A 110,185-nucleotide genomic window follows, 5' to 3' on the forward strand; every position below is an offset into this window, starting at 1 on the left:
ATTTATTGTTAAAGCTGCTGGAGCATTTTATTCATAACTGTTGTAATTCTGTTGTAAATGCAGCCACCAGTGATTTCTGACCTGTGTTTCACCCCATTACTCATCAGCTGAAGTCCTGCACAGCTAGAGAATGTTTACATAAATGTATAAGTAAGTAAAGAATGTGTACACAAGATAAGCTTAACAGCAGTTCGGATGCGGGTTCTCCCTGCAGAAGAAAGAGTCAGCCCTGTGATGTAACCCTTTGAATGCTTTTTTACAAAAAAAAAACACTGTGTCAGTAGATTATATGCTGTAAATAATCTTTTAGAGCAAAGAAGAAATTCTAGGTTATATTCCGCTTTAAGATGAAGGTTTTAGGGTGCCCATACATGGTACAATTTTTCATTTTTCTTTGATTAGTTCGATCATTCCGTTAGATCGAATATAAAGATTTTTCCAGCATGTCCGATCTGATTTTTCTCGAAAAAACTGAATAATCTTTCATATTTCTTGAGCGGAAAAAAAATATTTTCAACTTTCATTCGATTCGATCATTTAGATCGAATAAACGGGATAATCGAACGTTTTTATTGTACCATGTATGGCCACCATAAGAATGGGATGTTTCGTATTGATTTCTTGGAAAAACAGGCCAAGCGCCTCCTCAGACCTCGTCCAACCAAAGAACAGGTCGTCAATGACTCTGCAGTATCCTCGGATGCTCCCGGGAGACGAAACATCCCACTCTTACATTCAAAATGGAATATAGTGCGGAGTTGCTTCACTTTCTCGACGTAGAAATTAGATTGAAAGGCGACGGTTTCGAGACGGATTTATATCGCAAAAATACGGACAAGAATGGTTTCCTATTGGCCACTAGTTGCTATCCGAAAACAATTGATTAATGGACTCCCTGTTAGAGTCTCTCTTCAGTCCCACGAAGGAAGAGGCGTTACCCAGTAGTGGAGTCTAGGTGACCACGGGTCTTCACCCACACTCCCTTGAGGGGAGTGCAGGACCACACCCCCAGGAGGGGGATGTGGAACTTAGCTGCCTAGTGCCCTACCAGGTCACTACTGGGATTGCCTCAGCGAGTGGTTAGGAGAACAGGTGACACTGATTGTGGAGTTGCAGTGGACAGATGAGAGCTGAAGATCCAGTCCAGGTGGTGGTCCGGGAAGATCGGGGTCACAAGCCAGAAGTCGGGGCAGGCAGAAATCAACGGTGGTCGGGGTCACAATCCAAAGGTCAAGGCAGGCGGCAATCAACGGTGGTCGGGGTCACAAGCCAGGGGTCGAGGCAGGCAGCAGACAGCGGAAATCCAGTAACAGAGCCAAAGGTCGGGGCAAACAGAGATCAGCGGAAGTCGGGGTCACAGGCCAAGGTCACAACGAGGATCAGAATCAGGTAGATACAGGAACGTAGATCACCAGCAAACTGTCAGAACGAGCAGCACTGCAGCTAAGGGCAGTGCTGCTTTTATACTAAGTGTTGGCGCCAAAATTAGCGCTCTGCGCATGCGCAGAACGCGCGCAACACATTGCGCACGCGCACGCACATGGCGCACACAGCGCGTCTCGCCGCGCGCCGCACTGGGAGAGAGCATAGTAAGGCAAATGAGCCCCCACGCGTGCGCACACAGGAAAGTCTCTGGGGATGTTGCAGATGGCCGCCATGGTGAGTGTGACAATGCCCCCCCCCCTAGGGGCAACCTCCGGGTGCCCCTAGGACCTGGTTTGTCAGGGAATTTTCGGTGGTACCTTCTGATAAGTGCAGGAGCATGAATGTTAGTAGCTGGTTCCCACGAGTTCTCCTCAATTCCAAACCCCTTCCACTTGATCAAGTACTGGAGGGAATTCCTCACTCTCCTGCTATTTAGAATCTTTTCTACCTCGAATTCTTCTGTACCTTCAACAAGGACTGGTTGAGGAGGATCAGAGGAGCGACCAGGGAAGTTGTTAGGAAACACCTTCTTTAGGCAGGAGACATGAAACACCGGGTGGACCCGGAGGGAGGCAGGAAGAGTCAGTTTGAAGGCAACTGGATTGATCTTTTGTAGTATAGGGAATGGACCAATGAACCTTGGGGCGAATTTCTTTGAGGGACAGTGAAGCTTTAGATGGACGGTAGATAGCCAGACTAGGTCCCCTGGTGACAAATCCGGTTCTTTTCTTCTAAGCCTGTCCGCAAACCTTTTTCCTTTCTCCTGGGTCTGCTTAAGGATACTGTGGACAGTGTCAAAGTTACGTTGTAGACTAGAAATCCTCTCTTGTACTCCAGGACAATCTGAAGAGGAATCCAGACTAGGCAGAAACACGGGATGAACCCCATAATTAATAAAGAACGGAGACTGATGAATAGATGAATGAACCGAGTTATTAAAGGCAAATTCGGCGGTGGCCAGTAGAGAATACCAGTCATCCTGGGAAGCAGAAGGGAAGCACCTGATGTATTGTTCCAACGTTTGGTTGGTTCTCTCCGTTTGGCCGTTGGTTTGTGGATGGTACCCTGATGAGAGGGAAAGTTGGATTTGAAGACCTCTGCAGAGTTCCTGCCAGAATCGTGAAGTAAATTGTGACCCCCGATCAGATACGATACTGGATGGCAAGCCATGAAGTCGCACAACCTCTTGAATGAAAACTTGAGCCGTCTCTGCAGCTGAGGGCACATGCTTAAAAGGCAAAAAATGGGCCATCTTAGAAAAGCAGTCTACCACAACTAGGATGGTGGTGAACCCTTCCGAGGGAGGTAGGTCCACTATAAAATCCATGGCAATGTCTCTCCATGGCTGTGTTGGGATAGGAAGAGGATTCAAAAGACCCCAGGGTCGAGTACGGGTGGTCTTGGAATGGGCACACGTCTCACACGAGGTGACATAGGATTTGCAGTCCTTAATTAACTCAGGCCACCAGAACTTTCTTTGAACAAGTTCTTGAGTCTTGTTGACCCCGAAATGTCCAGCTAACTTGTGGTCATGGCAGGCCTGAAGCACCGCCATACGGGCTTCTGGGGGAACGAAGACCTGATTCTGGAAGTAATAGAGTCCCTCTTCCAGTGGGAGATCCAGCGGCGGGTGAATCCGGGAGGAAGTCTGCTTGATAAGTTCCATGAGGCTGGATTGTAGAAGTAAGAAGTGTTGCGGAGACAGGATGTTCTCCGGGGTCGGATCGGGGACTGACTCAGGTTGAAACATCCGTGAAAGAGCGTCGGGCTTAGTATTCTTGGATCCGGGACGGTAGGTTAGGTGGAAGTTAAACCTAGAAAAGAAGAGTGACCATCGGGCCTGTCGTGGCCTAAGTCTCTTGGCTGAACGTAAGTATTCTAGGTTCTTGTGGTCTGTGAGGATCAGGATTGGTTGTTCTGCCCCTTCCAATAGATATCGCCATTCCTCGAGGGCAGCCTTAATGGCAAGGAGTTCACGATCAGCGACATCATAATTCCTTTCTGCTGTGTTTAATTTCTGTGAAAAGAAGGCCACCGGGTGAAGGATGGCTTTAGGGCCAAATCGCTGAGAAAGGATGGCCCCCACAGCAATCTCTGAGGCGTCCACCTCCAGTACGAAAGCTTTAGCTGGATCAGGATGTTTTAAGATGGGGGCAGACGTGAAGCAGGACTTAAGCTTTTCAAAAGCAGATTGGGCCGCAGGAGTCCAGTGAAAGGAGCGAGCAGTGCTGGTCAACTGGGTAATGGGAGCAACAATCTGGGAGAAATTCTTGATGAACTTCCTATAAAAGTTGGCAAAACCAATGAAACGTTGGACTGATTTACGATCCACAGGGACTGGCCAATCCAAGATAGCGGTGACCTTCTGAGGGTCCATCTCGACTCCTCCTGGAGAGATCTTTAGGCCCAAGAACTGCACGTTTACTTGGTCAAATTCGCATTTCTCAGGTTTTGCATAAAGTCCGTGGGTACGGAGGCGGGCTAAGACCTTCCGTACATGCAGGCGATGTTCTTCTTGGGAAGAAGAGAAGATGAGGATGTCATCCAAGTAAACCACCATGAAGTAGTCAATGTAATCCCTGAAGATATCGTTGACGAAATGCTGGAAGGTGGCTGGAGCATTGCATAACCCGAAGGGCATCACCAGATACTCAAAATGCCCAAATCTGGAACGAAAGGCCGTCTTCCACTCATCACCCTCTCGGATTCTAATCAAGTTGTAGGCTCCCCGCAGATCCAACTTGGAGAAGATACAGGCGGACTGAAGTCTGCGGAACAAATCAGGCATCAATGGAAGTGGGTAGCGGTTCTTTATGGTGATCTTGTTGATCTCCCGGTAATCGATGCAGGGTCGCAAAGAACCATCCTTCTTCTCAACAAAAAATATTCCGGCCCCTGCAGGAGAAGTGGAGGGACGGATGAAACCCTTGGAAAGGTTTTCCTCAATATATTCTTTAAGAACTAGAGTCTCAGGCTCGGATAGCGGGTAAGTTCTTCCAAACGGAATGGGGGCCCCTGGTTGAAGATCGATAGGACAATCATACGGCCGATGTGGAGGTAAGGCGTCCGCCTTAGACTTGTCGAACACATCCAGGAAGTCGTGGTAGGCCTCAGGAATGACATCCTTCTGAGGAGAATCCATACAAAACAGGTGCCAGCACGGGGAAAGCAGGAACGTAGACAATACTCTGAATGGAAAGAGACCTCATGGGAGACCCAATTGATGGCAGGGTTATGGGTTCTCAGCCACGGCATTCCTAGGATCACAGGAAACAGCGGAGAGGGTAACAGGTCAAAACACAAATATTCTTGATGTTCCTCTTGAATAGTGACCAGGAGAGGCAGAGTTTCTGTAGTGATAGGGCCGGAGCTAATGGCGGATCCGTCCGCCAATTGGATGACCAGGGGTTGACTCTTGCGGCAGGTAGGAATCATAAGTTCTTGGGCCAACTGAATATCCAAGAAACAGGAGCAGGCTCCAGAATCCACAATGGCCTTAATTGTGACGCTCCTTCCTTGAGGTCCCTGCAACGACAGAGTGAGCGGAATATGAGAGGAAGCAAGCGGAGGAGTAGGAGAACCACTTGCACATACAATAAATTCAAGCTCACCAGGAGGTCTGACCGGGCAGTTGATCCGGAAGTGGCCTGACGCTCCTCAGTATAAGCACAGATTGGCAGATCTTCGACGCTGTCTTTCTTCTTGTGAGAGAGCGGGACGGGCAAGACCTATCTGCATCGGCTCGGGCTCGTCCAAGACAGGAGGAATGGACGGTTGAGGTGTAACAGCAGGCCTCGGATTAGGCAGGCTCCAGGCAGGTCTAATAGATCCCGTTCTCTCCGAACGTCGCTCTCTGAGACGTCTATCTATTTGGATAGCAAGGTGAATAAGCTCCTTTAAAGAGTCCGGAACCCCAACTCTGGCCAGTTCGTCCTTAAGGGTATCAGAAAGTCCTAGACGAAACTGGAATCTCAGGGCAGCGTCGTTCCAAGCGACGTCAGCTTCCCAACGGCGGAATTCCATCACGTAATCCTCAACAGGTCTTCTTCCCTGCCGAAGGGACTGAAGAGCGCTCTCGGCAGAAGCAGCTCTTCCTGGATCGTCATAGATCTCCGCCATGGTCTCAAAAAAGGTGTTGAGACTCTGTAAAGCTGGATGCTGTTGTTCCACCAAACGAAGAGCCCATGCCTGGGGTTCCCCCTGAAGTAGGGATATGACAGCCCCCACCTTGATCTCTTCGCTGGCAAAGGTTCTTGGTAACAAAGAAAAATGCAGACGACAGGCACTTTGAAACCAGCGGAATTTTGAGCGGTCCCCCGAGAAACGCTCTGGCAAGGGCAATCTTGGTTCAGGGGGAGGAGAAGTGGCATTCTCTCCTGGGGCTGGCCTCTCATCAGCTGGGGGATGAACCACCGGGGCAGGAACAGGAGCAGAAGCATTATCTGCGGCAGGAACAGGACCTCGGAGCTGATCTTGGATCTCCTGGTAGCCTCTCTGGACTTCATCCACAGACACTCGAAGCTGTGTCACAAGGTCATAAAGGATCTCCACGGGGGAACGAGCTCCACCAGTGTCCATCTTGGCTGCTCGTTACTGTTAGAGTCTCTCTTCAGTCCCTGTTGACCTTCCCACGAAGGAAGAGGCGTTACCCAGTAGTGGAGTCTAGGTGACCACGGGTCTTTACCCACACTCCCTTGAGGGGAGTGCAGGACCACACCCCCAGGAGGGGGATGTGGAACTTAGCTGCCTAGTGCCCTACCAGGTCACTACTGGGATTGCCTCAGCGAGTGGTTAGGAGAACAGGTGACACTGATTGTGGAGTTGCAGTGGACAGATGAGAGCTGAAGATCCAGTCCAGGTGGTGGTCCGGGAAGATCGGGGTCACAAGCCAGAAGTCGGGGCAGGCAGAAATCAACAGTGGTCGGGGTCACAATCCAAAGGTCAAGGCAGGCGGCAATCAACGGTGGTCGGGGTCACAAGCCAGGGGTCGAGGCAGGCAGCAGACAGCGGAAATCCAGTAACAGAGCCAAAGGTCGGGGCAAACAGAGATCAGCGGAAGTCGGGGTCACAGGCCAAGGTCACAATGAGGATCAGAATCAGGTAGATACAGGAACGTAGATCACCAGCAAACTGTCAGAACGAGCAGCACTGCAGCTAAGGGCAGTGCTGCTTTTATACTAAGTGTTGGCGCCAAAATTAGCGCTCTGCGCATGCGCAGAACATACGCAACACATTGCGCACGCACATGCGCGCATGCGCGCCGCGGCTACGCGCACGCGCGCAGCAATCCCTTGTGCGCATGCGCACAGCGCGTCTCGCCGCGCGCCGCACTGGGAGAGAGCATAGTAAGGCAAATGAGCTCCCACGCGTGCGCACACAGGAAAGTCTCTGGGGATGTTGCAGATGGCCGCCATGGTGAGTGTGACACTCCCTAAGAGTCAATATATTCGATTGAAACGTATAACATCTGATGATACTTTATATTGGAAACAGGCCGAACTCCTGACTCAGGATTTTGTGACAAGAGGCTACAATCAGAGAAGATGTGAGGAACTAGAGAAAGAGGTGGGAGCAATGGATCGAGGAGCACTGAGAACGTATAGTGTACAATCTAATGAGGATGGTGACACTGATGTAAATTTCATTACTACATTTTGCAGGGAGTCCTCGATTCTGCGGGACACTGTCCTGCAGTTTTGTCTGCTGGTGGAGGCGGATCCCCAGCTTGCCCAGATCTGCCGAGTTCCACCCAGATTTGTTTACCGTAAGGGTAAATCTATCAAAGACCAATTGGTAAGGGCTGATATTGGGAGGATTAAATTTTGGCTACCCTTAGGAAAGGCACTTTTCCATGTCTTAATTGCCAACATTGCAACAGTATTATTAGGGGCCCCAATGTCCTGAGCATGAGATCAGTGAAGCCTATTCCCATCAGAGACTTTGCCACATGTGACACTAGAGGTGTCGTGTATCTCATCAAGTGCCCTTGCGGTTTGCCCTATGTGGGTCAGACCTCGAGGGACATCAAAACGAAGCTCAACGAACACAAGAGCAATATACGCAATCCTGAATCACTAACAGAGAAAGTGGAAAAGGATGCAGGAAAAAAGAGGGAATATCCCCTAGCATGGCATTTCGCTGAATGTAATCATAATGTGAGCCAGCTTCGGTGGCAGGTACTTGAAGTGGTCCAACATCATGAGGGAAGAGAATTTAGAAAGGAGTTGCTTAGGCCTGAGGCTTGGTGGATGGACAGGCTGGGATCGCAGTCCCCCGGCGGCCTCAACAAGGACTTTAGTTTAAGGTGCTTCTTATAATTGGTGTTTGTCCTTTTGACAGTAAGGGTTAAAATTTTGGAAAAGTGTTGTGCCCGCCCCCCAATTGCTGGGAGGGGTGTGTCTATGTAAGTTTGTCTATATGTAAGCTTCAGTTTGTTCAGATGGTTGAGCACTTGAGAAAGGGCATGTAGCCCGAAACATTGTGCTTTCAGTTTGCTGTACAACCACATAAATATGAAATAAATACAGAAGAGTTCCTCTTTAAGGGTTGAGTCTGGATCTGATTGTTTGTGTATGGACAGGAAAGCTGAATGAACATGAGGAGGACTGAGAGGGGGAGGGGAGGCGATGTCTGCTCCGCCAGTCTTTTTTAGCTGTGCTGTTTAGCAGGGTCATGTACAAGAGGATATGAATGAGGGATTAGAGAGATCAGGGTTCAGAGAGGGAGAGTGGAAGAGGAGAGGAAAGTCACAAGGGCAGTCTGACCCTGACTGGAGAGCTTGTTGTAGATTGTATTTGTAGACATCACCCAACTTGTCTGTCCTATTTACTGATCATCATTATCATCCACCATATAGCTAGCATGCAGTGAAGGGAGAAAAGCTCCGTGTTTGATGTTCAACTCGGGTTCCTTTTAAATTGGACATCCCAGTCCAGACAAATTCTCCAGAAATTCTGCCTCTTCCTGGTGTAAGAAACTGTAACTTCCTGTAACTATGGTGACACATCCATACTACATCTCCAGCAATGAAATGCATCTGCACAATTAAGATTTTGTTCAATGAAGAGAAACATTGTAACACTAATAATATTAGATGGCTGAGTGGAGAGGATTACACAGAGGCTGCAGTTAGCATATTCCCCACAAGATGGCAATCTCACATCTCCCAGGTGGAACGCACAGCCTGGAAATAATGAAACGAAAGAGAGGAAGAGGCGTAGCAGGAGGAGAAGTTGCAGGAGGTGGAGGGAAAGCACGGATGGAAGAGGTAATTGTGTGATTGTTATATATTGAGCAGAGCAGATGTCGGGGTGGACATACTTTGTTACAGAGGAGGGCACAGTACACCTGTCACTATCTTGATCATCCCCCTTGAAGTAACTGCCATACAACTACCCAACCCAGGCTACCCAATATTGGGCACGTCTGGCTCCCTATATGGGGGTGGCTACCTAATATGTGGCAAATCTGGCTACCTATATTGGAGGCCTACATAATATGTGACTGACTGCTTTATTCCCCATCTGGTGATTAGTGATTGAATATCGATCGACTATTTACTGCTATTGCGTTTCCTGTTTATTGATGGCCTGCATACGTATCTGTCTCCCTACATAGTCTGCTGGGCCATGTTCTTCTCCAGTTATGTACTATGTTCCCAAGGAACGCATGGCCAGACTCCCACCTCCATTATACGGACCCCCCACCTGCGCTCCCCCTTCTCCCCCTCACCGCACTTCTGCTGGGAACACCATTCAGGTGTGTTCCCTGGTGCCAGGGCCCTAAAGAAGTCCATCTGGGGCCACATCCACCTCCTCACTAGAGCCGATACACAGGCAGAGAGCGCCACAGAGGCAGACTTGCAGGGGCTTTCATTAGACTATCCATCCTCCGGCCATCCCATCCATCTTTCTAGCAAACGTCCGATCCCTCCCAAGTAAGCTCAATGAGCTCCTGTCACTCAGCTCCTGGCTCAACAATAACACCCCAGATAACCCACTACATCTCCCAAACATTAGCCTCTTCCAAACCCGATAGAGACGTTCTATTATCTGGGAAGGAGAGAGGAGGCGGCATCTGCTTCTACATCAGCTCCGCGTGGTGCCCAGCCACTACCATTCTTACTAAATGCTGCTCCTCTGACACAGAGCTCCTCCTCATTAACTTCACACCCACATACTCACCAAGAGAGTTCTCCTGCTTTGTACTCACAAGTCTACACCCCTCCCCCTCAGCACGGATGTCAACAAAGACCACTGCCTACTGCCTTATCCAACTAATCCCCACCTACAGGAGGTGCCTTGAGTCCTGCATGGATGAAGAATGCTGAAAGGTGCCAAATTCTGTTCGGCAGGCATTTAAGTGAGACCTGAGGCAAATATTGCGTAGTATGGATACAAGAGCACCAAAAAAATTAAAGTATCTAAAAAGTTTAAAACATGACAGAGGTGCCTGCCACTTCTACTGACCATATCTGCTATTACTCTGTTATTGCCTGATGAAGCGAGATCAAACATGCAAAACATGTTGCATTGTCCCCTGATGTATGTAAATAACCTTGTTCTATTTGACAAACTCATTGGCAATATTTGTGTCTGCTTGGAGGAGGCACGCCCACCACTGCCTCCTCATGTTTTAAACTTTAAAAAAAAACTTTTATCCTTTTGGTGCCTATGTATCCATACTACGCTATATCAAGGTCACCCACCCCTGGTGAAGGGGTGTTACCCCCTTTTTTTCCTCATCTACAGAGAGCGACTTTTTTGAGTGGAGTCAGGTCAAATCTCCCCACCTGCCTATACAGTGGTTGCCTTTGAGGTAACCCTGGTTTGTGAGTATAGCTTATTACTCTTGCTGCAACATCCCAGAAAACACAACGCTCTCCTGAAAGCCATTAAAAGCTAAGCTGTTAAACGCCGGCAGTCTTTGAAAAAAAAAAACAACAGCGTTTGAACGAGATGCTGAGCAGAAGCCTGTGTGAACCAGCCCTTATACTTCATTTCTATCACCAGTACATACTACACTATATTTGGCTCTTGGCGTCCCTACTCTGTGTTCTGAGGCAAATATTAACCCTTACTGCCAAACACGTACCAGGCATGTTGTGGCAGGTAAATGCTTTAACTGCCAGCAATGTACCTCCTATGTTATTGGGAGTTTTGTCCCCCGGAAAGCAGTGGGAAGGGGGCCAACATCATTCCTCCCTCCTTCCACATTCCCCCCGCCTCCCTGCATGACTGGATTAGCTGTCAGGAGTGCAATTGCTCACCCGATCGCTCCTCCATGTAGCGTGTCCCACGCCGGCAGCCATTTTCTTTCTCTTCCCATAGTAACAACACTTCATACAGAGATCGGGAGAGGAGAGAGAGGGGACACCGTGTGGAGCCAGCGATCGGGTGAGTTTATTACACACCGCTGCGCTCCAGCCATGCAGGGGGGCCCATGTGGAGGGAGGGTGATGTGAGCCCCCTCCCCGCAGTGGCCCCTATACCTGCTACCTATACTGGCTGCACCTATACCTGGCTACCTGGACTGGTGCATCTATTCTTAGCTACCTATACTGGCTGCACCTATATCTGGCTACCTGGACTGGTGCATCTATTCTTAGCTTCCTATACTGGCTGCACCTATATTTGGCAACCTGTATTGGCGGCACCGATACGTGGCTATCAATACTGGCTGCACCTATACCTGGCAACCTGGACTGGGGCATCTATTCTAGGCTACCTATACTGGCTGCACCTATTCCAGGATGGGAAAAGTGGGATACCATTACATAACCTGAAAGCCACCACAGCAGCATGGCCCTTTTTTACATTTGGGAATCTTTCTTAAGGTGGGCAGAAACGATTGTTCAGGCCCACTAATGGAAGGATAGCTGCTATCCTATTCGATCAGATTAATGGAATCGATCTGAAAAAGGGATCAATGCAATTGATTTTGCAATTGAATTGGAGAATTGATAGTTTGAAGAATTGTATCATTTATGGCCACCTTAATAAGAATAATTGGATAGGGGTGCAAATTCAGTGCTTGCCACAGGCGCTGTTACCCCTAGATTCGCCACTGCATGTGGGTAGCTTGGAATGAACAACCAATCTTAGTTTCTTTAAGGCATGAAAGAAACGGATAAAAAATTCTTCTGCCAGTTTTCTTTCTAGAAAAGCACTTATGGCTGAAGTTTGAACCTTAACCACCTGAGCGGTATGGATGAGCTCATTTGTTATGGGGTAATGGCCATTTTTTTTCAAAATGGTGGACAAAAAATTCCATTGATCACAGAGGACAAACAGGACGCAGGAGAGGAGAAAGATTGAGGAGTAGACGACACAGGAGGTAAGTATGACATGTTTATGTTTTATTTTGACTTTTCATTTTCAGTTCAGGTTCTCTTTAAATTGTAACTATTACTTGTTATGGAGCACACAATGCACCTTCCTTACCCACAATGCACTTGAAAAGTCTTTTATTCAATAAGCAGCGGCTGGATAGTGTAATGGTTAAGGGCTCTGCCTCTGACACAGGAGACCTGGGTTCGAATCTCGGCTCTGCCTGTTCAGTAAGCCAGCACCTATTCAGTAGGAGACCTTGGGCAAGTTTCCCTAACACTGCTACTGCCTATAGAGCGCGTCCTAGTGGCTGGCAGCTCTGGCGCTTTGAGTCCGCCAGGAGAAAAGCGCGATATAAATGTTCTGTTTGTGTCTGTGTAAAAGATTGCTAGTGTTGATATTTACCGATTTTTTTAACAAACAACTGCCGACCCGCATCATTACCAAACACTAGCGATATTTAAACGAACAACTGCCGACAACTAAAAAAAAATTGCTGAATACTACTAAGCATTTTGGAAATTTCGCATGCGGTAAATTAACGAAAAGCAGATTTTTACCGCAAACTGTTTGATGAATCGAGGCCATAGACTTCCCTGGATAGATGAGGTGGATTCTGCCACCAGATGAGGAATACTTTTACAACTTCTTGTCTAAGGATCTGAAGTTCTTTGTTCCAGACTTTGAGTATCCATTTTTGTAGGATCGTGGTGTGTAGTTGTCCCCACTGGACTGCTGGGAATGTGGGGGTCAATATTCCCAAAACTGCCTTGGCCTTTCCTATTGATATTACCCCTGTATTCTGAAAAGAGAGAAAAGTGTGTAGAATCATCAAAACCTTCCTGGTTGGTAGCAATAGTTTCTACTGTACAAATATTAAACCCCAAACCTTCCATAAAGGAAGGTCCACTACAACCACCCAAAACCTTCATAGTGCAGGAGCGGAAGATGCAGACGCCCAACACCAATGTGTATCCAAGAAACTCCACTATGACTAAGGAGCCACGCTGTGCTCCGATACGCGTAAGCTTATTGATGCTGCCGTCCATGTCTGCACAATAAAGGTCGGACTTTTATTAACGTATGCGGTAGAGTGGAGTTTTTTTGCTACACATTCCATAGATTGTTGAAGGGAAGATTTGTCCCATTTAATTAACCACCCCAAGGATTGTAGATAGGACAGGGAGAATTGTGCCTGGGCACACACAGGCCACAGAAAATCACCAAATTAGTACATCACCTAGGTAAGCTATTATCTGGCTTAAATTTTTCCTGAGGGTTGTCCAAACTTCTGCCATGATCTTAGTAAATAGCCAAGGAGCAGATGCAAGCCCAAATGGTAAAGCGTTACAATGAAAAATATCTTACCTCTCCCTGTAACTGTATTGCAAACCTGCAGAATTGCTGCCATCTGAGATGTATTGGCAGATGCAGGCAGAAGTCTTTCAAATTCAGTGAGGCCAGGAAACAGTCCTCCTGTAAAATACTTAAACTGAGACTGCTGAATGAGGTATGCAGGTAAATAGTAAACAGGAAGATGATAGTTGTGCTGGTTACTGTTTAGCAGTTAGATGTCAGGTGATCAGCAGGATGGAGCTCATGCAAGTATATATGAAGTCCAGCCGGTTTCTGAAGATCATGAAGCCAAGTCAGTGATGTTAAATAAGGTGTCACAAAACCCATTCCACAATTCAATCCCTCTGTTAATGTTTTAAAGGGGTTCTGTGGAGGGGGTTAAAAAGTCTAAATCCGTCACTTACCTGAGGCTTCTATAGGGCCCCCTGCAGCTGTCATGTCCCGTGCCGTCCTCCTCCAATCCTCCGTTCCCTGCCGCCGGTCCCGCTCCAATCTAGCGTCTACCTAGACTGCAGCCGTGGCCGTCATCGGGAGCTTACTGCGCAGACACAGTACAAGAAAACATCCCGGTGACGCGTGCGGGAGTGCGCACTATTCGTCTATTTAGACGGATATTAGACCGGGACTGGCGGCGGGGAAACGAGGATCGCAGGAGGACGGCGCGAGACATTACAGCTGCAGGGGGCCGATAGAAGCCCCAGGTAAGTGTTGCATTTTGTCTTTTGAGCCCTTCCACAGAACCTCTTTAAACATTTTCATACATTTTATATTTCTTATTCTTAAGGGTAACTTCAAAAATGAACCAAGAAACATTTCTAGTACACATTTATGAAACAGTTCAAGACATTAACAGAGGGTTCAAATTATAGAATGGGTTTCATGCCACCTTATTTAACATGAATGACTTGGCTTCATGATCTTCAGAAACCTGCTAGATTTCCTGTATACTTGCATGAGCTCACTGTCCAGTAAGCAGTAACCGAATGTCCGTTACCAGCTGTAGCCGCAGTTTGTGTTACCTGTCACTGGTTAGATATATGCTGAAATCGGCAGGCTGGAAGACAAAAGCTACGTGGGACGCCATCACATGACAAGTAGGCGGACTTCCGATAGAACTTCTGGCATGTGGAAATATGCGCACTCCTGCACTGATCCCTTCTGCCCAATGTATACAGGGAGGTCCTCACTAGCTTCCTCCAAACAGGGAAAACAACTGAAAAGAAATGCCTAAGCATATATATATATGTGTGTATATATATATATATATATATATATGTAGATATATATATATATAGATATGGATATGGATTTTTCCTTTTTTTAAATAACACCAGTTGCCTGACTCTCATGCTGATCCTGTGTCTCTAATACTTTCAGCCACAGCCCCTCAACAAGCATGCAGATCAGGTGCTCTGACTGAAGTCAGACTGGATTAGCTGCATGCTTGTGACAGGTGTGTGATTCAGCCACTACTGCATCCAATAAGATCAGCAGGGCTGCCAGGCAACTGGTATTGTTTGAAAGGAAAAAATCCATATCCCTCTCAGTTTAGGTTCCCTTCAAATCTTATGCTAATAGCAACCTGTCTAAAGCTGGGAAGGAGACAAATCTCAAGGAGGGGTGCTGTCCTGAGGATGTGCTGGGAAAAACTATTTTCACCTTCATTGGTTTTTATTTAAAAAAAAATGTATGTTTGTACTTTATTGATGGGGTTCACAGAAAACTAATTCCTTTATTTATTTTGCCTTTTTTAAATTCTTTATTTGTTACATTTTCCTACTTCTAATTTGTACTGCTGTAATGTGTATTTATGATGGGCTGCCGCTGAGCATGTGCTGCAGTTGAGGCTTGTGGTAATCACTGATGGACTGCCGCTATGCATGTGCTGCAGTTGAGGCTTGTGATAATCACTGATGGACTGCAGCTGTGCATGTGCTGCAGTTGTGGCTTGTGGTTATTACTGATGGGCTGCTGCTGTGCATGTGCTGCAGCTGTGGCTTGTGGTAATCACTGATGGACTGCAGCTGTGCATGTGCTGCAGTTGTGGCTTGTGGTAATTACTGATGGGCTGCTGCTGTGCATGTGCTGCAGTTGTGACTGTGGTAATCACTGATGGGCTGCAGCTGTGCATGTGCTGCAGTTGTGGCTTGTGGTAATTACTAATGGACTGCAGCTGTGCATGTGCTGCAGTTGTGGCTTGTGGTAATCACTGATGGACTGCTGCTGTGCATGTGCTGCAGTTGTGGCTTGTGGTATTCACTGATGGTCTGCCGCTGTGCATGTGCTGCAGTTGTGGCTCGTGGTAATCACTGATGGGCTGCTGCTGTGCATGTGTGGCTTGTGGTAATCACTGAGGGACTGCAGCTGTGCATGTGCTGCAGTTGTGGCTTGTGGTAATCAGTGATGGACTGCCGCTGTGCATGTGCTGCAGTTGTGGCTTGTGGTAATCACTGATGGACTGCCATTGTGCATGTGCTGCAGTTGTGGCTTGCATCTGTAGGTAAATTCTGCGTGGTAGATCATTTTCAATTTGTTATTTTTGAAACAGCTCACAAGCTTAAAATTGTCAGCTCCTCTGGTCTATGGGAGATTACCAGCCCCCAGCAAATTGTTACTTTGTGTTCTTTGTTTATTAGTACTAATATATTTCATATATAATTTATTATCCTTTTCAGAAATAAGATCTGAGCTCAAAGAACAAGAGACATATGTGAGGAGTGATCAACAGTCTATGGAGGAGGGTGACATGATGAGGGCAATTAAAGAGGAGGAAGAAGAGACATATGTGAGGAGTGATAAGCAGTCTATGGAGGAGGGTGACATGATGGGGACAATTAAAGAGGAAGAGACATATGTGAGGAGTGATCAGCAGTCTATGGAGGAGAGTCATATGATGAGGACAATTAAAGAGGAAGAAGAAGAGACGTATGTGAGGAGTGATCAGCAGTCTATGGAGGAGGGTGACATGATGAGGACAATTAAAGAGGAAGAAGAAGAGACCTATGTGAGGAATGATCAGCAGTCTATGGAGGAGAGTCATATGATGAGGACAATTAAAGAGGAAGAAGAAGAGACGTATGTGAGGAGTGATCAGCAGTCTATGGAGGGGGGTGACATGATGAGGACAATTAAAGAGGAAGGAGAAGAGACATATGTGAGGAATGATCAGCAGTCTATGGAGGAGGGTGAGATGATGAAGACCATTAAAGAGGAGGAGGAAAAAGAGACGTATGTGAGGCGTGATCAGCAGTCTATAGAGGAAGGTTTAATAATAAGAGTGATCAAAGAAGAAGAAGAAACATATGTGAGGAGTGATCAGCAGTCTGCAGAGGGAGGTGACATGATGGGGACAACTATAGATGAGGACCCTCTTCCAGAAAGCAGAACAGGTGAGTTATCAACATTAAATATTGAATATGTTTAGTTGATATGACTGTGTCACTGATCACAGACTGGCCATATTAGTGGTGTAAATGTTAGATTTTTCTCATCTAAAACTTTCTTTCTTAATTGTGTTTAATGACAGTTTAGTAACAGTCACAGTACAGTCACCCTGATGGCTTTGGAGTGCCCTGTTCTGTTTTGTCACACAAAAGGCTTGATTCACAAAGCGGTGCTAACAGTTAGCACCTTGGTGAAAAGCCCCTTATCACGCCTAAACTCAGTTTAGGTGTGATACGTTTAGGCGTGATAAGTTTATGCACCAACTGGGTTAGCACCGCAGTGCACAGCTGATCAAAAGTTTTGCGCTAGCAAAGTCTGGTGCACTTCGCATAGAGTTTAATGGCGCTGCTTTGCGCGTGGGACTTTGTGCGCGATCTAAATTTATCTAAACTTATCACGCCTAAACTTTTCACGCCTAAACTGGCTTTTCATCAGCATGGTGCAATGGTTATCACGACTAAAGTCGCTAACTGGGTTAGCACCGCTTTGTGAATCGAACCCAAAGGGTTACCGGCCAGTAATAACTTAGTGTTACTGGCCTGTAATAAGCTGATAATGGTCACTGTATATTACTGTACACAGATTGGTCACAGTAGGGGTGACTTAGTGTTACCGGCCTGTAATAAGCTGATAATGGTCACTGTACATTACTGTACACAGATTGGTCACAGTAGGGGTGACAGTGTTACTGGCCTGTAATAAGCTGATAATGGTCACTGTACATTACTGTACACAGATTGGTCACAGTAGGGGTGACAGTGTTACTGGCCTGTAATAAGCTGATAATGGTCACTGTACATTACTGTACACAGATTGGTCACAGTAGGGGTGACAGTGTTACTGGCCTGTAATAAGCTGATAATGGTCACTGTACATTACTGTACACAGATTGGTCACAGTAGGGGTGACTTGGTGTTACCGGCCTGTAATAAACTGATAATAGTCACTATACATTACCGTATGCAGATTGGTGACAGAAGGGGTGGCTTAGGGTTACTGGCCTTGCAGACAAATCATAACAAGTGTGCTCCCTGCCTGAGTCTCTAGAAGGGTGTAAGCTAGGGGGTGTTCTGTAAGACACACGGCCACTTGTGCTGCAGACAAATCATGACAAGTGCTCTCCCTGCCTGAGTCTCTAGAAGGGTGTAAGCTGGGGGGTGGTTGTGTAAGACGCACGGCCACTTGTGCTGCAGCCAAGGCAGCCATTTGCTTTGGCCCTTATTACCGTGTAACGAATGTATAACTTGTGTGTGTCATGTATGACATATTCAGGCAGGGATCACACTTGTGGGACTGCAGGCATTCTGCTGTGATGATAAATCGCATGAGAAAGCACAAGTAATGCTTTCCTGTAGACATGTGTGATCAGTTGTTAAAATGTACGTTTTTCCGCATGCGGGAGAAGAAAACGTTGTTGCTTTTTTCACACTCTGCATGCAATTCCTATTGCTGTCAGACAACCACTGCAATGAGAATGGGAATAGGAGAGCAGCAAAGGCTAGACAGATACTAGTGATAAAGGATTTGATTATTAGGCACACAGATAGGGTAATCTGTTGAAGAAACCGTGAATGCCATACAGTGTGTTGTCTCTCGGGTGTTTGGGTTTGGCATATAGCGGAACGCATTGGCAGATTATTGGGTGGGGCTGGGGGAGACCCGGCTGTCATGCTACGCATTAGTAACAATGACAAAGTTAGTGGAGATGGAAGGTCCTCAAAAATGACTTTCAGCTACTTGGAGTTAAACTTAAAGCGGACCCAAACCAAACATTTTTTTTAATTCAAAATATTTAGTTGCAGCACTCTGACACATACAAATATAAATAAACACTCCTTCAAGCTTATGAGCATTTCAGTGCATGCTTTTCACCCTCCTCTTTGCATAACTCGGGTTATACAGGTGGCAGCCATTAGCAATTCCTCCTTTGCTGGACACCATCTACTCCACCAGTTTGCCGGATTATTTGCTGGCAATATGAAAGGAAGGGAGGGGTTTCTCCAATAAATGTAAAATATTTTATATTTGTCATCATGCAGCTGAAAAAAAGGCTGCTGTTTATTATTATAAGTTAGAAAATAGCTTTTATTTCGGAAATCTTGTATTTTTAGTTTGGGTCCACTTTAAAGCAAGGATTTCCAAGGTGGTGTTTTCTGAAATACTACCAGTGCCACGCACTACACCTGAGTGACAGAGGGACCTTAAGGAGCTGCATTGGGGAGAACTAAACATTTGGAGGAGATTTTAAAGTAGGATCTGGAGGGAGGTGGGAGGGTAAAGTCTCAATATGTAGATGAGATAAGGTAAAAAGACAGTGTGAGCCTAACATTACAGGGAATGGATGGGATGGATAGGGAGTGGGGAAAGTATAAAGAGTAAGGAGGTAGTTCAAACTTCATGTACTCCAAGATGGCGCTGCACTAGGCAGCCACGGCACACAGGGCTCCGGCCCTTTTTCATTTTTTACCTTTAATTTAACTAAATTTTGCTCCTGGGTCGCAGACTTTGATTGTCGGTCTGCATGTGGCCAGTCCTCGCTGTTCGTGCCGCTGCTCTCAGCGGACACGGAGGAGATCGCGGCGCGTCCTGATCGGCTGGGAGCTGCCCAGCACCTGGCTCCGTGCTGCGTCCACAGAGGGCCTGATGCCGCCAACCCACCAGCCGCTATGTGCGGTCTAGCCGCTCCATTGCTACTGGGCGTGGGGGCATGCATTGTCTGCAGCCTGGGATCGAAGAGGCTGCCCGTCCCAAGCATCCAGGGAGCTAGATCCCCTCCACCACGTGGGCTGCTGTTGCCTAGGAGGCCGGACGCCGGAACGTGGAGCACGCGCGTGCAGAGGCCTGATCTCTGCCGCTACTCCAGCTGCCATGGGAACGTGGCCGCTTCTCCACCGCGACCACAGAGGGCCTGATGCCGCCGTTCGCAGTGCTCTTCTCTACTCCGATGGCAGCCACAGAGGAGGAGATGTCGCTCCTCCAGACGATTCTGCGGCTGCCAGCTCGCCATCATCGGCTACAGGTAGGAGGGGCACTCCATCGGCCAGCCTCCTCCAGGGCTATACAGGCTTGCATGGCTTTTCCGGCATCAGCTGACGCTGCAGCCAACGTGGGCCGGACCTCTGCATTGGGACACCACCGCCGCTGCTACCAGGGAGGGCAGGGAGCCACCTGGGGCACGGGCTGGTCCGCCCCGCACCTCCGTGCAGGCTGCAGATGGGGCTGGGGACAGATCTCTGCGGATGCTCTGATGATGTCTGCAGGGCAGACCACATGTGATCCTCTGTGTCTCCAGGCCTCCCCCCCCCCCCCCCCTCGCTGCCAATGTGGTCACTGCTGCCCAGATGAGCCGAGGTGGCCAGGCCCACCACCATCTGGTCCCTAGTGGACCCGGCCCTCCATCGCTGAACTTGCTGGGATGATCCCCGGCTGCCAGATCCAGCTCCACTGGGCCTACCCAACTGCATGGAACTGTGCGAACGCCTGCTCCACTTTTTGGCCAGCCACTCCAGTTCCCACATGGGTCAGCCAGGTTGCTCCAGCGTCTTGTGCTGGCATCGGAAGGTCCTTCCACACTAAGATTGACGCCGAACCTAGCAGCCGTAGACCCGACACAAGCTAGTCATCAGGGACATTATCCGGCCAGGTGTACACTGCAATCCCAAGGGGTCTCACTCTCACTGCCTTTTTCACCTTCTGTCTTTTTTAGCTTTTCTTCTATTCCTTTCCTCTCCTCTCTCTCTCTCTCTCTCTCTCTCTCTCTCTCTCGGGATCGACTGGGGGACATCTGACTCAAAGTATCGCTGCAGAAGCGTTTTGAGTGCCCAGATGGCAGCGGATTTTCCCCTGGTCCTTTCCCATGGGTCCATCTTTCTACAGGCTCCTCTACCTATGCCTTACACTCTATAATCTATGCCTATATAAGCTCTGAACCTACTGTAGGTATCTATTGTATGTATCGGCAGACACTGTATGTATCTACTGTATATCTAATGTACCTACTGTATGCAAAATTTACTTTGTACCATCACCGACCCTGTTGTGCCAAAATCAATTCCGGGTACAACTCACGTTGTACTTGGCGAAATAAATGCATTCTGATTCTGATTCTGATGTAGCCCGTTAACTGTATCCAAAATTGGAAAATGTGGTGGTAAAAATATAAAGTGCATGGTAACCAATGCCAGGAGCATTGCAAATAAAATGGATGAACTAGAGTTAATTCTGATTGACAAAGACTATGACATTGTGGGAATAACCGAGACATGGATGGATGAAAGCCATGACTGGATAGTGAATTTAGAGGGATACAATGTGTTTAGGAAGGACAGAGTGGGGATAAAGGTGGAGGGGTTTGTCTCTTTGTTAAAAAATGTTTTACAACTGCCATGAAGGATGAGATGGATGAAGATGTGGAGGCCATTTGGGTAAATATTCAGGGTGGAAATGGCTGTTGCCAATTGCTTATTGGGGGATGCTACAGGCCGCCACATATTCATGATGCGTCAGAACTGCAACTACTAAAGAAGATTAAAAAAAGCTGCAAGTAAAAGTGAGGTCATAGTTCTCGGTGACTTCTACTATCCAGACATTGATTGGGATATTTTGGTAAAAGTGGCAGATTTCTGGCAACACTACAGAACAATGACTTGACCAGATAATAGACCAGATAATGTATCAAATTTGCAGGTTCAAGAACATTTGGGGAATAGTGATCACAACATAACGTTTGATCTGGTGACTGATAGGTCACAGAGCAGCAGAACCTCTAAAACTATGACGTTTAGAGAAGCAAAGTTCAGCCAACTCGGGCAGGCACCAAGTTTAGTGGATTGGGATAATATACTACAAGGGAAGGACATTGAAGAAAAATGGTAAATGTTTAAATGTATTCTCAATGACTATTGTAGTAAATATATCCCATACGGAAACAAAATGTCTAGGAATAAAAAAAGGCCTCTATGGATGAATAGAAAGGTTAGAGATAAAATGAAGTGGAAAAAAGAATGCCTATAAGGTCCTAAAACAGGAGGGGACCGAGGCTGCACTAAGCAATTATAAGGAGTGCAATAAAAGTTGTAAAAAATAAATTAGGCTGGCAAAGATTGAAAATGAAAATCAAATCGCTAGGGATATCAAATCTAACCCACAGAAGTTTTACAAGTACATCGACTCTAAAAAAATAAAGGTTGACTGTATAGGACTCCTAAAGGATGAGGGTGGGAACTCAATGGTGGATGACCAAGGTAAGGCAGAGTTATTAAATGCTTTCTTTGCTTCTGTCTTCACAAGGGAAACATCGTTGTTGCAAATTACAGATACGGAAGGGTCTCAAACTTCAAATTTTAATAGTAAATTCTTAACGCAGGAAGGAGTGAAGGCAAGACTAAAGAAAATAAAAATGGATAAGGCACCTGGCCCGGATGACGTACATCCTCAGGTCCTAAGGGAATTAAGTTCAGTTATTGATGTACCCCTTTATGTTATCTTTTTGTGACTCTCTTTAAACTGGCAGAGTCCCAGCAGATTGGCGTACAGCCCACGTTTTCCCATTGTTTGAGAAAAAAAATCAGATCCCGAAAATTGTAGACCTGTAAGCTTAAAGTCAGTGGTGTGCAAACTATTTGAGGGGTTAAGAGATGCTATACAAGTCTTCATGGCAGAGAATAATCTTATTTCTCAGCATCAGCATGGGTTTACTAAGGACAGGTCCTGTTTGACTAACATGCTCAGCTTTTATGAGGTAGTGAACGCTAATATGGATATTGGGAATGCTGTAGATGTCATATACTTGGAGTTTGCAAAGGCCTTCAATAGTGTTCCCCACAACAGTCTGGTGCAAAAGTTGAGGATGCCAGGACTGGGGAAGAGTCTGTGTGCATGGATAGGGAACATGCAAATGGACAGAAAGCAAAGCATTGTGGTCAATGGATCATATTCAAAATGGGAGACTGTTAGCAGTGGGGTCCCACAGGGGTCTGTACTGGGTCCAGTGCTCTTCAATTAATGTATTAATGACTTAGTAAATGAAGTAGAAAGTAATGTTGCTATTTTTGCAGATGATACAAAATGGTGCAGAAAATTGTGCCTATGGTGCCACCATAGGCCGTAATAGAAATGACAGCTATAGCAGTGCACAGTGAGTAACTTCGGCGTTGTCAGAAGACGGAGCTGCAGTTGCTTTAAAACACTGTAATTCGGCTTCCAGCAAAAGTTGGAAGCCAAATTACATCATTCCCCACTATCCACATGGACCTAGAGGGGGAATAGTAATTAACGCCACTGGGAACTTGTGCAGCAGCAGGATAAGCCTTATACTGGTTGTATCCTGCGCCCGATTCATATGAATGCACACAGACATCACCTACAACACGCAGTACGGTCACACAGATGTTGAAGTGACACGGTAACAGTCAGTACACTTTGAACACACAGCAGGCCAGACAGTGACCAGCCAAGGGGTGTTGTCACAAATCTAATTTATTTATTTATTTTGGCCCACAAAGATCACCTAGAATTCACAGTACGGTCACACAGGTGTAAACGTGACATGGTAACAGTACACGCTGATCACACAGCAGGCAGTGACCAGCAAAGGGGTATTGCCACAAATGTCTGCCACACTGTTCTTTTTGGCAAACTGATATCACTGATAAGTCAGTATGGTCGGTGACGCCGGTCCTGCTGTAATGCTGTATGAGGGTAACACAGCATGCGTCGTGTCACAAGTGTCAGACATGAAATTACTTTTGCACAGGGCGGCGGGCTGTAACCGTGACACAGCCACACACTATACTGTATATGGTGGTGTTGTGTTGCTACAACACATCACAAGAAAGCAACTACCAATAATAACTACAGCAGGGTAATGTCTCTGTCAGTCTTTAAAAGGATTTTTGTGGTTAGGAAGAGTCCTCAAATGGACTATTGGGGGGTCCCCTAGTTGAGGAACTGCAAGTAGCAGAGCAGCTAGGAAGCAGATATACAGCACAATATTACAATTCAGCCTCTCTAACACTGTCCCTGTATCAGCAGCAGCATCTCTTCTCCATACACTGACTGCTACACAGCACTATATCACACTACAGCCTCTCTAACACTGTCCCTGTATCAGCAGCAGCTCCTCCCCCTACACTGACTGCTACACAGCATTATATCACACTACAGCCTCTCTAACACTGTCCCTGTATCAGCAGCAGCTCCTCCCCCTACACTGACTGCTACACGGCACTATATCACACTACAGCCTCTCTAACACTGTCCCTGTATCAGCAGCAGCAGTTCTCCCCCCTACACTGACTGCTACAGAGCACTATATCAAAATACAGCCTCTCTAACACTGTCCCTGTATCAGCAGCAGCAGCTCCTCCCCCTACACTGACTGCTACACAGCACTATATCACACTACAGGCTCTCTAACACTGTCCCTGTATCAGCAGCAGCAGCTCCTCTCCCTACACTGACTGCTACACAGCACTATATCACACTACAGCCTCTCTAACACTGTCCCTGTATCAGCAGCAGCAGCTCCTCCCCCTACACTGACTGCTACACAGCACTATATCACAATACAGACTCTCTAACACTGTCCCTGTAGCAGCAGCAGCTCCCCCCCCCCCTACACTGACTGCTACATAGCACTATATCACACTACAGCCTCTCTAACACTGTCCCTCTATCAGTAGCAGCAGCTCCTCCCTCTACACTGACTGCTACACAGCACTATATCACACTACAGCCTCTCTAACACTGTCCCTGTATCAGCAGCAGCAGCTCCTCCCCCTACACTGACTGGTACACAGCACTAAATCACACTACAGCCTCTCTATCACTGTCCCTGTATCAGCAGCAGCTCCTCTCCCTACACTGACTGCTACACAGCACTATATCACACTACAGCCTTTCTAACACTGTCCCTGTGTCAGCAGCAGCTCCTCACCCTACACTGACTGCTACACAGCACTAAATCACACTACAGCCTCTCTAACACTGTCCCTGTATCAGCAGCAGCTCCTCCCCCTACACTGACTGCTACACAGCACTATATCACACTACATCCCCTCTAACACTGTCCCTGTATCAGCAGCAGCAGCTCCTCTCCCTACACTGACTGCTACACAGCACTATATCACACTACAGCCTCTCTAACACTGTCCCTGTATCAGCAGCAGCAGCAGCTCTCCCTACACTGACTAATTCTGAATAAAAATGGCCACCGGGATTGTGCTTTTTATAAGGGGAGGAGTGGCCCGGGTGGGGATCATGTCTGTTTGGCTGTCATGTCCCATTTGACTTCAGGGTGAAGGGGGAAAACTGGCACTATAAAAAAAATTATAGGGCAGACGCAAAATTTTGATGTTTGGCCATCACTAATAATTTATAATATAGTTTATAACAAATAGCATATGACCTATGCAATACAGAAATGCATTCATTTATATGCTGTATATCACATCATCCTGTATGTAAGCCACCACTTTTTTCCTAAATTTTATTGGTTTCAAACCATTTTATCTTTCCCCTTTGCATTGTCACCTCCTCACCAGGAGGGCTCGGGCTCCAGCTTGGGCCACCAGGCCTGTCTCACCAACTATAGCTTTATCAAGAGTGTGACCAAGACCTAGAGGAAGCCCTGGGGAGCCGAGTGCAGACTGATTCCTCCACATGCCTATATGGCTGGTGCCCTAAATAGCAGCCTTATTTTGTGAGTTTTCCTTTCACACTTCACAAATCACCAGCTCAGCATTAATACTCCACAATCTTTGTCTCTGTATATTTTATAAGGTGATGAACATATTATCTCTCAGATGAGGATACAGCGGTAATAAGAATGTGTAAGTGACACCACATTGCTCTACAAACATAACACAGATTTCTTGCTATAAGTACATATTGGTCTGTTGTCACAGGAGTAACACATTGCTTCCATTGTCTCATCAAGCTCTACAACTTGCTGCGTTTCCATGTATGGCCAATGCTTTAGCTGCAGGGATAGTCAATGAGATGCAAATAACTCTGACTTGTATGCAAATGTAATGAAAATTGTATGCAAATAATCACATTTGTCAGAAAATGCATTTGATTGGCCAAATGTCAGGCTACATAGAATTTGCATGCGTACCAAAGTTATTGGCATGTGATTGGCCGCCTGTAATGTGCACAACCTTCTGCAATTCTCTGTCAGGCTGATAACTAGTGATGTTCAGTGACATGCCAATAACTCAGAGAGGGTGCAAATTGTATGCCAATTTAATGCAAATGTGCAATGAAGATAAGGGAATTGGTCGGCACCTGATGCTACTTTGCAGCCTATGGGGGAGAGGGGGTGGTCAGGTGACTTACTGTGCCTCCAGACAACCAGACACCAATCGTAGAACCAATCAGAAGGAAAAGTCCGGGCACCAGATAAGCTGCAGATCACCACTTTATTTCTTCCCCCATCCAAACGTACTGATAAACAAAAAACACAGCGTTTCACGAGACGAACTCGCTTCCTCAGAGACCAGGTGATCTGCAGCTTATCTGGTGTCCAGACTCTTCCTTATGATTGGTTCTACAATTGCTATATGCAAATGTGCAGCTGCTGCACTTGGTTCATTTCTAAACTGCATAAACTTTGCATCAACTTGGAATTCTGAGCAGCTCACTGAACATCCCTAATGATAATTCTTCCTCCCCTCAGAATTCTCTAACAGGAAGTGATGATGTTTCTCTATTTGCAGCGCGGAGTCCCAGCATCAGGAATCTCTCAGGGACTCGTCTCTCTGTATCCATAGACTGTACAACGGATGATGATGTCACTGGACAAGAGTCTCCTGCAGAGATCCTGGTTGCAGATCAAGAGAGATCACACACTAGAGAGAAGCCCTTTTTATGTGCCGAGTGTGGGAAATGTTTTGTTCAAAAATCAGATCTTGTCAGACATGAGAGATCCCACACTGGTGAGAAGCCCTATTCATGTGCCGAGTGTGGGAAATGTTTTGTTAAAAAATCAGATCTTGTTATTCATGAGAGATCCCACACAGATGAGAAGCCCTATTCATGTGCTGAGTGTGAAAAATGTTTTGGATTGAAAGGAAGCCTTGTCAAACATGAGAGATCTCACACAGGTGAGAAGCCCTTTTCATGTGCTGAGTGTGGGAAATGTTTTGGGCATAAAGGACACCTTTTAAGCCATGAGAGATCTCACACAGGTGAGAAGCCCTTTTCATGTGCTGAGTGTGGGAAATGTTTTGGGCATAAAGGACACCTTTTAAGCCATGAGAGATCTCACACAGGTGAGAAGCCCTTTTCATGTGCTGAGTGTGGGAAATGTTTTGGACATAAAGGAAACCTTGTCAAACATGAGAGATCCCATACAGGTGAAAAGCCCTTTTCATGTGCTGAGTGTGGGAAATGTTTTGGACATAAAGGAAACCTTGTCAAACATGAGAGATCCCACACAGGTGAGAAGCCCTTTTCATGTGCTGAGTGTGGGAAATGTTTTGGAGAGAAAGGACATCTTTTAAGCCATGAGAGATCCCACACAGGTGAGAAGCCCTTTTCATGTGCTCAGTGTGGGAAATATTTTGGGCAGAAAGGACACCTTTTAAGCCATGAGAGATCCCACACAGGTGAGAAGCCCTATTCATGTCCTGAGTGTGGGAAATGTTTTGGGCATAAAGGACAACTTTTAAGCCATGAGAGATCTCACACAGGTGAGAAGCCCTTTTCATGTGCTGAGTGTGGGAAATGTTTTGGATTGAAAGGACGCCTTGTCAAACATGAGAGATCTCACACAGGTGAGAAGCCCTTTTCATGTGCTGAGTGTGGGAAATGTTTTGGGTATAAAGGACACCTTTTAAGCCATGAGAGATCTCACACAGGTGAGAAGCCCTTTTCATGTTCTGAGTGTGGGAAATGTTTTGGTCACAAAGGACACCTTTTAAGCCATGAGAGATCTCATACAGGTGAGAAGCCCTTTTCATGTGCTGAGTGTGGGAAATGTTTTGGGCGTAAAGGACAGCTTTTAACCCATGAGAGATCGCATACAGGTGAGAAGCCATTTTCGTGTGCTGAGTGTGGGAAATGTTTTGTAGAGAAAGGAAGTCTTGTCAGACATGAGAGATCTCACACTGGTGAGAAGCCGTATTCATGTGCTGAGTGTGGGAAATGTTTTCGGCGGAAAGGACACCTTTTAAGACATGAGAGATCCCATACCGGTGAGAAGCCATTTTCGTGTGCTGAGTGTGGTAAATGTTTTGTAGAGAAAGGAAGGCTCGTCAAACATGAGAGATCCCACACAGGTGAGAAGCCCTATTCGTGTGCTGAGTGTGGGAAATGTTTTGCACGTAAATCTCTGCTTGTGAGACACGTGTGTTGAATGTGGGAAATGTTTTGACCATAAGTTTTCTTTTCCAGTGTTTCTTTTTACTTCTTGCAAAGCACACATGGCAGCATTTGTACACTGAATCCCGAGGACTCTTTCATGCGGTGCATTGGATTGTTGCTGCTCTTTGACTGTCTATAGTACAGACCAAACGTTTTCTTTATTTTCATGACTATGAACATTGTAGATTCTCACTGAAGGCATCCAAACTATGAAGTAACACATGTGGAAGTATAGTACATAACCCAGAAGTGTGAAAGAACTGAAAATATGTCATATTCTAGGTTCTTCAAAGTAGCCACCTTTTGCTTTGATTACTGCTTTGCACACTCTTGGCATTCTCTTGATGAGCTTCAAGAGGTAGTCACCTGAAATGGTCATCCAACAGTCTTGAAGGAGTTCCCAGAGATGCTTAGCACTTGTTGGCCCTTTAGCCTTCACTCTGCGGTCCAGCTCACCCCAAACCATCTCGATTGGGTTCAGGTCTGGTGGCTGTGGAGGCCAGGTCATCTGGCGCAGCAACCCATCGCTCTCCTTCCTGGTCAAATAGCCCTTACACAGCCTGGAGGTGTGTTTGGAGTCATTGTCCTATTGAAAAATAAATTATGGTTCAACTAAACACAAACTGGATGGAATAGCATGCCGCTGCAAGACGCTGTGGTAGCCATGCTGGTTCAGTATGCCTTCAATTTTGAATAAATCCCCAACAGTGTCACAAGCAAAGCACCCCCACACCATCACACCTCCTCCATGCTTCACAGTGGGAACCAGGCATGTAGAGACCATCCGTTCACCTTTTCTGCGTTGCACAAAGACACGGTGGTTGGAACCAAAAATCTCACATTTTGAGTCATCAGACCAAAGCACAGATCTCCACTGGTCTAATGTCTATTCCTTGTGTTCTTTAGCCCAAACAAGTCTCTTCTGCTTGTTGCCTGTCCTTAGCAGTGGTTTCCTAGCAGATATTCTACCATGAAGGCCTGATTCACACAGTCTCCTCTTAACAGTTGTTCTAGAGATGTGTCTGCTGCTAGAACTCTGTGTGACATTGCTCTGGTCTCTAATCTGAGCTGCTGTTAACCTGCGATTTCTGAGGCTGGTGACTCGGATGAATTTATCCTCCGCAGCAGAGGTGACTCTTGGTCTTCCTTTCCTGGGGCGGTCCACATGTGAGCCAGTTTCTTTGTAGCTAAGACAAAGGGACACCGAGAGCCCAATATAGTGTAGTATGCACTGGACAATGTGGAATGGTAGTAAAGTGAGGTAAATATACTCACAAACATGGGTTACCACTAAGGCAACCACTGTGTAGGCAGGTGAGGAGATTAGTCCTGTCCTCACTCAGGATGAAAAAGTAGCTCTCTGTAGTACAGGAAAAGTAGGGCTTAGCACCCCTCCACCAGGGGTGGACTTGATATGTAGATAACAGAACAGAGGCGCCAGCAGGATATGAACATATATTAAAACTTCCGCTACCTCCATAGCATTTTTAGAACTTTAATATGTTTTTATCCTGCTGGCGCCTCTGTTCCATGATCTACAGTTTCTTTGTAGCGTTTGATGGTTTTTGAGACTGCACTTGGGGACACTTTCAAAGTTTTCAGAATTTTTCGTACTGACTGACCTTCATTTCTTAAAGTAATCATGGCCACTCGTTTTTCTTTACTTAGCTGCTTTTTTCTTACCATAATACAAATTCTAACAGTCTATTTAGTAGGACTATTAGCTGTGTATCCACCTGACTTCTCCACAATGCAACTGATGGTCCCAACCCCATTTATAAGGCAAGAAATCCCACTTATTAAACCTGACAGGGCAAACCTGTGAAGTGAAAACAATTTCAGGTGACTACCTCTTGAAGCTCATCAAGAGAATGCCAAGAGTGTGCAAAGCAGTAATCAAAGCAAAAGGTGGCTACTTTGAAGAACCTAGAATATGACATATTTTCAGTTGTTTCACACTTTGTGGTTATGTACTATAATTCCACATGTGTTAATTCATAGTTTGGATGCCTTCAGTGAGAATCTACAATGTTCATAGTCATGAAAATAAAGAAAACTCTTTGAATGAGACGGTGTGTCCAAACTTTTGGTCTGTACTGTATATCAAACTCTTTTGACTCCTCGTCAGGCATTTACAGGTTGTGGCATTGGCTGGTTGAACGCTGTGCTACCACATATTGTGCGTTTGTTGAGAGTTTACTTGGTGTTTAATAGGTATCTTGACAGAAAGCCAAAGTAACCTGGAACCTTTCTTCTACTGTGCGGAGAGTATGGAGAGTGCTGGAGTGTGTGCTGCTCCCCCCAGGCCCCTGTAAGCCCCAATGCAAAACAAATTAACAGACGGCACTAACTGGGATGGAAGCTGTGGCTTCCCTGGAAAGTACAACATCAGTACAATACAATGGGCTCGATTCACAAAGCGGTGCTATCCCAGTTAGAGACTTTAGGCATGATAACCATTTCACCACGCTGGTGAAAAGCCAGTTTAGGTGTGATAAGTTTAGGCGTGATAAGTTTAGGCATGATAAGTTTAGATAAGTGTAGATAGCGCACAAAGTCCCGCACGCAAAGCAGGGCCATTAAACTCTATGCGAAGTGCACCAGACTTTGCTAGCGCAAAACTTTTGATCAGCTGTGCACTGCGGTGCTAACCCAGTTGGTGCTTAAACTTATCACGCCTAAACTTATCACGCCTAAACTTATCACGCCTAAACTTATCACGCCTAAACTTATCACGCCTAAACTTATCACGCCTAAACTTATCACACCTAAACTTATCACACCTAAACTTATCATGCCTAAACTGAGTTTAGGCATGATAAAGGGCTTTTCACCAGCGTGCTAACTGTTAGCACCGCTTTGTGAATCAGGCCCAATATGTGCAAAAATATTTTGCATGAAACCAGGGAACTAAACACTCAGCAGTTTCATACTCCTGTGAGGCGTTATGTGATGTCATCTATAGAAACGGTGCATTTGCCTTTGAAGGCACAAACATGTGAAAATACTCTCTTAAAATGTATCATAAAGCAAGGAAATTAGTAGGAGAGGAGGGTTCTAACTGTTTGGTGAGTTCCCCACTATGGTGCAATCCGAATTTGTCAGAATTTGCTTCCCTTAGTGAAGGGGGATTCCGGATCCGGAGGGGGGTAAATATATTCACCACTTGTACCATAATAATCATTGTAAATCGTGGTCTCAAATGGTAGTGGAATTTCACCTTCCTCGGCATTCCCGATTCAGGTACTGTCACCTCAGGCATGCAGCCCAATGTGGGGGTGTGACTGCTGACCTGGTCCCGGAAAGCTGGCTGCTACATAAGGAAAGCCTTATATCCAGGTTCTGCTCCAGTCTTGCTGACTATGAATATGCTCATAGACTAGCTAAGACTGGGGCATTATGGGAGGGATGGGGAGAGATTTCTGGGGTGGAATGGACTGACTATGAGGACACATATATGAAGATGGTAATTTGCTCTCGAGATAAGTTGGTTCAACTGCACTGGTTTCACCAGATATACTTTACTCCTGTTACAATATCCAAATTCTCAAAGAGGGGTGTGAGTGATGTTTGTTGGAGGTGTGGTCACAGCTCAGGTTCTTTTAAGCATATGACTTGGGACTGCAGCTCATCCAAGCATCTTCCAAGAGTCTTCCTGTTGTGTCCTCTTATAAGTCTTGTCTGTTGGGATTTAAAGAGGACTGGTCCTTAAAAAAGAGAAAAAAAATTGGTTAGACTGTTGTTCTTTTATGACAAAATTTCCATTGCTCTAGAGTAGAAAAAACTTCTGAACCCCGTCACACTTTATGGATGCACTTAGTTAATACTTCTCTTCCAATGAATATATAAAGTCAGCGCAGGTCTATAGTAATGCAGCTTTCGTCATTTTCTGGTATACAGGATCTTCAAACAAAAAGGTAAAGAAGCAAGGCTTACCAGATTCCAACAACCCACATTATAAGGTTGTAAACGAGTTTGATAGATGGTCCGCAGAACTTTCAAATGGTGTCGTTTCACCAGCGATGTTGCACACCACAGATTCCTCCGGAATATATTAGATATCCTGAGGTCCCAGAGACTCGCCAAAAAGGAGTCCAGTAGGATAGTGACATGAAAGAGATGTACGGCACATCTAAGTGTAAACCGTCTTTATTACATAACAAGTAAAACAATTTAAAAGCAAGGATAAAAGAAACTCACATACGGGGCCCGTGCACTGGGAACCCCGAAAAAGTAGCGCGCATAAAATGGTCAATAGAAGACCTCAAATAAAATGGTGCCGCCTGTCGCCTTCCCGACCGGTTTCGCAATCTTGCGTCATCAGGGGAGAAAGGCGACCCGGAGGCCAGCACCAACTTTATAACATTTTTGAATTAAAAAGTGGGAGTGGTTAGACTCCACCTTATTCAGACTACACTAGTCAAAGGCAGAAAGCATCAAACACAAAATAAAAAATTGTGACAAATTGCATTGTGTCAGAGGGATAGTAGCAAAAGATCTCACAGATAGTGTGAATAAGAAAAAGTGAATGCAATATTACCTGCATATCCAATTCGTAGTAGGCTAGTTAGGGCTAAATTAAAAGCTAGATTGATTACTCTGCCCTAGGGCATGTCATTCCTATGAAAAACTTTTCTCTAGCTGAAAAGCAGGCACTTCCTGTACCAGAAGTAGTCACTGGAACTCAGGAAGTAGCCTTGCACTCCACCAGGGTCAAGTGGAGCACAAGTTCTTCCTGTGGGGAAAAAAAAAAAAATGCAATGACACATACGATCATAAAAGCGTAAACAATGAAGCACATAGCAGTGCAGTGTGGCTATAAATATGCATGAAGTGTATTTAGGTGTGCCATTAAAAGCACGTCTAATGTACTATACTAAGAAGGTGCATAAATCTGTATGCATAGTAGAAACAATTAAATGATAGAACAGCCTCCATGGGAGCTCCGAGGGCCTTAAGTAGTGAAAGTGAATAACATCTATAGTGATCATGCAAGACAGATCCCATAGGTATCCGATAGATGGAAATTATGCAAAGTTATGCAAATGTATGTACACAGCAGTGTAATGCGCTTATGATTACTAAAAAAAAAAAAAGTGGAGATTGCTTAAGTAAAGAGCACATCTAAAGTGAAAGCGATCTCTACTACAGTGTAGAACACGCATGCGGCGACGCATAGGACATCAAAAGACGCACATAGGGACAAAAAAACCACTGCGAGCATCTAAACCGACATATGGAACAATAAACAAAAATAATTGGTCTTATGCTGCAATAAAGTCGCATTAAGTAAAAAAAAAAAAAAAAAAAAATATGCAATACGTATGCAATGACGCATACGGTCACAAAAGCGTCAACAATGAAGCACATAGCAGTGCAGTGCAGCTAAAAATATGCATGTAGTGTACTTAGGTGTGCCATGAAAAGCACGTCTAATATACTATACTAAGAAGGTGCATAAATCTGTATGTATAGTGAAAACAATGAAATGATAGAACAGCCTCCGTGGGAGCTCCGGGGACCTCAAGTGATGAAAGTGAGGAGCATCCATACTGATCATGCAAGACAGATCCCATAGGTATCCGATAAATGGAAATTATGCAGAATTATGCAAATTCATGTACACAGCTGTGTAATGCGGCTATGATTACGCATAAAAAACTCCATGCACCGATAACAGAGGACAACAGACAGCACTCTATGAGATAGAGAACAACAAAGGGAAAAAGAGGAACCACAACCTCCCAATATATCCTATCCAAATTAAGAAGGTATATGAATTTGTATGCTTAGTGAAAAAAACAGTGACAGAATAGAACAGCCTCAAACAGAGCTCCGAGGGCATCTAGTGGTGAAATGAGAAACAATCAGTGATCATGCAAGACAGGCCCCAAAGGAAACAGATAGTGAAATTTATGCAAAAAATTAAAAATTATTATTAAAAAATATTAAAAATACAGTCAAATTGACCAGTATATGCGGGCCTTACAAAAAAGTTTGCAAATGTATGGAAAATAAAGAATATGATAAAGCATTAAGAGTTATTGATAAAACAGTTTACATCCAGTTCAATATTCAAACCAGCTGGAGTGAGGGTATTCAGTCTAAAGATCCATTCAGTTTCTAATCTCGATATATCTCTTTCCAAATTTTGTCCCCTCCAGCATCTTTTAGTACCATCGATAACACAAAACTTCAAGCCTGAAGGGTCCCTGTCGTGATGGAGGGCAAAATGTTTTGAGACCGAATGGTCCTTAAACCCTTTACGTATAAGGTAGACATGTTCTCCCAATCTTTCTTTGAAGGTTCTAGTGGTTCTACCTACATATCTCAGTCCACAAGGACATTCTAAAAGATAAACTATATGTGTGCTTTCGCATGTGAAAAGACGTCTAATCTGCAGTGTGGGACTTCGGTGATCATTCCCAGCAAAGGAAGTAATTTTTCTGGGCATATTGATGCAAGCCTTACAACCTTTGCATTTCTTGCATCGAAAAAAACCTTTTAGGGGTAATAAATGGGCAGAGGCAGTTTTAGGTGGATCTATATGGCTATGTACAAGACGATCTCTAAGATTAGGCGCTCTCCTGAAGATAATTCCTGGATTGTCCGCAAGCATAGGACCAATCACTGGATCACTCCTCAGGAGATGCCAATTCTTGTACAAAACTTTTTTTATGTCTTTGTGTTGGATATTATATTGAGTGAGAAAGTTAATGCCATTCTGTTTAGTAGTATCCACTGTTCTATTCCTCTTGGTGAAAGACCGGGCCTCCTGACCAATCTCATCCCTCACAGGTACAAGGTCTGAGGCCGGGTAGCCTTTATCTTTAAATCTAGAGATAAGAAGGTCACTTTGGATAATATAATCAGTTTGGGAGGAGCAATTCCTACGCACACGGTGGAATTGACTCCTAGGTACCCCCTTAAGCCATGGACGATAGTGACAGCTAGTAGTAGGAATAAAGCTGTAGTAAATTGATTGTTGTCAAAAGAAATCACTAAATCCAAAAAATTAATCTCTGAGGAGCTACAGACACAGTTAAAGACCAAATTATCCGTGTTATTATTAATATGTTGAATAAAGGGTTGTAAAGAATTTAAATCCCCCTTCCAGATGACCACCACATCATCTATGTATCTCTTGTATAACAGTAATTGAGGAAAAAGATCAGTTTTAATGATGATCTCCTTCCAGCAGGCAAGAAAAAGATGCGCAAGGCTGGAGGCGTACTTCGCGCCCATCGCAACGCCGACTTTCTGTAGATAGTACTGGCCATCAAACCAGAAATAATTCCTGGTCATAGAGAAATGAAGGCACTCGATCAAAAAAAATCGATTTGTGCACGATTGAGCGTCTGGCTATTTTCCAAACAACGGCGAACCGCATGCGCTCCCGCTTCCTGCTGGATAACTGTATACAGAGAGGAGATGTCTGCGGCCATCAAGACACAGGGATCTGTACAAATCAAGGAATCCAATAACTCAATCAGATGTCCAGATGTAAAGTGCACAAAGATCCCCTCCACCCTCCGGGTAGACCCATAGTGAGTGGTATTAATTCCATTACCTCACGTTTAGGGGAATTTGTAGATACATTTCTACAACCTCTCGTTCCCCTTATTCCTTCTTATCTAAGAGATTCTGGACATCTGATTGAGTTATTGGATTCCTTGATTTGTACAGATCCCTGTGTCTTGATGGCCGCAGACATCTCCTCCCTGTATACAGTTATCCAGCAGGAAGCGGGAGCGCATGCGGTTCGCCGTTGTTTGGAAAATAGCCAGATGCTCAATCGTGCACAAATCGATTTTTTGATCGGGTGCCTTAATTTCTCTATGACCAGGAATTATTTCTGGTTTGATGGTCAGTACTATCTACAGAAAATCGGCGTTGCGATGGGCGCGAAGTATGCCCCCAGCCTTGCGAATCTTTTTCTTGCCTGCTGGGAGGAGATCTTCATTAAAACTGATCTTTTTCCTCAATTACTGTTATACAAGAGATACATAGATGATGTGGTGGTCATCTGGAAGGGGGATTTAAATTCTTTACAACCCTTTATTCAACATATTAATAATAACATGGATAATTTGGTCTTTAACTGTGTCTGTAGCTCCTCAGAGATACATTTTTTGGATTTAGTGATTTCTCTTGACAACAATCAATTTTCTACAAAAACTTTCTTTAAAGAGACTGACAGAAATAGCTTTATTCCTACTACTAGCTGTCACTATCGTCCATGGCTTAAGGGGGTACCTAGGAGTCAATTCCACCGTGTGCGTAGGAATTGCTCCTCCCAAACTGATTATATTATCCAAAGTGACATTCTCATTTCTAGATTTAAAGATAAAGGCTACCCGGCCTCAGACCTTGTACCTGTGAGGGATGAGATTGGTCAGGAGGCCCGGTCTTTCACCAAGAGGAATAGAACAGTGGATACTACTAAACAGAATGGCATTAACTTTCTCACTCAATATAATATCCAACACAAAGACATAAAAAAAGTTTTGTACAAGAATTGGCATCTCCTGAGGAGTGATCCAGTGATTGGTCCTATGCTTGCGGACAATCCAGGAATTATCTTCAGGAGAGCGCCTAATCTTAGAGATCGTCTTGTACATAGCCATATAGATCCACCTAAAACTGCCTCTGCCCATTTATTACCCCTAAAAGGTTTTTTTCGATGCAAGAAATGCAAAGGTTGTAAGGCTTGCATCAATATGCCCAGAAAAATTACTTCCTTTGCTGGGAATGATCACCGAAGTCCCACACTGCAGATTAGACGTCTTTTCACATGCGAAAGCACACATATAGTTTATCTTTTAGAATGTCCTTGTGGACTGAGATATGTAGGTAGAACCACTAGAACCTTCAAAGAAAGATTGGGAGAACATGTCTACCTTATACGTAAAGGGTTTAAGGACCATTCGGTCTCAAAACATTTTGCCCTCTATCACGACAGGGACCCTTCAGGCTTGAAGTTTTGTGTTATCGATGGTACTAAAAGATGCTGGAGGGGACAAAATTTGAAAAGAGATATATCGAGATTAGAAACTGAATGGATCTTTAGACTGAATACCCTCACTCCAGCTGGTTTGAATATTGAACTGGATGTAAACTGTTTTATCAATAACTCTTAATGCTTTATCATATTCTTTATTTTCCATACATTTGCAAACTTTTTTGTAAGGCCCGCATATACTGGTCAATTTGACTGTATTTTTAATATTTTTTAATAATAATTTTTTGCATAAATTTCACTATCTGTTTCCTTTGGGGCCTGTCTTGCATGATCACTGATTGTTTCTCATTTCACCACTAGATGCCCTCGGAGCTCTGTTTGAGGCTGTTCTATTCTGTCACTGGTTTTTTCACTAAGCATACAAATTCATATACCTTCTTAATTTGGATAGGATATATTGGGAGGTTGTGGTCCCTCTTTTTCCCTTTGTTGTTCTCTATCTCATAGAGTGCTGTCTGTTGTCCTCTGTTATCGGTGCATGGAGTTTTTTATGCGTAATCATAGCCGCATTACACGGCTGTGTACATGAATTTGCATAATTCTGCATAATTTCCATTTATCGGATACCTATGGGATCTGTCTTGCATGATCAGTATGGATGCTCCTCACTTTCATCACTTGAGGTCCCCAGAGCTCCCACGGAGGCTGTTCTATCATTTCATTGTTTTCACTATACATACAGATTTATGCACCTTCTTAGTATAGTATATTAGACGTGCTTTTCATGGCACACCTAAGTACACTACATGCATATTTTTAGCTGCACTGCACTGCTATGTGCTTCATTGTTGACGCTTTTGTGACCGTATGCGTCATTGCATACGTATTGCACGTTTTTTTTTTTTTTTTTTTTCTACTTAATGCGACTTTATTGCAGCATAAGACCAATTATTTTTGTTTATTGTTCCATATGTCGGTTTAGATGCTTGCAGTGTTTTTTTGTCCCTATGTGCGTCTTTTGATGTCCTATGCGTCGCCGCATGCGTGTTCTACACTGTAGTAGAGATCGCTTTCACTTTAGATGTGCTCTTTACTTAAGCAATCTCCACTTCTTTTTTTTTTTTTTTTTTTTTAGTAATCATAAGCGCATTACACTGCTGTGTACATACATTTGCATAACTTTGCATAATTTCCATCTATCGGATACCTATGGGATCTGTCTTGCATGATCACTATAGATGTTATTCACTTTCACTACTTAACCACTTAAGGACCACGTGGATTTTTAATGATCCGTGCTGCGCGGGCTCTCCAGCCCGCAGCACCGATCAGGTAAAAGGCAGGGCGATCAGACTTCCCCTCCTTTTTTCCCCACTAGGGGGATGTCCTGCTGGGGGGGTCTGATCGCCGCCGGCTGCCTGTGATTTGCGGGGGGGGGGGGGGTTCCTCAAAGCCCCCCTCCGCAGCGATATTGTGCGCTCCCTCCCCTTACCTCCCTCTCTCTTCCCCTGTGTGAGGCGCAGGACGGATATCCGTCCTGCACCGGATAGGATAGGCTTCAGCCTATCAAATGACGGCGATCCCCGGCCAATCAGAGGCCGGGGATCGCCGATCTCTGTCACGGCGCTGCTGCGTAGCAGCGCCGTATTGATGTAAACAGCGGGGATTTATTCCCCGCATGTTTACATTACGTGTGCGAGCCGCGATCGGCGGCTCGCACGCTGTTCACGGAGACAGCCTCCGTGGACTAGCATGGAAAGCCACTAACGACCCGCCGACGCCTATCGGCGTTAGGCGGTGGTTAAGGCCCTCGGAGCTCCCATGGAGGCTGTTCTATCATTTAATTGTTTCTACTATGCATACAGATTTATGCACCTTCTTAGTATAGTACATTAGACGTGCTTTTAATGGCACACCTAAATAAACTTCATGCATATTTATAGCCGCACTGCTATGTGCTTCATTGTTTACGCTTTTATGATCGTATGTGTCATTGCATACGCATTTTTTTTTTTCCCACAGGAAGAACTTGTGCTCCACTTGACCCTGGTGGAGTGCAAGGCTACTTCCTGAGTTCCAGTGACTACTTCTGGTACAGGAAGTGCCTGTCTTTCAGCTAGAAAGAAGTCTTTGCATAGGAATGACATGCCCTAGGGCAGAGTAATCAATCTAGCTTTTAATTTAGCCCTAACTAGCCTACTACGAATTGGATATGCAGGTAATATTGCATTCACTTTTTCTTATTCACACTATCTGTGAGATCTTTTGCTACTATCCCTCTGACACAATGCAATTTGTCACAATTTTTTATTTTGTGTTTGATGCTTTCTGCCTTTGACTAGTGTAGTCTAAATAAGGTGGAGTCTAACCACTCCCACTTTTTAATTCAAAAATGTTATAAAGTTGGTGCTGGCCGCCTGGTCGCCTTTCTCCCCTGATGACGCAAGATTGCGAAACCGGTCGGGAAGGCGACAGGCGGCACCATTTTATTTGAGGTCTTCTATTGACCATTTTATGCGCGCTACTTTTTCGGGGTTCCCAGTGCACGGGCCCCGTATTTTAGTTTCTTTTATCCTTGCTTTTAAATTGTTTTACTTGTTATGTAATAAAGACGGTTTACACTTAGATGTGCCGTACATCTCTTTCATGTCACTATCCTACTGGACTCCTTTTTGGCGAGTCTCTGCGACCTCAGGATATCTAATATATTCCGGAGGAATCTGTGGTGTGCAACATCGCTGGTGAAACGACACCATTTGAAAGTTCTGCAGACCATCTATCAAACTCGTTTACAACCTTATAATGTGGGTTGTTGGAATCTGGTAAGCCTTGCTTCTTTACATTTTTGTTCGAAGATCCTGTATACCAGAAAATGACGAAAGCTGTATTACTATAGACCTGCGCTGACTTTATATATTCATTGCTTGTGTGGACTTTTGGACATTGTCCTTCTCGGCTGCGGTCGCCTTCTGCCTTGGCGCTGACACTTGTTGTTTAATACTTCTCTTCCGTTATATAAACTGACCTGGTTGGTAAGAGGGGCGGGCTCCTCATTGGATAAGGTCTGGAAGCCCTGGTTGCAATGTACTGGTTCAGCCATTAATAATCTAGATGCATCTCCCAGCATTGTGGACTCCCTCTGATAGATACCTCTGTGATGCTTTGTGCAGCCCTGGTCTGGGATTTCATACTGGTCCATAGATTTTATGTGTGTGACTTGGTCAGCTTATGATGCAATCCTGTATGTTCTTCATGCTACTGAATGCCTATATGTCTATTTACTTGCTTTTGTATAATCTTTTATATCTCTGCGATATAGCCTGATATAACCTAAATATGTCTTGTACTGTCAATGGGTTGTTTTGTGTTGCTGTTGTGCATTTTGATAAACAATAAAAAGATTAAAAAAAAAAATCAACCGTTTTGGTCAATGATGAATCCAAACATTTTGGCAATAACAGAGTACCCACAAAATGCACTCATTGGTACAGATAACAAAAAACATAAATCACCATAACTGGAGAATACTTGGAAACAAAGGCCAGGGATTAAGGATCAGTGATTTATTTTTCAGAACAACTTGCTGTAGCTTGGTTATGATACATTTGCCACACATTTTTTTAGCAATTCATTTGCTAACACAAATATATAGTCGTCTTGGAGACATAAATAAGGCTTTCCTCCTGGAGGTATAAATACTGGTTTCATCCTGTCTGGTTTTGAGGTACATTGTTGTGAAACAGGACTGCTTCAATTACAGCACCCAATACTTTGTTAAATAAATTAATATATTACAAACACAATCATTACCTACAAAAGTGCAAACTTGCAGGCCAATAAAATGTATAGCATAGAGGTAGAGACATTGGTGCAATCAGGGCAGTTTCTAGCCTTTTTTCACCCCCGGCAATACATTTTGTCATTTCTTAAAGAAGAAAAAACATTGAACACATTCCATATGATATAAACCATGTGCCATGTAATACATGCTGCCACTATGCAACTCAAATAATAACCGTAGGCATTATGTCACCCACACTAGAAGTTCCAACATAATTTCCCCACAGAACAATTTCAGGTATCATGTCCTTGCCATTACAAAATCAAATTATCAAGCAAGACAGTCTTCATTTCAGAATACTTTTTGCGCTCATGCTGTGGTTAGCGGGATCAGCTTCACTCCAGCTGCTAATGTCATGGCAGCCAGAGGGACACTGATTATGCTAAACAGCATGAGCACATAGAGCGTGAGAGTAGGTCACATGACACGGAACTCGGCATTGATGTGGCTTCTACCACGGCTCGTAGCATGGGGGGTATAGCAAGAGGTGGGAGCAGAAGCAAGGAAAAATAAGCATGGTGAAGGCTTCCCCTGTGGCTCACTCTGCTATGGAAATGCACATAATGGGGGTACAGAGAGAAGTCTGTTGGCAGAAAAGCACAGACTGCTATTACTCTACTGTGGTTATTATACAGAAGACCCCTTTTCCCTCATCCTGGCACACCTTGCATAAAAGATGCTGGGGAAGGGGGATGCGGGAGGCAGAAACATTTCACATGGATTAGGCCTGAATGATAAATCGAAATTAAACCGAAATCGAAATCACCAAGGTCACAGTTTCAGAATAGTCAAAGCAGCAATTTCTGTGATTACGTCATTTTCGCATGGGGGAAGTTTGAAGAAGCGGCTTCAAACTTACCCCCAGTCCTGACGCGTGATGCCTGCAGCATCGGCAGTGTTGGACATACCTTCCACATGAGTCCAACACTGTCCATCCTCTCTTGCCATCTGCTGACTCATGTACATACTTCCTGGTCCCTGTATGTCACTTGACATACAGGAAGTATGCCATGCATTAGAGCCTGCAGGAGACAAAGTGGATAGACTGGGCATCGCTGGACTCTTGCTGGAAGGTATGTCCAGCACTGCTGCAGCTCGGGGGCACAGAAGAGACAGATGGGGCACAAAGGGGGCAAGATAGAGACCCAGAGGGGACACACAGGGGCACAAAGAGAGACGGTGACAGAGGCACGCAGAGGAGGGGAACAGTACCTGATTTGAAGGAAATCATGAATTGAATCGAAATTGCGATTTCTGACAGAAATCACTCATTTACATTTTTCCTAAAATCGTTCAGGCCTAACATGGATCACTGTTCTTATGGAGGGGAACAGGGACATATATAGTCTGCCTGTTCTGATTTCTTGGTGGGGAGGGGGTGAAATATACTGGCTGCACAGTTACATGGCTTATGAAGGGGGAGTGGATAATTGCTGCACTTTGGGACCAGGAGGGTTACTGGTTGCAACTGGGGACCAAGAAGAGTTATTGCTTGCAATACTTTTTACAGGCAGCCATTAAACCCTCCTGGTCCCCAAGTGAAACCAGTAACTTTACTAGGTAGACTTATACTGGAGTCAATAAATCCCAACTTTAGACAATCAGAGATTGGGGTCAACTTATACAAGAGATCGACTTATGCACAAGGTCCAAGTATATACAGTAGTTATTATAGTTAGCAATATTGGAGTTCTAATTTAAAGGATACCCGAGGTGAGATAGACATGTATGTACAGTGCCTAGCACACAAATAACTATGGAACTGTGTTCCCTTTTTTCTTTCTCTGCCTGAAAGAGTTTAATATCAGGTATGTAAGTGGCTGACTCAGTCCTGACTCAGACAGGAAGTGACTACAGTGTGAACCTCACTGATAAGAAATTCCCCTTTTTATCTCTTTCTTGCTCTCAGAAGCTGTTTTCTGCTAGGAAAGTGTTTAATAGTTGGAATTTCTTATCAGTGAGGGTCACACTGTAGTCACTTCCTGTCTAAGTCAGGACTGAATCAGCCACTTACATACCTGATATTTAACTCAGGCAGAGAAAAAAAGCATAGTTATTTGTGTGATAGGCACTGTACATACACATGTCTATCTTATCATGTCACATGTCACCTCGGGTATCCTTTAAAACAATCCACACAAGAAGGATCCTCTTCCTGAAGCAGCGTCTGTGACTACAGCCCCAATGTCTGTAGCAAGAGCCAATAGTCCATAAGCCAAGGGCTAGATTGGTAAAATACTAGTAGTAGTATGGATTAACCTTTCTAATTGGTCCAATTAGAGATATCTTTTTTTAAGAGTAGCAAAATTAGAGTAAAGCACTTCCAATGCTTCCAAAGTTTAATTCCATCCGGTACATAAAGTTACAGCAAAAGAAAATAAAGGGACGGCCTAACAGCCGTTTCACGGTTCTCCTCGCTTTGTTAGAGGCACATGGATAAACAGAAGAGCTGTTCCCCTGGTTTATATTGCACGGGGATTGGGACCGCCCCTTCTGGGTGTGTGTCATCAGCCACTGTGGCCAATCAGGATCTAGGGCTTTCGCACAATCAGTGTGATGTGTCTGCTGGGCTGGGGTCACATGAGCGGGCCTCTGGGTCAGGTGGCATGTGGTCTTCATAGTAACAAGACACATCGGATCTTTCCTTGGCTGTGGACAATGCGGAAGCAGCCGCTTGCCACTGGTTGCCATGGGGACATTCACACTTGGGGATTAAACCTCCGGGGGAACTAATCTAGCTGCCTCCTGTCCTAGCGATGTCTCATGATCCCCTCGTCTCCGGGGGAGATCAACAGTTTTCAAACCTGTGAACCTAAGGAGGGATTTTTTTTTACCCCGTGTTCATCTGCCATGTGTTGAATTAGCCTGCTTGCTCCTTTTTTGGTCTTATGTAAGTTTACATGCTCTTGAAAACGTGTACAGAGCTGGCGTGTCATCTCTGTATAAAATCGGTCACAGGGACAGAGGATTGCATATACAGTGAACACAGACTGGCAGAAAATCCCTAATTACAAGTTTCACCCCCCAGAGAGACTCTCTTACCTGGTAGGAATTGAGCGCAGTGGTTACATTTGCCACATTTAAAATTACCTGTGGTCTGGAATGTGTTAGCTAATCCGGCTGTCTCTGTGCCCTACACTCACTTTTTACCAGTAGATCCCCAATGTTTTTGGCTCTATGGAAGGTAACCAAGAGTCTGTTAGGAATTCTGACCTTTAACTTGGGAGATTCTTTCAATTTATCTCAGTTTCTACAAATTGAGGTACAGATTGTTTATTGTTTTTCACCATTGGGGAGAATTCCCCCCCCCCCCCCCCCGCCCCCCGCCAGTCTTACTCAATCTTTTCCTCCCCGACTCTCAACTGATTCACATCTGAGGAGGATCTGGCCCTACAGTAGGCTCTATCAACTCTATTAATCAATGGTAGTGGTTACCCCCGGGCCAGGAATCTCAGTCCTAACTCCTGACTCTGTTGTATAATGTCCTCATCTTTGCTGTTGTTCCTTCTAAGGTGTACAGATGGCCCGAACATCAGATTTTGGTTTTGCGAACCGCTGCAAAAGTTCAAGTTCGCGCGAACCACCATAGACTTCAATGGGCAGGTGAATTTTAAAATGTACAGGGACTATTTCTGGCCACAATAAATATGGAAAAGGTGTTTCAAGGGGTCTAACACCTGGAGGGTGTGTTGCGGAGTGGGATATATGCCAAAAGTCCCTCTGAGTAGGGTTACAATCCCTAAAGGGCAGAAATCACATTGCATTGCTAAATTGGAGGCATAAAGTGCTTTAACCACTTGCCGATTGCCCACAGCCGATGGGCGGCGGCAAAGTGGACGCCGAAAGGACCGCAATACGCCGAACGGCGGTGGCTCCTTTCGGCTCCTAGGGGCAGCGATCACGTCACTGGTGGCGCGCGCTGCCCCTGGCAACAGGCTCCGCCCACCCACAACGTCATCCCGCCGGCCGGTAGTAAGCGCCGGCGGGATGTTATCCCGACGATCGCCGCGTACAAAGTGTATAATACACTTTGTAATGTATACAAAGTGTATTATACAGGCTGCCTCCAGCCCTGGTGGTCCCAGTGATCGAGGGACCACCAGGGCAGGCTGCAGCCCTCCATGTCTGCACCAAACACACTGATCTGCCCCCCCCCCTGCCCTCTGATTGCCCACAGCACACCTCAGACCCCCCCCCCCCCCCCCTGTCCACCCCCCAGACCCCTGTTTGCACCCAATCACCCCCCTAATCACCCATCAATCACTCCCTGTCACTATCTGTCAGTGCTATTTTGTTTTATTAGGTCCTGATCTGCCCCCTGGGGACTCCTGATCAACCCCCCCACCGCTTAGATCATCCACAGACCCCCCCCCCCCCCCCGTGTACTGTATACATCTATCCTCCCCTAAAATCACCCAATGGTCACCTGTCAATCACCCATCAATCACCCCCCTGTCACCACCTGTCACTGCCACCTATCAGAGATCAGACCCTAAACTAAGATCAGACCCTAAACACCCGCCCACACCCTCAGACCCACCATCATATCACCACCAAAGTGCATTGTTTACATCTATTCTTCACTCTAATCACCCCCTAATTACCCATCAATCACTCCCTGTCAATATCTGTCAGCGCTATTTTATAGATTAGGCCCCTAACTGCCCTCTGGGGGCTCCTGATCACCCCCCCCTACCCTCAGATCCACCCCAGACCCCCCCCCCCCCCCGTGTACTGTGTACATCTATTCTCCCCTGTCAATCACCCGTCAATCATCCCGTCACCACCTTTCACTGCCACCCCCCTGATCAGACCCTAACCTGCATCTGATCACCACCACACCATCAGATCGCCCGCAGACCCACCGTCATATCACCACCAAAGTGCATTGTTTACATCTGTTCTTCCCTCTAATCACCCCCTAATTACCCATCAATCACTCCCTGTCAATATCTGTCAGCGCTATTTTATAGATTAGGCCCCTAACTGCCCTCTGGGGGCTCCTGATCACCCCCCCCTACCCTCAGATTCACCCCAGCCCCCCCCCCCCCCCCCGTGTACTGTATACATCTATTCTCCCCTGTCAATCACCCGTCAATCATCCCGTCACCACCTTTCACTGCCACCCCCCTGATCAGACCCTAACCTGCATCTGATCACCACCACACCATCAGATCGCCCGCAGACCCACCGTCATATCACCACCAAAGTGCATTGTTTACATCTGTTCTTCCCTCTAATCACCCCCTAATTACCCATCAATCACTCCCTGTCAATATCTGTCAGCGCTATTTTATAGATTAGGCCCCTAACTGCCCTCTGGGGGCTCCTGATCACCCCCCCTACTCTCAGATCCACCCCAGACCCTTCCTGTGTACTGTATAGGTGTATAGGTGTCTTGCGCTCCTAGTCACTAGTGCTCGTTCACAGCAGTTTCCTCTTTAAACTCATGCACTGCGACGCTCCGTAATGGGGTGGCTTGGCAAGACACTAAAAACAAACGGAGCGTTCCATAATGCATTATTCAAAGGGATAATTTATTCAGAAATTCAAAGTTATACTCACAAGTATATGGGTAAAACTCGCATGTCAGCGGGCAGCCAGCCGCTTAACCTCAACAGTGGAGGATGACGCGCTGTGGCCAGCAGCGCGGGTCCCGGTGGCCTGGGTTCCGTCTCGCTGGGAGGTGGGCGTGGCCGATGCTCAACATGCGGATGACGTCATTACGTGTTTCGGCGCACAGCGCCTTCGTCAGATCTGACAGTTGTTTTTTTTTTTTCTCAGATAAGTTTTTTATTGTTTTATATAAACAACACAATACATGTACATGACAATCATATGCAGTACATTTCATAACAGCAACAACAAGATTTATTAGAGTGCGGTTAGGCCGCCAAGACATTCCTATACCACACCTAACCCTCCCCCCCCCCCCCCCCACCCTCCCCTCTCTCGTGGTCTCACTCCACACCCCGCCAATCATTCAAGAGAAGCTAGGTCGTAGCAGTAGCTCACTTGTTCAGGTTGAGTTATAGTCTATTCCTTGCTTTTTAATATATTCCAACCAAGGTATCCAAATATTGTCAAATTTAAGAGGACAATTCCGTTGAATGTAAGTGAGTTTATATAGAGACAGTGATGTATTAACTGTAATAATCCAGTCTGCACCTGTTGGGGGATGTGCCCGGATCCAATGTAGAATTATTGTTTTCCTAGCGAAATAACACAACATATCCCAAAGAAGAACCAATCTTCTGGATGGTGTAACTTCCCCCGAGATTCCCAATAAGTGTGTCTTAGGGTCAAGATCTATATGACGTTCAAATATTTTCTGAAGTACTACATTAGTTTGTTCCCAGAATATATGGATTTCGGGGCACTCCCACACCATATGTATAAAATCAGCAGTATGATATTTACAGCGAGGACATTCCGCAGTTCTACCAGAGTACATCTTAGCCAGTCTAGCAGGTGTGTAATATGTTCTATGAATAAATTTAAGTTGTATAAGTCTATCCTTTATAGAGATTAAGTATTCTCCTGAGGCCTCAAGCAGGTCCCTCCACTCCAGCTCCTCTAAACCAGGCACATCAATTTTCCAGGTTTGATAAAGCCGATCCAGCTTATAGCCAGAACTCTCCTGCAGATTTGCATAAATTGTTGAAAGGGGGGATTCAAGATGTTTTTGGAGAAGAAGGGCTTCGAGAGGGTCTGATTTAAGTGTAATCGTTCTCGGGAACTGGGAATGAGCGGCGTGACGTATTTGGAGGAATCTAAAAAACATTTGACAGTTGTTTTTAGTTTCATACATCTATTCTCCCCTGTCAATCACATGTCAATCACCCGTCAATCATCCCGTCACCACCTTTCACTGCCACCCATCAGATCAGACCCTAACCTGCCTCTTGCTGGCATCTGATCACCCCCACACCCTCAGATCGCCCGCAGACCCACCGTCATATCACCACCAAAGTGCATTGTTTACATATGTTCTTCCCTCTAATCACCCCCTAATTACTCCCTGTCAATATCTGTCAGCGCTATTTTATAGATTAGGTCCCTAACTGCCCTCTAGGGGCTCCTGATCACCCCCCTACCCTCAGATCCACCCCAGACCCCCCCCCCCTGTGTACTGTATACATCTATTCTCCCCCTGTCAATCACCTGTCAATCATCCCATCACCACCTTTCACTGCCACCCATCTGATCAGACCCGAACCTGCCTCACCCCCACACGATCAGATCGCCCGCAGACACACCGTCATATCACCACCAAAGTGCATTATTTACATCTGTTCTTCCCTCTAATCACCCACTTATCACCCATCAATCACCCCCTGTCACCACCTGTCACTGCTACACATCAGATCAGACCCTAATCTGCCCCTTGCGGGCAACCAATCACCCGCCCACACCCTCAGATAGCCCCCCAGACCCCCTCTGATCAACTCGCCAGTGCACTGCTTGCATATATTCCCCCCCTCTAATCACACCTTGAGACACCCATCAATCACCTCCTGTCACCCCCCTAGCACTCCTATCCATCAGATCAGGCCCAAACCTGCCCCATTTTAGAAAGAAGACACCCCAAGGTATTCCGTTAGGTGTATAATGAGTTCATAGAAGATTTTATTTTTTGTCACAAGTTAGTGTAAAATGACCCTTTGTAAAAAAAAAAAATAATAAAAATCAATTTCCGCTAACTTGTGACAAAAATAAAATCTTCCATGAACTCACCATACTCCTAACAGAATACCTTGGGGTGTCTTCTTTCTAAAATGGGGTCACTTGTGGGGTTCTTATACTGTCCTAGCATTTTAGGGGCCCTAAACCGTTAGTAGTCTAGAAACCAAATGCCTCAAAATGACCTGTGAATAGGACGTTGGGCCCCTTAGCGCACCTAAGCTGCAAAAAAGTGTCACACATGTGGTATCGCCGTACTTAGGAGAAGTAGTATAATGTGTTTTGGAGTGTATTTTTACACATACCCATGCTGGGTGGGAGAAATATCTCTGTAAATGACAATTTTTTTTTTTATTTTTTTTTTTACACGCAATTGTCCATTTACAGAGATATTTCTCCCACCCAACATGGGTATGTGTAAAAATACACCCCAATACACATTATACTACTTGTACGGTGATACCACTTGTGTGACACTTTTTTGCAGCCTAGGTGCGCTAAGGGGCCCAACATCCTATTCACAGGTCATTTTGAGGCATTTGCTTTCCAGACTACTCCTCACGCTTTAGGGCCCCTAAAATGCCAGGGCAGTATAGGAACCCCACAAATGACCCCATTTTAGAAAGAAGACACCCCAAGGTATTCCGTTAGGTGTATGGTGAGCTCATAGAAGATTTTATTTTTTGTCACAAGTTAGTGGAAAATGACACTTCACAAGTATGTGAAAAAAACAGTAAAAATCTATTTCCGCTAACTTGTGACAAAAAATAAAATCTTCTATGAACTCACCATACTTCTAACGGAATACCTTTGGGTGTCTTCTTTCTAAAATGGGGTCACTTGTGGGGTTCTAATACTGCCCTGGCATTTTAGGGGCCCTAAAGCGTGAGGAGTAGTCTAGAAACCAAATGCTTCAAAATGACCTGTGAAATCCTAAAGGTACTCATTGGACTTTGGGCCCCTTAGCGCACCTAGGCTACAAAAAAGTGTCACACATGTGGTATCGCCATACTCAGGCGAAGTAGTATAATGTGTTTTGGAGTGTATTTTTACACATACCCATGCTGGGTGGGAGAAATATCTCTGTAAATGACAATTTTTTTTTTTATTTTTTTTTTTACACGCAATTGTCCATTTACAGAGATATTTCTCCCACCCAACATGGGTATGTGTAAAAATACACCCCAATACACATTATACTACTTGTACGGTGATACCACTTGTGTGACACTTTTTTGCAGCCTAGGTGCGCTAAGGGGCCCAACATCCTATTCACAGGTCATTTTGAGGCATTTGCTTTCCAGACTACTCCTCACGCTTTAGGGCCCCTAAAATGCCAGGGCAGTATAGGAACCCCACAAATGACCCCATTTTAGAAAGAAGACACCCCAAGGTATTCCGTTAGGTGTATGGTGAGCTCATAGAAGATTTTATTTTTTGTCACAAGTTAGTGGAAAATGACACTTCACAAGTATGTGAAAAAAACAGTAAAAATCTATTTCCGCTAACTTGTGACAAAAAATAAAATCTTCTATGAACTCACCATACTTCTAACGGAATACCTTTGGGTGTCTTCTTTCTAAAATGGGGTCACTTGTGGGGTTCTAATACTGCCCTGGCATTTTAGGGGCCCTAAAGCGTGAGGAGTAGTCTAGAAACCAAATGCTTCAAAATGACCTGTGAAATCCTAAAGGTACTCATTGGACTTTGGGCCCCTTAGCGCACCTAGGCTACAAAAAAGTGTCACACATGTGGTATCGCCATACTCAGGCGAAGTAGTATAATGTGTTTTGGGGTGTATTATTACACATACCCATGCTGGGTGGGAGAAATATCTCTGTAAATGGACAATTGTGTGTAAAAAAAATCAAATAATTGTAATTTACAGAGATATTTCTCCCACCCAGCATGGGTATATGTAAAAATACACCACAAAACACATTATTCTACTTCTCCTGAGTATGGCGATACCACATGTGCGACACTTTTTTGCAGCCTAGGTGCGCTAAGGGGCCCAAAGTCCAATGAGTACCTTTAGGATTTCACAGGTCATTTTGAAGCATTTGGTTTCGAGACTACTCCTCACGCTTTAGGACCCCTAAAATGCCAGGGCAGTATAGGAACCCCACAAATGACCCCATTTTAGAAAGAAGACACCCCAAGGTATTCTGTTAGGAGTATGGTGAGCTCATAGAAGACTTTATCTTTTGTCTCAAGTAGCGGAAAATGACACTTTGTGAAAAAAAAAACAGTAAAAATCTATTTCCGCTAACTTGTGACAAAAAATAAAATCTTCTATGAACTCAACATACTCCTAACAGAATGCCTTGGGGTGTCTTCTTTCTAAAATGGGGTCATTTGTGGGGTTCCTATACTGCCCTGGCATTTTAGGGGCCCTAAAGCGTGAGGAGTAGTCTAGAAACCAAATGCTTCAAAATGACCTGTGAAATCCTAAAGGTACTCATAGGACGTTGGGCCCCTTAGCGCACCTAGGCTACAAAAAAGTGTTACACATGTGGTATCGCCGTACTCAGGAGTAGTAGTACAATGTGTTTTGGGGTGTATTTTTACACATGCCCATGCTGGGTGGGAGAAATCTCTCTGTAAATGGACAATTGTGTGTAAAAAAAAAAAAATCAAAAAAATCTCATTTACAGAGATATTTCTCCCACCCAGCATGGGTATGTGTAAAAATACACCCCAAAACACATTATACTACTTCTCCTGAGTACGGCAATACCACGTGTGACCCCTTTTTGCAGCCTAGGTGCGCTAAGGGGCCCAACGTCCTATGAGCACCTTTAGGCTTTACAGGGGTGCTTACAATTTAGCTCCCCCCAAAATGCCAGGACAGTAAACACCCCACAAATGACCCCATTTTGGAAAGCAGATACTGCAAGGTATTCAGAGAGGGGCATGGTGAGTCCGTGGCAGATTTTTTTTTTGTCACAAGTTAGCAGAAATGGAAACTTTTTTTTTGTTTTATTTTTGTTTCAACGTTTCATTTTCCGCTAACTTGTGACAAAAAATAAAATCTTCTATGAACTCACCATGCCTCTCAGTGAATACTTTGGGATGTCTTCTTTCCAAAATGGGGTCATTTGGAGGGTATTTATACTATCCTGGAATTTTAGCACCTCATGAAACATGGCAAATGCTCAGAAAAGTCGGAGATGCTTCAAAATGGGAAAATTCACTTTTTGCACTATAGTTTGTAAACGCTATAACTTTTACCCAAACCAATAAATATACACTGAATGTTTTTTTTTTTCTATCAAAGACATGTAGCACAATAAATTTGGAAAAAAAATGTATACAGAAATTTTACTTTATTTGACAAATTTTATCACAGAAAGTTAAAAAAAATCATTCTTTTGACAAAATTCATGTCTTTTTTGATGAATATAATAAAAACTAAAAGTCGCAGCAACAATCAAATAGCACCAAAAGAAAGCTGTATTAGTGACAAGAAAATTCATTTAGATAGTAGGTTGTATGACCAAGCAATAAACCGTGAAAGCTGCAGTGGTCTGAATGGAAAAAAATGCTCTGGTCCTTAAAGAGACACTGGAGTGGAAAAAAAATTATGATATTATGATTTATATGTGTAGCACAGCTAAGAAATAAAACATTAAGATCAGATACATCAGTATAATTGTTTCCAGTACAGGAAGAGTTGAGAAACTCCAGTTGTTATCTCTATGCAAAAAAGGCATTAATCTCTACGACTTTCAAAGTCGTGGAGAGGGCTGTCTTCTGACTTTTATTATCTCAACTGTAAGTTAACAGTTTTCTTTTTATCTGCCAGAGGAGAGGTCATTAGTTCACAGACTGCTCTGAAAGAATCATTTTGAATGCAGAGTGTTGTGTAATCTGCACATATTAGAGAATGATGCAATGTTAGAAAACACACTATATGCCTGAAAATAAAAATATGAGAATATTTTCTTTGCTGCTAATCTTCTAGTAATTATTCATAACACACAACCAATACATTATATCATATATATTTTTTTCGCTTCAGTGTCTCTTTAAGGGGTAGAAAGACTGTGGTCCTCAAGTGGTTAAGAAACATCTTGCATGTGTATACATCGATCACGTAGTGTAAGTAGTGTACTGCTTCACACTTACAGACCAAACTCGCACTGCCACAAACAGCCGCAAAGCGTTGTCATTAGTTGACACTATCTTGTGCTGCGTACAAACACCTGTGCCTGGGAATGTGAAAGCAATCTCTAATCCAACAAAACTGAGATCACGGGTGTAAAACCTGTGATCACGAATTTGGATTCAGCTACCGTCGCCTAAAACCCGCCAACTTTAAGGGTTAATGGCAAAGCCCCCTTAAAGAGACACTGAAGCGAAAAAAAATATGATATAGTGAATTGGTTGTGTACTATGAATAATTACTAGAAGATTAGCAGCAAAGAAAATATTCTCATACTTTTATTTTCAGGTATATAGTGTTTTTTCTAACATTGCATCATTCTATAATATGTGCACATTACACAACACTCAGCATTCAAAATGAGTCTTTCAGAGCAGTCTGTGAAGTAATGACCTTTCCTCTAGCAGAGAAAAAGTAAATAGTCCAGGAACAGTTGAGATAATAAAAGTCAGATAACAGCCCTCTCCACGACTAACTTAGTCGGAGAGCTTAATGGCTTGTTTGCATAGAGATAACAACTGGAGTTTCTCAACTCTTCCTGTACTAGAAACAATTACACTGATGTATCTGATCTTAATGTTTTATTTCTTAGCTGTGCTACACATACAAATCATAATATCATCATTTTTTTTTCGCTTTAGTGTCTCTTTAAATGCCAGAATCCCCAAATTTGCAGGTTATTGTAAGAAGAAAAGTGGGAGCAAGGGACAATTTTTTTTTTCAAAAAGACCTTATACTTTTTGAGAAAATTTGATTTTAAAAGTTCAAAGAAAAAAACGATACATTTAAATGCCGGTCAATGACAGATCGTGGGAAATATTTCCCAGCAGTTAATAGCAAAGGCCCCTTACATCCTAGCAACACCAAATTTGCAGGATATGTTAAAAAGAAAGTGGGAAACAATATTTTAAAAAAATAATAATTTTTTTTTATTTTTGGGGAATGTTCTGAGTGTGGGAAATTTGAAAACAATTGACGTGGGGTCCCCCCTCCTGAGCTTATGTAACCCCTTGTCCCCCATGCAGGCTGGGATAGCCAGAATGCAAAGCCCCGGCCGATTGGGGCCTCGCACCCTGAGCTATACCAGCCCGCATGGTCCATGGTATGGGGGGGGGGGGCTGCGGGGGAGAGGGGCGGCCAAGCCTTCCCCTCTCCCCCCGAGCCCTTGTCCAATCCATGGACAAGGGGCTCTTCCCCACCTCCGGTCCCCCAGGAGGAGGTAGGGGCGACAACTCCGTGGAGGGGTTCACAATGGTATCTGGGAGTCCCCTTTAAGAAGGGGACCCCAGATGCCCACCCCCCTCCCAGCAGAAATGAGTATAACAGTACAAAGTACCCCTTACTCATTTCCACAAAGGGTTAAATGAAATAAAAACACAACCACGAAAAAAGTTCTTTAATAATCTTAATTAAAGCGGTTTAAAATTTTCTACAAAAATGTGTTTTCCTACTTTTTATAACCCATACAATTATCATATTTGCTTTTGTGCACAAATATTATTATTCATTTAATAAACACAAGAGTAATAAAGCGCTCACAAACCACAATACACAAATACAGCAAGACAGGCCCAACAGGGCCAGCAAGGGATAGAACAATACACCAGTAAAAACGAGTGGAGCGCTAGCCTGTTAAGCAGTTCATTAGGTAATAGTAGATAGGGAAAGCGCTCAAAAGTCAAATTCCATAGCTCAATTGAAACAATCTTCAGAGTATCTCACAGAGATCATAATACAGTTCAAATAATAGGAAGTGGCACCCCAGTACCACTCCCCCAAGGTAGAACGACTCACCAGATGAAATGGCCTAATTGGGCACGTCTGCGCTTTAGGGGTATTGGCCACCCCTCAGCCTCTCCGGCAAGCCTCCTCCACTGTATGCTTCCAGATCAGTTGAACCTCCAGGAGAAAAGCACAAAGAGACACTTCACATAGCGTAAAAGGGGGTAATCTTCCCACGTTTATTAAGATTAAAATGTTTAAAAAAGTAACAAAGTTATGAGCAGAGTACTAGCACGGTGTGGGACTGGGGAGTAAGTAACCAAAGCCTGCTATATGGCAAAAAAGTCACATCCCACCCGTACAAAGGTCCGCACAGAAGGAAACCGCCGCTAGATCAAACACCGTGTGGCGTGCGCCGAACAATCACCGCGTCCGATTACGTCAGACGTCGCGCTGTTCCGTAGCTCCGCCCTACGCGTTTCATCGCTATGGCGACTTATCAGGGGCCCCTGATGAGTCGCCATAGCGTCGAAATGCGTAGGGCGGAGCTACGGAGCAGCGCGACGCCTGACGTCATCGGACGCAGTGATTGTTCGGTGTTTGATCTAGCGGCGGTTTCCTTCTGTGCGGACCTTTGTACGGGTGGGATGCGACTTTTTTGCCGTATTTTATCTTAATAAACTTGGGAAGATCTCCCCCTTTTACGCTATGTGAAGCGTCTCTTTGTGCTTTTCTCCTGGAGGTTCAACTGATCTGGAAGCATACAGTGGAGGAGGCTTGCTGGAGAGACTGAGGGGTGGCCAATACCCTTAAAGGTGAGTCGTTCTACCTTGGGGGAGTGGTACTGGGGTGCCACTTCCTATTATATGAACTGTATTATGATCTCTGTGAGATACTGTAACGATCGGTGTCAGCACACAGAGAGAATCTGATTATTGGTGATCTGCAGTATCACCAAGAATACAGATATATACCTGATTATGGATGATCTGCAGAATCACCAATAATACAGATATAGTACTAACCTCTGGACACCTATTTGTGTATCGTGAGTGTTTGTTGCAACAGTATGACTTTGAGTAAACCACCTGAAGAGCAGGTGGTCCCGGGCAGTATGGGCAATGCTGCTCTTGAGGAGTACAGAAACCTTCCAGCGGCCTGAGACTTTCCAAGGGGTGGAGTCAGGCAGAAGGTAGGAAGGACCAGAGAGTGAGTGACACCTGAAGGTGGATGTCGCTAACTGATCTGGAGACTAACTCTTAGTGGGGCGAGATAGCTCTCGAGGTCGGGCAAGCAGAGTCGGCAACACAAGGACAGACAAAGTACAAAGACAGAAAGCTGATTCGGTATCCAAGGCAGGCAGGGTTTGGCAACGGATTATCAGATGTGCGAGGTACCGAATCAAAGAGCAGAGGGATAGTCAGGAAAGCAATAGGTCATAACAGATATCAAACAATGCCTAGTCTTGGGTGTGAGGTCCGTGGTCTCTACACCCTGGAACTAGTCTGAAGTATAACAGAATGATAACACAAGTTCCCTAGTCTTGGGTGTAAGGTCCGTGGTCTCTACACCCTGGAACTAGTCTGAAGTATAACAGAATGATAACACAAGTAATCTGGCTCAGTGTGAATTCCCAGGTCCTCCTGGTTCAAACACACTGTTGGATCTGACTAAGGTCTGAGTGCTTCCACGTAGTGTTCGCAACGGCAGACAACTTGTGAGTGGCCAGCAGTAACTATATATAGAGCAGCGCTCTCTGGCGCCACCCCTAAGTGATAGACCAATGGTTACCAGCACTGAGGTCAGCTGACCAGCCTGGTCAGCTGATCCCCCCCTTGGCCAGCATAAAAGTTCTGCCTCTCAGCGCGCGCGCGCGTATTCCTGAATCTATGTCAACTAACAGACCCAGACGCACGCTGCTGTGTGCAAACCGCCGCGCTGGACGAGGAACCAGCCGCCTCACTGTCAGTACACACGGCGGCTTTTCCGCGTTCTCTCAGATTACTAGACGCACGCTTCCGCGTGCCAACCGCCATGCTGGACGCGGAATTAGCCGCCTTGCTGTCAACACACGCGGCAGGCTTTTCCGCGTTCTCTCACAGATACTCTGAAGATTATTGTCTCAATTGAGTTATGGGATTGGACTTTTGAGCGCTTTTCCTATCTACTATTACCTTATTATTCATTTAGCCATTATAACTTTCCGAAGTTCAGTTAATTTATTTTTAAAGCTGCTGGAGCATTTTATTGATAACTGTAGTAATTCTGTTGTAAATGCAGCCACCAGTGATTTCTGACCTGTGTTTCACCCCATTACTCATCAGCTGAAGTCCTGCACAGCTAGAGAATGTTTACATAAATGTATCAAGTAAAGAATGTGTAGACAAGATAAGCTTAACAGCAGTTCGGATGTGGGTTCTCCCTGCAGAAGAAAGAGTCAGCTCTGTGATTTAACCCTTTGATTAATGGACTCCCTAAGAGTCAATATATTCGATTGAAACGTATCACATCTGACTTTATATTGGAAACAGGCCGAACTCCTGACTCCTGAGGATTTTGTGACAAGAGGCTACAATCAGAGAAGATGTGAGGAACTAGCCAAAGAGGTGGGAGCAATGGATAGAGGAGCACTGAGAACGTATAGTGTACATGCTAATGAGGATGGTAACACTGATGTAAATTTCATTACTACATTTTGCAGGGAGTCCCTGATTCTGCGGGACACTGTCCTGCAGTTTTTGCCGCTGTTGGAGGCGGATCCCCAGCTTGCCCAGATCTGCCGAGTTCCACCCAGATTTGTTTATCGTAAGGGTAAATCTATCAAAGACCAATTGGTAAGGGCCGGTATTGGGAGGTTTAAATTACCCCGCCAACTATTTTTGGGTACCCCTAAGAGAGGCACTTTTCCATGTCTTAATTGCCAACATTGCAACAGTATTATTAGGGGCCCCAATATCCAGAGCATGAGATCAGTAAAGCCCATTCCCATCAGAGACTTTGCCACATGTGACACTAGAGGTGTCGTGTATCTCATCAAGTGCCCGTGCGGTTTGCCTTATGTGGGTCAGACCTCAAGGGACATCAAAACGAAGCTCAACGAACACAAGAGCAATATACGCAATCCTGAATCACTAAAAGAGAAAGGGGAAAAGGATGAGGGAAAAAAGAGGGAATATCCCCTAGCATGACATTTAGCTGAATGTAATCATAATGTGAGCCAGCTTCGGTGGCAGGTACTTGAAGTGGTCCAACATCATGAGGGAAGAGAATTTACAAAGGAGTTGCTTAGGCCTGAGGCTTGGTGGATGGACAGGCTGGGATCGCAGTTCCCCGGCGGCCTCAACGAGGACTTTAGTTTAAGGTGTTTGTCCTTTTGACAGTAAGGGTTAAAATTTTGGAAAAGTGTTGTGCCCGCCCTGCAATTGCTGGGAGGGGTGTGTCTATGTAAGTTTGTCTATATGTAAGCTTCAGTTTGTTCAGATGGTTGAGGACTTGAGAAAGGGCATGTAGCCCAAAACATTGTGCTTTCAGTTTGCTGTACAACCACATAAATATGAAATAAATACAGAAGAGTTCCTCTTTAAGGGTCGAGTCCGGATCTGATTGTTTGTGTACGGACAGGAAAACTGAATGAACATGAGGAGGACTGAGAGGGGGAGGCGATGTCTGCTCCGCCAGTGTTTTTAGCTGTGCTGTTTAGCAGGGTCATGTACAAGAGGATATGAATGAGGTATTAGAGAGATCAGGGTTCAGAGAGGGAGAGTGGAAGAGGGGAGGAAAGTCACAAGGGCAGCCTGATCCTGACTGGAGAGCTTGTTGTAGATTGTATTTGTAGACATCACCCAACTTGTCTGTCCTGTTCACTGAGCATCATTACCATCCACCATATAGCTGACATGCAGTGAAGGGAGAAGAGCTTTCTGTTTGATGCTCAACTCGGGTTCCTTTTAAAATGGACATCCTATTCCAGACAAATTCTCCAGAAATTCTGCCTCTTCCTGGTGTAAGCAACTGTAACTTCCTGTAACTATGGTGACACGTCCATACTATATCTCCAGCAATTAAATGCATCTGTACAATTAAGATTTTGTTCAATGAAGAGAAACATTGCAACACTAAGGGCTCGATTCACAAAGCGGTGATAACCCAGTTAATGGGTATCATTCATAAAGCATTTCCGCATGCGGAAATGCTTAACACCGGTGACTTTCCCGACCACTCAGCATAAGCCCCATTCATAAAGGCTCTTTCCGCATGAAAATGTGACAGAGCGATACATTTCCGCCTTGTGCGGAGTTTTTCTAGATTAATCTAGAAAAAGTAACAAACACATCCATTCATAAAGATTAGAGCAAGCGGTATGCGGAAGGAAAATACCGCTTGCTCGACAGTAGCGATAGGCGGGCGGAATACATATAAATGAATGGGAGGGACCTCCCAAGCAGCATCAGACAGAGGAGCGCACGGAGGGAATCGGGCAGCTTTTAAGTTTCCGCATGTCTTCCGCCACGCTGCCGCCAGCTTCCTCCAGAAAACCTCCGCACTTCTTCCGCAACAGGCAGACTTCTTTATGAATGGCCACCCAGAAGTCTTAATTACCGGTTGCGGAGAAGAACGGTGTTTTCCCGCACTACCGACAGCCTGTTTATGAATGATACCCAAAGACTTTAGGCGTGATGACCATTTTTATCATGCCTAAACTCAGTTTAGGCATGATAAGTTTAGGCATGCTAAGTTTAGATAAGTTTAGATCGCATGCAAAGTCCCGCACGCAAAGCAGCGCCATTAAACTCTATGCAAAGTGCACCAGACTTTGCTAGCGCAAAACTTTTGATCAGCTGTGCACTGCGGTGCTAACCCAGTTGGTGCTTAAACTTATCACGCCTAAAAACTTATCATGCCTAAACTTATCACACCTAAACTTATCATGCCTAAACAGAGTTTAGGCGTGATAAAGGGCTTTTCACCACGGTGCTAACTGTTAGCACCGCTTTGTGAATCAGGCCCTAATAGTATTAAATGGCTGAGTGGAGAGGATTACACAGAGCATGCAGTTAGCATACTCACCACAAGATGGCAATCTCACATCTCCCAGGTGGAACACACAGCCTGGAAATAATGAAACCAAAGAGAGGAAGAGACGTAACAGCAGGAGGAGAAGTTGCAGGAGGTGGAGAGAATGGACGTGGCTGGAAGAGGTAATTGTGTGATTGTTGTATATTGAGCAGAGGTCGGGGTGGACATACTTTGTTACAGAGGAGGTCACAGTACACCTGTCACTATCCTGATCATCCCCCTTGCAGTAACTGCCATACAACTACCCAACCCAGGCTACCCAATATGGGGCACGTCTGGCTCCCTATATGGGGGTGGCTACCTAATGTGGGACACATCTGGCTACCTATATTGGAGGGCTACATAATAATGGATACATCTGGTTACCTATATTGGTAGCTACCTAATATGGGGCACATCTGGCTACCTATATGGGGGTGACTACCAAATATGTGGCAAATCTGGCTACCTATATTGGAGGCCTACATAATATGGGAATGACTGCTTTATTCCCCATCTGGTGATTAGTGATTGAATATCGATCGACTATTTACTGCTATTGTGTTTCCTGTTTATTGATGGCCTGCATACGTATCTGTCTCCCTACATAGTCTGCTGGGCCATGTTCTTCTCCAGTTATGTACTATGTTCCCAAGGAACGCATGGCCAGACTCCCACCTCCATTATACGGAGCCGCCACCTGCGCACCCCCGTCTCCCCCTCACCGCACTTCTGCTGGGAACACCGATCAGATGAGCTCTCTGATGCCAGGGCCCTAAAGAAGATGTGGGGCCACATCTACCTCCTCACTAGAGCCGATACACAGGCAGAGAGCGCCACAGAGGCAGACTTGCAGGGGCTCTCATTAGACTATCCATCCTCTGGCCATCCCATCCATCTTCCTAGCAAATGTCTGATCCCTCCCAGGTAAGCTCAATGAGCTCCTGTCACTCAGCTCCTGGCTCAACAATAACATCCCAGATAACCCACTACATCTCCCAAACATTAGCCTCTTCCAAACCCGATAGAGACGTTATATTATCTGGGAAGGAGAGAGGAGGCGGCATCTGCTTCTACATCAGCTCCGCATGGTGCCCAGCCACTACTATTCTTACTAAATGCTGCTCCTCTGACACAGAGCTTCTCCTCATTAACTTCACACCCACATACTCACCAAGAGAGTTCTCCTCCTTTGTACTCACAGGACTCTACACTCCTCCCCCCTCAAGCTCCCCCCCCCCCCCCCCCGAAACGGATGTCAAGAAAGACCCCTGGCTACTGCCTTATCCAACTAATCCCCACCTACAGGAGGTGCCTTGAGTCCTGCATGGATGCAGAATGCTGAAAGGTGCTAAACTCTGTTCGGCAGGCATTTAAGTGAGACCTGAGGCAAATATTGCGTAGTATGGATAGAAGGGCACCAAAAAAAAATAAAAGTATCTAAAAAGTTTAAAACATGACAGAGGTGCCTGCCACTTCTACTGACCATATCTGCTATTACTCTGTTATTGCCTGATGAAGCGAGATCAAACTTGCAAAACGTGTTGCATTGTTACCTGATGTATGTAAATAACCTTGTTCTATTTGACAAACGCATTGGCAATATTTGTGTCTGCTTGGAGGAGGCACGCCCACCACTGCCTCCTCATGTTTTAAACTTAAAAAAAAAAAACTTTTATCCTTTTGGTGCCTATGTATCCATACTATGCTATATCAAGTTCACCCCTGGTGGAGGGGTGTTACCTCCTTTTTTTCCTCATCTACGGAGAGCGACTTTTTTGAGTGGAGTCAGGTCAAATCTCCCCACCTGCCTATACAGTGGTTGCCTTTGAGGTAACCCTGGTTTGTGAGTATAGCTTATTACTCTTGCTGCAAAATCCCAGAAAACACAGCGCTCTCCTGAAAGCCATTAAAAGCTAAGCTGTTAAACGCCGGCATTCTTGGAAAAAAAACAACAGCGTTTGAACGAGACGCTGAGCAGAAGCCTGTGTGAACCAGCCCTCATACTTCATTTTTACCACCAGTACATACTACACTATATTTGGCTCTTGTCGTCCCTACTCTGTGTTCTGAGGCAAATATTGACACTTACTGCCAAACACGTACCAGGTATGTTGTGGCAGGTAAATGCTTTAACTGCCAGCAATGTACCTGGTACGTTATTGGGAGTTTTGTCCCCCGGAAAGCAGTGGGAAGGGGGCCGACATCATTCCTCCCTCCTTCCACATGCCCCCCTCCCCCCCACCTCCCTGCATGACTGGATTAGCTGTCAGGAGTGCAATCGCTCACCCGATCGCTCCTCCATGTAGCGTGTCCCACGCCGGCAGCCATTCTCTTTCTGTTCCCATAGTAACAACGCGTCATACAGAGATCGGGAGAGGAGAGAGGGGACACCGTGTGGAGCCAGCGATTGGGTGAGTTTATTACACACTGACCGCTGCGCTCCAGCCATGCATGGGGGCCCATGTGGAGAGAGGGTGATGTGAGCCCCCCTCCCCGCAGTGGCCCCTATACCTGCTACCTATACTGGCTGCACCTGTACCTGGCTACCTGGATTGGTGCATCTATTCTTAGCTACGTATACTGGCTGCACCTATATCTGGCAACCTGTATTGGCGGCACCGATACGTGGCTATCTATACTGGCTGCACCTATACCTGGCAACCTGGACTGGGGCATCTATTCTAGGCTACCTATACTGGCTGCACCTATATCTGGCTACCTGGACTGGGGCATCTATTCTAGGCTACCTATACTGGCTGCACCTATACCTGGCTACCCTTAATGGGGCATCTATTCTTGGCTAGCTATACTGGCTGCACCTATATCTGGTTACCTGTACTGGTGCACCTATTCCAGGATGGGAAAAGTGGGATACCAATACATAACCTGAAAGCCACCACAGCAGCATGGCCCTTTTTTACATTTGGGCATCTTCCTTAAAGGAGAACTGTAGTGAGAGGTATATGGAGGCTGCCATATTGATTTCCTTTTAAGCTATACCAGTTGCCTGGCAGCCCTGCTGATCTATTTGGCTGCAGTAGTGTGAATCACACCAGAAACTAGCATGCAGCTAATCTTGTCAGATCTTACAAAAATGTCAAACACCAGATCTGCTGCATGCTTTTTCAGGGTCTAGGGCTAAAAGTATTGGAGGCAGAGGATCTGCAGGATTGCCAGGTAACTGGTATTGCTTAAAAGGAAATCAATATGGTAGCCTCCATATACCTTTCACTACAGTTCTCCTTTAAGGTGGGCAGAAACGATCGTTCAGGCCCACTAATGGAAGGATAGCTGCTATCCAGTTTGATCATATTAATGGAATCGATCTGAAAAAAGGATCAATGCAATTGATTTTACAATTGAATTGGAGAATTAATAGTTTGAAGAATCGTATCATTTATGGCCACCTTAATAAGGATAATTGGATAGGGGTGCAAATTCAGTGCTTGCCACAGGCGCTGTTACCCCTTGATTCGCCACTGCATGTGGGTAGCTTGGAATGAACAACCAATCTTAGTTTCTTTAAGGCATTAAAGAAACGGATAAAAAATTCTTCTGCCAGTTTTCATTCTAGAAAAGCACTTAGGCTGAAGTTTGAACCTTAACCACCTGAGCGGTATGGATGATTTCAGCTCGTCCATACCACCGCAGGGGATCGCATGGCCCCGGGTGGGTTGTTTTAATACAGATTGTTTTAGATCACGTAACTAGCACTTGGCTAGCTACATGTAGCCCCCGATCACCGCCGGCACCCTCTAATCCCCCCTATCACTGCCCTTATACATACCTCCCCCTGGAACCCGCGATGGCGCAGCCTCTCCAGCAGCCTCCAGGCGTCGCTATGGGGAGGATCGGGACTGCGCATGACGTCAGACATTATGTCTGATCATCGCCATAGCGATGACAGAAGCTGTTCCGGGAAGTTGCGGTTCTCGCGGGATCGTGGATAGGTAAATATAGCCAGCAGCGATCGGGGGATCAGAGCGGTGCCGGGGGACTTGGGGCACATGTGTAGCTAGCCTAGTGCTGGTTACACTATAGAAAAGAAGTTTGTAACAAAAATGTCCCTCCCGCGGTCGCATGGCTGCAAAAATTGAACGCCAGGGAGGTTAAAAGACAATTGAAGTGAGAGGGATATGGGGGCTGCCATATTTATTTCCTTTTAAACAATACCAGTTGCCTGGCAGCTCTGCTGATCTATTTGGCTTGTCATACAGCCTACAACCAACTCTCTGCTGTTCAAGGATTGATCTGGATCCATGTGGACCTGTACTGTGCAAAAGTCCATGTGGGCCCCCCAACCCCAAGAGCTGCCATCTGTCGTGGTTGTCTTTTGGGATGGATAACTCCATAGGCCTTGATTCATGAAGTGTTACCGAACGCTTATTGAGCTTTTGGTAATTTAGCACTATCATTTAGCGGAAGTTAGTATTCATACATGACATCAGATGTCAATATTGTGAGTGCGGTATTCTGGCGGTAATTGTGCGGTACATTTTCCGAAACTTGTGTTCAAGAAGCAGGAAAGGGGCGAATCAGGGCGGTAAATTCCGAGTGCAATATCTCCCACACTGCCCTGTTGTTGTTTATGTTTCTGCTGTCGTTGTATCTAAAGGGAACCTGAACTGAGTAAAATTATTTAAACTAAACACATGATGTAGCTGCAAATCAATATTACTTCCTTACCTGGCTGTCAGTTCCTCTCAGAAGCTCACCATTTTCTTCTTACAGTGATCCTTTCCAGTTCTGACAATATTTTGTCAGAACTAAAATATACCAGTTACTGTCAGTTATATATCAGCTGCTGTCAATTACAACTGAATGTAAAAGCTAATGCCCATGTTTCCCTATGGCTCAAGTGGGCAATATTGCAGTTTAAGAGTTGCAAACCAGGAAGCTGTTATGGGGTAATGGCCATTTTTTTTTCAAAATGGTGGACAAAAAATTCCATTGATCACAGAGGACAAACAGGACGCAGGAGAGGAGAAAGATTAAGGAGTAGACTACACAGAAGGTAAGTATGACATGTTTATGTTCATTTTGACTTTTCATTTTCAGTTCAGGTTCTCTGTAAATTGTAACTATTACTTGTTATGGAGCACATATGAACACACCCCTTGTAGCGCCAAAAGCTTTTTAGCCAGCCTCCGTAGCCCACAATGCACCTTCCTTACCCACAATGCACTTGAAAAGTCTTTTATTCAATAAAAGATTGCTAGTGTTGATAATTACCGCATCATTACCGAACACTAGCGATCTTTTAACGAACAACTGCCGACCGACAACTAAAGAAAAAATTGCTGAATACTACTAAGCATTTTGTAAATTTCGCATGCGGTAAATTAACGAAAAAGCTGATTTTTACCGCAAACTGTTTGATGAATCGAGGCCATAGACTTCCCTGGATAGATGAGGTGGATTCTGCCACCAGATGAGGGATACTTTCACAACTTCTTGTCTAAGGATCTGAAGTTCTTTGTTCCAGACTTTGAGTATCCATTTTTGTAGGATCGTGGTGTGTAGTTGTCCCCACTGGAGTGCCAGGAATGTGGAGGTCAATATTCCCAGAACTGCCTTGGCCTTTCCTATTGATATTACCCCTGTATTCTGAAAAGAGAGAAAAGTGTGTAGAATCATCAAAACCTTCCTGGTTGGTAGCAATAGTTTCTGAACTACTGTACAAATATTAAACCCCAAACCTTCCATAAAGGAAGGTCCACTACAACCACCCAAAACCTTCATAATGCAGGAGCGGAGGATGCAGACGTCCAACACCAATGTGTATCCAAAAACTCCACTATGACTAAGGAGCCACGCTGTGCTCCGATACGCGTAACTTTATTGATGCTGCCGTCCATGTCTGCACAATAAAGGTCGGACTTTCATTAACATATGCGGTAGAGTAGAGTTTTTTTTGCTACACATTCCATAGATTGTTGAAGGGAAGATTTGTCCCATTTAATTAACCACCCCAAGGATTGTAGATAGGACAGGGAGCATTGTGCCTGGGCACACACAGGCCACAGAAAATCACCAAATTAGTACATCACCTAGGTAAGCTATTATCTGGCTTAAATTTTTCCTGAGGGTTGTCCAAACTTCTGCCATGATCTTAGTAAATAGCCAAGGAGCAGATGCAAGCCCAAATGGTAAAGCATTACATTGAAAATATCTTACCTCTCCCTGTAGCTGTATTGCAAACCTGCAGAATTGCTGCCATCTGAGATGTAATGGCAGATGCAGGCAGAAGTCTTTCAAATTCAGTGAGGCCAGGAAACAGTCCTGTAAAATACTTAAACTGAGAATGCTGAATGAGGTATGCAAATAAATAGTAAACTGGAAGATGACAGTTAGATGTCAGGTGATCAGCAGGCTGGAGCTCATGCAAGTATATATGAAGTCCAGCCGGTTTCTGAAGATCATGAAGCCAAGTCAGTGATGTTAAATAAGGTGTCACAAAACCCATTCCACAATTTAATCCCTCTGTTAATGTTTTAAAGGGGTTCTGTGGAGGGGGTTAAAAAGACTAAGTCCGACACTCACCTGGGGCTTCTATAGGGCCCCCTGCAGCTGTCATGTCCCACGCCGTCCTCCTCCAATCCTCCATTCCCTGCCGCCGGTCCCGCTCCAATCTAGCGTCTACCTAGACTGCGGCTGTGCGGCCATGGCCGTCATCGGGAGCTTACTGCGCAGACACAGTACAAGAAAACATCCCGGTGACGCGTGCGGGAGCGCGCACTATTCGTCTATTTAGAAGGATATTAGACCGGGACTGGCGGCGGGGAAACGAGGATCGTAGGAGGACGGCGCGGGACATTACAGCTGCAGGGGGCCGATAGAATCCCCAGGTAAGTGTTGGATTTTGTCTTTTGAGCCCTTCCACAGAACCCCTTTAAACATTTTCATACATTTTATATTTCTTATTCTTAAGGGTAACTTCAAAAATGAACCAAGAAACATTTCTAGTACACATTTATGAAACAGTTCAAGACATTAACAGATGGTTTAAATTATAGAATGGGTTTCATGCCACCTTATTTACCATGACTGACTTGGCTTCATGCACAAACCTGCTGGATTTACTGTATACTTGCATGAGCTCACTGTCCAGTAAGTAGTCACCTAATGTCCGTTACCAGCTGTAGCTGCAGTTTGTGTTACCTGTCACTGGTTAGATATATGCTGAAATCGGCAGGCTGGAAGACAAAAGCTACGTGGGACGCCATCACATGACAAGTAAAATATTAAATATATACCTCATTTAATATTTAAAGGGAACCTAAACTGAGAAGGATATGGATTTTTCCTTTTTTTTAAATAACACCAGTTGCCCGACTCTCATGCTGATCCTGTGTCTCTAACACTTTTATCCACAGCCCCTCAACATGTTTGCAGATCAGGTGCTCTGACTGAAGTCAGACTGGATTAGCTGCATGCTTGTTACAGGTGTGTGATTCAGCCACTACTGCATCCAATAAGATCAGCAGGGCTGCCAGGCAACTGGTATTGTTTGAAAGGAAAAAATCCATATTCCTCTCAGTTTAGGTTCCCTTTAAATCTTATGCTAATAGCAACCTGTCTAAAGCTGGAAAGGAGACAAATCTCAAGGAGGGGTGCTGTCCTGAGGGATGTCCTGGGAAAAACTATTTTCACCATAATTGGCTTTTATTTAAAAAAAAATGTATGTACGTACTTTATTGATGGGGTTCACAGAAAACTAATTCCTTTATTTATTTTGCCTTTTTTAAATTCTTTATTTGTTACATTTTTCTACTTCTAATTGGTACTGCTGTAATGTGTATTTATGGCCAGATGTCACTAGGGGGCAGTGTGAGACAATAACAGAGGACTTCTGCTTTCATTTTCTATATTTTCTGCTAGAGAGTGAGATCAAAGTATTCCAGGAATTAACAGCACAACAAATTCTGCCAACTGAGGTGAAAAGCAGCAGAGCACTTATCTCAAACTAGATAACTCTATTGAAGCTGCTAATGAGATAATAGTTGTGCTTTAAATACTGAGCCCATAAGGTCCTCCTGGAGCAGCTACCACCTCCAGCTGGCGCGTCACACGTATGCACACTCTCTGTATTACCTTATCTCTGGATTTCTATTACTTCTTATGCTATAAATCATGCATCTAAATACACCTCTTATCATTTGTGTTTATTACTGCAGTCAGAGGAGTTTTATGTTTATCCCAGCCGTTATGGGAGGCCGGCCTGTATCTCTTCCCTGTGATGGAGGACATTACCCTGATAGCTGCTGCGCATGTGCTGCAGTTGTGGCTTGTGGTAATCACTGATGGACTGCCGCTGTGCATGTGCTGCAGTTGTGGCATGTGGTAATCACTGATGGCCTGCCGCTGTGCATGTGCTGCAGTTGTGGCTTGTGGTAATCACTGATGGACTGCCGCTGTGCATGTGCTGCAGTTGTGGCTTGTGGTAATCAGTGATGGACTGCCGCTGTGCATGTGCTGCAGTTGTGGCTTGTGGTAATCACTGATGGACTGCCACTGTGCATGTGCTGCAGTTGAGGCTTGTAGTAATCACTGATGGACTGCTGCTGTGCATGTGCTGCAGTTGTGGCTTGTGGTAATCACTGATGGACTGCCGCTGTGCATGTGCTGCAGTTGTGGCTTGGGGTAATCACTGATGGACTGCCGCTGCGCATGTGCTGCAGCTGTGGCTTGTGGTAATCACTGATGGGCTGCCGCTGAGCATGTGCTGCAGTTGTGGCTTGTGGTAATCACTGATGGACTGCCGCTATGCTTGTACTGCAGCTGTGGCTTGTGGTAATCACTGATGGGCTGCCGCTGTGCATGTGCTGCAGTTGTGGCTTGTGGCAATCACTGATGGACTGCTGCTGTGCATGTGCTGCAGTTGTGGCTTGTGGTAATCACTGACGGACTGCTGCTGTGCATGTGCTGCAGTTGTGGCTTGTGGTAATCACTGATGGACTGCCACTGTGCATGTGCTGCAGTTGTGGCTTGTGATAATCACTGATGTGCTTCTGCTGTGCATGTGCTGCAGTTGTGGCTTGTGGCAATCACTGATGGACTGCCGCTGTGCATGTGCTGCCGTTGTGGCTTGTGGTAATCACTGATGGACTGCCGCTGTGCATGTGCTGCAGCTGTGGCTTGTGGTAATCACTGATGGACTGCCGCTGTGCATGTGCTGCAGCTGTATCTTGTGGTAATCACTGATGGGCTGCCGCTGTGCATGTGCTGCCGTTGTGGCTTGTGGTAATCACTGATGGACTGCCGCTGTGCATGTGCTGCAGCTGTGGCTTGTGGTAATCACTGATGGCCTGCCGCTGTGCATGTGCTGCGGTTGTGGCTTGTGATAATCACTGATGGACTGCTGCTGTGCATGTGCTGCAGTTGTGGCTTGTGGTAATCACTGATGGACTGCCGCTGTGCATGTGCAGCAGCTGTGGCTTGTGGTAATCACTGATGGACTGTCATTGTGCATGTGCTGCAGTTGTGGCTTGCATCTGTAGGTAAATTCTGTGTGGTAGATCATTTTCAATTTGTTATTTTTGAAGCAGCTCACAAGCTTAAAATTGTCAGCTCCTCTGGTCTGTGGGATATTACCAGCCCCCAGCAAATTGTTACTGTGTGTTCTTTGTTAATTAGTACTAATATATTTCATATATAATTTATTATCCTTTTCAGAACTAAGATCTGAGCTCAGAGAACAAGAGACATATGTGAGGAGTGATCAACAGTCTATGGAGGAGGGATACATGATAAGGGCAATTAAAGAGGAGGAAGAAGAGACATATGTGAGGAGTGATAAGCAGTCTATGGAGGAGGGTGACATGATGGGGACAATTAAAGAGGAAGAGACATATGTGAGGAGTAATCAGCAGTCTATGGAGGAGAGTCATATGATGAGGACAATTAAAGAGGAAGAAGAAGAGACCTATGTGAGAAGTGATCAGCAGTCTATGGAGGAGAGTGACATGATGAGGACAATTAAAGAGGAAGAAGAAGAGACATATGTGAGGAATGATCAGCAGTCTATGGAGGAGGGTGAGATGATAAAGGCCATTAAAGAGGAGGAGGAAAAAGAGACACATGTGAGGAGAGATCAGCAGTCTATAGAGGAAGGTTTAATAATAAGAGTGATCAAAGAAGAAGAAGAAGAAACATATGTGAGGAGTGATCAGCAGTCCATGGAGGAGGGTGACATGATGGGGACAACTATAGATGAGGACCCTCTTCCAGAAAGCAGAACAGGTGAGTTATCAACATTAAATATTGAATATGTTTAGTTGATATGACTGTGTCACTGATCACAGACTGCCCAGATTAGGGGTGTAAATGTTAGATTTTTCTCATCTAAAACTTTCTTTCTTAATTGTGTTTAATGACAGTTTAGTAACAGTCACAGTACAGTCACCCTGATGGCTTTGGAGTGCCCTGTTCTGTTTTGTCACACATAAGGCTTGATTCACAAAGCGGTGCTAACAGTTAGCACCTTGGTGAAAAGCCCCTTATCACTCCTAAACTCAGTTTAGGTGTGATAAGTTTAGGCGTGATAAGTTTATGCACCAACTGAGTTAGCACCGCAGTGCACAGCTGATCAAAAGTTTTGCGCTAACAAAGTCTGGTGCACTTCGCATAGAGTTTAATGGCGCTGCTTTGCACGTGGGACTTTGCGCGCAATCTAAATTTATCTAAATTTATCTAAACTTATCACGCCTCCTAAACTTTTCACGCCTATACTGGCTTTTCATCAGCATGGTGCAATGGTTATCACGACTAAAGTCGCTAACTGGGTTAGCACCGCTTTGTGAATCGAACCCAAAGGGTTACCGGCCAATAATAAGCTGATAATGGTCACTGTACATTACTGTACACAGATTGGTCACAGTAGGGGTGACATAGTGTTACTGGCGTGTAATAAGCTGATAATGGTCACTGTACATTACTGTACACAGATTGGTCACAGTAGGGGTGAGTTAGTATTACTGGCCTGTAATAAGCTGATAATGGGCACTGCACATTACTGTACACAGATTGGTCACAGTAGGGGTGACTTAGTGTTACTGGCCCGTAATAAGCTGATAATGGTCACTGTACATTACTGTACACAGATTGGTCACAGTAGGGGTGACTTAGTGTTACTGGCCTGTAATAAGCTGATAATGGTCACTGTACATTACTGTACACAGATTGGTCACAGTAGGGGTGACTTAGTGTTACCGGCCTGTAATAAACTGATAATGGTCACTGTACATTACTCTACACAGATTGTTCACAGTAGTGGTGACTTAGTGTTACTGGCCTGTAATAAGCTGATAATGGTCACTGTACATTACTGTACACAGATTAGTCACAGTAGGGGTGACAGTGTTACTGGCCTGTAATAAGCTGATAATGGTCTCTGTACATTACTGTACACAGATTGGTCACAGTAGGGGTGACTTAGTGTTACTGGCCTGTAATAAGCTGATAATGGCCACTGTACATGACTGTACACAGATTGGTCACAGTAGGGGTGACTTGGTGTTACCGGCCTGTAATAAACTGATAATAGTCACTATACATTACCGTATGCAGATTGGTGACAGAAGGGGTGGCTTAGGGTTACTGGCCTTGCAGACAAATCATGACAAGTGCTCTCCCTGCCTAAGTCTCTAGAAGGGTGTAAGCTGGGGGGTGGTTGGGTAAGACGCACGGCCACTTGTGCTGCAGACAAGGCAGCCATATGCTTTGGCCCTTATTACTGTGTAACGAATGTATAACTTGTGTGTGTCATGTATGGCATATTCAGGCAGGGATCACACTTGTGGGAACTGTAGGCATTCTGCTGTGATGATAAATCGCATGAGAAAGCACAAGTAATGCTTTCCTGTAGACATGTATGGTCAGTTGTTAAAATGTAAGTTTTTTGGGATGCGGGAGAAGAAAACTTTGTTGCTTTTTTTCACACACTGCCTGCAATTCTTATTGCTGTCAGACAACCACTGCAATGAGAATGGGAATAGGAGAGCAGCAAAGGCTAGACAGATACTGGTGATAAGGGATTTGATTATTACAATTGGCTAAAACGATTATATGGAGAGCCGCCCCTTTAATGAAGATAAGTGCAACTCACATTAGCAAGGAGCCTGTAGCCTAATATCAATTATGGTCCATGATCAAACACAAAGGACTACTGTCTCAATACACATACAAATTCTTGTTTAATTAGAAGCCTTGGCTACATGAATTTCGCACAACATGTTAAAAAAACCCCACAACTTAAAAACAAGTGTACCTAGCCAGGATATGCGCGCTTAACTCTAAATGGGACCAGATCAGGTTTTATGCATGGTGTAGTCGCCCAGCCGTAGCCTCATGCAGAAAACGCCCAGCTACCTCGATCTATTGGTCCTCAGCCACCACCAGATCACCACCAGATCACCACACACACTGTGAAATGCTTCTATTTCTGGCTTCCCATAGCTGGTTTGGTTAGTAGCTGCACTATATGAGGCCTTCCAATTCCACTAACATGTTGTGCGAAATTCATGTAGCCAAGGCTTCTAATTAAACAAGAATTTGTATGTGTATTGAGACAGTAGTCCTTTGTGTTTGATCATGGATTTGATTATTAGGCACACAGATGGGGTAATCTGTTGAAGAAACCGTGAATGCCATACAGTGTGTTGTCTCCCGGGTGCTCGGGTTCGGCATATAGCGTAACGCATTGGAAGATTATTGGGTGGAGCTGGGGAAGACCCGGCTGTCATGCTACGCATTAGTAACAATGACAAAGTTAATGGAGATGGAAGGTCCTCACAAATGACTTTCAGCTACTTGGAGTTAAACTTAAAGCGGACCCAAACCGAACATTTTTTTAATTCAAAATATTTAGTTGCACCACTCTGACACATACAAATATAAATAAACACTCCTTCAAGCTTATGAGCATTTCAGTGCATGCTTTTCACCCTCCGCTTTGCATAACTAGGGTTATACAGGTGGCAGCCATTAGCAATTCCTCCTTTGCTGGACACCATCTACTCCACCAGTTTGCCGGATTATTTGCTGGCAATATGAAAGGAAGGGAGGGGTTTCTCCAATAAATGTAAAATATTTTATATTTGTCATCATGCAGCTGAAAAAAAGGCTGCTATTTATTATTATAAGTTAGAAAATAGCTTTTATTTCGGAAATCTTGTATTTTTAGTTTGGGTCGACTTTAAAGCAAGGATTTCCAAGGTGGTGTTTTCTGAAATACTACCAGTGCCACGCACTACACCTGAGTGACAGAGGGAACTTAAGGAGCTGCATTGGGGAGAACTAAACATTTGGAGGAGATTTTAAAGCGGTATTGTCACCATAAAAATCAAATTTTAACAGCAACTGGTCTGAGTGTATTAAGTGATAAAGATGCTAATCCTGCATTCAAAACTTTCAAAACTTTTTCTGCTGTTATGATTTGGATTTACCACATACTTAAGGAACACTGGCCCTTTAGTAGTCGTGCCAAAGAATTGCATGCTGGGGGTTCTTTTTATCTATAATTTATTTCTCCTCTTCCCTTTATTTCCCTGCCAGCTTCTTATCTGAAACCTAATCCCCTACTCACTTGTGTTTTACAAGCGAGGCTGAGGTGACTCAGCGATTAGAGGAGACAAGAAAAAAAGTAAAGGGCAGAAATGACATCACAAGTTAGCCTTAACTGTGGGCAAAAGACATGCCCCCCACTACTAACAGAATTCTCGTCATTTACTATATAACATTCACTGAAATCAAAACGTGGACAGTATAATACATGTGTTATGTAAGTAGATCAAGTATTTATCTACTTATATATGTGTTTTTTTTCCCTGGCATAGTATGGGTGAGCCTACCGCTTTAAAGTAGGATCTGGAGGGAGGTGGGAGGGTAAAGTCTCAATATGTAGATGAGATAAGGTAAAAAGACAGTGTGAGCCTAACATTACAGGGAATGGATGGGATGGATAGGGAGTGGGGAAAGTATAAAGAGTAAGGAGGTAGTTCAAACTTCCTGTAGTGTAGCCCGTTAACTGTAACCAAAATTGGAAAATGTGGTGGTAAAAATATAAAGTGCATGGTAACCAATGCCAGGAGCATTGCAAATAAAATGGATGAACTAGAGTTAATTCTGATTGACAAAGACTATGACATTGTTGGAATAACCGAGACATGAGTGGATGAAAGCCATGACTGGATAGCTAATTTAGAGGGATACAGTGTGTTTAGGAAGGACATAAGTAACATATAATATGAAGTTAAGTATTTGAAGTGGGAGGGATGAGGAGAATGGAACCAAATAACCACTATATGACCAACTGAAATTGTAAGGATAAATGGATGGATGAATGTGCAGTTGCATGGATATATGTTCAAGTATAGAAGGCACTTATATGAATGTGTATGAAAGTTGAAATAAGAGTAATTGCTTTGCTTCTCAGTTTAGATATGTGACCTGTCTGTGCATGCGGCCTGTCCCCCCCCCCCCCCCCCCCCGCCCCCCACTGGGCTCGGTTCGGCCCTGTTGGCTCATGCATGGAGGGCATGCACATAAAATAAGGGGGTAGTCGGAAAGGGATATTTAACCACTTAACATTAAGATGGGTAGGTGGAGTTTTTTTTTGTTGGTGTTTGTATTTTGTTCTGTTTTTTCTCTTCCTTTCTTTCTTTTTTTCTTTTTTACTATAATTAATTTGATCTGAGCCACTGGTGAAATATTTGATATATTGTGGTGATGATGGGGTGAGGGAAGGGGGGAGGAGAGGAAAGAAAAGTAAACTATGATGCAGACCTGAGACCCACGTATGATGGTTTCACAGCTGTCACATGGTCATATCTGGGTCACATACCGGCTGAGTTTGAAGAAGAAAAAAAAAAAAAAAAAAAAAAAGGAAGGACAGAGTGGGGATAAAGGTGGAGGGGTTTGTCTCTTTGCTAAAAACTCTTTTACAGCTGCCATGAATTATGGGATGGATGAAGATGTGGATGCCATTTGGGTAAATATTCAGGGTGGAAATGGCTGTTGCCAATTGCTTATTGGGGGATGCTACAGGCCACCTCTTATTCATGATGCGGCAGAACTGCAACTACTGCAAAGAAGATTAAAAAAAGCTGCAAGTAAAAGTGAGGTCAGTTCTCGGTGACTTCTACTATCCAGACATTGATTGGGATATTTTGGTAAAAGTGGCAAATTTCTGGCAACACTACAGAACAATGACTTGACCAGATAATAGACCAGATAATGTATCAAATGTGCAGGTTCAAGACCATTTGGGGAATAGTGATCACAACATAACGTTTGATCTGGTGACTGATAGGTCACAGAGCAGCAGAACCTCTAAAACTATGACGTTTAGAGAAGCAAAGTTCAGCCAACTCGGGCAGGCACCAAGTTTGGTGGATTGGGATAATATACTACAAGGGAAGGACATTGAAGAAAAATGGTAAATGTTTAAATGTATTCTCAATGACTATTGTAGTAAATATATCCCATACGGAAACAAAATGTCTAGGAATAAAAAAAAGGCCTCTTTGGATGAATGGAAAGGTTAGAGATAAAATGAAGTGGAAAAAAGAATGCTTATAAGGCCTTAAAACAGGAGGGGACCGAGGCTGCATAAAGCAATTATAAGGAGTGCAATAAACGTTGTAAAAAATAAATTAGGCTGGCAAAGATTGAAAATGAAAATCAAATCGCTAGGTATATCAAATCTAACCCACAGAAGTTTTACAAGTACATCAACTCTAAAAAAAGAAAGGTTCACTGTATAGGACTGCTAAAGGATGAGGGTGGGAACTCAATGGTGGATGACCAAGGTAAGGAAGAGTAATTAAATGCTTTCTTTGCTTCTGTCTTCACAAGGGAAACATCGTTGTTGCAAATTACAGATACGGAAGGGTCCAAACTTCAAATTTTAATAGTAAATTCTTAACGCAGGAAGGAGTGAAGGCAAGACTAAAGAAAATAAAAATGGATAAGGCACCTGGCCCGGATGACATACATCCTCAGGTCCTAAGGAAATTAAGTTCAGTTATTGATATACCTTTTTATGTTATCTTTTTGTGACTCTCTTTCAACTGGCTGAGTTCCGGCAGATTGTCGTACAGCCCACGTTTTCCCATTGTTTGAGAAAAAAAAATCAGATCCCGAAAATTGTAGACCTGTAAGCTTAAAGTCAGTGGTGTGCAAACTATTTGAGGGGTTAAGAGATGCTATACAAGACTTCATGGCAGAGAATAATCTTATTTCTCAGCATCAGCATGGGTTTACTAAGGACAGGTCCTGTTTGACTAACATGCTCAGCTTTTATGAGGTAGTGAATGCTAGTGTGGATATTGGGAATGCTTGTAGATGTCATATACTTGGAGTTTGCAAAGGCCTTCAATAGTGTTCCTCACAACAGTCTGGTGCAAAAGTTGAGGATGCAAGGACTAGGGAAGAGTCTGTGTGCTTGGATAGGGAACTGGCTAATGGACAGAAAACAAAGAGTTGTTGTCAATGGATCATATTCAAAATGGGTGACTGTTAGCAATGGGGTCCCACAGGGGTCAGTACTGGGTCCAGTGCTCTTCAATTAATGGATAAATGACTTAGTAGATGAAGTAGAAAGCAATGTTGCTATTTTTGCAGATGTTAGAAAATTGTGCCTATGGTGCCACCATAGGCCGTAATAGGAATTACAGCTATAGCAGCGCACAGTGAATAACTTCGGCGTTGTCAGAAGACGGAGCTGCAGTTGCTTTAAAACACTGTAATTCGGCTTCCAGCAAAAGTTGGAAGCCAAATTACATCATTCCCCCACTATCCACATGGACCTAGAGGGGGAATAGTAATTAAAGGGACTCCGAGCTCTGCCTAAAATAAAAATGTTCACTTACCCGGGGCTTTCTGCATCCCAGTGCTGGTCGGGACGTCCCACGCCGGCCTCCTGGCTCTTCTCCCCACGGCTGTCCGGCGGCTCCCTGGGCGACACTGGCTGAGTGTCGGGGCTCCTTCTTCCGCAAACCTCATCAATGACGTCGCACGCCGGCCGCCTCGCGTCATCACGGCGGCTGGCGTGACAGTACGGCGCATGCGCGATTTAATTGCGCATGCGCCGTACTGTCACGGCGGCCGCCGTGATGACGCGAGGCGGCCGGCGTGCGACGACATTGATGAGGTTTGCGGAAGAAGGAGCCCCGACACTCGGCCAGTGTCGCCCAGGGAGCCGCCGGACAGCCCTATATGGACAGCCGTGGGGAGAAGAGCCAGGAGGCCGGCGTGGGACGTCCCGACCAGCACTGGGATGCAGAAAGCCCCGGATAAGTGAACATTTTTATTTTAGGCAGTGCTCGGAGTCCCTTTAACGCCACTGGGAACTTGTGCAGCAGCAGGATAAGCCTTATACTGGTTGTATCCTGCGCCCGATTCATATGAATGCGCACAGACATCACCTACAACACGCAGTACGGTCACACAGATGTTGAAGTGACACTATAACAGTCAGTACACTTTAAACTCACAGCAGGCAGTGACCAGCCAAGGGGTGTTGTCACAAATCTAATTTATTTATTTATTTTGGCCCACAAAGATCACCTAGAATTCACAGTACGGTCACACAGGTGTAAACGTGACATGGTAACAGTACACGCTGATCACACAGCAGGCAGTGACCAGCAAAGGGGTATTGCCACAAATGTCTGCCACACTGTTCTTTTTGGCAAACTGATATCACTGATAAGTCAGTATGGTCGGTGACACGGGTCCTGCTGTAATGCTCTATGAGGGTAACACAGCATGCGTCGTGTCACAAGTGTCAGACACGAAATTACTTCTGCACAGGGCGGCGGGCTGTAACCGTGACACAGCCACACACTATACTGTATATGGTGGTGTTGTGTTGCTACAACACATCACAAGAAAGCAACAACCAATAATAACTACAGCATGGTTAATGTCTTTGTCAGTCTTTAAAAGGATTTTTGTGGTTAGGAAGAGTCCTCAAATGGCCTATTGGGGGTTCCTCTAGTTGGTGAACTGCAAGTAGCAGAGCAGCTAGGAAGCAGATATACAGCACAATATTACAATACAGCCTCTCTAACACTGTCCCTGTATCAGCAGCAGCAGCAGCTCCTCCCCCTACACTGACTGCTACACAGCACTATATCACACTACAGCCTCTCTAACACTGTCCCTGTGTCTGCAGCAGCTTCCCTCCCTACACTGACTGCTACACAGCACTATATCACTCTACAGCCTCTCTAACACTGTCCCTGTATGAGCAGCAGCAGCTCCTCCACCTACACTGACTGCTACACAGCACTATATCACACTACAGCCTCTCTAACACTGTCCCTGTATCAGCAGCAGCAGCTCTACCCCTACACTGACTGCTAGCCAGCACTATATCGCAGTACAGCCTCTGTAACACTGTCCATGTATCAGCAGCAGCAGCTCCCCTCCCTACACCGACTGCTAGCCAGCACTATATCGCAGTACAGCCTCTGTAACACTGTCATTGTATCAGCAGCAGCAGCTCCTCCCGCTACACTGACTGCTACACAGCACTATATCACACTACAGCCTCTCTAACACTGTCCCTGTATCAGCAGCAGCAGCTCCTCCCCCTACACTGACTGCTAGCCAGCACTATATCGCAGTACAGCCTCTCTAACACTGTCCCTGTATCAGCAGCAGCAGCTCCTCCCCCTACACTGACTGCTACACAGCACTATATCACAATACAGCCTCTCTAATACTGTCCCTGTATCAGCAGCAGCAGCTCCTCCCCCTACACTTACTGCTACACAGCACTACATCACACTACAGCCTCTCTAACACTGTCCCTGTATCAGCAGCAGCAGCTCCTCCCCCCAACACTGACTGCTACACAGCACTATATCACACTACAGCCTCTCTAACACTGTCCCTGTATCAGCAGCAGCAGCTCCTCTCCCTACACTGATTGCTACACAGCACTATATCACACTACAGCCTCTCTAACACTGTCCCTGTATCAGCAGCAGCTCCTCCCCCTACACTGACTGCTACACAGCACTATATCACACTACAGCCTCTCTAATACTGTCCCTGTATCAGCAGCAGCAGCTCCTCCCCCTACACTGACTGCTACACGGCACTATATCACACTACAGCCTCTCTACCACTGTCCCTGTATCATCAGCAGCAGCAGCAGCTCCTCCCCCTACACTGACTGCTACACAGCACTATATCACAATACAGTCTCTCTAACACTGTCCCTGTATCAGCAGCAGCTCCTCCCCCTACATTGACTGCTACACAGCACTATATCACACTACAGCCTCTCTAACACTGTCCCTGTATCAGCAGCAGCAGCAGCTCCTCTTCCTACACTGACTGCTACACAACACTATATCACACTACAGCCTCTCTAGCACTGTCCCTGTATCAGCAGCAGCTCCTCCCCCGACACTGACTGCTACACAGCACTATATTACACTACAGCCTCTCTAACACTGTCCCTATCAGCAGCAGCAGCTCCTCCCCCTACACTGACTGCTACACAGCACTATATCACACTACAGCCTCTCTAGCACTGTCCCTGTATCAGCAGCAGCTCCTCCCCCTACACTGACTGCTACACAGCACTATATCACAATACAGCCTCTCTAACACTGTCCATGTATCAGCAGCAGCAGCTCCCCTCCCTACGCTGACTGCTAGCCAGCACTATATCGCAGTACAGCCTCTCTAACACTGTCCCTGTATCAGCAGCAGCAGCAGCTCCTCCCCTACACTGACTGCTACACAGCACTATATTACAATACAGCCTCTCTAATACTGTCCCTGTATCAGCAGCAGCAGCTCCTCCCCCTACACTTACTGCTACACAGCACTATATCGCACTACAGCCTCTCTAACACTGTCCCTGTATCAGCAGCAGCAGCTCCTCCCCCCTACACTGACTGCTACACAGCACTATATCACACTACAGCCTCTCTAACACTGTCCCTGTATCAGCAGCAGCAGCTCCTCTCCCTACACTGATTGCTACACAGCACTATATCACACTACAGCCTCTCTAACACTGTCCCTGTATCAGCAGCAGCAGCTCCTCCCCCTACACTGACTGCTACACAGCACTATATCACACTACAGCCTCTCTAACACTGTCCCTGTATCAGCAGCAGCAGCTCCTCCCCCTACACTGACTGCTACACAGCACTATATCACAATACAGCCTCTCTACCAATGTCCCTGTATCATCAGCAGCAGCAGCTCCTCCCCCTACACTGACTGCTACACAGCACTATATCACAATACAGTCTCTCTAACACTGTCCCTGTATCAGCAGCAGCTCCTCCCCCTACACTGACTGCTACACAGCACTATATCACACTACAGCCTCTCTAGCACTGTCCCTGTATCAGCAGCAGCAGCTCCTCCCCCTACACTGACTGCTACACAGCACTATATCACACTACAGCCTCTCTAGCACTGTCCCTGTATCAGCAGCAGCTCCTCCCCCTACACTGACTGCTACACAGCACTATATCACAATACAGCCTCTCTAACACTGTCCCTGTATCAGCAGCAGCTCCTCCCCCTACACTGACTGCTACACAGCACTATATCACACTACAGCCTCTCTAACACTGTCCCTGTATCAGCAGCAGCTCCTCCCCCTACACTGACTGCTACACAGCACTATATCACACTACAGTCTCTCTAACACTGTCCCTGTATCAGCAGCAGCTCCTCCCCCTACACTGACTGCTACACAGCACTACACTCATACACTCACCTAAAGGATTATTTGGACCACCATACTAATACAGTGTTTGACCCCCTTTCACCTTCAGAAGTGCCTTAATTCTACATGGCATTGATTCAACAAGGTGCTGAAAGCAATCTTTAGAAATGTCGGCCCATATTGATAGGATAGCATCTTGCAGTTGATGGAGATTTGTGGGATGCACATCCAGGGCACGAAGCTCCCGTTCCACCACATCCCAAAGAGGCTCTATTGGGTTGAGATCTGGTGACTGTGGGGGCCATTTTAGTACAGTGAACTTACTCAGCTTGATTCACTAAAAAGTGCTAACTGTTGGCACGCCCGTGCTAAACAGTTAGCATGCGAAGTGCAGTGCGCGCATCTTTGCGCACACAAAAAAAATTGAGTTAGCGTGGTAACTACCGGTTGCGCTCGATAATGTGGACATTTGCACTCGATCGGGCGGGCAATCGTGCGCAAATGTCCGCGTTATCGAGCGCAACCGGTAGTTACCGTGCAAGCGCGACCTTTTGCGTACGCAAAGATGCGCGCACTGCACTTCGCATGCTAATTGTTTAGCACGGGTGTGCCAACAGTTACCTCTTTTTAGTAAATCAAGCCCATTGTCATGTTCAAGAAACCAATTTGAAATGATTCGAGCTTTGTGACATGGTGCATTATCCTGCTGGAAGTAGTCATCAGAGGATGGATACATGGTGGTCATGAAGGGATGGACATGGTCAGAAACAATGCTCAGGTAGTCCGTGGCACTTAAAGAGACTCTGTAACAACAAAAACCTCCCCTGGGGGGTACTCACCTCGGGTGGGGGAAGCCTCCGGATCCTAATGAGGCTTCCCACGCCGTCCTCTGTCCCACGGGGGTCTCGCCGCAGCCCTCCGAACAGCCGGCGACTGTGCCGACTGTCATTTCAATATTTACCTTTGCTGGCTCCAGCGGGGGCGCTGTGGCGACTTTCGGCACGGAAATAGACGGAAATACCCGATCTCCGTCGGGTCCGCTCTACTGCGCAGGCGCCGGAAACTTGCGCCTGCGCAGTAGAGCAGACCCGACGGCGATCGGGTATTTCCGCCTACTTCGGCGCTGAGAGGCATCAGAGCGCCTGCGCAGGAGCCAGGAAGGTAAATAATGACGTCACCGCTGCCCGGACTGCACGGAGGGCTACAGCGAGACCCCCGAGGGACGCAGGATGGCGTGGGAAGCCTCATTAGGATCCTGAGGCTTCCCCCACCCGAGGTGAGTACCCCCCAGGGGCCGTTTTGGCGTTACAGTTCCTCTTTAAACGATGCCCAATTGGCACTAAGGGGCCTAAAGTGTGCCAAGAACACATCCCCCACACCATTACACCACCACCAGCCTGCACAGTGGTAACAAGGCATGATGGATCAATGTTCTCATTCTGTTTACACTAAATTCTGACTTTTTCGAGACTCATCAGACCAGGCAACCATTTTCCAGTCTACATCTGTCCAATATTGGTGAGCTTGTGCAAATTGTAGCTTCTTTTTCCTTTTTGTAGTGGAGATGAGTGGTACCTGGTGAGGTCTTCTGCTGTTGTAGCCCATCCGCCTCAAGGTTGTGCGTGTTGTGGCTTCACAAATGCTTTGCTGCTTACCTCGGTTGTAACAAGTGATTATTTCAGTCAACGTTGTTCTTCTATTAGCTTGAATCATTTGGCACATTCTCCTCTGACCTCTAGCATCAACAAGGCATTTTCGCCCAAAGGACTGCCGCATACCAGATGTTTTTCTCTTTTCACACCATTCTTTGTAAACCCTTGAAATGGTTGTGTGTGAAAATCCCAGTAACTGAGCAGATTGTGAAATACTCAGACTGGCCCGTCTGGCACCAACAACCATGCCATGCTCAAAATTGCTTAAATCACCTTTCTTTCCCATTCTGACATTCAGTTTGGAGTTCAGGAGATTATCTTGACCAGGACCACACCCCTAAATGCATTGAAGCAACTGCCATGTGATTGCTTGATTAGATAACTGCATTAATGAGAAATTGAACAGGTGTTCCTAATAATCCTTTAGGTGAGTTTATATCACAATACAGCCTCTCTAAGGCTCAACACACACCATACAATCTTGGTTGTACAGATTTACCAAATCAATGTAGTATAAGGGCCAACAGATTAAAAATACCTTGAATGATTGAATGTATAAGCTCTTATACTACATGAAAGTGGTAAGATTGAACAACCAAGATTGTATGGTGTGTGTTGAGCTTAACACTGTCCCTGTATCTGCAGCAGCAGCAGCTCCTCTCCCTACATGGACTGCTACACAAAACTATATCACACTACACCCTCTCTAACACTGTCCCTGTATCAGCAGCAGCAGACCCCCCCCCCCCCTACACTGCTACACAGTACTATATCACACTACATCCTCTCTAACACTGTCTCTGTATCAGCAGCAGCTCCTCCCCCTACACTGACTGCTAAACAGCACTATATCACACTTCAGCCTCTCTAACTCTGTCCCTGTATCAGCAGCAGCAGATCCCCCCCCCCCCCCCCCCTACACTACTACACAGTACTATATCACTCTACAGCTTCTCTAACACTGTCCCTGTATCAGCAGCAGCAGCTCCTCCCCTACACTGACTGCTACACAGCACTATATCACACTACAGCCTCTCTAACACTGTCCCTGTATCAGCAGCAGCAGCTCCTCCCCCTACACTGACTGCTACACAGCACTATATCACAATACAGTCTGTCTAACACTGTCCCTGTAGCAGCAGCAGCAGCTCCTTCCCCTACACTGACTGCTACACAGCATTATATCACAATACAGTCTGTCTAACACTGTCCCTGTATCAGCAGCAGCTCCTCCCCCTACACCGACTGCTACACAGCACTATATCACACTACAGCCTCTCTAACACTGTCCCTGTATCATCAGCAGCAGCAGCTACTCCCCAAACACTGACTGCTACACAGCACTATATCAAACTACAACCTCTCTAACACTGTCCCTGTATCAGCAGCAGCAGCTCCTCCCCCTACACTGACTGCTACACTGCACTATATCACACTACAGCCTCTCTAACACTGTCCCTGTATCAGCAGCAGCAGCAGCAGCAGCAGCTCCTCCCCCTACACTGACTGCTACACAGCACTATATCACACTACAGCCTCTCTAACACTGTCCCTGTATCAGCAGCAGCAGCTCCTCCCCTACACTGACTGCTACACAGCACTATATCACACTACAGCCTCTCTAACACTGTCCCTGTATCAGCAGCAGCAGCTCCTCCCCCTACACTGACTGCTACACAGCACTGTATCACACTACAGCCTCTCTAACACTGTCCCTGTATCTGCAGCAGCAGCTCCTCTCCCTACACTGACTACTACACAGCACTATATCACACTACAGCCTCTCTACTAGTGTCCCTGTATCAGCAGCAGCTCCTCCCCCTACGCTGACTGCTGCACAGCACTATATCACACTACAGCCTCTCTAACATTGTCCCTGTATCAGCAGCAGCAGCTCCTCTCCCTACACTGACTAATTCTGAATAAAAATGGCCGCCGGGATTGTGCTTTTTATAAGGGGAGGAGTGGCCCAGGTGGGGATCATGTCTGTTTGGCTGTCATGTCCCATCTGACTTCAGGGTGAAGGGGGAAAACTGGCACTATAAAAAGTATAGGGCATACGCAAAATTTTGATATTTGGCCATCACTAATAATTTATAATATTGTTTATAACAAATAGCATATGACCTATGCAATACAGAAATGCATTCATTTATATGCTGTATATCACATCATCCTGTATGTAAGCCACCACTTTTTTCCTAAATTTTATTGGTTTCAAACCATTTTATCTTTCCCCCTTTGCATTGTCATCTCCTCACCAGGAGGGCTCGGGCTCCAGCTTGGGCCACCAGGCCTGTCCCACCAACTATAGCTTTATCAAGAGTGTGACCAAGACCTAGAGGAAGCCCTGGGGAGCCGAGTGCAGACTGATTCCTCCACATGCCTATATGGCTGGTGCCCTAAAAAGCAGCCTTGTTTTGTGAGTTTCCTTTCACACTCCACAAATCACCAACTCAGCATTAATACTACACTATCTGGGCTCCCTTTGTCTCTATATATTTTATAAGGTGATGAACATCTTATCTCTCAGATGAGGATACAGCGGTAATAAGAATGTGTAAGTGACACCACATTGCTCTACAAACATAACACAGATTTCTTGCAATACGTACATATAGGTCTGTTTTCACAGGAGTAACACATTGGGGGACATTTATCAAGAGTGTCTGAGACAAAATATTAGTAGGTTTTTAGAAATCCATGCAGAACTGTCTCAGACAGCCTAAGAAATCACTAAATAGTGCAGATTCCTTCTTAAACTGTTGTATAATAGGAGGAGCTAGGAAGGTCTCAGACAGTGCAGTGTGTGAGGGGAATTCCTGTTGCTGAGGTAACCAACACACTTGCTGTATTGATAGCAGCAGCCTCTGAGGAGGAATTCAGCAGGGGGAGGAGCACATCACAAATCATGTCTAGCCTGCACTCTGCAATCATGTCTATCCTACAGTTCCACACCTGTAGAACTGCTATCAACCACTTCTTAATCTGCACCAGTTTAGGGTTGGATTTGCACTTTTCTTAACTGTAGTGCAGCTCTAGAAATTCATGCTGAATTGCCACTATTACCTAGTGTCAGGAACCGGCCTGCGGCACGCCTCTGTATACGGTTCCCGACTGCGGGTTTGACCAGATCGAGAGGGGAAGCAGCCTTAGTTGAGCTACCACAAGGCTGTGACCCCTCAAACACTTCTCATTGCCACCACTAGATGTTGCTAGACACGTCCACTCTGCTGTCGAGTGCTCAGCGGGTCAGCTTTGCGCTTTAGGCCGAATACGGGAATGACACACACACACACACACACACACACACACACACCTGCTCCTATTCACCATCGGTCACCTTCAGATGAAAATGTAGTTGTCAGACAATCCAAGCTTCCTTGAGTCAGGTGACAATCCAAGCTTCCTTGAGCCAGGGTACAATACCTTCAAAAGCCACCTGCCCGACTGGCCTCTTAACATACATACACATATGATACAGTCAGAAAAATGAAAAATATGCTTCTGTATTATCCCAACATCCTAACTAGCTGCTATATCCTGACACCTAGGATTTATGAAGGTTCTTATTATCATGCAGAACTGTTCTCCCTGCTGGTTTGAACACATTAAGACGAAAAAGCCGGTAATGCTTTGCTAAATCTCCCCCATTGCTTCCACTGTCTCACCAAGCTCTACAACTTACTGCGTTTCCATGTATGGGCAATGCTTTAGCTGCAGGGATAGTCAATGAGATGCAAATAACTCTGACTTGTATGCAAATGAACTGAAAATTGTATGCAAATAATCACATTTGTCAGGAAATGCATTTGATTGGCCAAATGCAGTGTTCTCCCCAGAAATTTTTCCAGCCGGGTGGTATAAAAAAGTAGCCGGGTGGGGAAGGTCCTGCTGGGCGCCCCCCCTAATAAATTGACAGGCCAGGCTCCGTCTTTTGTACTGGAATCTCTTAAAGGAAATATTAGGCTAGTTACTTACCTGGGGCTTCTTCTAGCCCCCTAAAGTCCTCCTGCTCCCTCACTACCATTCCATGCTGCTCTGTTCCTTAGACCCGCACCTCCTCGATCATGCTCCTGTGGCCAGGAGTGCTTTGCCCATGTGCAGTAGCAATTATTAGTTACCGCCCAAGTGCAAAACGCTACTGGTCACGAGAATGTGATGGAGGAGGTGAGTGACATGTGGCTGCACATGCAGCTTTCAGAGAGGAACAAAGTGGTGTGGAATGACTGCAAGGGACAAGAACAACTTAAGGGGCTGGAAGAAGCCCCAGGTAAGTGTCCTTTAAAGTTCTAACTACCTTTCTGCTGATTTAACAATGAAACTAGCAGCTGTCAAAGGCCAGGGTGTCTCTCACTAATCACTCTGTGCCTCTGTCTGCTGATGCCATGGGTGAGTCTGTGGCCATCTGTACACTGGCTCACTCCCCCCCCCCCCTTCCCCTCCAAACTGCAGCTTCCTCACACAAGTGACGCTCACTTCTGTCATCAATCAGGGCAGGACAGGATAATTGTGGGGTGAAAGGGTCAAGCATCCTAAAGTTCTGGCTGGCAGAGGCTGAGTTAGAGGCCCCCCTCCTCCATTAGTAGTAGCCAGCGAGATTACACACATGCACAAACAAGCTGAGGCTGGGACCAGCACAGGGAGAGCAGGAGAGCGTCTGGCTGGACATGCCACAAAGATCAGAGCTGTGTTATCTCACAGCTTCAGCTCAGCTCATATAAGCAGCGAGTACAGGGAGAGGAGGAGGACAGCATCTGGCTGTACATTCTGAGAGCCACACTTCCTCTCTTCAGCTCAGCTGCATGTGACGTCACCTGCATTCCCCGCCCCTCCACACAACAGCCGGGAGCTGAGGAGGAGGGCGGAGATAGCGTCCCTGAGTGACGGCGGCTGGCTGCAATGATACAGCCACCGCTGATCACTAATAAATGCACAGAGCAGGGATAATTTTACCTGGGCGCTCATGGATCTCACCGGGCGGCCCGCCCAGGTAAATGGCTCTGGGGAGAACACTGAAATGTCAGGCTACATAGAATTTGCATGCATACCAAAGTTATTGGCATGTGATTGGCCACCTGTAATGTGCACAACCTTCTGCAATTCTCTGTCAGGCTGATAACTAGTGATGTTCAGTGACCTGCCAATAACTCAGAGAGGGTGCAAATTGTATGCCAATTTAATGCAAATGTGCAATGAAGATAAGGGAATTGGTCGGCACCTGATGCTATTTTGCAGCCTATGGGGGGTGAGGGGGTCAGGTGACTTACTGTGCCTCCAGACAACCAGACACCAATCGTAGAACCAATCAGAAGGAAAAGTCGGGGCACCAGATAAGCTGCAGATCACCACTTTATTTCTTCCCCCATCCAAACGTACTGATAAACAACAAACACAGCGTTTCACGAGACGAACTCGCTTCCTCAGAGACCAGGTGATCTGCAGCTTATCTGGTGTCCAGACTTTTCCTTATGATTGGTTCTACAATTGCTATATGCAAATGTGCAGCTGCTGCACTTGGTTCATTTCTAATCTGCATAAACTTTGCATCAACTTGGAATTCTGAGCAGCTCACTGAACATATCTAATGGTAATTCTTCCTCCCCTCAGAACTCTCTAACAGGAAGTGATGATGTTTCTCTATTTGCAGCGCGGAGTCCGAGCATCAGGAACCTCTCAGAGACTCGTCTCTCTGTATCCATACACTGTACAACGGATGATGATGTCACTGGACAAGAGTCTCCTGCAGAGATCCTGGTTGCCGATCAAGAGAGATCACTCACTAGAGAGAAGCCCTTTTTATGTGCTGAGTGTGGGAAATGTTTTGTTCAAAAATCAGATCTTGTTATTCATGAGAGATCCCACAATGGTGAAAAACCCTATTCATGTAGAGAATGTGAAAAATGTTTTGTATCTAAAGCAGGCCTTCTATATCATGAGAGATCTCACACTGGGGAGAAGCCCTATTCATGTGCTGAGTGTGGGAAATGTTTTGTATGTAAATCAAACCTTGTCAAACATGAGAGATCTCACACAAATGTTAAGTCTTATTCTTGTGCTGTGTGTGGGAAATGTTTTAAGTATAAATCAAATCTTGTCACACATGAGAGATATCACACTTGCGAAAAACCATATTCTTGTGCTGAGTGTGGGAAATGTTTCACACGGAAATCACAACTTGTCATTCATGAGAGATTACACACTGATGAGAAGCCATATTCATGTGCTATGTGTGGAAAATGTTTTGGGTATAAATCAAGTCTTGTCATACATGAGAAATCTCACACAGATGTGAAACCCTATTCATGTGCTGAGTGTGGGAAAAGTTATGGGCAGAAAGCACAACTTGTCAAACATGAGAGATCTCACACAAGTGAGAAACCATATTCATGTGCTGAGTGTGGGAAATGTTTTGCACAGAAAGCATATCTTCTCACACATGAAAGATCCCACACTGGTGAGAATCCCTATGCATGTACAGAATGTGGGAAATGTTTTGGGCGAAAAAGAAGTCTTGTCATACATGAGAGATGTCACACTGGGAAGAAACCTTATCCATGTGCTGAGTGTGGGAAGTGTTTTCTTCAGAAAGCAAATCTTCTCAGTCATGAAAGATCCCATACTGGTGAAAAGCCCTATTCATGTGCTGAGTGTGGAAAATGTTTTCCTCAGAAATCATATCTTGTCATTCATGAGAGATTACACACTGGTGAAAAGCCCTATTCATGTGCTGAGTGTGGAAAATGTTTTGCGTATAATTCAAGGTTTATTGTACATGAGAGATCTCACACAGATGTGAAGCCCTATTCATGTGCTGAGTGTGGGAAATGTTTTGTGAGTAAATCGCATCTTGTCAGACATGAGAGATCTCACACAGGTGAGAAGCCGTATCCATGTGCTGAGTGTGGGAAATGTTTTGTGAGTAAACCATTGCTTGTCAGACATGAGAGATCTCACACTGGTGAGAAGCCCTATACATGTGCAGAGTGTGGGAAATGTTTTTCTCAGAAATTATACCTTCTCAGACACGAGAGATCTCACACTGGTGAAAAGCCCTATTCATGTGCAGAGTGTGGAAAACATTTTCTACTGAAGTCTAACCTTGTTAGACATAAGAGATCTCACACTGGTGAGAAGCCCTATTCATGTGCAGAGTGTGGAAAATGTTTTCCTCAGAAATCATACCTTGTCATACATGAGAGATTTCACACTGGTGAAAAGCCCTATTCATGTGCTGAGTGTGGGAAATGTTTTACACAAAAATCATGTCTTGTTGATCATCAGAGAACTCACACTGGTGAGAAGCCATTTTCATGTGCTCAGTGTGGAAAACGTTTTGCGCATAAATCACATTATGTCACTCATAAGAGATCACACACTGGTGAGAAGCCCTATTCATGTGCTGAGTGTGGGAAATGTTTTGCACATAAATCACATTGTGTCAGTCATGAGAGAATTCACACTGGTGAGAAGCCCTATTCATGTGCTGAGTGTGGGAAATGTTTTGCACATAAATCACATTGTGTCAGTCATGAGAGAATTCACACTGGTGAGAAGCCCTATTCATGTGCTAAGTGTGGAAAATGGTTTGCACATAAACGACATTGTGCCACGCATGAGAGAATTCACACTGGTGAGAAGCCCTATTCATGTGCTAAATGTAGGAAATTGTTTACAGATAAATCACATCTTGTTCGTCATGAGAGATCTCACACTAGTGGTAAGTAAGGGTCAGGGAAACATAGCTTCACAGCAGATATCTTTAGCAGCACACTACTCTCCATCTCCCCAGCATAGCCAGAAATCATATGTTCTCACACATGAAAGATCCCACACCGTTGGGAATCTCTATTCATGTACAGAGGGTGGGAAATGTTTTGGACATAGACAATTTGTTCAACCTTTTTATCCACACTACAGTATATCTACGTCTTCTGTGACTTAATCTAAGCCACAAGGATGTAGATATACGTCTTGTAGCTGAAGCACAGCTGTGCAGGATTGGGCATTGCTCCTGTGCAAAATCTCCTGCACTATCTGCTGCAGCGCTGATTGGTTAAAAGGAATATATGTTCCCTGAACCAATAAGATTGATTTTTACTATTCAAATTTTTATTTTCTCAGTTCATCGTGAAAAATACGATTATTAGTGTTATTTTAGAATCAAAAATCTTCACCATAAATTGTGACGGGAATATAATCTAAGTTTTATGATAAACGGTGGAAATAGCCGAACAAATTTTTATTTTTTAACTGGAATTGGTAAAACTGAGAAATAATGTGTCTATTTTTTTCCTCTTTTTTTTTTTTTATATTAACCACTTGACGACCGCAGTGCTAACCCCCCCTAAAGACCATGCTCTTTTTTTGTTGCGCTGGGCTGTGCAGGCTTTTCAGCCTCCTGCACAGCCCAGCTAAGGAGCCCAGTGATCAGACTCACTTCCTTTTTTTGTCACTAAGGGAGCATGCCGCCGGAGGGGTCCGATCGCTGCGGCAGTTTGTTTATTTCTTTTTTCTTCAGCCTCATCGAGGTTCCCTGTCCCTCCCTTCTGTGCTTTGATTGGAACAGGACGGCGATCCATCCTGTTCCACCTCTCATAGGCATTAGCCTATGAGAGGACGGCGCTCCCAGGCCAATCAAAGGCCAGGGATCGCCAAACTCGTACAGCGCTGACGGGGACTGCAGAGCTGTACGGATGTAAACAAAGGGGATTTCTTTCCCCTTTCATTTACAAACAGCGATCGGCGGCTAGCAGGCTAATCACGGAACTCCTGGAGTTTCCTGGGAAACTGCAGTCCCAGGACTTGACGCCAATTGGTGTTAGGCGGTCCTGGGGCTGCCACCGCGGCCACGCCCATCGGTGTTAGACGGTCCCAGGGTAGTTAAAATGCATAAAAACTAAATGCATAAAAACTAAGAATCTGAAGATTTCTTGATAATGAATACCTTTGAGTAGAATCCCTTGAAATGGTCTTCCAGTGGTACCTTTTGGATGACCTTTTGCTCCAATAGAGTCACTGAATTTAATAAGGTGAATTGCATATGGCCCTTGGGGTGGCTGATAAGTAGGGAAAAGTCCAACCTGCCACGATCCCAAAAGGTCTTTTTTAGACCTGTTGTGGGACAGGAAAAGATTTTCCTCCCTGAGGAGAAAGCAGACATATTCTATCAGGGAAGTGATGCCACTCCTAGGACTGATGACTTAAACCATCCCTGTAGTAGAATGGGCTGAGGCTTACACTTAGATACTATACGCATGGTTATTGGACATCTGGGATAAGACACAGGTGTCACTAGACAGACAGGTCAAGGTGCCAGCTACTGTCTCACAGTCCGGCCACAGACAGGCCACCAATGGACCCAGAGATCACCAATAAAGGTATTCACAGATGCCAGCAGTTGGGGATGGGGTGTCACTGCCTGGATCATCAGGGAAGTGGTCAGAGGAAATCCAAACCAGATCCTCAAATGACAGAGAGTTGCTAGCAGTAAAGACGGGTCTTCTCTCCCTAGCTCCTCATATTCTGAAGAAGGAAGTAATTGTTTTTTTTTTTTTTGACAATATTGTAACAGTATCCTATATCATAAAACAGGGCGGTACCCGGGTACAGGATCTGAGAACTCTAGCAATAGAGATAATAGCTTGGGCAGAGAATAATCTCTTATCTCTCACAGCATCCCATTGTAAGATCCATCAGCCGCTCATGGTAACGGAACGCTGAGACCAACGCTGAGGCGCAAACCTCTGGTTCTCGGACTGTCTCTGACATCACTGGAGCACATGGCGCTGAGCTCCCATTGGATAAGCGGCAGACGCGTTCTCAGTACGCGCTGCGCCACTATAAACACTAACCACGTGAGTGCATAGCGTGTCAGCCACGCCCTTTGTTGATTGGTTACTTTGGATTCCTTTACTTTCTGATTGGTTAGTCCTTGTATAAATGTTAAGTGAGCGCCCTCAGTTATGGCCTGTGGTAGCCTATGCTGGGCTTGTTGCTGAGATTGCGCTCACACCAAGTGCTTCTCTTGCTGCCAACTTGTGTCTGTCTCTTGACTAAGCTTCTTCTAGATTTGATTGCCTGTTACCGACCCGGCTTGAACCTGACCACGCTTCTCTATTGGAATACCTGTTACTGACCCCTGCTTGTTAAAGGATTCGCATGAACGCTGCCTGGACTGACTCTGGCTTGATTGACCACGCATCTGTCTAAGGATTATACTTCAGTCATTACCTACTTCTTGCCATCGTCTGGATTGCCTCAGCCTAAAGGCCTCAGGTGACTATTCAGTATACTGTGTTGCATTGCTCATTGCTGTGTTTGGTGATTGCTGTCTGCCAGGTTGTATGCTACATCTGCCTGCAGGGTTTTGTAGTTTATATTAGGCAGGAGCTTCTGCAGGTGTTAGGGCTACGTTATAGGCCAGCCCTATGGGCATACAGCCTGACGTATAGCAGGTTACCAGACAAGCCTGACACCCATTATTCAGGTTGAATTGATATACAATAAAAAAAAAGATAATTGAAATAATGAATAACTTCAGTCTTTCTCTCAGGATTGTTTGATGGAAACAGATCTGCACGGCTTTTAATTTCTATTGTGTTGTTTTGTTACAATCCATGTTGCTTATACATATTCATGCTACTGTTTGTGCTTTTTGTATTTTAACAACGTATTTGGCTATTAGAATGTGATTAAAACTCCTGTGTGGATTACACTCGTTCTTTTGTTTTTACTTCAGTATTTAGTTTCAATAAAAATCTTTGAAACTGAAAGGAATTGACTGCGTTTTATGCTGTTTATGATTGATGTGGGCTTGACATATAGAGAATATTAATATACTTACATTACCTAACACGTTTTAAAATGCTAATGATCATAACATTGCAGGAAAGCATTTTGGAAGTGAAACAGCCTCACCTGACCAGAGAACACTGTGACCGGCTGTGTGAGGGTTTCCCAACCACAATCTACACTGGGATGTCAGGCAGACTCCGCTTCCTCCTCTACTAAAAGCCCCAGGCCACACCCACCACCACCTCCTCTACTACCAGCTCTACCAGCCCCAGGCCACACCCACCGCCTCCTCCTCTTCTACCAGCACCAGGCCACACCCACCACCTCCTCCTCTACTACCAGCCCTACCAGCACTAGGTTACACCCACCACCTCCTCTTCTACTACCAGCACCAGGCCACACCCACCACTTCCTCCTGTACTGCCAGCACCAGATCACACCCACCACCTCCTCCTCTACTACCAGCACCAGACCAAACCTACCACCTCCTCCTTTACTGCCAGCACCAGATCACACCCACCACCTCCTCCTCTACTACCAGCTCTACCAGCATCAGGCCACACCCACCACCTCCTCCTCTACTACCAGCTCTACCAGCACCAGGCCACGACTATCACCTCCTCCTTTACTAACAGCTCTACCAGCCCCCGACCACACCCACCACCTGCTCCTCTACTACCAGCTCTACCAGCACCAGGCCACACCCACCATCTCCTCCTCTACTACCAGCACCAGGCCACACCCACCACCTCCTCCTCTACTACCAGCACCAGGCCACGACCATCACCTCCTCCTTTACTAACAGCTCTACCAGCCCCCGACCACACCCACCACCTACTCCTCTACTACCAGCTCTAAAAGCACCAGGCCACACCCACCATCTCCTCCTCTACTACCAGCACCAGGCCACACCCACCACCTCCTCTACTACCAGACCCAGGCCACACCCACCACCTCTACTACCAGCACCAGGCCACACCCACCGCCTCCTCCTCTACTACCAGCACCAGGCCACACCACCTCCTCCTCCTTTACTATCAGCTCTACCAGCACCAGGCCACACCCACCACCTCCCCCTCTACTACCAGCACCAGGCCACACCCACACCCTCCTCCTCTACTACCAGCACCAGGCCACACCCACCACATACTCTTCTACTACCAGCTCTTCCAGCACCAGGCCACACCCATCACCTCCTCCTGTACTACCAGCTCTATCAGCACAAGGCCACACCCACCACCACCTCTTCTAATACCAGCTCTACCAGCACCTGGCCACACCCGTCACTTCCTCTTCTAATACCAGCTCTATCAGCACCTGGCCACACCCATCACCTCCTCCTCTACTACCAGCACCAGGCCACATCCATCACCTCCTCCTCTACTACCAGCTCCAGCAGGACCAGGCCACAGCCACCAGCTCCTACTCTACTTCCAGTACCAGACCACACCCACCACCTCCTCCTCTACTACCAGCTCTAACAGCATCAGGCCACACCCACACCTCCTACTTTACTATCAGCTCTACCAGCACCAGGCCACACCCACCACCTCCTCCTTTACTACCAGCTCTACCAGCAACAGGCCACACCCACCACCTCCTCTACTACCAGCTCTATCGGCAGCAGGCCACACCCAACACCTCCTGCTTTACCAGCACCAGGCCACACCCACCACCTCCTCTACTACCAGCTCTACCAGCACCAGGCCACACCCACCACCTCCTTCTCTACTACCAGCACCCGGCCTCCACCTCTAGTACCAGCTCTACCAGCACAAGGTCACACCCATTGCCTCCTCCTCTACTACCAGATGTACTAGCACCAGGCAACACCCACCACCTCCTCCTCTACTACCAGCACCAGGGCACATTCATCACCTCCTCCTCATCTACTACCAGCACCAGCCCACACCCACCACCACCTCCTCTGCAACCAGCTCTACCAGCACCAAGCCACACCTACCACTTCCTCCTCTACTACCAGCACCAGGGCACATTCATCACCTCCTCCTCTTCTACCAGCACCAGCCCACACCCACCACCACCTCCTCTGCAACCAGCTCTACCAGCACCAAGCCACACCTACCACTTCCTCCTCTACTACCAGCACCAGACCACACCCCCACAACCTCCTCTACTAGCACCAGGCCACACACACCACCAACTACTCTACTACCAGCACCAGGCCACACCCACCAGCACCTCCTCTACTACCAGTACCAGGCCACATTCACTACCTCCTCTACTACCAGCTCTCCTCTCTCCATTGGTTACCAGTTACCCAAAGGATACAGTTTAAACTCCTCACCCTATCATACAAATCTCTACAAAAGTTGTCACCTCCATACATTTCCTCACTAATCTCCTGATACCATCCCACCCAGAACCTTCAATCCTCCCAGGAGACCCTCTTGTCCTCTAGCTTGGTCACCTCCTGTCACTCCCACATCCAGGACTTCTCACGAGCATCCCCTCTTTTTTGGGAATTTCTCCCACTGCCTGTCCATCTGGAACCTGGAAACCTTCAGGCTGGATTCACAGTGGTCTGTTGCAGAACTGCAATGGAAGTCGGACAAAGATTTTAATACAAAGCCTAAATGCAGTGAGTTAGAATAACGCAATCAGTTACAATGCTGTACTGTGAACAGGCCCATAGGATTGTATGGGCAGTGAGTTGACATACAGAATTACCGGTGTTCTGCAATAAAACTGAGCACTGTGAACTAGACCAAAAACATCCTTTTAAAAGCACATTTTTTCGGAAAAGCTTATAATTTGCTGTAGGTCACAGTGGAGGCTCATTGCCTCATCTACTAACCCCTGTGTCTCCTTTCCTAATGTCTCCACCCCACTACCCTCTACAGGTACGGCCTGTATTGCCTATTTGGTTTACTGGACATGTGAGATAAGAGGTAGAAATATGTCAGAACACCCTATTAGGATTGATATAGCCTCAGTATTAGCAGGATGTCTACCCCTTTAAATCACATAAAATGAATGCATATTCAATATGCATTGAACATGACATAGAAAAAGAGAACAAGAAGAGATGTCGGAGGGGGATTTAGAATACAAAAGAGGAAGAGACCAGTGGGGGGGAGGGGGGTTCTTTAACCACCCTGGCGTTCTATAAAGATCGCCAGGGTGGCTGCGGGAGGGTTTTTTTTTTATTAAAAAAAAAACTATTTCATGCAGCCAACTGAAAGTTGGCTGCATGGAAGCCCACTAGAGGGCGCTCCGGATGCGTTCTTCTGATCGCCTCCGGCGACCAGAAGTAACAAGGAAGGCTGCAATGAGCAGCCTTCCTTGTTTCGCCTTACCTCGTCGCCATGGCGACGAGCGGAGTGACGTCATGGACGTCAGCTGCCTCCGATCCAGCTCTTAGCGCTTGCCGGAACTGTTTGTTCTGGCTACGTTGGGCTCAGGCAGCTGGGGGGACCCTCTTTCGCCGCTGCACGCAGCGAATCGCCGCGCTACGGCGGCGATCAGGTAGCACACGCGGCTGGCAAAGTGCAAGATGCGTGTGCTGCTTTTTATTGCATGCAAATCGGCCCAGCAGGGCCTGAGCGGCAGCCCCCGGCGGTAATGGACGAGCTGAGCTCGTCCATACCGCCCGGCTGGTTAATATCTGTGGGGTAGAGCTAAACCGACAGGAACTCTCACTCTTGGATAAGGGCCTAAAACAAGCCCCTAGTAAATTGATGAACAAATTTCAAACCTACATCGACATACAAAAATACACCAGAATGTTGCATATAAAGAAATATTTTTGGGGTAAAGGAGATCCAAGTAATAAAGCGAAAAGTGGGGACTGGTGTGCCCAAGCCCAAAAGACCCTCGTACTCCAGGGTCCACGATCCAGAAAAAAGATGAAGGCTGGCGCCACCAATAAGTATTTATGCTCTTTTTATTGCATTAGCAAGATGTCAAAAAGCTTTGCTGGGCTAATGGCGACAGGCAGCTGTTTCTGGCTCACGCCCGTTCTCGAGCCCTGTAGCAAGCCTGGCTGAGAAACAGTAGCCTGTCGCCATTAGCCTAGCAAAGCTTTTTGACATCTTGCTAATGCAAGTAAAAGAGCATAAATACTTATTGGTGGTGCCAGCCTTCATCTTTTTTTCTAGCTAGAGAGAGCATAGGTAGAGAGGGGGGCGGGCTTTAGCTGACTGCTCTCACAGATAGGGAGAATGTAGGCAGAGAGGGGGACGGGCTTGAGCTGACTGCTCTCACAGATAGGGAGGACACAGGCAGAGAGGGGGGGGCGGGCTTGAGCTGACTGCTCTCACAGATAGGGAGAACATAGGCAGAGAGGGGGGCGGGCTTGAAACAAACAGCAGAGTAAGTGTCTGTTCTCATGTCCCTACTAGTATATAGAATTAATAAAAGCAGGTTACTTTGTCTCTGGTACACTTTAAACACTGCACTGACTATAGAATACAGTAATGCTGGGAATACACGTTACGTTTTCACGGCAGAATCGCTCCGATAGATGCCTTCGAAAGATAAAATTCCATTATGTCCGATTCTCTGCTTGATTCTTTTCCACTCGATTTCTCATAGAAATGAATGAAAAAAAAGATAAGAAAAAACGAGCGGAAGAGAAGAGATTCGAGCAGAGAATCGAATGGTTAATAGATCGCGTGGAGAATCGAAAGCAAAAAACGTAACGTGTATTCCCAGCATAAGTCCAGAAGTCACTTCCTTGACATAGAAATAGAGAGAGAAGGGGATAAATTGGTCACTAGAACATTCTTTAAGAGTACTGACAGGAAGGGGTACCTGTCCAAAGGGAAGCTGTCACCACCCTCAGTGGCTAAAAGCCGTCCCAAAAGGACAGTTTACCCGGGTTCAAGTTCAACGTAATTGCACCAAATCAGAAAATTATATGGCTAAGTCCCAAAACCTAGTAGAAAGGTGTCCCGCTTGCGTGACGTACAGATCAATATACTGTACAGTAATTCAAAGCGTAAAAGTCTGGTCTGAACTTGTGCACAAGTTTTACAATATCGAGGTACAAATCGATAAACGTAAGTCCTAGTCAAGGTTCAAGCTGGGTCATACACGTGTTATCAGATGTCAGTTGTAATGCTAGGATCAGGCAGAGACAGAGTCAGGGACAGACTGAGTCAGTAACAGGAAACAGATGACTGAGGTACAGAAACTTAAGGCTAAGGTGGAGTCAAGAGGCAGGCAGTAGTCGGTACACAGATAAATACAATGTATCTTGTTCCTAGCAAATTATAATTTACAGCTATCAAGAAGCTAACGAGAACTGACCACCATATATGATGTAACTCAAGGAAGCTAGCTGAGGCCAAGAACCAGCGAACTGATTAGTATCAAGGCCAGTGAGCAAGTGAAGCTCCTGACCTTATGTACACACTCCACGATCCGTGGCCACTCCCACTTGGTGAGGTCACTCATGACCTCACCTACTGAAACCTCCTAAGCCTATAAGTCTCGGCAGAGCTCGCGCGTGCGCGATGCGACCCTCGGGGGATTGTGCGAGCCGGAAGCTACCGCCGGAGGGATGCCACCAGAAGATCCCAGCTGCGGCGCCCCGCCGCTCACCCGGACCTCACCGGAGATGCCCCGGGACCTGCTGCTGGAAGGTAAGATTGTCACAAAAGGTTTGTTGAAAAGGATTATAATGAACTGACCCTACAGGGACAGGTGATCCAAGTGGGAAAAATAGATAGAAACCAGCTACTTATGGAGAATAGGGGGAAGTGGGGAGTGGGATATATTGGGTAGCATCCCCTTTGTCACTCAATTCTCCAAACAATACAAGCAGGTGGAGGTGATTGTTAGAAAACATTCACTATTCTAAGAGAGGACAGTATTCTACGAAACCATTTGCCTGTAAGGATCCCTCCTGCCGGTTGCAGCGGAGCTGCAGCTGTGCAGTTTTGATATTTCTGCCTGCATTTGGTCTCTTGGTTTTGTTTGCATTTATCATGAAACTCTTTGTTGTTTGCAAGCACACTGCAGTTTCCGAGTAAGTCAGGATGTTGTCATGAATCCACCTATGGCTGGCTGCAGTAGAACTGCAGAGAGTTGTGGATTTCTTGCATGCATGTGGTTGCATAATCTGGCATACATTTGTAATAAGAATTCCTTCCATTCCCAGGCGTTCCGTTCGCCTGGGGTCCCCTCTTCTCTCTCTTGTGCCACACCGATGTGAGTATCCTTCGATTCCCTTACCACCTACTTGTTCCTCTTTGCCAATTTGAACTTTTTTGCTCTATATACTGTACAAGGCATTCATTACACTGCTGCTTTTGCACAGAGTTTTTTACTTATCATTTTTTCTTGTTGCACCTTGTCACTTTCCATTTTATACCATTCTTGATAATTTATATTACTTGCACTTTATTGTTCATTATCATATATACCTATTATATTTATACAAGTTGGAACATAGATGTGTTATTGATTTGATATGTTGGTCATAGTTGTTGGGCACTTATGAGAGTTGTTTGTATTTGCACCAGTGGTGCTCAGCAGAGCTCGAATATTCGAGTAGCTCGAATATTCGAGCTCTTTTTCAGCTATCCGAGCTCGGTATTCGAGCTCCGAATAGCTGTAGCTATTCGAATGGGCTATCCGAGTACACTCGAATAGCCCATTCACTATTCGAGCTATTCGAGCAAACGGCGCTATTCGAGCTCGGTACCGAGCTCGAATAGCGTCATAGCCCAGATTGATGTCCTTAGAGCCAATCAGAGGGCTCCCAGGCCCTCTGACGGCAGCCAATCACAGAGGGGGACCCTGGCCAGCCCCTACCCTATAAATAGCGGCCGCCATGTTCCGTTTCTCCATGCTTGCCTGAGACTTGTACAGAGAGAGAGTTGCTCCTTTGTGCTTTGGCTTAGCAAGTGCTCTATTGTGATCATTTACCTAGCGTTTTTGCTCACCTACACCTGCCATATACACCTATATTGTTGTTAGTTAGATAGACATTGTATTTTAGTTAGTAGCTTGTGTGTTACATTAGAGACAGGCAGCTGCTGCAAGCTTACAGGTTTAGGCCTCAGGGGGGCCTTGCCTCTGTGGGCAGCTGTCCTCTGTTTATTTCTCTCATCTATACCAGTATTTCTGCTGTCCTTTACTAATAGTATTGTAGTTATACTGTACTAGGAGTAGGACACTCACTGACTGTCACTGTTTATAGGCTACTAGCTAGCTCCTGCGTGTGTGCACTCACTCACTGTCTGTGTGTACACACACTCTATTTCCTTCTGATTACTGATAGATTATTGTTAGTTAGTTGTACTTACTGTTACTACTTACTCTTACTGTACTAGGAGTCTAGGACACTCAGTCAGACAGTCACTGTGTTCATAGGCTACTAGCTCCTGCGTGCGGTCACTCACTGTCTGAGTGTACACACACCACCCACACTCCATTTCCTTCTGATCGCTGATTGATTATTGTAATTAGTTAGTTCTACTTACTGTTACTACTTACTCTTACTGTACTAGGAGTCTAGGACACTCAGTCACTGTGTTCATAGGCTACTAGCTCCTGCGTGCGGTCACTCACTGTCTGAGTGTACACACACCACCCACACTCCATTTCCTTCTGATCGCTGATTGATTATTAGTTAGTTCTACTTACTGTTACTACTTACTCTTACTGTACTAGGAGTCTAGGACACTCAGTCACTGTGTTCATAGGCTACTAGCTCCTGCGTGCGGTCACTCACTGTCTGAGTGTACACACACCACCCACACTCCATTTCCTTCTGATCGCTGATTGATTATTGTAATTAGTTAGTTCTACTTACTGTTACTACTTACTCTTACTGTACTAGGAGTCTAGGACACTCAGTCACTGTGTTCATAGGCTACTAGCTCCTGCGTGCGGTCACTCACTGTCTGAGTGTATACACACCACCCACACTCCATTTCCTTCTGATCGCTGATTGATTATTAGTTAGTTCTACTTACTGTTACTACTTACTCTTACTGTACTAGGAGTCTAGGACACTCAGTCACTGTGTTCATAGGCTACTAGCTCCTGCGTGCGGTCACTCACTGTCTGAGTGTACACACACCACCCACACTCCATTTCCTTCTGATCGCTGATTGATTATTGTAATTAGTTAGTTCTACTTACTGTTACTACTTACTCTTACTGTACTAGGAGTCTAGGACACTCAGTCACTGTGTTCATAGGCTACTAGCTCCTGCGTGCGGTCACTCACTGTCTGAGTGTACACACACCACCCACACTCCATTTCCTTCTGATCGCTGATTGATTATTAGTTAGTTCTACTTACTGTTACTACTTACTCTTACTGTACTAGGAGTCTAGGACACTCAGTCACTGTGTTCATAGGCTACTAGCTCCTGCGTGCGGTCACTCACTGTCTGAGTGTACACACACCACCCACACTCCATTTCCTTCTGATCGCTAATTGATTATTGTAATTAGTTAGTTCTACTTACTGTTACTACTTACTCTTACTGTACTAGGAGTCTAGGACACTCAGTCACTGTGTTCATAGGCTACTAGCTCCTGCGTGCGGTCACTCACTGTCTGAGTGTACACACACCACCCACACTCCATTACCTTCTGATCGCTGATTGATTATTAGTTAGTTCTACTTACTGTTACTACTTACTCTTACTGTACTAGGAGTCTAGGACACTCAGTCACTGTGTTCATAGGCTACTAGCTCCTGCGTGCGGTCACTCACTGTCTGAGTGTACACACACTAAATTTACTTGTGATTACTACTGATTATTGTAACTGCTAGTTGTACTTCCTGACTGTTACTACTTACTTACTGTACTAGGGGACACTCACTCAGTCACCTCACCAACCAACCCACTCCATTAAAGTACCCCACTTTTCACCCGCCCTTTTACAAAACTTTTGTCTATACGCCCAAAACATTGAAGATGTCTGGAAGTGGCAGCCAGCGCGGTTTGGGCAAGGGGAAGGGCAGCAAGGGAATCAGGAGGAGAGGGAGCAGCATTGTGGCAAGCCGCGGCCGCGGGCGCGCCACCATGCACAGTTCCGCAGCAGCAGCAGCAGCGTCAGTGGCTAACATTCCTCCCATAGCCACTGGCCGTGGACGCCTTGGGCGCCGCCCAGCAGGAGCATCTGCAACTCACGCTGCAGAGACACAGCAGCAGCAGCGTGTAGCACCTGCTCCCATTTTCCTCCAGCCGGGTCGGAAACGTCCCATTGAGGAAAAGGATGCAGACACTGTGGTGCAACTCATGACGGAGGATGAGCAGCCCGCCATCAGCTCTGCATCCGAGGCCTCCACCCTCACCACCACCACCACCCCTGTTCGCAGCAGCCGCCCAGCAGGGTCTGGGGAGGAGGCCAGTTCACCGTCACTCGCCGACCTGTCATTCAGCAGTCTTTTGACCCCAGGCATCATGAGTAAATTGTCTGCTGTTGTTGGCGATCTTGAGGAGGAGATGCTGATGGGCACTTTGGGGGATGAGGGATTGGACAGCAAGACTGTGGCGACAGTCAAGCAGCCCATCCATGCATCAGGAGAGGAGTTTGGGGGGTCCTCATCCCAGCAGGACATGTTTCAGGAGGGGGAGGATGATGATGACCCGGTGACAGACAGAGACTGGGTGCCACCACCTCCAGGGGATGTCGTCCTCAGCAGCTCTGAGGAGGAGGAGGAGGATGCGCTTGTGGGCCTTGCAAGGAGGCGCATCATTGCAAGCATTGGCAGCGTCCCACAGCCTGCTGGTGTCTCAGGCTCAGCAGCAGCAGCAGCAGCATCAGCCAGTACCACCCCCAGCCGCACCCAAGCCCCCCCCCCAACCACCACAGGGAGACAGGCAGCAGCGCTTCCATGCCGTAGGGGGAAGTTTCTGTCACCAATCTGGCGGTTTTTCACCATGCCCACTGTGTACAGCAAGTACGCCACTTGCAACCACTGTCAGCGGAAGTTGAGCAGAGGTGCAGACCCCTTAAAGTTCAGCACCAGCTCGCTCATCAACCACCTTGCGGCTAAACATTTCCACCAGCATGAGGAGTTCCAGAGGCTGAAGGCATCTGCTGCTGGCAGTGGCACCACACCCATCACTGCACAGCCTTCAGCAGCAGCAGCAGCAACAGCAGCCACCCGCCCTCCTGCTCCTCCAGCAGCACCAGCAGGAGTGCGGAAACGCACTGCTCCTCCCCCCTCTGCAACTCCTGCCGCCGACACTGAGGCCTGTTCTGGCAGCCAGTCCTCAGTGGCCTCCTCTGCTGTGTCTGCTGATTCCCGTGTCAGCAAAAGGCCACGCCAGAGCCTTTTGAGCGAGTCCTTCCAGGGGGTGGTTAGGGCTCTGCCTCCCAGCAGCCGTCGCGTGCGGCAGCTGAACGGCTTGCTGGCACGGGCCATGTGCTCCCAACTCCTGCCGTACACGCTCGTGCAGGAGGGGAGCGACATTCGTGCGCTGCTTGCTTGCGCAGCCCCAGACTGGCAGCTCCCCAGCAGACACTTCTTTGCCCGCAAGGCCATTCCTGCACTGCACCGCTTTGTGATGGCCAATGTGGAGCGAGGGCTGGAGCACGCGGTTGGTGAAAGGGTCCAAGTCACCATGGACTCCTGGAGCAGCCGCTTCGGGACAGGCCGCTACCTGTCCTTCACTGTCCACTGGGTCAGCTTGGTGGAAGGGGGTGAGGATGGGAGAGCAGCAGCGGGCACAGCAGCAGCAGCAACACAGTGGGTGGTGCCACCCCGCAGGCTCAGGGGAACTGCAGCAGGTTCCTCCGATCCTCTGCCATCCTCCGGCACACCTGGCCAAACCCCCCGCCTCAGCAGCAGCGTGAAGGCCCGCCACTGCCAAGCGCTGCTGCACTTGGTCAGCCTTGGGAAGACCAAGCTGACGGCAACCCATGTGTTGGCCAAACTCCAGGAGCAGGAGAGGATTTGGCTGACCCCCAGAGGCCTCAGAGTCGGAGAGGTGGTGGCCGACAATGGGGCCAATCTGGTTGCCGCAATAGACAGGGGAAACCTGACCCACATCCCCTGTCTTGCCCACGTGCTGAACCTGGTGGTGCAGAAGTTCCTGCGCACCTACCAGGGGATGGGCGAACTGCTGGAAACGGCAAGGAATGTTGTGCGTCACTTCCGGCGCTCGGCTGCAGCCTGTGCGAGCCTGGAAGACGTGCAAAAGGAGCTGGATCTGCCACGCCATCGGCTGATCCTTGACGTTCCGACTCGCTGGAACTCCACCCTGGCGATGTTGGAGCGTCTGGTTGAACAGAGGCGCGCTGTCAAACAGTACCTTGCCCTGGCCACTGTTTCCGCAGCTCTGAGAAGGGACAAGACCAGCAACTTCCCGTCCATCGTCCCCGATGATGACTGGAGGCACATGCAGCAGGTGTGCTTAGTGCTGGCTCCCTTCCTGCAGGCCACAAACATGGTGAGCAGGGACCATGCTATGGTCTGCGAGTGGGTGCCCCTGGTTTCTCTGCTGAACAGGGCCCTCGATGCTTTGCTGGAACAGGGAGCGGCAGCCTTGGACCAGCAGGAGCGGCAACCAGCTGCGCAGTCCACCTCTGAGGGGGAGGAGGAGGAGGACTTGGTGGAGGTCCCTGACCTGGCTGCTGATGAGGGGGATCAGCACAGCGCAGCTGAGTTGGTGCGGGGGTGGAGAGAGGATGAGGCGGCAGAGGAGGAGGATGAGGACAGCACTGACGTCGATGTGCCAGCAGACGTGGCCCGCCTCTTCCCAATGGCAGCGCACATGCTGACGTGCCTGCGCAGGGACCCCAGGGTGATCCAGATGAAGCAGAGGGAGGACATCTGGATCAGCATGATGTTGGACCCACGCCTCAAGGGGAAGTTGAGCCAGTTCCTGCCGCCTGCAGGAGGAGACCCAGCGCAACAAATAAGGAGCTTGCAGCAGGCCCTTGTTGAGCGCTTGGAGGAAGCCTTCCCCCAGCCTTCCACCCCCACTGTCCAGCAGCCAGCACAGAGGCAGCAGCAGGTGCCTGCATCCAGCAGCAGCAAGCGCCCCACAGACCTGCTGTCTCTCAGCCACGAGCTCTACAGGACTGTAGAGGCTCCGGCAGCAGTGACTAGAGAGGAGATGCATGCAGCAGCATCCTCCTCCGGTCACAGCCAGCGCCTGACCCGCATGGTGGCTGACTACATGGGGTCGTACAGCGGGCTTGACAGCGATGCCCCTGTTGATCCCATGGAGTATTGGGTCAAGCGCATGGAGATCTGGAGCGAGCTGGCGCAGTACGCCCTGGAAGTGCTGTCCTGCCCCCCTTCCAGCGTGCTGTCCGAGCGCTGCTTCAGTGCAGCTGGTGGCGTGGTCACCGAGAAACGCTCACGTCTGTCTCACAAGTCTGTGGACAGACTGACGTTTCTCAAGATGAACCAGGCGTGGGTGGAAGGCGAGTTCCTGGCCCCTGTTGTCGGCGAGAGGGGTACATGAACTGGCTGCCGGAACCATCGTTAATGTGCCTTACCACCCTTTACCACCTCCTGGCTCCTGCTCACTAAGCCAGCCTGGTTCACTTTGACTATTACGTCGCCTGCAGCCACACATTTTACACCTACAGTGGGCTGCTGTGTACTGCCCTTCTGCTGTCTGTCTGTGTTTCCCACTGCCAGGGTACACAGAATTACCTTCTTCTGCTGCCACTCTGCCACCAGCTATTACGTCAAACAATAGCTATATTGGTTGCAAAACCAAAAACCAAAAAACCATAAAAAAAAAAAAAGGTTTAATTTTTCTGAGGTGCCCGGGTTGAAAACTGTGTTGTCCCAGTTGTGTATTGGACACAATGTGGGCTGCACGACCGCTGTCTGGGACCTCCTGTTGTGTTTATTTACAGCCCTGGTATCACCGCTAGGTACCAGGGCTATTATGTCACGCTGCCTACCTGCTGCCACACTCACACTGCTCCTCCATACCTCCTCCTGCTGCTGCTGCTGCTGTCTGTCTGTGTTTCCCACTGCCAGGGTACACAGATGATTTACCTTCTGCTGCCACTCTGCCACCAGCTATTACGTCAAACAATAGCTGCTCGCCTACTCCTCCATTCCTCCTCCTGCTGCTGCTTCCTGTCTGTGTTTCCCACTGCCAGGGTACACAGATGATTTACCTTCTGCTGCCACTCTGCCACCAGCTATTACGTCAAACAATAGCTGCTCGCCTACTCCTCCATTCCTCCTCCTGCTGCTGCTGTCTGTCTGTGTTTCCCACTGCCAGGGTACACAGAATTACCTTCTTCTGCTGCCACTCTGCCACCAGCTATTACGTCAAACAATAGCTATATTGGTTGCAAAACCAAAAACCAAAAAACCATTAAAAAAAAAAAGGTTTAATTTTTCTGAGGTGCCCGGGTTGAAAACTGTGTTGTCCCAGTTGTGTATTGGACACAATGTGGGCTGCACGACCGCTGTCTGGGACCTCCTGTTGTGTTTATTTACAGCCCTGGTATCACCGCTAGGTACCAGGGCTATTATGTCACGCTGCCTACCTGCTGCCACACTCACACTGCTCCTCCATACCTCCTCCTGCTGCTGTCTGTCTGTGTTTCCCACTGCCAGGGTACACAGATGATTTACCTTCTGCTGCCACTCTGCCACCAGCTATTACGTCAAACAATAGCTGCTCGCCTACTCCTCCATTCCTCCTCCTGCTGCTGCTGTCTGTCTGTGTTTCCCACTGCCAGGGTACACAGATGATTTACCTTCTGCTGCCACTCTGCCACCAGCTATTACGTCAAACAATAGCTATATTGGTTGCAAAACCAAAACCAAACAAACCATTAAAAAAAAAAAAAAAGGTTTAATTTTTCTGAGGTGCCCGGGTTGAAAACTGTGTTGTCCCAGTTGTGTATTGGACACAATGTGGGCTGCACGACCGCTGTCTGGGACCTCCTGTTGTGTTTATTTACAGCCCTGGTATCACCGCTAGGTACCAGGGCTATTATGTCACGGCGAGCTGCCTGCCTCATTGACTGCCTGCTGCCACACACTCATCCTCCTCCTCCTGCTGCTGAATTTACCTCCTGCTGTCTTTGTGTTTCCACTGCCAGGGAGCACATACAATGGCGCTTCCAACATGCGTGCGCCCACCAGCTATTTGTTACGCTCAAAAATAGCTGCATTTCTTTAAAAAAAAAATTGAAAAGAGAAATACGTGAAGAAGAAGAAGACGATATTGAAAAGGAAGGAGAAGGAGAAGGAGAAGGAGAAGGAGAAGGAGAAGGAGAAGGAGAAGGAGAAGGAGAAGGAGAAGGAGAAGGAGAAGGAGAAGGAGAAGAAGAAGGAGAAGAAGAAGAAGAAGAAGAAGAAGAAGAAGAAGAAGAAGAAGAAGAAGAAGAAGAAGAAGAAGAAGAAGAAGAAGAAGAAGAAGAAGAAGAAGAAGAAGAATATACAGTAACACTACTGAACAAAATTAAGGACACAACTTCTCTTTCCACATTTTTTTTTAAAGGAACATCCCCACATAATCACTTGCTGTTGTTACTTGGAAAAAAAGAGGTTTCTTGCATCATTCACCCTCAAAACAAGTGTTGGAAGCTATTTAAGGCCAATTCGAATAGTCAGCTCGAATAGTTAGCTCGAATACCGACTCGAATAGTGAGCTCGAAGTCCGAGGTCGAATCGAATAGTAAAAATTATTCGACTCGAATATTCGACTGACCTCGAATAATTTACTATTCGAATTCGACCAAACTCGAATTTTAAAAAGGGGTATTTGAGCATCACTAATTTGCACTATGCACTGCAGTGCTATTTTTGCCATTTACTATCAGTGCTAGTGTACCATTCATTTATTCTTGGGGACCCCAGACTTATGGTCTTGTTTTTAAATGTTTTTATGATCCTTGTGATGTTATAATAAAGATGATTTTTGATTGATTTCTACACTTTGGTCCAGTGTGGTGCTTGTTGAGCTACTTTCTTTCTTTTTGTGTTTAATGTTCCTTCCATTCCCAGACAGCTTGCAGCTTTCAATCAGTGTAGCACAGGATTACATGATTCCATTGGCGGATGTCCACATAAAAGCCTGTCTCTCATTCCAGACCTCGCCCGACAGAGCGTTCAGCTTACCTGAGTTGTCGAGTAGAAAGACGAGATGGATCGGCACTAGATGAGGCAGACCTTCACTGGGGGTCTATTGGGGATTACTCACTGTGCCTCCGGACCAGCAGACATTGACAGTAGGTAAAAGGAAAGAAGTATCCGGGCACCAGATGAGTTGCAATGCAAACCCACTTTATTTCATCCCACCAAACAGATAAAGCATACACAAACATGGCGGCCGCCATCTTTGTGTATGCTTTATCTGTCTGGTGGGATGAAATAAAGTGGGTTTGCATTGCAACTCATCTGGTGCCCGGATACTTCTTTCCTTTTACCTATTACCTGAGTTGTCGCTGGGTCCATGCTGGGAAAGTTGTATTTTGTATTCATTTACCTTGTATTCTCTTGTCTGCACCCACGGGGGGACAGTGAAGTCTTACCTTCCTGCTAGCTGCAGGCTGCCTTCATCATGGTTTCGACTGGTAGTTATCCTGCTTGCTCTGTTTCTGAGGACATGATTATAGCAGCAGTTGCTAATAGTTATGCTCCTACCTGTTTGTCTTGTCTATGTCAGTGTGGATGTTTGCCATTGCTGGGGCAGTGACTAGATTGGCAAGCATTCCATCTGTCTCTCTGTTGTCTGTCTTGTTACTCAGTTAGAGGCTCAGGCAGCGGTCGCACTGAGCAACCATTGTATCTTGTTTGCTAACAGCCAGTCTGTCTGTCTGTCTGTTGTCTGTCTTGAAACTCAGATCAGAGGCTCAGTGCCGCGTCGCACTGAGCAACCATGTGGCGGTATCGGAAGCCCAGAGCTGCGGTTGCTCTGGGCAATCTTGCTCCCTTGTTCATGACTCCTGTGACAATGTCAGGAACTATGTCTTTTTCTTCCTGCTGCTGGCAGCAAATGCATGACGGTGTCAGTTATTTCACCAGCCACCAGCAGATGGCTCTGTTGTCGTTTATTCCTGACCTCACCTACAAATGGCGCAAGAAACCTTGTGTATGGACTCTTCCACCAGCAGAGGTCACCACCATTCTGTTATCTCTGCAAATTGTTGCAGCAGGTGATAGGACATATAAGGACTGCTCTGGCTTGCAGCAGGTGCCAGAACTTCCGTTCCCTTGCCCTGAGGAGCTGCCTGGCCTCTCCTGTCTCTTGTGTCTGATCCTTGATATCCTGTCTGTACCTATCTGTCTTACTTGAACTTGGCTTGTTTGACTACGATTATTGTCTGCTGAATTGGTCCTTTGTTTCTTGTATATTTACCCTGTATATTATTGTATATATTTGCATTGTATATTTTGGCATTAGATAGATAGATAGGCTGGGGTGCTTTGGGTTTATGTATGCGGTGTCTTGGGATTTTGCTATTTGTCCGCATTGCTGTGCTTATTTCACTGGTACATTCTATAATAAACGTGTGTTTAAACTTATTCAAATCCTGTCTTGTGTTTCTCTGCCATTGTGGTGTTCCCTAAGCAAACCTGGTTATAACAGACAACCTGTGTAGCCTCTTCAATCACCCAGCTACATAGTCTTGATTGTCTGGTGGCACTCTGGCTTTCTTGCCCTCAGCTGCTATACCTTTCAAATCCAAGGCCTGGGTGTAACCGAAGTCGGGCAGGTGTTGCTCTTCATCTCTCTTTCAAGCGGGGACGTGCCACATAGGATGAAGAAGGTGGTGGTAGATTGGGGCATAGCGGATGAAAAGAAAGCAGGAGATCTGCCAGGCATTACATTGCCTCTACAACCTAAGTTCATATATAAAAAGGCCCCAAACCTAAAAAAAATGTATGGGCACCCAGCCTGGTAGAAGGACCTAGACAGCCTCCTGTACCTTTTTGGCAACAAAAAGGCTTCTACTGGTGCAGGGGATGTAAAGCCTGCAGTGAAGCTAATGGAATCCGACTGAGTGAGGCGACATCTCATACTAATGGTAAAATATTTAAAATTCAACAGAACATTACATGTGTTAGTAGGGGGGTACAAGGCCGGCTGAGGCAGAGGCGAGAGAGGCTACAGCCTCAGGGCGCAGTGTAGGAAGGGTCACACAACTCACTCAGCTATCATTACCCTATTGTGTTTGAAGCAGAGAGAAATAAGAAAAAGGGGATACATGTCAGTGACTGCAAGCCAGATAACTATAGATTAAGGTGTTGGGGACCCTGGGGCACCTCTTTGTCTAATAGTATGTGATGGCTGGAGTGGGAGGGATGGAGGGACGTACTTTGGTGTCTCAGCCTTGGGTGCTGGGGGGGGGGGGTAGTGTATATGCTCTGGTGCAGTTGTAATAAGCAGCATGTGGGTAGAACCACCAGATTACTGAAAAAGAGAATACATGATCACATTTTAAATATAAGGAGAGGATTCACAGGACATAGTATATGGGAGAACTTTAGAGTGTGTCATCAAAGTGACCCCAAGGAATTATTTTTTTGTGGGTTGGAAAAAGTGAGTTTTGGGTGGAATGGTTGTCATCAGGTTAGACAAGTCTCTATGAAAGAATCCGGGCGGATGCACAATGTGGGGTGTCTTCAACCTGGGGGGCTTGAATTGCTGCAGAGCCAACAGCTAGCTAATAGAGATCTGAGATTTGGGTCGCTGGGGGTTTAGGAATGTCATACCTATATCAGGGTTACTGGAATAGATTGTTTC

General features: G+C 46.0%; 1 protein-coding gene across 3 annotated transcripts; it reads left to right on the top strand.

Annotated features, from left to right (window-relative positions):
- The first annotated feature begins 8,670 nt into the window (after positions 1-8,670).
- LOC137535363 (zinc finger protein 585A-like) lies at positions 8,671-92,378 on the top strand. 3 transcript variants are annotated; one of them, XM_068257194.1, is made up of 6 exons: positions 8,671-8,692; positions 15,785-16,498; positions 26,273-27,894; positions 69,416-69,436; positions 75,751-75,762; positions 87,507-92,378. In XM_068257194.1, the coding sequence occupies exons 2-6, from the start codon at positions 15,841-15,843 to the stop codon at positions 89,439-89,441; spliced, it is 4,248 nt and encodes a 1,415-aa protein (XP_068113295.1). In that variant the 5' UTR covers positions 8,671-8,692; positions 15,785-15,840; the 3' UTR covers positions 89,442-92,378. The 3 variants fall into 3 exon arrangements, with proteins under 3 accessions (XP_068113295.1, XP_068113293.1, XP_068113294.1); XM_068257192.1 differs by lacking the exons at positions 26,273-27,894; positions 75,751-75,762 and having other exon boundaries at positions 69,030-69,596; positions 87,364-92,378; XM_068257193.1 differs by lacking the exons at positions 8,671-8,692; positions 15,785-16,498; positions 26,273-27,894; positions 75,751-75,762 and adding an exon at positions 59,432-59,494 and having other exon boundaries at positions 69,030-69,596; positions 87,364-92,378.
- The last annotated feature ends 17,807 nt before the right edge of the window (positions 92,379-110,185 follow it).

Source organism: Hyperolius riggenbachi, chromosome 10 (genome assembly GCF_040937935.1).
Source record: "Hyperolius riggenbachi isolate aHypRig1 chromosome 10, aHypRig1.pri, whole genome shotgun sequence".
Classification (NCBI taxonomy): domain Eukaryota; kingdom Metazoa; phylum Chordata; class Amphibia; order Anura; family Hyperoliidae; genus Hyperolius; species Hyperolius riggenbachi.

What these genes read in the sequence shown, in the direction of transcription:
- LOC137535363 (XM_068257194.1), top strand. Translation starts at nt 15,841, where the DNA reads ATGGAGGAGGGTGACATGATGAGGGCAATTAAAGAGGAGGAAGAAGAG. An exon ending in TCTTCCAGAAAGCAGAACAG is followed by an intron (nt 16,499 to 26,272) that starts GTGAGTTATCAA and finishes CTCTATTTGCAG; the next exon opens with CGCGGAGTCCCAGCATCAGG. An exon ending in TTGCACGTAAATCTCTGCTT is followed by an intron (nt 27,895 to 69,415) that starts GTGAGACACGTG and finishes GCCATTAAAGAG; the next exon opens with GAGGAGGAAAAAGAGACACA.